The 144,179-nt window shown below is 44.0% G+C and overlaps 2 protein-coding genes across 11 annotated transcripts in view; both read right to left on the minus strand.

Moving 5' to 3' along the window:
* Nucleotides 1-2,014: 2,014 nt before the first annotated feature.
* slc6a11b (solute carrier family 6 member 11b) lies at nt 2,015-70,624 on the minus strand. 3 transcript variants are annotated; one of them, XM_082967725.1, is made up of 11 exons: nt 70,432-70,624; nt 65,929-66,144; nt 64,223-64,357; nt 59,596-59,736; nt 59,328-59,409; nt 46,650-46,782; nt 27,917-28,051; nt 14,000-14,103; nt 4,112-4,236; nt 2,776-2,888; nt 2,015-2,302 (listed from the first exon to the last, which is right to left on the minus strand). In XM_082967725.1, the coding sequence occupies exons 2-11, from the start codon at nt 66,128-66,130 to the stop codon at nt 2,030-2,032; spliced, it is 1,443 nt and encodes a 480-aa protein (XP_082823851.1). In that variant the 5' UTR covers nt 66,131-66,144; nt 70,432-70,624; the 3' UTR covers nt 2,015-2,029. The 3 variants fall into 3 exon arrangements, with proteins under 3 accessions (XP_082823851.1, XP_082823850.1, XP_082823852.1); XM_082967724.1 differs by lacking the exon at nt 70,432-70,624 and adding an exon at nt 69,493-69,799; XM_082967726.1 differs by lacking the exons at nt 2,015-2,302; nt 2,776-2,888; nt 4,112-4,236; ... (2 more) ...; nt 46,650-46,782; nt 70,432-70,624 and adding an exon at nt 69,493-69,802 and having other exon boundaries at nt 59,324-59,409.
* A 33,722-nt stretch (nt 70,625-104,346) lies between these two features.
* Nucleotides 104,347-144,179, minus strand: part of atp2b2 (ATPase plasma membrane Ca2+ transporting 2) — a 193,599-nt gene continuing 153,766 nt past the window's right edge. For 2 of the 8 annotated variants that reach the window (XM_045705373.2, XM_082967728.1), the window contains 12 exons: nt 143,684-143,918; nt 130,743-130,922; nt 129,908-129,995; nt 129,063-129,169; nt 125,840-126,031; nt 121,338-121,551; nt 120,836-121,047; nt 120,444-120,551; nt 118,338-118,523; nt 114,603-114,759; nt 113,835-113,880; nt 108,248-108,338 (listed from right to left, as the gene is read on the minus strand). In XM_045705373.2, the coding sequence (XP_045561329.2) occupies nt 113,873-113,880; nt 114,603-114,759; nt 118,338-118,523; nt 120,444-120,551; nt 120,836-121,047; nt 121,338-121,551; nt 125,840-126,031; nt 129,063-129,169; nt 129,908-129,995; nt 130,743-130,922; nt 143,684-143,918 (1,687 nt within the window). In that variant the 3' untranslated portion in view covers nt 108,248-108,338; nt 113,835-113,872. Of the gene's footprint in view, nt 108,339-113,831; nt 113,881-114,602; nt 114,760-118,337; nt 118,524-120,443; nt 120,552-120,835; nt 121,048-121,337; nt 121,552-125,839; nt 126,032-129,062; nt 129,170-129,907; nt 129,996-130,742; nt 130,923-143,683; nt 143,919-144,179 lie in introns of all 8 variants that reach the window. The other 6 variants (XM_045705371.2, XM_045705369.2, XM_045705375.2 and 3 more) reach the window with 5 other exon arrangements.

The raw sequence follows: 144,179 nt of genomic DNA on the forward strand, positions 1-144,179 counted from the left end.
CACGAAATGCGTCGTGCGCGTCACCCTTCTTTACCCTTTCGGATAGTGTCTTGAACGCACGAACAAAACAGAGGATATTTGAACATAACTATGGATTATTTTGAACCAAACCAACATTTGTTATTGAAGTAGAAGTCCTGGGAGTGCATTCTGACGAAGAACAGCAAAGGTAATAACATTTTTCTTATAGTAAATCTGACTTTGGTGAGGGCTAAACTTGGTGGGTGTCTAAATAGCTAGCCCTGTGATGCCGGGCTATCTAATTAGAATATTGCAAAATGTGCTTTCACCGAAAAGCTATTTTAAAATCGGACATAGCGAGTGCATAGAGGAGTTCTGTATCTATAATTCTTAAAATAATTGTTATGTTTTTTGTGAACGTTTATCGTGAGTAATTTAGTAAATTCACCGGAAGTTTGCGGGGGGTATGCTAGTTCTGAACGTCACATGCTAATGTAAAAAGCTGTTTTTTGATATAAATATGAACTTGATTGAACAAAACATGCATGTATTGTATAACATAATGTCCTAGGTGTGTCATCTGATGAAGATCATCAAAGGTTAGTGCTGCATTTAGCTGTGGTTTGGGTTTATGTGACATTATATGCTAGCTTGAAAAATGGGTGTCTGATTATTTCTGGCTGGGTACTCTGCTGACAAAATCTAATGTTTTGCTTTCGTTGTAAAGCCTTTTTGAAATCGGACAGTGTGGTTAGATTAACGAGAGTCTTGTCTTTAAAATGGTGTAAAATAGTCATATGTTTGAGAAATTGAAGTAATAGCATTTCTAAGGTATTTGAATAACGCGCCACAGGATTCCACTGGCTGTTACGTAGGTGGGACGATTTCGTCCCACCGACCCTAGAGAAGTTAACCATGTCTCCTCCCCTTCATCTACACTGATTGAAGTGGATTTAACCTGTTGGGTCTAGGGGGCAGCATTTGCACGTCTGGATAAAAAAAATGTACCCGATTTAATCTGGTTACTAATCCTACCCAGTAACTAGAATATGCATATACTTATTATATATGGATAGAAAACACTCTAAAGTTTCCAAAACTGTTTGAATGGTGTCTGTGAGTATAACAGAACTCATTTGGCAGGCAAAACCCTGAGACATTTTCTGACAGGAAGTGGATACCTGATGTGTTGTATTGACTTTAAACCTATCCCATTGAAAAACACAGGGGTTTAGGAATATTTTGGCACTTCCTATTGCTTCCACTAGATGTCACCAGCCTTTACAAAGTGTTTTGAGTCTTCTGGAGGGAGATCTGACCGAACAAGAGCCATGGAACGGTGATGTCCCATTAGACACCTGGCGCGCTACTTCATGTTGGGTACCCTCGTTCCAATACGTTATAAAAGACTATGCATTCGTCCACCTTGAATATTATTCATGTTCTGGTTAAAAAAGGCCCTAATGATTTATGCTATACAACGTTTGACATGTTTGAACGAACGGAAATATATTTTTTCCCTCGTTCATGACGAGAAGTCCGGCTGGCTTACATCATGTGCTAACGAGACGGAGATTTTTGGACATAAATGATGAGCTTTTTTGAACAAAACTACATTCGTTATGGACCTGTGATACCTGGAAGTGACATCTGATGAAGAGAATCAAAGGTAATGGATTATTTACATAGTATTTTCGATTTTAGATCTCCCCAACATGACGTCTAGTCTGTATCGATTCCACCCTGATGACATCAACACATGATCAGAAACGGTTCAAACGGTTTCAAATGGACCTGAGAATGGTTTCAGCGGGTCACTCGTTTTTAGTTACTGGCTTCTGTGCTATATAATCTGAACCGGTATCAATGTGGGTCAGCCATTTAGAGGTGAGCCCATTTGAACGATGGCATAATTCATAGGTCAGCTACACGTGAGATTTATTCATGCCTGGCTTTACAGAAGAACTGAGCAGAAAGAGCTTTAAGCAGCATTCAACACCATTTTGACCCATTTCTGAATGGTGGTTTGTATTGGTGTATTGGTGGTATAGCTCCTTATATGAAACGCTCATTTGGAAATAGGCAGAAATATAACTACAAGAACATTCAAGTCAATGTTTTGTGGTGTGTGAACCAGTGGCCATATTGAGTGTACCCATGGGAGTGAAGCAGGAAGTACAAGCAGGAAGTACAACGGACTTACCTCTGTCAACATGATGAGCCCCACGAAGAAAGAGCATATAGACAAGCCCAGGATGAGCATTTCTCGACGGTAGCCTCTCCTGAAGGTCTCTGGGTACATGTCTATTACCGCTGTCACCAGGCTCTCTACACACACAAACTACACAACACAACACAACTCATTCTCTCTCTCCTTCCCTGCCTCCCTTCCTCTCTCTCTCCCTCCTTCCCTGCCTCTCTCTCTCTCTCTCTCTCCCCTTCCCTGCCTCCCTTCCTCTCTCTCTCTCTCCCTCCTTCCCTTCCTTCCTCCCTCTCTCTCTCTCCTTCCCTGCCTCCCTTCCTCTCTCTCCCTCCTCCCCTGCCTCTCTCTCTCTCCCTCCTTCCCTGCATCCCTCTCTCTCTCTCCCTCCCTCCCTGACTCCCTAACCCCTCTCTCTCTCTCTCTCCCTCCCTCCCTCCCTCTCTCTCGCTCCCTTCTTCTCTGCCTCCCTCCCTCCCTCCATCCTTCCTTCCCTCCCCCTCTCTCTCCCTCCCCCCTCTCTCTCCCCCCTCTCTCTCCCTCCCTCCTCCCCCCTCTCCCTCCCTCCCTCCCTCCCTCCCTCCCTCCCTCCCTCTCCCCTCTGGTGTCCTAACCTGGCTGTCCAGCCCCAGGAAGATGAGCATCATGAAGAAGAGACAAGCCCACAGAGGAGACAGAGGCATCATGGTCACAGCTTTAGGGTAGGCTATGAAGGCTAAGCCTGGACCTGGTGTAAACAACAACAATAACAACATTAGCAACAACAACACACAGCTTCAGGGTTTAGACTACAAAGGTTAGGCCTTTGATACATACTGCTGGCTGTGTCTACATGGCACTCAATGTGATCAAGGACATGCAGAGATTCAGACGAACATATTACACATGTCAGCAATTTGTAATTTACAAGTAAATAATCACAAATCAGCAGACAAACAGTAGAGTTCTCTGTGAGCTAACTGGTCTGTCCATTCACTGCCTCCCATCTCCTGCCAAACTCCTCCCATCTCCTGTCAAAGTCCTCCTATCTCCTGCCAAACTCCTCCCATCTCCTGCCAAAGTCCTGCCAAACTCCTCCCATCTCCTGCCAAACTCCTCCCAATCTCCTGCCAAACTCCTCCCAATCTCCTGCCAAACTCCTCCCATCTCCTTCCAATCTCCTCCCATCTCCTGCAAAAGTTCTGCCAAACCCCTCCCATCTCATGCCAAACTCCTCCCATCTCCTGCCAAACTCCTCCCATCTCCTGCCAAACTCCTCCCATCTCCTGCCAAACTCCTCCCATCTCCTGCCAAACTCCTCCTATCTCCTGACAAACTCCTCCCATCTCCCTCCCATCTCCTGCCAAACTCCTCCCATCTCCTGCCAAACTCCTCCTATCTCCTGACAAACTCCGCCCATCTCCTGCCAAACCCCTCCCATCTCCTGCCAAACTCCTCCCATCTCCTGACAAACTCCTCCCATCTCCTGCCAAACTCCTCCCATCTCCTGCCAAACTCCTCCCATCTCCTGCCAAACTCCTCCCATCTCCTGCCAAACGCCTCCCATCTGCCCCACTTCATAACACTGTCTCTGTCTCTGTCTCTGTCATGCTCCACACAGCTGAATCATTCATGTTGGACTTGAATAAGACATAGCACAGCGGTGGTTCTACTACACTAAGAGCTTCTGAGAGGAAGGCAGTTACATCATCATCATCCTCCATCACATTGTAGTTCCAGTCATACAGAAGGCTGGGTTTGTCAGTAGAACCGCAAACTGGCATGCAGCTCGACAGTCCTTTAACAAAGGTCTCTGGGTGCAAGGTTGGAAAGAAATGGAAAACCTGCACTCATTGGAAACACAGTCTTTAAGAAGTTTTCATTTCCCAAAATGGACGCTTTTCGGCAACAGCCTTTTATCCTTTATTTGACATTGGCTGGTGCTAAAGAGAACAAGATTATCGTTTTTACCAGACTCTGCCACGGCCTCGATGGGCACACCCTGTTCTAAGGCCATGAAGCCAAGCACAGAGAAGATGGCGAAGCCCGCCACAAAGCTGGTCCCACTATTCAGACAGCACAGCATGATGCAGTCCCTGTGGAACGGACCGACAGACAGACACACAGACACACAGACAGACAGACAGACAGACACACAGACAGACAGACACACAGTCAGACAGACAGACAGACAGACAGACAGACAGACAGACAGACAGACAGACAGTCAGACAGACAGACAGACAGACAGACAGACAGACAGACAGACAGACAGACAGACAGACAGACAGACACACAGACACACAGTCAGACAGACAGACAGACAGACAGACAGACAGACAGACAGACAGACACACAGTCAGACAGTCAGACAGACAGACAGACAGACAGACAGACAGACAGACAGTCAGACAGACAGACAGACAGACAGACAGACAGACAGACAGTCAGACAGACAGACAGACAGACAGACAGACAGACAGACAGACAGACAGACAGACAGACAGACAGACAGACAGGGAGACAGACAGACAGACAGTCAGACAGACAGACAGACAGACAGGGAGACAGACAGACAGACAGACAGACAGTCAGACAGACAGACAGACAGACAGACAGACAGACAGACAGACAGACAGTCAGACAGACAGACAGACAGACAGACAGACAGACAGACAGACAGACAGACAGACAGACAGACAGACAGACAGACAGACAGACAGACAGGGAGACAGACAGACAGTCAGACAGACAGACAGACAGACAGACAGACAGACAGACAGACAGACAGACAGACAGACAGACAGGTCAGAGAGACAGACACACAGACAGACAGACAGACAGACAGACAGACAGACAGACAGACAGACAGACAGACAGACAGACAGACAGACAGACAGGTCAGAGAGACAGACACACAGACAGACAGACAGACAGACAGACAGACAGACAGACAGACAGACAGACAGACAGACAGACAGACAGACAGACAGAGCGAGAGAGAATCTTAATTTGATCACTCTGTTGTTTTCTTGCACCACAGGATTTACATAAATACATTAAAAACCTGCACTAACACATCATTGTAATTACAGTATTGCCTTTTTCATGTAGCCCTAACTTTGTTCAGCTAATAGTTTAATTACCAATCAAGCAACATTACATTGGCAGAACAGTGTGAATGGGTTGAAATCCTGTTGCTGAAGGATTATTTTGCTGTGACAAAACTGGCCAAATTAAGAGAGTACACCTACACCATGAAATAGTCCCTGGAACACACATTTACTAATGCAGTCCCTGGAACACACATTTACTAATGCAGTCCCTGGAACACTCATTTACTAATACAGTCCCTGGAACACACATTTACTAATGCAGTCCCTGGAACACACATTTACTAATGCAGTCCCTGGAACACTCATTTACTAATACAGTCCCTGGAACACACATTTACTAATGCAGTCCCAGGAATAAACATACAGTGCCTTCAGAAAGTATTCACACACCTTGACTTTTCCAAATTTCGTTGTATTATATCCTGAATTTCAAATTGATTAAATTTTGATTTTGTGTCACTGGCCTACACACAATACCCCATAATTGGGTCAGTCTTACCGGTAGTATTGTCTGTGTATCAGTCTTACCGGTAGTATTGTCTGTGTGTCAGTCTTACCGGTAGTATTGTCTGTGTGTCAGTCTAACCGGTAGTATTGTCAGTCTAACCGGTAGTATTGTCTGTGTGTCAGTCTAACCGGTAGTATTGTCTGTGTGTCAGTCTAACCGGTAGTATTGTCAGTCTTACCGGTAGTATTGTCTGTGTGTCAGTCTTACCGGTAGTATTGTCTGTGTGTCAGTCTTACCGGTAGTATTGTCTGTGTGTCAGTCTAACCGGTAGTATTGTCTGTGTGTCAGTCTGAAAGGTAGTATTGTCTGTGTGTCAGTCTTACCGGTAGTATTGTCTGTGTGTCAGTCTTACCGGTAGTATTGTCTGTGTGTCAGTCTAACCGGTAGTATTGTCTGTGTGTCAGTCTAACCGGTAGTACTGTCTGTGTGTCAGTCTTACCGGTAGTATTGTCTGTGTGTCAGTCTAACCGGTAGTATTGTCTGTGTGTCAGTCTAACCGGTAGTATTGTCTGTGTGTCAGTCTAACCGGTAGTATTGTCTGTGTGTCAGTCTTACCGGCAGTATTGTCTGTGTGTCAGTCTAACCGGTAGTATTGTCAGTGTGTCAGTCTAACCAGTAGTATTGTCTGTGTGTCAGTCTAATCGGTAGTATTGTCTGTGTGTCAGTCTTACCGGTAGTATTGTCTGTGTGTCAGTCTTACCGGTAGTATTGTCTGTATGTCAGTCTTACCGGTAGTATTGTCTGTGTGTCAGTCTAACCGGTAGTATTGTCAGTCTTGCCGGTAGTATTGTCTGTGTGTCAGTCTTACCGGTAGTATTGTCTGTGTGTCAGTCTTACCGGTAGTATTGTCTGTGTGTCAGTCTAACCGGTAGTATTGTCAGTGTGTCAGTCTAACCAGTAGTATTGTCTGTGTCAGTCTTACCGGTAGTATTGTCTGTGTCAGTCTAACCGGTAGTATTGTCTGTGTGTCAGTCTAACTGGTAGTATTGTCTGTGTGTCAGTCTTACCGGTAGTATTGTCTGTGTGTCAGTCTAACCGGTAGTATTGTCTGTGTGTCAGTCTTACCGGTAGTATTGTCTGTGTGTCAGTCTTACCGGTAGTATTGTCTGTGTCAGTCTTACCGGTAGTATTGTCTGTGTGTCAGTCTAACCGGTAGTATTGTCAGTCTTACCAGTAGTATTGTCTGTGTGTCAGTCTAACCGGTAGTATTGTCAGCGTGTCAGTCTTACCGGTAGTATTGTCAGTCTAACCGGTAGTTTTGTCTGTGTGTCAGTCTAACCGGTAGTATTGTCTGTGTCAGTCTTACCGGTAGTATTGTCTGTGTCAGTCTTACCGGTAGTATTGTCTGTGTGTCAGTCTTACCGGTAGTATTGTCAGTCTTACCGGTAGTATTGTCTGTGTGTCAGTCTAACCAGTAGTATTGTCTATGTGTCAGTCTAACCGGTAGTATTGTCTGTGTGTCAGTCTTACCGGTAGTATTGTCTGTGTGTCAGTCTAACCGGTAGTATTGTCTGTGTGTCAGTCTTACCGGCAGTATTGTCTGTGTGTCAGTCTAACCGGTAGTATTGTCAGTGTGTCAGTCTAACCAGTAGTATTGTCTGTGTGTCAGTCTAATCGGTAGTATTGTCTGTGTGTCAGTCTTACCGGTAGTATTGTCTGTGTGTCAGTCTTACCGGTAGTATTGTCTGTATGTCAGTCTTACCGGTAGTATTGTCTGTGTGTCAGTCTAACCGGTAGTATTGTCAGTCTTGCCGGTAGTATTGTCAGTCTAACCGGTAGTATTGTCAGTCTAACCGGTAGTATTGTCTGTGTGTCAGTCTAACCGGTAGTATTGTCAGTCTTACCGGTAGTATTGTCTGTGTGTCAGTCTAACCGGTAGTATTGTTAGTCTTACCGGTAGTATTGTCTGTGTGTCAGTCTAACCGGTAGTATTGTCAGACTAACCGGTAGTATTGTCAGTCTAACCGGTAGTATTGTCTGTGTGTCAGTCTTACCGGTAGTATTGACTGTGTGTCAGTCTAACCGATAGTATTGTCTGTCTTACCGGTAGTATTGTCTGTGTGTCAGTCTTACCGGTAGTATTATCTGTGTGTCAGTCTAACCGGTAGTATTGTCTGTGTGTCAGTCTAACCGGTAGTATTGTCTGTGTGTCAGTCTTATCGGTAGTATTGTCTGTGTGTCAGTCTTACCGGTAGTATTGTCTGTGTGTCAGTCTTACCGGTAGTATTGTCTGTGTGTCAGTCTTACCGGTAGTATTGTCTGTGTGTCAGTCTTACCGGTAGTATTGTCAGTCTTACCGGTAGTATTGTCTGTGTGTCAGTCTAACCGGTAGTATTGTCAGTCTTACCAGTAGTATTGTCTGTGTGTCAGTCTAACCGGTAGTATTGTCAGTGTGTCAGTCTTACCGGTAGTATTGTCAGTCTAACCGGTAGTTTTGTCTGTGTGTCAGTCTAACCGTTAGTATTGTCTGTGTCAGTCTTAACGGTAGTATTGTCAGTCTAACCGGTAGTTTTGTCTGTGTATCAGTCTTACCGGTAGTATTGTCTGTGTCAGTCTTACCGGTAGTATTGTCTGTGTGTCAGTCTTACCGGCAGTATTGTCAGTCTTACCGGCAGTATTGTCAGTCTTACCGGTAGTATTGTCTGTGTGTCAGTCTAACCAGTAGTATTGTCTGTGTGTCAGTCTAACCGGTAGTATTGTCTGTGTGTCAGTCTTACCGGTAGTATTGTCTGTGTGTCAGTCTTACCGGTAGTATTGTCTGTGTGTCAGTCTAACCGGTAGTATTGTCAGTCTTACCGGTAGTATTGTCAGTCTAACCGGTAGTATTGTCAGTCTTACCGGTAGTATTGTCAGTCTTACCGGTAGTATTGTCTGTGTGTCAGTCTAACCGGTAGTATTGTCAGTCGAACCGGTAGTATTGTCTGTGTGTCAGTCTTAGCGGTAGTATTGTCTGTCTTACCAGTAGTATTGATTGTGTGTCAGTCTAACCGGTAGTATTGTCTGTCTTACCGGTAGTATTGTCAGTCTAACAGCTAGTATTGTCTGTGTGTCAGTCTAACCGGTAGTATTGTCAGTCTAACCGGTAGTATTGTCTGTGTGTCAGTCTAACCGGTAGTATTGTCTGTGTGTCAGTCTTACCGGTAGTATTGTCTGTGTGTCAGTCTTACCGGTAGTATTGTCTGTGTGTCAGTCTAACCGGTAGTATTGTCTGTGTGTCAGTCTAACCGGTAGTATTGTCTGTGTGTCAGTCTAACCGGTAGTATTGTCTGTGTGTCAGTCTTACCGGTAGTATTGTCTGTGTGTCAGTCTTACCGGTAGTATTGTCTGTGTGTCAGTCTAACCGGTAGTATTGTCTGTGTGTCAGTCTTACCGGTAGTATTGTCTGTGTGTCAGTCTTACCGGTAGTATTGTCTGTGTGTCAGTCTTACCGGTAGTATTGTCTGTGTGTCAGTCTTACCGGTAGTAGTCGTGTGCAGTCTAACCGGTAGTATTGTCTGTGTGTCAGTCTAACCGGTAGTATTGTCTGTGTGTCAGTCTTACCGGTAGTATTGTCTGTGTGTCAGTCTAACCGGTAGTATTGTCTGTGTGTCAGTCTTACCGGTAGTATTGTCAGTCTAACCGGTAGTATTGTCTGTGTGTCAGTCTAACCGGTAGTATTGTCAGTCTTACCAGTAGTATTGTCTGTGTGTCAGTCTAACCGGTAGTATTGTCAGTGTCAGTCTTACCAGTAGTATTGTCTGTGTCAGTCTTACCGGTAGTATTGTCTGTGTGTCAGTCTTACCGGTAGTATTGTCAGTCTTACCGGTAGTATTGTCTGTGTGTCAGTCTAACCAGTAGTATTGTCTGTGTGTCAGTCTAACCGGTAGTATTGTCTGTGTGTCAGTCTTACCGGTAGTATTGTCTGTGTGTCAGTCTTACCGGTAGTATTGTCTGTATGTCAGTCTAACCGGTAGTATTGTCTGTGTGTCAGTCTAACCGGTAGTATTGTCAGTCTTACCGGTAGTATTGTCAGTCTAACCGGTAGTATTGTCAGTCTTACCGGTAGTATTGTCTGTGTGTCAGTCTAACCGGTAGTATTGTCAGTCTTACCGGTAGTATTGTCTGTGTGTCAGTCTAACCGGTAGTATTGTCAGTCTAACCGGTAGTATTGTCTGTGTGTCAGTCTTACCGGTAGTATTGACTGTGTGTCAGTCTAACCGGTAGTATTGTCGGTCTTACCGGTAGTATTGTCTGTGTGTCAGTCTTACCGGTAGTATTGTCTGTGTGTCAGTCTAACCGGTAGTATTGTCAGTCTTACCGGTAGTATTGTCTGTGTGTCAGTCTAACCGGTAGTATTGTCAGTCTAACTGGTAGTATTGTCTGTGTGTCAGTCTAACCGGTAGTATTGTCTGTCTTACCGGTAGTATTGACTGTGTGTCAGTCTAACCGGTAGTATTGTCTGTCTTACCGGTAGTATTGTCAGTCTAACAGCTAGTATTGTCTGTGTGTCAGTCTAACCGGTAGTATTGTCAGTGTGTCAGTCTAACCAGTAGTATTGTCTGTGTGTCAGTCTAACCGGTAGTATTGTCTGTGTGTCAGTCTTACCGGTAGTATTGTCTGTGTGTCAGTCTAACCGGTAGTATTGTCAGACTAACCGGTAGTATTGTCAGTCTAACCGGTAGTATTGTCTGTGTGTCAGTCTTACCGGTAGTATTGACTGTGTGTCAGTCTAACCGGTAGTATTGTCTGTCTTACCGGTAGTATTGTCTGTGTGTCAGTCTTACCGGTAGTATTGTCTGTGTGTCAGTCTAACCGGTAGTATTGTCTGTGTGTCAGTCTTACCGGTAGTATTGTCTGTGTGTCAGTCTTACCGGTAGTATTGTCTGTGTGTCAGTCTTACCGGTAGTATTGTCTGTGTGTCAGTCTTACCGGTAGTATTGTCTGTGTGTCAGTCTTACCGGTAGTATTGTCAGTCTAACCGGTAGTTTTGTCTGTGTGTCAGTCTAACCGTTAGTATTGTCTGTGTCAGTCTTACCGGTAGTATTGTCAGTCTAACCGGTAGTTTTGTCTGTGTATCAGTCTTACCGGTAGTATTGTCTGTGTCAGTCTTACCGGTAGTATTGTCTGTGTGTCAGTCTTACCGGCGGCGCTCCGGCAGTATTGTCAGTCTTACCGGTAGTATTGTCTGTGTGTCAGTCTAACCAGTAGTATTGTCTGTGTGTCAGTCTAACCGGTAGTATTGTCTGTGTGTCAGTCTTACCGGTAGTATTGTCTGTGTGTCAGTCTTACCGGTAGTATTGTCTGTGTCAGTCTTACCGGTAGTATTGACTGTGTCAGTCTTACCGGTAGTATTGTCTGTGTGTCAGTCTTACCGGTAGTATTGTCTGTGTGTCAGTCTTACCGGTAGTATTGTCTGTATGTCAGTCTTACCGGTAGTATTGTCTGTGTGTCAGTCTAACCGGTAGTATTGTCAGTCTTACCGGTAGTATTGTCAGTCTAACCGGTAGTATTGTCAGTCTTACCGGTAGTATTGTCAGTCTTACCGGTAGTATTGTCTGTGTGTCAGTCTAACCGGTAGTATTGTCAGTCGAACCGGTAGTATTGTCTGTGTGTCAGTCTTAGCGGTAGTATTGACTGTGTGTCAGTCTAACCGGTAGTATTGTCAGTCTAACCGGTAGTATTGTCTGTGTGTCAGTCTTACCGGTAGTATTGTCTGTGTGTCAGTCTAACCGGTAGTATTGTCAGTCTTACCGGTAGTATTGTCTGTGTGTCAGTCTAACCGGTAGTATTGTCAGTCTAACCGGTAGTATTGTCTGTGTGTCAGTCTAACCGGTAGTATTGTCTGTCTTACCGGTAGTATTGACTGTGTGTCAGTCTTACCGGTAGTATTGACTGTGTGTCAGTCTAACCGGCAGTATTGTCAGTCTTACCGGCAGTATTGTCAGTCTAACCGGTAGTATTGTCTGTGTGTCAGTCTAACCGGTAGTATTGTCTGTGTGTCAGTCTAACCGGTAGTATTGTCTGTGTGTCAGTCTAACCGGTAGTATTGTCTGTGTGTCAGTCTTACCGGTAGTATTGTCTGTGTGTCAGTCTTACCGGTAGTATTGACTGTGTGTCAGTCTAACCGGTAGTATTGTCTGTGTGTCAGTCTAACCGGTAGTATTGTCTGTGTGTCAGTCTTACCGGTAGTATTGTCTGTATGTCAGTCTTACCGGTAGTATTGTCTGTGTGTCAGTCTAACCGGTAGTATTGTCAGTCTTACTGGTAGTATTGTCAGTCTAACCGGTAGTATTGTCAGTCTTACCGGTAGTATTGTCAGTCTTACCGGTAGTATTGTCTGTGTGTCAGTCTAACCGGTAGTATTGTCAGTCGAACCGGTAGTATTGTCTGTGTGTCAGTCTTCGCGGTAGTATTGACTGTGTGTCAGTCTAACCGGTAGTATTGTCAGTCTAACCGGTAGTATTGTCAGTCTAACCGGTAGTATTGTCTGTGTGTCAGTCTTACCGGTAGTATTGTCTGTGTGTCAGTCTAACCGGTAGTATTGTCAGTCTTACCGGTAGTATTGTCTGTGTGTCAGTCTAACCGGTAGTATTGTCAGTCTAACCGGTAGTATTGTCTGTCTTACCAGTAGTATTGACTGTGTGTCAGTCTAACCGGTAGTATTGTCTGTCTTACCAGTAGTATTGTCAGTCTAACAGCTAGTATTGTCTGTGTGTCAGTCTAACCGGTAGTATTGTCAGTCTAACCGGTAGTATTGTCTGTGTGTCAGTCTAACCGCTAGTATTGTCTGTGTGTCAGTCTAACCGGTAGTATTGTCTGTGTGTCAGTCTAACCGGTAGTATTGTCTGTGTGTCAGTCTAACCGGTAGTATTGTCTGTGTGTCAGTCTAACCGGTAGTATTGTCTGTGTGTCAGTCTTACCGGTAGTATTGTCTGTGTGTCAGTCTAACCGGTAGTATTGTCTGTGTGTCAGTCTTACCGGTAGTATTGTCTGTGTGTCAGTCTAACCGGTAGTATTGTCTGTGTGTCAGTCTTACCGGTAGTATTGTCTGTGTGTCAGTCTTACCGGTAGTATTGTCTGTGTGTCAGTCTTACCGGTAGTATTGTCTGTGTGTCAGTCTTACCGGTAGTATTGTCAGTCTAACCGGTAGTATTGTCTGTGTGTCAGTCTAACCGGTAGTATTGTCAGTCTTACCAGTAGTATTGTCTGTGTGTCAGTCTAACCGGTAGTATTGTCAGTGTCAGTCTTACCGGTAGTATTGTCTGTGTCAGTCTTACCGGTAGTATTGTCTGTGTGTCAGTCTTACCGGTAGTATTGTCAGTCTTACCGGTAGTATTGTCTGTGTGTCAGTCTAACCAGTAGTATTGTCTGTGTGTCAGTCTAACCGGTAGTATTGTCTGTGTGTCAGTCTTACCGGTAGTATTGTCTGTGTGTCAGTCTTACCGGTAGTATTGACTGTGTGTCAGTCTAACCGGTAGTATTGTCTGTCTTACCGGTAGTATTGTCTGTATGTCAGTCTAACCGGTAGTATTGTCTGTGTGTCAGTCTAACCGGTAGTATTGTCAGTCTTACCGGTAGTATTGTCAGTCTAACCGGTAGTATTGTCAGTCTTACCGGTAGTATTGTCTGTGTGTCAGTCTAACCGGTAGTATTGTCAGTCTTACCGGTAGTATTGTCTGTGTGTCAGTCTAACCGGTAGTATTGTCAGTCTAACCGGTAGTATTGTCTGTGTGTCAGTCTTACCGGTAGTATTGACTGTGTGTCAGTCTAACCGGTAGTATTGTCGGTCTTACCGGTAGTATTGTCTGTGTGTCAGTCTTAGCGGTAGTATTGACTGTGTGTCACTCTAACCGGTAGTATTGTCAGTCTAACCGGTAGTATTGTCAGTCTAACCGGTAGTATTGTCTGTGTGTCAGTCTTACCGGTAGTATTGACTGTGTGTCAGTCTAACCGGTAGTATTGTCTGTCTTACCGGTAGTATTGTCTGTGTGTCAGTCTTACCGGTAGTATTGACTGTGTGTCAGTCTTACCGGTAGTATTGTCTGTGTCGGTCTTACCGGTAGTATTGTCTGTGTGTCAGTCTAACCGGTAGTATTGTCTGTGTGTCAGTCTAACCGGTAGTATTGTCTGTGTGTCAGTCTTACCGGTAGTATTGTCTGTGTGTCAGTCTTACCGGTAGTATTGTCTGTGTGTCAGTCTTACCGGTAGTATTGTCTGTGTCAGTCTTACCGGTAGTATTGTCTGTGTCAGTCTTACCGGTAACAGTTGTTGTCGTAGCTGTTGTAGCTCCCCAGGGCCGTCAGGCACCCCAGACAGATGGCATAGGAGAAGAAGATCTGTGTCCCAGCATCCACCCACACCTGAGGGACACAAGACACGCACACAGCATCACACACAGCATCACACACAGCATCACACACAGCATCACACACACCATCACACACAGCATCACGCACAGCATCACACACACCATCACACACAGCATCACACACAGCATTACACACAGCATCACACACACAGCATCACACACAGCATCACACACACAGCATCACACACAGCATCACACACAGCATCACACACACCATCACACACAGCATCACACACACCATCACACACACCATCACACACACCATCACACACAGCATCACACACAGCATCACACACAGCATCACACACACAGCATCACACACACCATCACACACAGCATCACACACACCATCACACACAGCATCACACACACCATCACACACAGCATCACACACAGCATCACACACACCATCACACACAGCATCACACACAGCATCACACACACCATCACACACAGCATCACACACACCATCACACACAGCATCACACACAGCATCACACACAGCATCACACACAGCATCACACACAGCATCACACACACCATCACACACAGCATCACACACAGCATCACACACACACCATCACACACAGCATCACACACACCATCACACACAGCATCACACACACCATCACACACAGCATCACACACAGCATCACACACAGCATCACACACACCATCACACACAGCATCACACACAGCATCACACACAGCATCACACACACCATCACACAAAGGACTGCGGCAAGGTGTCAATATTATACTGAAGGAAGACAGACAACAGGATCAGAATCCCTGTTTTGTATTCAGATCAATGCTTATTTTTGAAAACATTTTTTATGTAGTTTTAAGCAACTTTTTTTTTACGGTACATGCATGAACCCTAGACCCTTAAACCTTGAACCTCCACAGTACTATACCAGTTCATGCATCTGATTGTTACAGTCATAGGAAATGAAATGATGTTCTAAATGACTGCAGTTCGACAAACCTCTAGTGTAGATACCAGAGGCTTTCGATCCTCTCCATGCCAGGGAGAGAACAGAACACATAAATCATAGATCAACATCCTCCAAGTAGGTTAGACGTTAAAACTGCCCCTGGGCTTCATTTACACTCATTTATATTCCAAACTAAATTCTGCCTCTGGGCTTCATTTACACTCATTTATATTCCAAACTAAATTCTGCCTCTGGGCTTCATTTACACTCATTTATATTCCAAACTAAATTCTGCCTCTGGGCTTCATTTACACTCATTTATATTCCAAACTAAATTCTGCCTCTGGGCTTCATTTACACTCATTTATATTCCAAACTAAATTCTGCCTCTGGGCTTCATTTACACTCATTTATATTCCAAACTAAATTCTGCCTCTGGGCTTCATTTACACTCATTTATATTCCAAACTAAATTCTGCCTCTGGGCTTCATTTACACTCATTTATATTCCAAACTAAATTCTGCCTCTGCATGTAGCCCTTGATCTCAGAGGATTTGAAGAGATGTTAGGGTATCCCATTTTGCCCTCTGATAAGCCAAGTGGAATTATCCCTATATTTGCTTATACCTACGTATACCCGATCCTCTCATATCTCCGTAAGTCCCCTGGGGGAGATGTGCCTAGGACAATGGGGTGAGGGGTTTTTGGTTTGAGATTCAGAGAGAATTTCCCTGAAAGCACCACCACACCTCCTATCATCAATATTTACAACTTCAAATATCCAAAAAGACAGACATTAAGGTGGAGGGATTATGAAGCTAGACAGAGACAGTGTCAGCGAGGGTACAAACCAAGAGAACGAACAGAGCAGAACCTAGAGATGCACAATGGATTTATCCTAACCTGCGTCCCAAACGACTCTCTATTATAGTGTACTACTACCCTATAGGCCCTGGTCAAAAGTAGTGCACTATATAGGGAATAGGGTGCCAACTGGCTATAACATCACCATTCAGCCATACTCTCCCATTCATCTCATTTAGTGGGAAAAACAATCTACAACTCACAGTTTTAGCTCCCTGCACCCCGTCTCCACGGAAACCTAGCTGATCTCTCAAACACAGTCCTCTACCTCCGTCCAATAACATTCTTTCTATGGCTCTGATAGTCCTCAGCCTCCGTCCAATAACATTCTTTCTATGGCTCTGATAGTCCTCAGCCTCCGTCCAATAACATTCTTTCTATGGCTCTGATAGTCCTCAGCCTCCGTCCAATAACATTCTTTCTATGGCTCTGATAGTCCTCAGCCTCCGTCCAATAACATTCTTTCTATGGTTCTGATAGTCCTCAGCCTCCGTCCAATAACATTCTTTCTATGGCTCTGATGTTCATTCATGTCCTTTCAGTTCATACACACAAACACACGGAGACACTCACGGACAGACAGACACAGACAGACACACGGACAGACAGACACAGACAGACACGGACAGACAGAGACGGACAGACACACACGGACAGACACACACACAGAGACACACACAGAGAGACACACACAGAGAGACACACACAGAGAGACACACACAGAGAGACACACACAGAGAGACACACACAGAGAGACACACACAGAGAGACACACACAGAGAGACACACACGGACAGACACACACAGAGAGACACACACAGAGAGACACACACGGACAGACACACACAGAGAGACACACACAGAGACACACACAGAGAGACACACACAGAGAGACACACACAGAGAGACACACACAGAGAGACACACACAGAGAGACACACACGGACAGACACACACAGAGAGACACACACAGAGACACACACACGGACAGACACACACAGAGAGACACACACGGACAGACAGACACAGAGACACACACACGGAGAGACACACGGAGGCGAACACACGGATGGACACACAAATGACTTGTTGATGTGTTGCCTGATTCCTCATTTGGAGTCTGGATGGATGGAGGGCCAGTGTTTCAGTGTTTCAGTGTTCGGTGATGTTGGGACGCAAGGTAGGATGCAACCTCATGGTCCGACTAAGCAGAGACACTGACTGGAATCTCTCTCTCTCTCAGACTGTCTTCCCTAAATACATCTTTGTTTTCCAGACAACACAACACTTTGCTGTGGAAGACGTTCCAGTAAAATACCAAGCAGCAGATTATTCTGACAGCAGAAGTATCTCATCAGAACTCATCAGAATGAAGGGGGGGAGATAGAAGGAGAGGGAGAGGGGGAGAGATAGAAGGAGAGGGGAAGGTATGGGGAGAGGGAGAGGTGGAGGGGGAGAGATAGAAGGAGAGGGGAGGGTATGGGGAGAGGGAGAGGTGGGGGAGAGACAGAAGGAGAGGTGGAGGGGGAGAGAGAAGGAGAGGGGAAGGTATGGGGAGAGGGAGAGGTGGAGGGGGAGAGATAGAAGGAGAGGGAGAGGTGGGGGAGAGATAGAAGGAGAGGGGAAGGTATGGGGAGAGGGAGAGGTGGGGGAGAGATAGAAGGAGAGGGGAAGGTGGAGGGGGAGAGACAGAAGGATAGGTGGAAGGTATGGGGAGAGGGAGAGGTGGGGGAGAGACAGAAGGAGAGGGAGAGGTGGAGGGGGAGAGACAGAAGGAGAGGGGAAGGTATGGGGAGAGGGAGAGGTGGGGGAGAGATAGAAGGAGAGGGAAAGGTGGCGGGGGAGAGACAGAAGGAGAGGGGAAGGTATGGGGAGAGGGAGAGGTGGAGGGGGAGAGACAGAAGGAGAGGGGAAGGTTTGGGGAGAGGGAGAGGTGGGGGAGAGACAGAAGGAGAGGGGAAGGTGGAGGGGGAGAGACAGAAGGAGAGGGGAAGGTATGGGGAGAGGGAGAGGTGAGGGAGAGACAGAAGGAGAGGTGGAAAGTATGGGGAGAGGGAGAGGTGAGGGAGAGATAGAAGGAGAGGGGAAGGTATGGGGAGAGGGAGAGGTGGGGGAGAGATAGAAGGAGAGGGGAAGGTATGGGGAGAGGGAGAGGTGGGGGAGAGATAGAAGGAGAGGTGGAGGGGGAGAGGGAGAGGTGGAGGGGGAGAGATAGAAGTAGAGGGGAAGGTATGGGGAGAGGGAGAGGTGGGGGAGAGATAGAAGGAGAGGGGGAGGTGTGGGGAGAGGTGGGGGAGAGATAGAAGGAGAGGTGGAGGGGGAGAGGGAGAGGTGGAGGGGGAGAGATAGAAGGATAAGTGGAGGGGGAGAGGGAGAGGTGGAGGGGGAGAGATAGAAGGAGAGGTGAAGTATGGGGAGAGGGAGAGGTGGAGGGGGAGAGATAGAAGGAGAGGTGAAGTATGGGGAGAAGGAGAGGGGAGGAGGGCACACAACCGTCCTCAGAGAGAGAACAAACCCTGTATTGTCCCTGTTAAAATCTAATTAAACATGGTGTCAGAAGCAATGGCACCTCTCTCTCTCTCTCTCTCTCTCTCTCTCTCTCTCTCTCTCTCTCAACTTTGCTTTCTGTCCTCTCTCTCCTCTCCATCCATCTCCTCTCCATTTCTCTCTATCCCTCCATCTCTCCCACTTTCATTAATGTTCTCGTGCTTTCTCTTTTCCTACACAGTCTTTTTCTCCCCCTCTCGTGCTTTCTTCTCTCTCTCTTTTCTTCTCTCTCCCCTCACTCTCTCCTGCTCTCTTGTCTTTTTTCTTCCCTCAATCCCGATCTCTCCCTCTCTCTTTTTCTTTCCTCTCTGGCTCTCCTTTGCTCTCACACATCCCCTCTTCCTCATTAATCAGCACAGAGGAGTCTACTACTAGTATCCACATCTCACGCATGATAATCAGCGCATTGGCAGTCAATGGCAGCTTTGATCCAGACGCTATCCCTGAGGTTCACCAAAGACAGGCCGTGATCAATATGGAGAGCAGAGAGCAGCCCAGTGTAGTAAAGGACTGACTGGCTGGCTGACTGGCTGAGTGGCTGGCTGAGTGGCTGGCTGACTGGCTGGCTGGCTGACTGACTGACTGGCTGGCTGGCTGGCTGACTGGCTGGCTGGCTGGCTGACTAGCTGACTGGCTGACAAGCTGGTTGGCTGACCGGCTGACTAGCTGGTTGGCTGACTAGCTGACTGGCTGACTAGCTGGTTGGCTGACTGGCTGGCTGGCTGACTAGCTGGTTGGCAGACTGACAAGCTGGTTGGCTGACTGACTGACTGACTGGCAAAGCTGGCTGACTGACTAGCTGATTGGCTGGCTGGCTGGCTGGCTGGCTGGCTGGCTGGCTGACTGGCTGGCTGGCTGACTGACTAGCTGGCTGGCTAACTGGCTGGCTGGCTGACTGGCTAGCTGACTGGCTAGCTGACTGGCTGACTAGCTGGTTGGCTGACTAGCTGGTTGGCTGACTAGCTGGTTGGCTGACTGACTGACTGGCTGGCTGGCTGACTGACTAGCTGATTGGCTGGCTGGCTGGCTGGCTGGCTGACTGACTAGCTGGCTGGCTGACTGACTGACTGGCAGGCTGACTGACTGGCTGGCTGACTGGCTAGCTGATTGGCTGGCTGGCTGGCTGGCTGACTGACTAGCTGGCTGGCTGACTGGCAGGCTGACTGGCTGGCTGGCTGACTGACTAGCTGATTGGCTGGCTGACTGGCTGGCTGACTGACTAGCTGGCTGGCTGACTGACTGGCAGGCTGACTGACTGGCTGGCTGACTGACTAGCTGGCTGGCTGACTGACTGGCAGGCTGACTGACTGGCTGGCTGACTGGCTAGCTGATTGGCTGGCTGACTGACTGACTAGCTGGCTGGCTGACTAGCTGGTTGGCTTACTAGCTGGCTGACCGACTAGCTGGCTGACTGACTAGCTGGTTGGCTGACTAGCTGGTTGGCTGACTGACTGCGTACACCAATGGATGCACACAGGCCTGATAACAACTAGAGTTTCCATGGTGCCACATGTCAATCTAGTCAGCATGATACATTTACTATAAATATGTACATAACATAGCTATGTAACCTAGTACTTACCTAGTGTAGACATATTTCTTGCCCGCATAGATTCTAACACTCACAGATTTCGTATCATTAATAACCCAGAGATATCGTGTTCATTTGACGTAAACCCCGGGACATATTTATCACACGTTATTAGTACACTAACACCGTGTCACAGCCTACTCATCCTCACAGCTGAACAACACCCCATAATAAACAGACAATCCTGGCGTTCACAGGAAAAAGCAGTTGCCTGGTAACCCCAGCTACCTGCTGTTCTTGAGCTCTGGTCGAGGTGCTTCTGTTCTGTCGAGTGACGTCACGACGCCTCAAACATAAAATGCGCACTCATCTCTCTGCCTAGTTGGCTTACTGTAAAATAACTGCTTTTACATATTATTTAAAGGTTCTGCACTCTAGTTTTACTGTCCGTACCAGAGTTTATATGTTAGAGCTGCAACAGGATATTACCGTAACAGGGTTTATGCTGCTACAGCATATTACCGTACCAGAGTTAGAGCTGCTACAGGATATTACCGTACCAGAGTTTATATGTTAAAGCTGCTACAGGATATTACCGTACTAGAGTTTATATGTTACAGCTGCTACAGGATATTACCGTACCAGAGTTTATATGTTAGAGCTGCTACAGGATATTACCGTACCAGAGTTTATATGTTAGAGCTGCTACAGGATATTACCGTAACAGGGTTTATGCTGCTACAGGATATTACCGTAAGAGAGTTTATATGTTAGAGCTGCTACAGGATATTACCGTACCAGAGTTTATATGTTAGAGCTGCTACAGGATATTACCGTACCAGAGTTTATATGTTAGAGCTGCTACAGGATATTACCGTACCAGAGTTTATATGTTAGAGCTGCTACAGGATATTACCGTACCAGAGTTTATATGTTAGAGCTGCTACAGGATATTACCGTAACAGGGTTTATGCTGCTACAGGACATTACCGTAAGAGAGTTTATATGTTAGAGCTGCTACAGGATATTACCGTAAGAGAGTTTATATGTTACAGCTGCTACAGGATATTACCGTACTAGCGTTTATATGTTACAGCTGTTACAGGATATTACCGTAACAGAGTTTATGCTGCTACAGGATATTACCGTAAGAGAGTTTATATGTTAGAGCTGCTACAGGATATTACCGTACCAGAGTTTATATGTTACAGCTGCTACAGGATATTACCGTAACAGAGTTTATATGTTACAGCTGCTACAGGATATTACCGTAACAGAGATTATATGTTAGAGCTGCTACAGGATATTACCGTAGCTGCTACAGGATATTACCGTACCAGAGTTTATATGTTAGAGCTGCTACAGGATATTACCGTACCAGAGTTTATATGTTAGAGCTGCTACAGGATATTACCGTACCAGAGTTTATATGTTACAGCTGCTACAGGATATTACCGTAACAGAGTTTATATGTTACAGCTGCTACAGGATATTACTGTAACAGAGTTTATATGTTAGAGCTGCTACAGGATATTACCGTAACAGGGTTTATATGTTACAGCTGCTACAGGATATTACCGTACCAGGGTTTATATGTTAGAGCTGCTACAGGATATTACCGTACCAGAGTTTATATGTTACAGCTGCTAGAGGATATTACCGTAACAGAGTTTATATGTTAGAGCTGCTACAGGATATTACCGTAACAGAGTTAGAGCTGCTACAGGATATTACCGTACCAGAGTTTATATGTTACAGCTGCTACAGGATATTACCGTACCAGAGTTTATATGTTACAGCTGCTACAGGATATTACCGTAAAAGGGTTTATATGTTAGAGCTGCTACAGGATATTACCGTACCAGAGTTAGAGCTGCTACAGGATATTACCGTACCAGAGTTTATATGTTAGAGCTGCTACAGGATATTACCGTACCAGAGTTAGAGCTGCTACAGGATATTACCGTACTAGAGTTTATATGTTAGAGCTGCTACAGGATATTACCGTAACAGGGTTTATATGTTAGAGCTGCTACAGGATATTACCGTAACAGGGTTTATGCTGCTACAGGATATTACCGTAACAGAGTTTATATGTTAGAGCTGCTACAGGATATTACCGTAACAGGGTTTATATGTTACAGCTGCTACAGGATATTACCGTACCAGAGTTAGAGCTGCTACAGGATATTACCGTACCAGAGTTTATATGTTACAGCTGCTACAGGATATTACCGTTTGAGCTGCTACAGGATATTACCGTAAAAGGGTTTATGCTGCTACAGGATATTACCGTACCAGAGTTTATATGTTAGAGCTGCTATAAAAGGGTTTGTATGTTAGAGCTGCTATAAAAGGGTTTCTATGTTAGAGCTGCTATAAAAGGGTTTGTATGTTAGAGCTGCTATAAAAGGGTTTGTATGTTAGAGCTGCTATAAAAGGGTTTGTATGTTAGAGCTGCTATAAAAGGGTTTGTATGTTTGAGCTGCTATAAAAGGGTTTGTATGTTTGAGCTGCTATAGGCAACACTATAAGAGCTGCTGGTAGTTCAGCAGGAGCCAGTCGTCTGTACCACGAACCTCCAGCCCATTTCAACACTCTTCCTCTCTGTCTTTCCTTCTCTCTCTCTCTGACTCTCTCTGACTCAATCTTTGGACCACTCCACTATCTGCTGGATGTGCTAACAGTGCATCGGTATGCAGCGTTAAACAGTTGAGAAATATAGAGGGTTGTCAGTTCAACTCAGTACGCCATTATATTAAGACGTCTCTACCTCCTGTAGTCAGCTGTAGCCAGCAGCCCACCCCTTAACCTCCTGTAGTCACCACCCCACCTTTACCTCCTGTAGTCAGCACCCCACCTCCACCTCCTGTAGTCAGCACCCCAACTTTACCTCCTGTAGTCAGCACCCCACCCCCACACCTTTACCTCCTGTAGTCAGCACCCCACCTTAACCTCCTGTAGTCAGCACCCCACCACCACACCTCCACCTCCTGTAGTCAACACCCCACCCCCACACCTCTACCTCCTGTAGTCAGCACCCCACCTCCACCTCCTGTAGTCAGCACCCCACCCCCACACCTTTACCTCCTGTAGTCAGCACCCCACCCCCACACCTTTACCTCCTGTAGTCAGCACCCCACCCCCACACCTTTACCTCCTGTAGTCAGCACCCCACCACCACACCTCCACCTCCTGTAGTCAGCACCCCACCGCCAAACCTTTACCTCCTGTAGTCAGCACCCCACCCCCACACCTTTATCTCCTGTAGTCAGCACCCCACCCCCACACCTTTACCTCCTGTAGTCAGCACCCCACCCCCACACCTATACCTCCTGTAGTCAGCACCCCACCCCCACACCTCTACCTCCTGTAGTCAGCACCCCACCCCCACACCTCTACCTCCTGTAGTCAGCACCCCACCACCACACCTCCACCTCCTGTAGTCAGCACCTCACCCCCACCCCTCTACCTCCTGTAGTCAGCACCCCACCACCACACCTCCACCTCCTGTAGTCAGCACCCCACCACCACACCTCTACCTCCTGTAGTCAGCACCCCACCCCACACCTCCACCTCCTGTAGTCAGCACCCCACCACCACACCTCCACCTCCTGTAGTCAGCTGTAGTCAGCACCCCACCACCCCACCTCTACCTCCTGTAGTCAGCACCCCACCACCACACCTCTACCTCCTGTAGTCAGCTATAGTCAGCCCCCACCTCTACCTCCTGTAGTCAGCTGTAGTCAGCACCCACCTCTACCTCCTGTAGTCAGCAACCCACCACCACACCTCTACCTCCTGTAGTCAGCACCCCACCACCCCACCTCCTGTAGTCAGCACCCCACCACCTCCACCTCCTGTAGTCAGCACCCCACCACCACACCTCTACCTCCTGTAGTCAGCACCCCACCACCCCACCTCCACCTCCTGTAGTCAGCACCCCACCACCCCACCTCTACCTCCTGTAGTCAGCACCCCACCCCCACCTCCTGTAGTCAGCACCCCACCACCCCACCTCCACCTCCTGTAGTCAGCACCCCACCACCCCACCTCCACCTCCTGTAGTCAGCACCCCACCACCCCCACCTCCACCTCCTGTAGTCAGCACCCCACCACCACACCACCTCCACCTCCTGTAGTCAGCACCCCCACCACCCCACCTCCACCTCCTGTAGTCAGCTGTAATCAGCACCCCACCTCCACCTCCTGTAGTCAGCTGTAATCAGCACCCCACCACCACACCATCTGTGCTTCCTGGCAGCTAGCTACCAGTGCTGTCACCGCTCTGAGAGTCCTGAACGGTACCCTTTTCCCTGCATATCACTACTTTCTACAGACATACACATATGGCTGCTCTATTTGGACGGATATGTTTTACTGGGTAATGTAATTGTGTACACGGACACAAATCACCACATTCGTAATTTTGGTCCCGTCCGAATCTGCCATGTCAGTAATTTTTATTATCCCAGCTCTTGTTTCAGCAACCTCCAACGTCCTTTGATAATACTTCTCCCGTGTGAATCGTCATCCCTGTGTTTTGAGGGATTTTACGAAATTCAACAGGAGCTGGGGCCCAGTTTGGGTAAGAACACGGGAACAAATTGATGCTTAAAACCAAATGCTCTGTACCGTAGCCTACAGATGAATGATTTGTTTTGTCACATATCAACTTTCCTTGTGCTGTACTTTTAAAAGACGAAGAAGTGGACAATTTTGTGACAATGAATCGATAACTTGCCAAATCCGTCAGGTAATTAAATGTCTGAAGGTTAAAGTTCACGGTTCTTATTAATATGCATTGTTATTCTGACTTTCTCCGAACTGAAGGTCATTAGGTCACTATTAGACTGTCCCTAGACATGTGAACTGAAGGTCATTAGGTCACTATTAGACTGTCCCTAGACATGTGAACTGAAGGTCATTAGGTCAATATTAGACTGTCCCTAGACATGTGAACTGAAGGTCATTAGGTCACTATTAGACTGTCCCTAGACATGTGAACTGAAGGTCATTAGGTCACTATTAGACTGTCCCTAGACATGTGAACTGAAGGTCATTAGGTCAATATTAGACTGTCCCTAGACATGTGAACTGAAGGTCATTAGGTCACTATTAGACAGTCCCTAGACATGTGAACTGAAGGTCATTAGGTCACTAATAGACTGTCCCTAGACACGTGAACTGAAGGTCATTAGGTCAATATTAGACTGTCCCTAGACATGTGAACTGAAGGTCATTAGGTCACTATTAGACTGTCCCTAGACATGTGAACTGAAGGTCATTAGGTCAATATTAGACTGTCCCTAGACATGTGAACTGAAGGTCATTAGGTCACTATTAGACTGTCCCTAGACATGTGAACTGAAGGTCATTAGGTCACTATTAGACTGTCCCTAGACATGTGAACTGAAGGTCATTAGGTCAATATTAGACTGTCCCTAGACATGTGAACTGAAGGTCATTAGGTCAATATTAGACTGTCCCTAGACATGTCAACTGAAGGTCATTAGGTCAATATTAGACTGTCCCTAGACATGTGAACTGAAGGTCATTAGGTCACTAATAGACTGTCCCTAGACATGTGAACTGAAGGTCATTAGGTCAATATTAGACTGTCCCTAGACATGTGAACTGAAGGTCATTAGGTCACTATTAGACTGTCCCTAGACATGTGAACTGAAGGTCATTAGGTCACTAATAGACTGTCCCTAGACATGTGAACTGAAGGTCATTAGGTCACTATTAGACTGTCCCTAGACATGTGAACTGAAGGTCATTAGGTCACTATTAGACTGTCCCTAGACATGTGAACTGAAGGTCATTAGGTCACTATTAGACTGTCCCTAGACATGTGAACTGAAGGTCATTAGGTCAATATTAGACTGTCCCTAGACATGTGAACTGAAGGTCATTAGGTCAATATTAGACTGTCCCTAGACATGTGAACTGAAGGTCATTAGGTCACTATTAGACTGTCCCTAGACATGTGAACTGAAGGTCATTAGGTCACTATTAGACTGTCCCTAGACATGTGAACTGAAGGTCATTAGGTCACTATTAGACTGTCCCTAGACATGTGAACTGAAGGTCATTAGGTCACTAATAGACTGTCCCTAGACATGTGAACTGAAGGTCATTAGGTCACTATTAGACTGTCCCTAGACATGTGAACTGAAGGTCATTAGGTCAATATTAGACTGTCCCTAGACATGTGAACTGAAGGTCATTAGGTCACTATTAGACTGTCCCTAGACATGTGAACTGAAGGTCATTAGGTCACTATTAGACTGTCCCTAGACACGTGAAATATCTTCACGCCGAGAAGAGCCTCCAGGCTTCAGTCAAAACGGTCAACTGTGAATGAGTACATGGGCAGCTTGGTAAAACTCATCTCAACCGAATCGTCCACTGGAAAAACGGACATGCTGGGGTAATATTTACATACCCGACGCTCTATAGTAATACTAGTCCTGTGTGAATAGTGGTATAGGGGTATAGGGTATACGGAAAAGGAGTATAGGGTTATAGGTTATAGGGTATAGGGTTATAGGGTATGGGGTTATAGGGTATGGGGTCAAGTGGTTGTTCCACTGGATATCATAAGCTGAATGCACCAATTTGTAAGTCGCTCTGGATAAGAGCGTCTGCTAAATGACGTAAATGTAAATGTATAGAGTATAGGTTATAGGGAAAAGGAGTATAGGGTTATAAGGGTGGGTATAGGGGTATAGGGTTATAGGGGTATAGAGTTATTGGGTATAGGGTTATTGGGTATCGGGTGTAGGGGTATAGGGTTATATGGTTTAGGGGTATAGGGGTATAGGGGTATAGGGTATAGGGGTATAGGGTTATAGGGGTATAGGGTATAGGGGTATAGGGTTTAGGGGTAGGGTAGGGTATAGGGGTATAGGGTTATAGGGGTATAGGGTTTAGGGGTATAGGGGTATAGGGTTATAGGGGTATAGGGTTATAGGGTATAGGGGTATAGGGTGTAGGGGTATAGGGTTATATGGTTTAGGGGTATAGGGGTATAGGGTTATAGGGTATAGGGGTATAGGGTTATAGGGTATAAGATATAGGGTATAGGGATATAGGCTATAGGCTATTGGGTATGGGGTTATAGGGTGTAGGGGTATAGGGTTATAGGGTATAGGTTACAGGGAAAATAAGTATAGGGTTATAAGGGTTATAGGGTATAGGGGTATAGGGGTATAGGGTTATTGGGTATAGGGTTATAGGATATAGGGGTATAGGGTTATAAGGGTATAGGGGTATAGGGTTATAGGGGTATAGGGTTATTGGGGTATAGGGTTATAGGGTATAGGGGTATAGGGGTATAGGGTTATAGGGTATAGGGTATGGGGGTATAGGGTTATAGGCTATAGGTTACAGGGAAAATAAGTATAGGGTTATAAGGGTATAGGGGTATAGGGTATAGGGTATGGGGGTATAGGGTTATAGGGTATAGGTTACAGGGAAAATAAGTATAGGGTTATAAGGGTATAGGGTATAGGGGTATAGGGTTATAGGGGTATAGGGTTATAGGGTATAGGGGTATAGGGTTATAGGGTATGGGGGTATAGGGTTATAGGGTATAGGTCAGGGAGTATAGGGGTATAGGGGTATAGGGGTATAGGGGTATAGGGTTATAGGGGTATAGGGTTATAGGGGTATAGGGTTATAGGGGTATAGGGGTATAGGGTTATAGGGTATGGGGGTATAGGGTTATAGGGTTATAGGATATAGGGGTATAGGGTTATAAGGGTATAGGGGTATAGGGTTATAGGGGTATAGGCGGGTGTATAGGGGTATAGGGGTGGGTATAGGGGTATAGGGGTATAGGGTTATAGGGTATGGGGGTATAGGGTTATAGGGTTATAGGATATAGGGGTATAGGGAATCGAACGGCGGTACCTACCTGTGGGTCTGAGAGGCGGGAGATGTCAGGGTACAGGTAGAACTTGATTCCTTCCCACGCCCCCGGCAGAGTCACCCCTCGGATCAGCAGGACCAACAGCATGGCATAGGGGAAGGTAGCAGTTACGTACACCACCTACAGATGGACCGAACCACAACAACATATCATATTACATAATATATAATATCATCTATAGGGGAAGGTAACCGTCACATATCATACATAATATATAGACTGCTTACACCACCTATAGTGAAGAGAATAATATATAGTACTATTCTAGGGTTGAGGTCAATTTGAATTGAAGGCAGTCAATTCAGGAAGTATAGGTATCAGTCACATAGGAACATATCATATATAATCGATAGGTTGCATACAGTACACCACCTGTAGATAGACAGAACAACATATCATACTGTGTCTGTAGTGCCTTCAGGAAGTATTCACACCCCTTGAGTTTTTCCACATTTTGTTATGTCTCAACCTGAATTTAAATTGGATTAAATTTTAATATATATTTTTTGTCACTGGCCTAAACACAATACCCCATCATGTCAAAGTGGAATTATGTTTTTTCGAAATGCTTACAAAATAATAAAAAATGCAAAGCTGAAATATCTTGAGTCAATAAGTATTCATCCACTTTGTTATGGTAAGGAGCCTAAATACATTCAGGAGTAAAAATGTGCTTAACAAGTCACATAATAAGTTGCATGGACTCACTCTGTGCAATAATAGTGTTTAACATGATTTTTGAATGACTACCTCATCTCTGTTCCCCCACACATACAATTATCTGGAAGGTCCCTCAGTCGAGCAGTGAATTTCAAACACAGATTCAAACACAAAGACCAGGGAGGTTTTCCAACGCCTCGCAAAGAAAGGCACCGATTGGTAGATTTTGAATATCCGTTTGAGCCTGGTGAAGTTATTAATTACACTTTGGATGGTGTATCAATACACCCAGTCACTACCTTCCTAACTCAGTTGCCGGAGAGGAAGGAAACCGCTCAGGGATTTCACCATGAGGCCAATGGTGACTTTAAAACAGTTACAGAGTTTAATGGTTCTGATTGGAGAAAAGTGAGGATGGATAACAACATTGTAGTTACTCCACAATACTAACCTAAAGGACAGAGTGAAAAGAAGGAAGCTTGTACAGAATAAAACATATTCCAAAACATGCATCCAGTTTGTAACAAGGCACTAAAGCAGGGCACTCCAACCCTCTTCCTGGAGAGATACTCTCCTGTAGGTTTTCACTCCAACTCTGTTCCTGGAGAGATACTCTCCTGTAGGTTTTAACTCCAACCCTGTTCCTGGAGAACTACCCTCCTGTAGGTTTTAACTCCAAACCTGTCCTGGAGAGATACCATCCTGTAGGTTTTCACTCCAACCCCAGTTGTAACTAACCTGATTCAGTTTATCAACCAGCTGATTATTAGAATCAGGTGTGCTAGATTAGGGTTGGATGGTAAACCTACAGGACAGTAGCTCTCCAGGAACAGGGTTGGAGAGCACTGTAATAAAGTAATACTGCAAAATTCACTTTTTGTCCTAAATTCACTTTTTGCCCTGAATACAAAGTGTTATGTTTGGAAAATACAATACAATACGTTACTGAGTACCACTCTCCATATTTTCAAGCATAGTGGTGGCTGCATCAGGTTATGGGTATGTTTGTAATCGTTAAGGACTGGGGAGTTTATCAGGATAAAAAAAAAAAATGTAATGGAGCTAAGCACAGGAACAATCCTAGAGGAAACCTTGGTTCAGTCTGCTTTCCATCAGACACTGGGAGATGAATTTACCTTTCAGCAGGACAACAACCTAAAACACAAGGCCAAATATACACTGGAGTTGCTTACTAAGAAGACAGTGAATGTTCCTGAGTGGCCGAGTTACAGTTTTGACTTAAATCTACTTGAAAATAATAATGGGCAAATGTTGCACAATCTAGGTGTGGAAAGATCTTAGAGACTTACCCTGAAAGACTCACAGCTGTAATCACTTCCAAAGGTTATTCTACAAAGTATGAACTCAGAGATGTGAATACTTAAGTAAATTAGATATTTCTGTATTTCATTTTCAATACATTTGCAAAAATGTCTAAAAACATGTTCTCACTTTGTAATTATGAGGTGTGTAGATGAGCGAGAGAAAATATATATTTAATCCATTTTGAATTCAAGCTGTAACACAACAACATGTGGAATAAATCAACAGGTTTCAAACTCTCTGAAGACTGTATATCATACCATCTATATATTACATAATCTATAGAGGAAGGCATGAATCCCAAACACTACCTAAATTATTATCATCTGCATGCAGACCTGGGATGTTCTGGGTATTCAATCCCATATCTGTTGTCAATGTTGGTTCATTGGGAATTCAGTGAATTAGCTGTGAATGGTCAAACAACAAGCACAAACCACCTTTTGAAGCAAGTACCCCAAGTGGACACAACAAGTTTGTTGCTCCACAAAGCAGACCGCCAGCTCGTCCATTCATACGGGCGACTGCTGTTTCACTATACAGTCCAGTGACCTGGGTCACCTGCCGGGGGGGTTGTGGGTAATTGGGTGTGCACATGCCGAGCTAGATAATTTTCCCACACTGCCTCAGCTGGGATCCCCCTCCCTTCCCCTCCTCTCCTCTCCTCCCAGACCGGCAAGAAGCTGGGTCACAGGGCTGGGGAGGGAACAGGGCCAGAGGCTGGGTCACAGGGCTGGGGAGGGAACAGGGCTAGAGACTGGGTCACAGGGATGGGGAGGGAACAGGGCTAGAGACTGGGTCACAGGGTTGGGGAGGGAACAGGGCCAGAGACTGGGTCACAGGGATGGGGAGGGAACAGGGCCAGAGACTAGGTCACAGGGTTGGGGAGGGAACAGGGCTAGAGACTGGGTCACAGGGTTGGGGAGGGAACAGGGCTAGAGACTGGGTCACAGGGTTGGGGAGGGAACAGGGCCAGAGACTGGGTCACAGGGTTTGGGAGGGAACAGGGCCAGAGACTGGGTCACAGGGCTGAGGAGGGAACAGGGCCAGAGACTGGGTCACAGGGCTGAGGAAATTTCACTATCACAATTATCAGAGCACTTGCTGGCTTTGGCTCGAAAGGGCTGAGTTTTGATGAATAAACAAGTTGTGGCCAATCAGAATGTGCTCCATGGCGAAATACGTGTTTACTTCAAGTTGTGTATTTAAGGTCTTTTACAGTGCCTTGCAAAAGCATTCATCCCCTTGCCGTTTTTCCTATTTTGTTGCATTACAACTTGTAATTTAAATGGATTTTTATTTGGATTTCATGTAATGGAAATACACAAAATAGTCCAAATTGGTGAAGTGAAATGAAAAAAAATTACTTGTTTAAAAAATGTTTTAAACAATGTATGGAAAAGTGGTGCGTGCATATGTATTCATCCCCTTTGCTATAAAGCCCCTAAATAAGATCTGGTGCAACCAATTACCTTCAGAAGTCACATAATTAGTTAAATTAAGTCCAGCTGTGTGCAATCTAGGTGTCACATGATCTGTCACCTGATCTCAGTATATATACACCTGTTCTGAAAGGCCCCAGAGTGCAACACCACTAAGCAAGGGGCACCACCAAGCAAGCGGCACCATGAAGACCAAGGACCTCTCCAAACAGATCAGGGACAAAGTTGTGGAGAAGTACAGATGAGGGTTGGGTTATAAAAAAATATCAGAAACTTTGAACATGCCACGGAGCACCATTAAATCAAAAAAAATTTAAATGGAAAGAATATGGCACCACAACAAACCTGCCAAGAGAGGGCCGCCCACCAAAACTCACGGACCAGGTAAGGAGGGCATTAATCAGAGAGGCAACAAAGAGACCAAAGAAATAACCCTGAAGGAGCTGCAAAGCTCCACAGCTCTGTGGACCACTTTAAGCCGTACACTCCACAGAGCTGGGCTTTACGGAAGAGTGGCCATTGCTTAAAGAAAAAAATAAGCAATCACGTTTGGTGTTCGCCAAAAGGCATGTGGGAGACCCCCCAAACATATGGAAGAAGGTACTCTGGTCAGATGAGACTAAAATTTAGCTTTTTGGCCATCAAGGAAAACGCTATGTTTGGAAGGCATAGCATAAACCCAACACCCTACATCACCAACGAGAACACCATGTTTTCATTGGGAGGGACTGGGAAACTGGTCAGAATTGAAAGAATGATGGATGGCGCTAAATAAAAGCAAATTCTTGACGGAAACCTGTTTCAGTCTTCCAGATATTTGAGACTGGGACGGAGGTTCACCTTCCAGCAGGACAATGGCCCTAAGCATACTGCTAAAGAAACACTCGAGTGGTTTAAGAGGAAACATTTAAATGTCTTGGAATGGCCTAGTCAATGCCCAGACCTCAATCCAATTGAGAATCTGTGGTATGACTTAAAATTGCTGTACATCAGCAGAACCTATCCAACTTGAAGGAGCTGGAGCAGTTTTGCAAAAATCCCAGTGGCTAAATGTGCCAAGCTTATAGAGACATACGCCAAGAGACTTGGAGCTGTAATTGCTGCAAAAGGTGACTCTACAAAGTATTAACTTTGGGGGGGTGAATTTTATCTTTATTTAACTAGGCAAGTCAGTAAAGAACAAATTCTTATTTTCAATGACGGCCTAAGAACAGTGGGTTAACTGACTTGTTCAGGGGCAGAACGACAGATTTTTACCTTGTCAGCTCGGGGGATTCGATCTTGCAACCTTTCAGTTACTAGTCCAACGCTCTAACCACTAGGCTACCTGCCACCACTACGCTCTAACCACTAGGCTACCTGCTGCCACGTTCAAGTTCTCTTTTTTTTCTTATTTCTTGTTTGTTTCACAATAAAAAATATTTTGCATCTTCAAAGTGGTAGGCATGTTGTGTAAATCAAATGATACAAACCCCCCCAAAAATGCCAAGGGGGGTGAATACTTTCGCAAGCCACTGTATGTATTTCCAACTCCAATTAACAATGTTAATCTGTTTTAGTTGTTACAGGAACAAAATAACAAAATGTAGACCTATCTTTGATAAATATTTTAACTTGAACCCAATTGCAGTCCACATTGTTCTAAGTAATGGTATGTCTTCAATAGCATTCTCACTGATATAGGGGCTAGGGCTGTAAATTACATGCATGGACATGCCAAATATTGTCAATAAGCAAGATTACATTCATTATTGATGAGGCCTAAAAAGACAACTAATGATTTTAATCAAATTCTAAACAAAACGAAACAACTTGTTTTAAATAGGCTATGTCACACTATTTTCTCCCCGTGGGCATATAATATTAAAACAACACACACTATGGAAGGTTTTACGCACATCCAAAACGGGACCTGCATGGCTAAAATAACGTGGGCCTGTCTACAATGCAGAGATAAAAAGGGAATGACAGCTCACTGTTTTACTCCTCTCAAACTTGATGTTTTAATAAAGCTTTGGTGATTAATATTTCCAACCATTTATAGACAGTCTTGACTCCTTCGCGATTGCATTGGGCAGGACAAAACAAATTGAGAGGAGGGGAGGCTATGCTTGGTTTTTAATCGAACAAAATGAATGGGGAGAAAAAAAATCATTCAATTTTTTTTTATGATTCTAAATATGATGTATAGAGGCACCAAAAGTACAACTCTTGTTCCATGTTCATATGGGTAGTATGTTTCTGCTGTCAGAATTCATACCATAACCAACTGAGTTACCGCTAAAACCAGCTTCTGGTTGGTCTTAAATATCCCTATATCAGCGCTGCCTGAAATTAGCCCTTTGGATCACGTTTTTTAAAGACTCCACCCCTCCCATCTGAGCCCAAGCGAACTGATATAAGACAGGTAAATTGCAGAACCTGGCGTTAGGGCTGGAAAATGTGCCAGTACGCCAGTTTTTACATGACGAAATTGCGTTTGACACTAGCGCCGCCTTAACGCCAGCCGAAAATAGAGCCCTCAGGATCTCGTCACGGTATCTCTGTGCATTCAAATTACCATCAATAAAATGCAATTGTGTTCATTGTCTGTAGCTTATGCCTGCCCATACCATAACCCCACCTCCACCATGGGACACTCTGTTCACAACGTTGACATCAGCAAACCGCTCGTCCATAAGTCTGCCATCTGCCCGGTACAGTTGAAACCGGGATTCGTCCATGAAGATCACACTTCTCCACCGTGCTAGTGGCCATCAAAGGTGAGCATTTGCTCACTGAAGTCGGTTACGACACCAAACTGCAGTCAGGTCAAGACACTGGTGAGGACGACGAGCACACAGATGAGCTTCCCTGAGACGGTTTCTGAGAGTTTGTGCAGAAATTATTGAGTTGGGCAAACCCACAGTTTCATCAGCTGTCCAGGTGGCTGGTCTCAGACGATCCCACAAGTGAAGAAGCCGGATGTGGAGGTCCTGGGCTGGTGTGGTTACATGTGGTCTGCGGTTGTGAGGCCTGTTGGATGCATTGCCAAATTCTCTAAAGCGACGTTGGAGGCGGCTTATGGTAGAGAAATTAACAATACATTCTCTGGCAACAGCTCTGCTGGACATTACTGCAGTCAGCATGCCAATTTCACGCTCCCTCAGAACTTGAGACACCTGTGGCATTGTGTTACTCCTTGCTCCAGCCAAACACTACCCCACGTCTTGGTATGGTAAGCAACTCCAGTGTATATTTCGCCTTGTGTTTTAGGTTATTGTTCTGCTGAAAGGTGAATTAATCTCCCAGTGCCTGGTGGAAAGCAGACTGAACCAGGTTTTCCTCGAGGATTTTGCCTGTGGTTAGCTCTATTCCATTTCTTTTTTATCCTGAAAAACTCCCCAGGCCTTAACGATGACAAGCATTCCCCATAACATGATGCAGCCACCACTATGCTTAAAAATAGGGAGAGTGGTGCACAGCAATGTGTTATATTGGATTTGCCCCGAACATAACACTTTGTATTCAGGACAAAAAGTGAATTGCTTTGCTAATGTTTTTTGCAGTATTACGTTAGTGCCTTGTTGCAAACAGGATGCAAGTTTTGTCATATTTGTATTCTGTAAAGGCTTCCATCTTTTCACTTTGTCAATTCGGTTAGTATTGTGGAATAAGTACAATGTTGTTTTTTTCCTCTCACAGCCATTAAACTCTAACTGCTTTAAAGTCACCATTGGTGAAATCCCTAAACAGTTTCCTTTCTCTCCGGCAACTGAGTTAGGAAGGACGCCTGCATCTTTGTAGGGACTGGGTGTATTGATACACCTTCCAAAATGTAATTAATAACTTCACCATGCTCAAAGGGATATTCAATATCTGCTTTTTTTTTTTACCCATCTACCAATAGGTGCCCTTATTTGCGAGGTATTGGAAAACATCCCCATAAACTCGAACTGTTTTAACCCAGTCTAAGCCAGGGGAGGTGGAGGGTTCTATTAAGCTATATGGAATTGTTTTAAGGATCATTCACACATACATGTACTGTATATATATTTGTACACATATTTAACACCATATTATTAAACATAATTCATATACTGTACCAGTTAAAAGTTTGAACAAAAAAAATATCCTCAGTGTACAATGTAAAACACCAAATAATGCATGCAGAGCAGAATTAGGCCAGTACCCGCTAATTATCAAAATCCAGAAAAAGAGCTGTTGAATTCTACAACCACCTAAAAAGGAAGCGATTCCCAAACCTTCCACAACAAAGCCATCACCTACAGAGAGATGAACCTGGAGAAGAGTCCCCTAAGCAAGCTGGTCCTGGGGCTCTGTTCACAAACACAATCACACCCCACAGAGCCCCAGGACAGCAACACAATTAGACCCAACCAAATCATGAGAAAACAAAAAGATAATTACTTGACATATTGGAAAGAATTAACAAACAAAAAAACTGAGCAAACTATTTTCCCTTTTGTACTTTAACGATTTGCACATAATATGACATTTGAAATGTCTTTATCCTTTTGGAACTTTCTGTGAGTGTAATGTTTACTGTTCATTTTTTTATTGTTTATTTCACTTTTTTTTTATTATCTATTACACTTGCTTTGGCAATGTAAACATATGTTTCCCATGCCAATAAAGCCCTTTAATTGTCATTGAATTGAGAGAGAGAGAGAGAGAGAAAGAGGCAGAGGGGAGAGACAGGGGGATTTAAGGAGGGGAGGGAGAGATAAAAAGCGAGAGAGAGAGTTACCTCCCCTCCCTATTTGTGTAGAGGACAGCTTCTGAGCCAGACACTGAACATCATGTTGTCATCCATAACCCCAGCACAGCTCTAAGTATTCTATTTGTGTCTCTTTCCTCTCCTCTGTGTGTTGGAGAGGGGAGATGTGGTTTCTACTGAGTGATTTTTCCACCACTATATTTCGTAATCCTTCAATCCTTCTAGCTCCAGCCTCTTCCCTCTTTCCCTCCATCACACTGTCCTACCATTTCTTTATCTCTCCATCCCTCCATCTCAACCGCTCGCTGGCTCGAAGCACCGGTCTCTTCCCTCCCTCCCTCCCTCCCTCCCTCCCTCCCTCCCTCCCTCCCTCCCTCCCTCCCTCCCTCCCTCCATCCCTCCATCCTCGAGAGAATTAGTGTCTCAATTAGGTTCTTTAGAGCAGAGTCCTGCCGTCTTGGCACAGGCACACACCATTCCTTTAACCCCTTCAGCGTTCCCCCACAATGCTTGGCACACAGTCACAACTCCTCTCACCCGACTAGCTACATCAGTCAGTGTGGCCGCCAACTTGTCATTCAGCCATGTTGAATAGAGTTACATAACTCCTGTTGGGAGTTCTCATGTCAATCATATATATATATGGGAACTCAACGGAATCAAACTTGCTTCATTGCAGCATATTATGTGAACCTCTTATGTGAACCAGTAGTCAAGTTAAAAAAAAAACTATTTATCTGTTCATTCTGATCTAGCTTGCAGAAGAAGGGAGTCTAATAAAATGATCACATCTCAAACCCAATGCCATCACACCACCCCAGCAAATGACTGAGCAAGTCATTTGGGGGAACAAATATAATGTTCCCCCCAAAAAAAGTAAAATATGAACTTGGAGGTATGATATTTGTGCATCATCATTCATTATTCACTCATCATTCAGGATTATCCACATTCACATTAATTTAGAAAACACTATTATATATTATAATAAAAGTGACTCCAAAATGACACAATACATTAATTTACCATTAATTTCTATTGGGCACAAAATAATCTGGAACACAACCAGAATCACAAGCTTGATGTAATCATTGCATGCTATGATTAATGGAACCAAATACTTCACTTTTTACTACGTTTAATACACTACAAGTGAATTTGTCTCAATACTTTTGGTCCCCTAAAACTATGTACAAAAAGGGGTGTAATTTCTAAACGGTTCACCCGATATGGATACAAATACCCTAAAATTAAAGCTGACAGTCTGAACTAAAACCTCATAGTCATTGTATCATTTCAAATCCAAAGTGCTGGAGTACATAGCCCCAAAAAATATTGGGTCACTGTCCCAATACTTTTGGAGCTCACTGTACATTTAACCACAGCAGACAGCTCACTGTACATCTAGAGAGAGAGAGAAAGAGAGAGGATGAGGGGAGAGAGGGGAGGAGGGGAGAGAGAGGTGAGGAGGGGAGAGAGAGAGAGAGAGAGGAGAGAAAGAAATGAGAGTGAGGCTAGGAGAAGGAACTCTGCATGCTCCTCATGAACGCTCTACTTTCCTCTCAATGAAAGCAGAAATCAATCTTGGACTGTTCCCTAAAGACCCGGGCCATGAAGGAGCATTCTTTCGGCTTACTTCACGTTGGGACAAAAGACACTTCAGGAGATATAGGCCTCCTTCGCTGCCGAGTCCCCTTTTCTCCTGTACAATGTGAGCCCATTCATTTTTCCACATCTCTCTTCATTTCTCTTTCTCTACTCCCCTTCTCATTCTGGCTCATTGAATCTGTTTTACTTTCTTAAAGACAGCAGGGAGAATGGAAGGGACTGGGAGAGGCTCAAAGAACGGAAAGGGGGACAGGGAGAGAGAGGCGCAGAGAGGGGAACAGGGAACGTGGAGAGGGGGGACGGAAGGGGACAAGGCATGGAGAGGGGGACAGGGAGGTTGGAGAAGGGGACAGGGAGAGAGAGGCACAGAGAGGGGACAGGGAGGTTGGAGAGAGGGACAGGGAGAGAGGGACACGGAGAGGGGGGCAGGGAGGTTGGAGAGAGGGACAGGGAGAGAGAGGCACGGAGAGGGAGATGGAGAAGGGGGACAAAGCATGGAGAGGGGGACAGGGAGGTTGAAGAGGTGGACAGGGAAAGAGAGGCACGGAGAGGGGGACAGGGAGGTTGGAGAGAGGGACAGGGAGAGAGGGACACGGAGAGGGGGGCAGGGAGGTTGGAGAGAGGGACAGGGAGAGAGGGGCACGGAGAGGGGGGCAGGGAGGTGGGAGAGGGGGACAGGGAGAGAGAGGCACGGAGAGGGAGATGGAGAAGGGGGACAAAGCATGGAGAGGGGGACAGGGAGGTTGAAGAGGTGGACAGGGAAAGAGAGGCACGGAGAGGGGGACAGGGAGGTTGAAGAGGGAGACAGGGAGAGAGGCACGGAGATGGGGACGGAGAAGGGGGACAAAGCACGGAGAGGGGGACAGGGAGGTTGGAGAGAGGGACAGGGAGAGAGGGGCACGGAGAGGGGGGCAGGGAGGTGGGAGAGGGGGACAGGGAGAGAGAGGCACGGAGAGGGAGATGGAGAAGGGGGACAAAGCATGGAGAGGGGGACAGGGAGGTTGAAGAGGTGGACAGGGAAAGAGAGGCACGGAGAGGGGGACAGGGAGGTTGAAGAGGGAGACAGGGAGAGAGGCACGGAGATGGGGACGGAGAAGGGGGACAAAGCACGGAGAGGGGGACAGGGAGAGAGGGGCACGGAAAGAGGACAAGGAGGTTGATTATACACAGAAACGGTGACTGAGTTTGTCAGAAAATGTATAGGCGATGTTGTTCCCACTGTGACTATTAAAACCTAACCCTAACCCAAACAAGGAAAACCGTGGATAGATGGCAGCATTCGTGCAAAACTGAAAAGCGCAAACCACCGTATTTAACCATGGCAAGGTGACTGGGAATATGGCCGAATACAAACAGTGTAGTTATTCCCTCCGTAAGGCAATCAAACAGGCAAAACATCAGTACAGAGACAAAGTAGAATCGCAATTCAACGGCTCAGACATGAGACGTATGTGGCAGGGTCTTGCTCCCGGACAAGCTAAACACCTTCTTCGCCCGCTTTGAGGATAACACAGTGCCACCAACGCGGTGTGGTGGCTAATTTCTGCATTACCAAATGAGGAGAGTTACAAACTTCACACACCAGTCAGAGTTATACTTATAACTACATCTTTAATAATTAAGAGCTTTTTGCAAAAGCCCTTTGACTTTCAATAATGCGCTATCTCACATGAATCATTGAAAAGTGATTACACAAAAGTACAAAGATCTTTTATAGCCAAGATACACCCCTCTCAACGTACATGACGAACCACAGATACATAGAATGGGTCACAAGGTTAAGTTTTGTATGAAAGATATCTATAAAACATATCAGACAGCAACTGCTGTGTCAACAGTTTTCATTGTATAGACCAGTGTCTGGTCCTCCTACTCCAAACTGGAACCGTCTCTCCCTGGTACGGTATAGAACAGAAACACCATCTCATCCAATGGCATAAATCAATTGACAACTGTAGATACTCCCATCTCAAGTAAACCCCCTCTTGACTCCACTCCTGGACAAGCTCACTGAGGGGAGTGTGCCTCTAGGTCATACACTATCCCAAGATAAGTGCAACATCAGAGAGGACATACAATGGTCCAGACACTGCCATACACCTTCCCCCAATGCCAAAGGAGGGAGTGACTTGCGCACAGACATTGTGGAGACAAGTAATTGGTTCCCCATTAATCACGCCATCCCTTCACATGGTTTACAGATACATTCACATATGACAAGTATCACACATAAGCATATTATGCAAATAAAACATCTTAATTATCTATGTTACCCAACTAATTCTGATTCATCTGCCACAGCGGCCCGCTCCCAAGGACTGTGGGCTCTCGTTCTCCCTGGCAGACATGAGTAAGACATTGAAGCGTGTTAACCCTCGCAAGGCTGCCGGCCCAGACAGCATCTCAAGCTGCGTCCTCAGAGCATGCGCAGACCAGCTGGCTGGAGTGTGTACAGACATATTCAATCTCTCCCTATCCCAGTCTGCTGTCCCCACCTGCTTCAAGGTGTCCACCATTGTTCCTGTACCCAAGAAAGCAAAGGTAACTGAAATCAATGACTATTGCTCCGTAGCACTCACTTCTGTCATCATGAAGTGCTTTGAGAGGCTAGTTAAGGATCACCTCTACATTACCGGACACCCTAGACTCAGTTCAATTTGCATACCGCCCCAATAGATACACAGACGATGTAATCGCCATCACACTGCACACTGCCCTATCCCATCAAGACAAGAGGAATACCTATGTAAGAATGACGTTAATTGACTATAGCTCAGCCTTCAAAACAATAGTACCCTCCAAGCTCATCATTAAGCTCGGGGCCTGGGTCTCAACCCTGCCTTGTGAAACTGGGTCCTGGACTTCCTGACAGGCCGCCCCCAGGTGGAGAAGGTAGAAAACAACACCTCCACTTCGCTGATCCTCAACACAGGGGCCCCACAAGGGTGCGTGCTCAGCCCCCTCCTGTACTCCCTGTTCACCCATGACTGTGTGGCCACGCACGCCTCGAACTCAATCATCAAGTTTCCAGACGAAACAACAGAAGTAGGCCTGATTACCAACAATGATGAGACAGCCTACAGGGAGGAGGTGAGGGCCCTGGCGCCTCTGCCTCAACGTCAACAAAATGAAGGAGCTGATCGTGGACTTCAGAAAACAGCAGAGGGAGCACCCCACTATCCACATAGACGGGACGCAGTGGAGAAGATGGAAAGATTCAAGTTCCTCGGCGTACACATCACTGACAATCTATAATGGACATCACTGACAATCTGAAACAGCACCTATTCAACTGCAGGAGGCTGAAGAAATTCAGCTTGGCCCCTAGGACCCTCACAAGCTTTTACAGATGCACAATTGAGAGCATGCTGTCGGGCTGTATCACCGCCTGGTACGGTAACTGCACCGCCCGCAACCGCAGGGAATTCCAGAGGGTGGTGCGGTCTGCCCAATGCATCAACGGGAGCACACTGCCTTCCCTCCAGGACACCTACAGCACCGGATGTCACAGGAATGCCAAAAATATCATCAAGGACATTAACCACACGAGCCAATGACATTAACCACAGTACAGCTGCATCAAAGCTGGGACTGAGAGTCTGAAAAACATCAGAATGTTAAACAGCCATCACTAGCCGGGTACCACCCGGTTACTCAATCCTGCACCTTAGAGGCTGCTGCCCCATGTACATAGACATGGAATCACTGGTCACTTTAATAATCCAGGTGTCGCCCATCTTCCCTATTATCCCCTGTGTATTTATACCTGTGTTCTCTATTTGTCTGTTGCCAGTTCATCTTGTTTATCAACCCAAACACCGTTTTTGTGTCAGCTCCTGCTTTTCCCCAGTCTCTCTTTTCTCATCCTTCTGGTTTTTGACCCTTGCCTGTCCTGACCCTGTACCCACCCGCCTGACCACTCTGCCTGCCCCTGAGCCTGCCTGCCATCCTGTACCTTTGCCCCTGTTGCTCTAATAAACATCGTTACTTCGACACGGTCTTCATCTGGGTCTTACCTTGATACCTGATAGTATGAACTGGCCATGACTGACCCAGCTGACCCGGGCCAGTTGCGCAACGCCATCTCCACCCACGGAGCCACCATCGGGAGGCACGAGGAAATGCTTCGTGGCCTTGTGGAGGGGGGTCCAAACGTTAGCTGAATGCCATGACCGGGCATTTGGACAGTTTGCTGGAGCAATTCCACGGGTTGTCTGGGAGGTCGCCTACGACGGTGGTAACCCCACAGCTCCTCAGCGACTCAGCTGCTAGCAGCGCCATCTCATTGGTCACTCAAGCTTCTCGGGAACCCCGCTTACCTCCTCCGGAACGCTTCAATGGAGAGCCGAGCACCTGTTGGGAATCCCTAGCTCAGTGTGCCCTCGTCTTTGAGCTTCGTGTCCTCTTGTCCTTTAAAGAAACCCGGCTCACCGGTAGGAGCAAGTACTCTAGTGGGCCATATGGAGAACGTTCCTGCTTTCCCTACTCGCACCCTTTTTCATGCCATTCTGCTGTGGGGAGACAAGTCCAAATCTCTCCGGGTTCTCATTGACTCTGGGGTTGATGAGAGCTTTTGGACGCTAGCCTGGCGTCCGAGCTGAACATCGCCACTCTGCCCCTCTCCATTCCCATGGACGTTAGAGCGCTGGAGGGGCGCTCTATAGGCGGAGTCGCCCACAACACCCTTCCCATCAACCCTCGGATGTTGGGGAACCACAGCGAGGTTATCCAGTTCCTGCTTATCAAGTCCCCTTTGATTCCTGTGGTATTGCGATTCTCCTGGCTCCAACGACACAAACCTCTCATTAATTGGTCTACTGGTGCCATCATGGGCTGGAGCCCGTTCTGCCATACCCATTGCCTGAAGTTAGGACAACCTGCCCCGGGACGTCTTCCTGGGGGCTCGGAAGGTGCTCCGGACCTCTCCGCCATTCCCACGGAGTACCAGGACCTCCGGGAGGGTTCAACCACGGGGCAGGGGTTTCAACTACCTTGTTTACAGGGAGGGTTATGGCCCGGAGGAGAGGTGCTGGGTCCCCGCTAGAGACATCCTGGACCCAGGCCTCATCACCTTCCACCGCCGACACCCCGGTCAACCAGGTATACACCCAGGTAGGATGCCAGGTGGTGCCCCTTGAGGGGGGGATACTGTCACACCCTGATCTGTTTCACCTGTCTTTGTGATTGACTCCACCCCCCTCCAGGTGTCGCCCATCTTCCCCATTATCCCCTGTGTATTTATACCTGTGTTCTCTGTTTGTCTGTTGCCAGTTCATCTTGTTTGTCAACCCAAACACTGTTTTTGTGACAGCTCCTGCTTTTCCCCAGTCTCTCTTTTCTCGTCCTTCTGGAAGTTGACCCTTGCCTGTCCTGACCCTGTACCCACCCGCCTGACCACTCTGCCTGCCCCTGAGCCTGCCTGCCGTCCTGTACCTTTACCTCTGTTGCTGTAATAAACATTGTTACTTCGACACGGTCTGCATCTGGGTCTTACCTTCATACCTGATATGAACACTAAGTCCCTTTAATAATGTTTATATATTGCTTTACTCATTTCATATGTATATACTGTATTCTATTCTACTGTATTTTAGTCAATGCCAAGCCGGCATTGCTCGATCTACATTTACATTTACATTTAAGTCATTTAGCGGACGCTCTTATCCAGAGTGACTTACAAATATTTATATATTTCTTTATTCCATTCTTTTACTTTTAGATGTGTGTATTGTTGTGAATTGTTAGATATTACTGCACTGTTGGAACACAAGCATTTCACTCCACCCGCAATAACATCTGCAAAATGTGTATATGTGAGCAATAAAATTTGATTTGATTTGGAGAGGGGTTTTTGCTTGCCTGAGGTAGAGTATCTCATGATAAGCTGTAGACCACACTATCTACCTAGAGAGCTTTCATCTGTATTTTTCATAGCTCTCTACATCCCACCATAGACCGATGCTGGCACTAAAACCTCAATGAGCCATATTCCGCCATAAGCGAACAGGAAAACGTTCATCCAGAGGTGGCGCTCCTAGTGGCCGGGGACTTTAATGCAGGGAAACTTAAATCCGGTTTACCAAATTTCTATCAGCATGTTAAATGTGCAACCAGAGGGTAAAAAAAACTCTAGACCACCTTTACTCCACACACTGAGGCACATACAAAGCTCTCCCTTGCCCTCCATTTGGCAAATCTGACCATAAATCTATCCTCCTGATTCCCGCTGACAAGCAAAAAACTAAAGCAGGAAGCACCAGTGACTTGGTCTATAAAAACATGGTCAGATGAAGCAGATGCTAAGCTACAGGACTGTTTTGCTAGCACGGACTGGAATATGTTTGGGATTCTTCCGATGGCATTGAGGTGTACACCACATCTGTCACTGGCTTCATTAATAAGTGCATCGATGACGTCGTCCCCACAGTGCCTGTATGTACATATCCCAACCAGAAGCCATGGATTACAGGCAAGATTCGCACTAAGCTAAAGCATAGGGCTGCCACTTCAAGGTGCGGGACTCTAATCCGGAAGCTTATAAGAAATTCCGCTATGCCCTCTGACGAACCATCAAACAGGCAAAGCGTCAATTCAGGAATAAGATTGAATAGTAATAATAATAATAATAATAATATAATAATACTACACAGGCTCCGATGCTCGTCGGATGTGGCAGGGCTTGCAAACTATTACAGACTACAAAGGGAAGCACAGCCGAGAGCTGCCCAGTGACACGAGCCTACCAGACGAGCTAAATAAGTTTATGCTCGCTTCGAGGCAAGTAACACAGAAACATGCATGAGAGCATCAGCTGTTCCGGAAGACTGTGTGATCACGCTCTCCGCAGCCGATGTGAGTAAGACCTTCAAACAGATCAACATTCACAAGGCCGCAGGGCCAGACAGATTACCAGGGTGTGTACTCTGAGCATGCGCTGACCAACTGGCAAGTGTCTTCAGTGACATTTTCAACCTCTCCCTGTCCGAGTCTGTAATACCATCATGTTTCAAGCCGACCACTATAGTCCCTGTGCCCAAGAACACTAAGGTAACCTGCCTGAATGACTACCGACCCGTAGCACTCACGTCTGTAGCCATTTAGTGCATTGAAAGGCTGGTCATGGCTCACATCAACACAACTATCCCAGAAACCCTAGACCCACTCCAATTTGCATAACTCCCTAACAGATCCACAGATGATGCAATCTCTATTGCACTCCACACTGCCCTTTCCCACCTGGACAAAAGGAACACCTATGTGAGAATGCTATTCATTGACTACAGCTCAGCGTTCAACACAATAGTGCCCTCAAAGCTCATCACAAAGCTAAGGACCCTGGGACTAAACACCTCCCTCTGCAACTGGATCCTGGACTTCCTGACGGGCCGCCCCAGTTGATAAGGGTAGGTAACAAAACATCTGCCACGCTGATCCTCCACACGGATGCCCCTCAGGGGTGCGTGCTCAGTCCCCTCCTGTACTCCCTGTTAAGTCATGACTGCACGGCCAGGCACGACTCCAACACCATCATTAAGTTTGCCGACGACACAACAGTGGTAGGCCTGATCACCGACAACGATGAGACAGCCTATAGGGAGGAGGTCAGAGACCTGGCAGGGTGGTGCCAGGACAATAACCTCTCCCTCAATGTGATCAAGACAAAGGAGATGATTGTGAACTACAGGAAAAGGAGGACAGAGCACGCCCCCATTCTCATCGACGGGGCTGTAGTGGAGCAGGTTCAGAGCTTCAAGTCCCTCGGCGTCCACATCACCAATCAACTAACATGGTCCAAGCACACCAAGACAGTCGTGAAGAGGGCACGACAAAACCTTTTCCCCCTCAGGAGACTGAAAAGACTTGGCATAGGTCCTCAGATCCTCAAAAGGTTTTACAGCTGCACCATCGAAAGCATCCTGACTGGTTGCATCACTGCCTGGTACGGCAATTGCTCGGCCTCTGACCGCAAGGCACTACAGAGGGTAGTGCGTATGGCCCAGTACATCACTGGGGACAACCTTCCTGCCATCCAGGACCTCTATACCAGGCGGTGTCAGAGGAAGGCCCTAAAAATGGTCAAAGACTCCAGCTACCCTAGTCATATACTGTTCTCTCTGCTACCACACGGTAAGCAGTACCGGAGCACCAAGTCTAGGTCCAAGAGGCTTCTAAACAGCTTCTACCTCCAAGCCATAAGACTCCTGAACATCTAACCAAATGGCTACACAGACTATTTGCATTGCACCCCCCCCTCTACGCTTCTGCTACTGTCTGTTATTATCAATGCATAGTCACTTTAATAACTCTACCTACATGTATATATTATCTCAATTTTCTTCGACATCAGTGCCCCCGCACATTGACTCTGTACCGGTACCCCCTGTATATAGTCTCACTATTGTTATTTTATTGCTGCTCTTTAATTACTTGTTACTTTTATTTCTTATTCTTATCCGTATTTTTTTAAACTGCATTGTTGGTTAAGGGCTCGTAAGTAAGTATTTCACTGTAAGGTCTACACCTGTTGCATTTGGCGCATGTGACAAATAAAATTTGATTTGATTTGAGAGAGGCTGGGGTTCTCTGGCTGGATGTTGGCAGTGGCTAGGAGAGGGGCCAGTATAAGGAGAAGAGGTGCATTCTGGGTAGAGGACAGAGTTAAGAGGAAAGAGCACCCTTAACACAGGAAGAAGAATATACAGAGCTTTCTTTGTAACAGGTATTACCCAAATCATTGCCCCGCCCCCACACATTCCCATGTCACACTACAGGTAAGATATTGCGGTGATGTTGTCACCATGAGTGAAGTCCTGTTCAAAGAGTTCCAGAACCTTCCATGTAACTCAATTCAATACCGTATCCAGGAAGTATCGAGAAAGATCTGCTTCATAGCTCGATCGAAATCTAAAGGCAATCTTCCGCAATACGGATTGACTGTTATAACTAAATATTTTTGTTTTTCTACCTTTCCGGTGGATTTGGGCCCTTTCCATATGCAGAAGTAGCAGATGACCCAAGCCAGAGCCAGACACAGAGCCAGTTCCCAGCGTAGCTTCCCGATGTGTTCAATCCCACTGGAGATCTTGAGGACACGACGTCTGTTCGAGCAACAACAACAACAAAAAAACATATCAGGAAAGACACACAATTAATAAAATATCTCTATAAAGAAATCTTTAATGTTGTTTAACATTAGACATGACATCCTAAACCATGGTTGGCGATCAATTGCATTTCAATTGGGGTTTTCTGTGAAATGGAATTGACCCCCAACCCTGCCCAGGACATACTGACCTATCGTGACATATTTCATGTGCGTTATCAATTAGGTGATTAACTGATTGAGTGTCTGTGTCTACAGTGAGAGAGAGAGAGGCCCGTAGCAATCTGGGTCCAACCCTGGTCATTGATCATCTATGTGTTCCCCCACCCAGAAACCAGTACCCAGAGAACCCAGGGCCTAGTACCCAGAGAACCCAGGGCCCAGTACCCAGGGAACCCAGGGCCCAGTACCCAGAGAACCCAGGGCCCAGTACGCAGGGAACCCAGTACCCAGAGAACCCAGGGCCCAGTACACAGGGAACCCAGTACCCAGAGAACCCAGGGCCCAGTACCCAGAGAACCCAGGGCCCAGTACGCAGGGAACCCAGTACCCAGAGAACCCAGGGCCCAGTACCCAGGGAACCCAGGGCCCAGTATGCAGGGAACCCAGTACCCAGAGAACCCAGGGCCCAGTACCCAGAGAACCCATGGCCCAGTTCCCAGGGTACCCATGGCCCAGTTCCCAGGGTACCCAGGGCCCAGTACCCAGGGAACCCAGGGCCCAGCACCCAGAGAACCCAGGGCCCAGTACCCAGGGCACCCAGGGCCCAGTACCCAGAGAACCCAGGGCCCAGTACGCAGGGAACCCAGTACCCAGAGAACCCAGGGCCCAGTACCCAGGGAACCCAGGGCCCAGTATGCAGGGAACCCAGTACCCAGAGAACCCAGGGCCCAGTACCCAGAGAACCCATGGCCCAGTTCCCAGGGTACCCAGGGCCCAGTACCCAGGGAACCCAGGGCCCAGTACCCAGAGAACCCAGGGCCCAGTACGCAGGGAACCCAGTACCTAGAGAACCTAGGGCCCAGTACCCAGGGAACCCAGGGCCCAGTACCCAGAAAACCCAGAGTACCCAGGGCCTAGTACCCAGTGAACCCAGGGCCCAGTACCCAGGGCCCAGTACCCAGAGAACCGAGGGCCCAGTATCCAGAGAACCCAGGGCCCAGTACCCTGGGAACCCAGGGCCCAGTACCCAGAGAATCCAGAGAACGCAGAGTCCAGTACCCAGAGAATCCAGAGAACCCAGGGCTCAGTACCCATCCAGGGTCCAGTACCCAGAGAATCCAGGGCCCAGTACCCAGAGAACCAAGGGCCCAGTACCCAGAGAATCCAGGGCCCAGAGAACCCAGGGCCCAGTACCCAGAGAACCCATGGCCCAGGGCAGAACACTGTTGAAACCAGTCTCGTTCTTTCACTACTCTGGGGTTGGAGTGGCAGCTAATAAGTCTTCCAGTGCCGCTGGGGTCCTGCCTGAACAAGAATCAAATGCCAGAGCTGGCTCTAGCCCGGTCCCAGATCTGTTAAAGTGCTGTTTGGCATGACAATGACCTTAAGAGTTGAACTAGGGCCACACTGGTCCCAGATCTGTTAAAGTGCTGTTTGGCATGACAATGACCTTAAGAGTTGAACTAGGGCCACACTGGTCCCAGATCTGTTAAAGTGCTGTTTGGCATGACAATGACCATAAGAGTTGAACTAGGGCCACACTGGTCCCAGATCTGTTAAAGTGCCATTTGGCATGACTGGTCCCAGATCAGTTTGTGATCTATAGTCGAGTTGTCATGCATGTCAATGACCATAAGCGTTGGCAAGATATCACATGCAGATTCGGGACCAGTCTGGCCCTGGTTCAACTCTTAAGGTTTGGGACCAGGCCAGAAAGACATCCACAGAGAATACCAAGTGACTTCAATATGGCTGCCATGGAGTCCATGAAGGGACAATGCTGACCTCACAAAACTAACAACACTTTCTAAAATGTGACATGACGATACTCTAAGTAGCATGAAACAAGTATACTGTAAAATGTGACATCACGATACTGTAAGTAGCATGAAACTAGTATACTGTAAAATGTGACATGACTATACTGTAAGTAGCATGAAAAAAGTATACTGTAAAATGTGACATGACGATACTGTAAGTAGCATGAAACAAGTATACTGTAAAATGTGACATGACGATACTGTAAGTAGCATGAAACAAGTATACTGTAAAATGTGACATCACGATAGTGTAAGTAGCATGAAACTAGTATACTGTAAAATGTGACATGACTATACTGTAAGTAGCATGAAACAAGTATACTGCCACTTACACAACACTTAGTTGTTGTCAATTCTCCATGAACACCAGATTATAGTACAGATGCCATGTCGTCATTTGAGCCAGTTTCTCACAGCAGATAAATAAACCTGCAGCAACAGGAAATGTGAATTGTAGATTATAATTAATGGACATGTTTTGTAGGGGTTGATACATTTTTTCGTTAGGGCAAATCATGTCTGAAATTCTAAAGTGGAAATTACAAACTATTGAATACACTACAAGTTTGCATTTCCAGCTGCGCAGGAAAATTCCTGCAACAACAGGACGATCAAATGAAGGTAATGCATCTGTAAAAGGGTAGGAAACTGGTTAGCCAGCCGATTCAAACTCCTACTCTGGCTCAATCTCGGAGAGCTACAGTAGCATAGGCTAACCTCTGAATAGGCTAACCATAGCATAGGCTAACCTCTGAATAGGCTAACCATAGCATAGTCTAACCTCTGAATAGGCTAACCATAGTATAGGCTAACCTCTGAATAGGCTAACCATAGCATAGACTAACCTCTGAATAGGCAAACCATAGGATAGGATAACCTCTGAATAGGCTAACCATAGCATAGGCTAACCTCTGAATAGGCTAACCATAGCATAGGCTAACCTCTGAATAGGCTAACCGTAGCATAGGCTAACCTCTGAATAGGCTAAGCATAGCATAGGCTAACCTCTGAATAAGCTAACCTCTGAATAGGCTAACCATAGCATAGGCTAACCTCTGAATAGGCTAACCATGGCATAGGATAACCTCTGAATAGGCTAACCATAGCATAGGATAACCTCTGAATAGGCTAACCATAGCATAGGATAACCTCTGAATAGGCTAACCTCTGAATAGGCTAACCATAGGATAGGCTAACCTCTGAATGTGATGTGATAAGCCAGGTAACCAAACAGGGTTTTGCTACGGTACTTTGACTCAACCTGCTCCTAGAGTAGATGACTATCAGCGTTCGCTAGCTGTTTGGCATCGCTCCTATAGCCGGGTCAACGATTGTCCAGGTTCAGAGAGATATCATAGGCTACCTGTGTGTCCCAAAACACACCCTATTCCCTATATAGTGCACAACATTTGATCAAGGCCCTATGGGTAGTGCACTATATAGGGAATAGTGTGACATTTGGGGCAGAGCCTCGCAGTGATACAGTAGCCTTGCCATCTCCTCTATGGCCGCCTGCCCTTTGGCAGCCAAACAGGAATCCTGCTCCCAACAACACAACATGCTGACACGAGCAGATTTGTCTCCACATCATAACATCTCTGGCTGTGCAAGAGCTCCACTGACGCTGGTAGACATAGAACAATTTAAAATGACTGACAAATTATTAGGGAAATGGTTAAGTATGTCAATTGTAGGCTACAGCAAATTGTTGTCAGTGCTCTTGGGTTGCACACTGAGTTTCCCTCAGTTTTACCGGAGTATTGTAGCCAAACCAACAGTAGGCTGTCTACATATACACTAATGTACTGGAGCCCAGGATTTGGGGTCAATTCCGTTTCAATTCCAGTCAATTCACGAAGTAAAACCAAATTCCAATTCCAAATTTTGCTAATTGAAAAGCATTGAATATTATTGGAATTGTAAATTCATTGTACTTCCTGAATTGACTGGAATTTGAAATGGAATTGACTTTAAATCTGCTGGCTGGCTACACTTACAGTAGCCACAGGGATACAGCTATCTAGGTTACAATGGAGCTCGCTTCGCCTCGAATAGCTAACAAACGTCTCCAGCGTTGTAGAAGCTGTGTTTACTACGCTCTTACGCGGGACAATATTGACAATCCGGAGTTCCAATGTTCCAGGTTCGGCGCAGATTGACATGAGGAATAGCTTGGTGCCTGTGCCTTCATCTCTGGGACTGCCTGTGTCTGCGACGGCTGTGTTGACTCCGACTACTCTGACTCCAGCAGAGGCTTAGAGTTCGGCTCCTTTCCCTCTCTATGGATTTGATGGGGCACTTCCTGCTGTGGGAGGACTGGACCTATCGCCAGGAGCAGCGGGCCTACGCTATCCTGCTTCTCGTGGGCCAGTGAAAGGTTCAACAAATTGTGTGAGGGGTAGGAATGGGTAGATTTCTTCCATCCCCCTCTCCATCAGTTGTATTGGACAGTTCAACGGTGAGAAATGTCTCAGTCCCTGAAACTAAAACGTTGTGGTATCCAGGAGCACGAGTACAGGACATCAATTAGCTGCTCCCAAACATTTTAAACCTGCATTAGGAAATTGAGTCTATCATAGTTAATGTGGGATTCAAGGACATTATGAAGGACAGCTGAAGATGGATTTTACAGAACTGATTGGTTCTCTGCTTGACACCAACAAACGCCCCATAATATCTGGCCCGCTGCCCTCCCTAAATCATGGCAATGAACAGTTCAGCAGACGGTTAGGCCTCCATAACTGGCTACGAGACTAATACATGTGGTTAACATGTGCTGTCAATTTTGATACCTTCTGGAATCAAAGCTTGTTTAATAAGGAGAATGGGATCCACCCAAATCATTTGGGTTCCTGGATCCTTTCACAGCATTATAAGGCTGTGTTGAGACAATGACTTACCAATGACCCAAAACCAGCTCAGTTAATCCCTACCATTGTGAAACTGAGTCATCATAATGCTCCAGCAAATGTACATTATCCCAGGTGTGTTGGAAGACACAATGTAGGTAATCTAATTTATGTCCCTCTAACTGCACTGAATGCCTCTGTTGACCCTACAGCTATTGTACGCAGTAATTATGTGCCTATGAACCAGAGTTATACTGTTAGCACTGAGGCGGTGTGCCCTAGTAGGAAGTCCACTGTGTGCAGCTCACCCTGCACTAAACATCAATAACATAAGCATGTCTACTTCTGATACGCTTCCCAGTAAAGCAATGAAAACAATCAAGAATCCCAGAAAAGTGTTAAAAATAGCCCACGTTAACATATGTAGCTTAAGAAATAAGGTTCATGAAATCAATACTTTGCTAGCAACAGATGGCAGATTCTGACAATCTCTGAAACTCACTTAGATAATACATTTGATGATACAGTGGTAGCAATACATGGTTATAACATCTACAGAAAAGACAGAAATTCCAACGGTGGAGGTGTTGCTGTTTATATTCAGTACCACATTCCTATAACGCTTCGAGGCGATCTAATGTTAAATTCTGTTGAAGTCATATGGCTACAGGTTCATCTGCCTCTCCTAAAGCCCATTCTGGTGTGAAGCTGCTATAGACCAACAAGTGCTAACAGTCAGTATCTGGATAACATGTGTGAAATGTTTGATAATGTATGTGATATCAAAAGAGAAGTATATTTTCTGGGTGATTTAAATATTGACTGGGTTTCATCAAACTGCCCACTCAAGAAAAAACTTCAAACTGTAACCAGTGCCTGCAACCTGCAAATCAGGTAATCAGTCAACCTACCAGGGTAGTTACAAACAGCACAGGAATGAAATCATCAACATGTATGGATCACATATTTACTAATGCTGCAGAAATGTGCTTTAAAGCAGTATCCAGATCCATTGGATGTAGTGATCACAATATAGTAGCCATATCTAGGAAAACCAACGTTTCAAAGACTGGGCCTAATATAGTGTATAAGAGGTCGTAAAATAACTTTAGTAGTGATTCCTATGTTGTTGATGTAAAGAATATTTGTTGGTCTGTGGTGTGTAATGAGGAGCAACCAGACGCTGCACTTGACACATTTATGAAATTGCTTATTCCAGTTACTAATAAGCATAAACCGATTAAGAAAATGACTGTAAAAACAGTTAAATCCCTGTGGATTGATGAGGAATTAAAAATGGTATGGTTGAGAGCGATGATGCAAAAGGAATGGCAAAAAAGTCTGTCTACACAACCGATTGGCAAAGGTACTGCAAATTGATAAATCATGTGACTAAACTGAATAAAAATAAGAAGAAACTATACTATGAAACAAAGATAAATGACATAAAGAATGACAGTAAAAAGCTTTGAAGCACCTTAAATGACATTTTGGGCAAAAAGGCAAACTCAGCTCCCTTATCATTGCTCATTCATCACAAAACCCACTTATATTTCCTATTATTTTAATAATTTTTTTTTTCGGCAAGATTAGCAAATTTAGGCATGGCATGCCAGCAACAAAACGCTGACACTACACATCCAAGTATAACTGATTAAATTATGAAAGACAAGCATTGTAAATCTGAATTCTGTAAAGTGAGTGTGGAAGAAGTGAACAAATTATTGTTGTCTATCAACAATGACAAGCTGCCGGGGTCTGACAACTTGGATGAAAAATTACTGAGGATAATAACTTACGATATTGACACTCCTATATGCCATATCTTCAATTTAAGTCAACTAGAAAGTGTGTGTCCTCAGGCCTGGAGGGAAGCAAAAGTAATTCCTCTACCCAAGAATAGTAAAGCCTCCTTTACTGTCTCAAATAGCCAATCAGCCTGTTGCCAATCCTTAGTAAACTTTTTGGGAAAAAATGGTGTTTGACCAGATACAATGCTATTTTACTGTAAAAAAAATAAAACTGACAACAGACTTTCAGAACGCTTATAAAGAAGGACGTTCAACAATCACGGCACTTACACAAATGACTGATGATTGGCTGAGAGAAATTGATGATAAAAAGATTGTGGGAGCTGTTTTGTTAGATTTCAGTGTGGTTTTGACATTTTCGATCTAGTCCGCTGATGGAAAGACGTATTTGTTATGGTTTTACCCTGCTATATTGTGGATAAATAGTTACCTGTCTAACGGAACACAGAGGGTATTTTTTAATAGAAGCCTCTCCAACATAATCCAAGTAGATTCAGGAATTCCCCAGGGCAGCTGTCTAGGCACCTTACTTTTTTCAATCTTTGTCCATAATGAAGGACTGCTCCGCCTTTTTAACAACACTATCAACAAGGCAGGTCCTACAGGCTCTATTTTTGTCGCACCTGGACAACTGCGCAGTCGTGTGGTCAGGTGCCACAAAGTGAGACCTCAGTAAATTGCACTTGTCTCAGAACAGGGCAGCACGGCTGGCCCTTAAATGTACACGGAGAACTAACATTAATAATATGGATCTAAATCTCTCATGGCTCATGTGGAAGAGAGATTGACTTCATCACTACCTTTTTTTGTTGACATGCTGAATGCACCGAAGAGTCTGTTTAAATTACTAGCACACTGCTCGGACACCCAGCATACCCCACAAAACATGCCACCAAAGGTCTCTTCACAATCCCCAAGTCCAGAACAGACTATTGGAGGTGCACAGTACTACATAGAGCCATGACTACATGGAACTCTATTCCACATCAGGTAACTGATGCAAGCAACAACAAAAATATGAAAATACACCTTATGGAACAGCGGGGACTGTGAAGAGACACACACACAGGCACAGTCACAGGTTCACATGATAAAACACGCACTCTACACACACGTACACATGGATGTTGTACTGTAGATATGTGATAGTAGAGTAGTGGCCTGAGGGAACACACTAAATGTATTGGGTAAAGTGTTTTTCAATGTAATGTCATGTAATAATTACAATTGTATATAACTGCCTTAATGTTGCTGGACCCCTAGAAAAGTAGCTGCTGCCTTGGCAGGAACTAACGAGGATCCATAAAAAAACCCAGGAAGAGTAGCTGCTGCCTTGGCAGGAACTAATGAGGATCCATAATAAACCCCAGGAAGAGTAGCTGCTGCCTTGACGGGAACTAATGAGGATCCATAATAAACCCCAGGAAGAGTAGCTGCTGCCTTGGCAGGAACTAATGGGGATCCATAATAAACCCCAGGAAGAGTAGCTGCTGCCTTGGCAGGAACTAATTGGGAGCCATAATAAACCCCAGGAAGAGTAGTTCAGCCACACAGTATGGTGTAGTACAGCTATATAGTACAGTATAGTTCAGCTATATAGTACAGTATAGTTCAGTCATACAGTATGGTGTAGTTAGTCAGCCATACAGTATGGTGTAGTTAGTCAGCCATACAGTATGGTGTAGTTCAGCTATATAGTACAGTATGGTTCAGCCATACAGTATGGTGTAGTTCAGCTATATAGTACAGTATAGTTCAGCTATATAGTACAGTATAGTTCAGCCATACAGTATGGTGTAGTACAGCTATATAGTATGGTGTAGTACAGCTATATAGTACAGTATAGTTCAGCTATATAGTATAGTATAGTTCAGCTATATAGTACAGCATAGTTCAGCTATACAGTATAGTATAGTACAGCTATATAGTATAGTATAGTATAGTACAGCTATATAGTATAGTACAGAACAGCTATATAGTATAGTATAGCATAGTTCAGCTATATAGTATAGTACAGTACAGCTATATAGTATAGTATAGTATAGTACAGCTATATAGTAAAGTATAGTACAGTACAGCTATATAGTATAGTATAGTACAGCTATATAGTAAAGTATAGTACAGCTATATAGTATAGTATAGTTCAGCTATATAGTATAGTTCAGCTATATAGTACAGTATAGTTCAGCCATACAGTACGGTGTAGTTCAGCTATATAGTACAGTATAATTCAGCTATATAGTACAGTATAGTTCAGCTATATAGTACAGTATAGTTCAGCTATATAGTACAGTATAGTTCAGCTATATAGTATAGTATAGTTCAGCTATATAGTATAGTACAGCTATATAGTATAGTATAGTATAGTATAGTACAGGTATATAGTATAGTATAGTTCAGCCATACAGTATGGTATAGTTAGTCAGCAGCATACATACAGTATAGTATAGTATAGTATAGTATAGTATAGCTATACAGTATAGTATAGTTCAGCTATATAGTATAGTATAGTTCAGCCATGCAGTATAGTACAGTACAGTATAGTATAGTATAGAATAGTATAGTATAGTTCAGCCATACAGTATAGTATAGTACAGCTATATAGTATAGTATAGTACAGCTATATAATATAGTATAGTACAGCTATATAGTATAGTATAGTTCAGCTATATAGTACAGTATAGTTCAGCCATATAGTGTAGTATAGTTCAGATATATATTATAGTATAGTACAGCTATACAGTACAGTACAGTATAGTTCTGCTATATAGTATAGTACAGCTATATAGTATAGTATGGTACTGTTCAGCTATATAGTATAGTATAGTATAGTACGGCTATATAGCATAGTATAGTATAGTATAGTTCAGCTATATAGTATAGTATAGTACAGCTATATAGTATAGTATAGTACAGCTATATAGTATAGTATAGTATAGTATAGCTATATAGTATAGTATAGTATAGTATAGTATAGTATAGTACAGCTATATAGTATAGTATAGTATAGTTCAGCTATATAGTATAGTATAGTACATCTATATAGTATTTTATAGTATAGTACAGCTATACAGTATAGTATAGTTCAGCTATATAGTATAGTATAGTACAGCTATATAGTATAGTATAGTATAGTATAGTATAGTACAGCTATATAGTATAGTATAGTATAGTTCAGCTATATAGTATAGTACATCTATATAGTATTGTATAGTATAGTACAGCTATACAGTATAGTATAGTACAGCTATATAGTATAGTATAGTTCAGCTATATAGTATAGTATAGTACAGCTATATAGCATAGTATAGTTAAGCTATATAGTATAGTTCAGTTATATAGTATAGTATAGTATAGTATAGTTCAGCTATACAGTACAGTATAGTATAATACAGCTATATAGTATAGTATAGTTCAGCTATATAGTATAGTATAGTTCAGCTATATAGTATAGTATAGTTCAGCTATATAGTACAGTATAGTTCAGCTATATAGTACAGTATAGTTCAGCTATATAGTATAGCTCAGCTATATAGTATAGTACAGCTATATAGTATTATATAGTATAGTATAGTACAGGTATATAGTATAGTATAGTTCAGCCATACAGTATGGTATAGTTAGTCAGCAGCATACATACAGTATAGTATAGTATAGCTATACAGTATAGTATAGTTCAGCTATATAGTATAGTATAGTTCAGCCATGCAGTATAGTACAGTATAGTACAGTATAGTATAGTATAGTATAGTTCAGCCATACAGTATAGTATAGTACAGCTATATAGTATAGTATAGTACAGCTATATAGTATAGTATAGTACAGCTATATAATATAGTATAGTACAGCTATATAGTATAGTATAGTTCAGCTATATAGTACAGTATAGTTCAGCCATATAGTGTAGTATAGTACAGCTATACAGTATAGTATAGTTCAGCTATACAGTATAGTATAGTTCAGCTATATAGTATAGTATAGTATAGTACAGCTATATAGTATAGTATAGTACAGCTCTATAGTATAGTATAGTATAGTATAGCTGTATAGTATGGTATAGTATAGTATAGTATAGTATAGTACAGCTATATAGTATAGTATAGTATAGTTCAGCTATATAGTATAGTATAGTACATCTATATAGTATTGTATAGTATAGTACAGCTATACAGTATAGTATAGTTCAGCTATATAGTATAGTATAGTACAGTTATATAGTATAGTATAGTATAGTATAGTATAGTACAGCTATATAGTATAGTATAGTATAGTTCAGCTATATAGTATAGTACATCTATATAGTATTGTATAGTATAGTACAGCTATACAGTATAGTATAGTACAGCTATATAGTATAGTATAGTTCAGCTATACAGTACAGTATAGTATAGTACAGCTATATAGTATAGTATAGTTCAGCTATATAGTATAGTATAGTTCAGCTATATAGTATAGTATAGTTCAGCTATATAGTACAGTATAGTTCAGCTATATAGTACAGTATAGTTCAGCTATATAGTATAGCTCAGCTATATAGTATAGCTCAGCTATATAGTATAGTACAGCTATATAGTATAGTATAGTATAGTATAGTACAGGTATATAGTGTAGTATAGTTCAGCCATACAGTATGGTATAGTTAGTCAGCAGCATACATACAGTATAGTATAGTATAGCTATACAGTATAGTATAGTTCAGCTATATAGTATAGTATAGTTCAGCCATGCAGTATAGTACAGTATAGTACAGTATAGTATAGTATAGTTCAGCCATACAGTATAGTATAGTACAGCTATATAGTATAGTATAGTACAGCTATATAGTATAGTATAGTACAGCTATATAATATAGTATAGTACAGCTATATAGTATAGTATAGTTCAGCTATATAGTACAGTATAGTTCAGTCATATAGTGTAGTATAGTTCAGCTATATATTATAGTATAGTACAGCTATACAGCACAGTACAGTACAGTATAGTTCTGCTATATAGTATAGTACAGCTATATAGTATAGTATAGTATAGTTCAGCTATATAGTATAGTATAGTATAGTATAGTACGGCTATATAGTATAGTATAGGTCAGCTATATAGTATAGTATAGTACAGCTATATAGTATAGTATAGTATAGCTATATAGTATAGTATAGTATAGTACAGCTATATAGTATAGTATAGTTCAGCTATATAGTATAGTATAGTACAGCTATACAGTATAGTATAGTTCAGCTATACAGTATAGTATCGTTCAGCTATATAGTATAGTATAGTACAGCTATATAGTATAATATAGTATAGTACAGCTATACAGTATAGTATAGTATAGTATAGTTCAGCTATATAGTATAGTATAGTACATCTATATAGTATTGTATAGTATAGTACAGCTATATAGTATAGTATAGTTCAGCTATATAGTATAGTATAGTACAGCTATATAGTATAGTATAGTTCAGCTATATAGTATAGTTCAGCTATATAGTATAGTATAGTTCAGCTATACAGTACAGTATAGTATAGTTCAGCTATATAGTATAGTTCAGCTATACAGTACAGTATAGTATAGTACAGCTATATAGTATAGTATAGTATAGTTCAGCTATATAGTATAGTATAGTTCAGCTATATAGTATAGTATAGTTCAGCTATACGTGCAGTATCAATATAAATATAATTTTAATTTGTAATTTTTTTTATGTAACCTTTATTTAACTAGGCAAGTCGGTTAAGGACAAATTCTTACTTACAATGACGGCACTACACCGGCCAAACCCGGACGACGCTGGGCCAATTATGCGCCGTCCTATGGGACTCCCAATCACGACCGGTTGTGATACAGCCTGGATGCTGATACTATACATACAGTATGTATATATTATAAAACAATGTACTCACTCCCAGAACTCTACGACAGGTGAGGTGGCGTTGGGGTTGAAGGTGAAATTGGTGCCGTTCCTCTGGAAATCCACACAGTTCTCTACAAGGAAACCGACAGTGAACATATTCAGTATTGAACAACGTGGAGGTAGATGGTAAGTCTAGAATAGAATAGAATAGACTAGAATAGAATAAACTATTAAACTTTCTTATTTTTCTTTTAATAACTAGGACCCAGGTGAAGCAGGATGCATTATGGGTCTCACCTGAACAGGTGTGTTCTCACCTGTGTTCCAGTAGTGATCACACGAGGCCCAGGGTAGCTCCGTGGTAAAGCAGTTGAACAGGTAGAAGATAGCCCAGGACAGGATAACCACATAATACACATTCAAATGGGCCACGATCACCTGGGTCGCATAGCCAATACCTGCAGAACATACAGAGAGATTACATAAGCATGGACAAACAGAGAGATTACATAGGCATGGACATACAGAGAGATTACATAGGAATGGAAACACAGAGAATACATAGGAATGGAAACACAGAGAATACATAGGCATGAAACAGACAGACCAATGACCATCTCAGTGGCCTTATGGCTAGAGTGCTCGTCGGAAGATTGGGTGGTCGAGTAATTTTAAAAAATATATTTTTATTTTTATTTAACCTTTATTTAACTAGGCAAGTCAGTTAAGAACAAAAGACCACTAATGATGACACACCAAATGATGACCACCAATCAGAGACCACTACGATGACACACCAAATGATGACCACCAATCAGAGACCACTACGATGACACAATAAATGATGACCACCAATCAGAGACCACTAATGATGACACACCAAATGATGACCACCAATCAGAGACCACTAATGATGACACACCAAATGATGACCACCAATCAGAGACCACTAATGATGACACACCAAATGATGACCACCAATCAGAGACCACTAATGATGACACACCAAATGATGACCACCAATCAGAGACCACTAATGATGATACACCAAATTATGACCACCAATCAGAGACCACTAATGATGACACACCAAATGATGACCACCAATCAGAGACCACTAATGATGACACACCAAATGATGACCACCAATCAGAGACCACTAATGATGACACACCAAATGATGACCACCAATCAGAGACCACTAATGATGATACACCAAATGATGACCACCAATCAGAGACCACTAATGATGATACACCAAATGATGACCACCAATCAGAGACCACTAATGATGATACACCAAATGATGACCACCAATCAGAGACCACTAATGATGATACACCAAATGATGACCACCAATCAGAGACCACTAATGATGATACACCAAATGATGACCACCAATCAGAGACCAGAAAAGAGCAGGAATGGGCTTTTATAGGCTACAGTCCAAGCTATGTCTTCCAATGGTGCGACTGCTGTCGGCATTCAGAGATTAAACATCCAATTTAAATAAAGGCTTGGAGGTAAAGGATGACAGCAGTGGTGTAGTCTACGGCGATACGGATATCACTTATTATTGATATCTACATAGCGCATTGATGTGAATCACACTGCTGCCATCTCATTTAGCTATTTGCGCCTTACGGATTGTGGTTGTTGTGGATTATCTGCGTGTGTGTGTGTGTGTGCGTGTAGGTGTGTAGGTGTGTTGTGTGTGTGCTGGACTGACTCTGTGGAGTATTTCTGTCTGTCTAAAGTACTTTTGTGGGGGAAAACTAATTCTGATTGGCTGGGCCTGGCTCCCCTGTGGGTGGGCCTGGCTCCCCTGTGGGTGGGCCAATGCCCTCCCAGCCCACTCATGGCTGCTTCCCTGCCCAGTCATGTGAAATCCATAGATTAGGGCCTAATTTATTTATTTAAATTTAATGATTTAACCCAATAATGGTTGAATTTAAGAAGTTTAAGCTGCTTATCAATCATTGTTTTTGACACCAGTGGACAACCGGTGTATAATGCACTCTTGCAACAGCTGCATAAGCGCGGGATCCCAGCCTATGGAATATACATTTTGAGGGAGACACTAGTGGTTCTGGGGGGTGGGGCAGTGCCCCCTGTGACAACAATTTTGGACCCCCTTGTCGCCCCCCCTAAATGTGGAGTATGAAAGAATTTTGACATAACTCATTTTTGCTATCGTTCTTTTTTTTTTTACATCCGTTATTAGACAGTGGCAACGCGGAACACTAATTTAACCCACACATTTTCTAGAGGGACGGCTTTAGACGGAACACAACAGTATCAAAACCACATGCCAAACGACATGACAACAACGTCTAATGTAACTGGCCCCATCTAACAGTACAACTGGCCCCAGCTTGGCCCCCCCCTCCAGTTGAAATGGACTAGAACCCTCCTGAACTCCTCCATGGTTAATGTACTCCATACCTGTAGCTCAGATGGTAGAGCATGGTGTTTGCAACACCAGGGTTGTGGGTTCGATTCCCACGGGGGACCAGTACGGGGAAAAAATGTATGAAATGTGTGCATTCTGTACTGTAAGTTGCTCTGGATAAGAGCGTCTGCTAAATGACTAAAAATGTAAGAACCACGAGTGGGGCTTTTATTGCTCACTGTATTCAAGGCTTATTCAACAACAACAATAATCCTTAGGCCTAATGGACACATGCTCAAACTCTTTTGATATTTATTTTCTTAAATTTGAACCTTTTTTTTTTTTTTAACCAGGCAAGTCAGTTAAGAACAAATTCTTATTTTACAATGACAGGCCTACATCGGACGACGGCTGGCCCAATTGTGCGCCGCCCTATGGGACTGCCAATCACGGCCGGTTGTGATACAGCCTGGATTTGAACCAGGGTGGCTGTAATGACACCTCTAGTACTGAGATACAGCTGCAAATTATCGAGACATCAAAGTGTCAACCAACAAAAAAGGTAAACAATAGGCCTACAGCAAACGCATCATATATGGTATACATTTTCCACGTGCAAATAACACTTTTCGGTAGTGCTCAAAGCACGCCATTCCGAGAACAGGTTTTATTTATCAACTCTAAGCAATGAGCCCTATCAGTTGTCCATGGCAACACAAAACATGAACAACAGAGTAGGCTAATAAAGACTTCGTTTTTGGGTTATACTTTCTGCTAATCTAAAATACTTCCATGTTTCAAAGTCAGATTCTTAAGTCAAGAGGGGGTATTAAATGAATTGGAATCTCTGTTTAATCTGACATACTTTGGTTTTTAATGTAAAGATATAGCCTAATCCAGCAATGAAAACTCTTAAAATTGATTTATCCTGCAATAGATTTTGTTCAATTGATAATATTAATTTCTGTCTTCTTCTAATACCTCTTAAATGGAAAATAATCTTGCCTACAGAAAGTATTGATTCCACTCTTTTTTTCCCCCACGTACACATTTTGTTTTGTTACATCCGGAAATTAAAATGTGTTAAATTGAGAATTTCCTGTCACTGATCTACACACAATACCCCGTAATGTCAAAGTGGAATTTTTTTTGTAGAATTTTTTCCAAATTAATTTAAAAAAAATTTAAAAGCTGAAATGTCTTGAGTCAATTAGTATTCAACCACTTTGTTATGGCAAGCCTAAATAAGTTCAGGAGTAAAAATGTGCTTAACTAATGACATCATGAATTGCATGGACTCATTCTGTGTTCAATAATAGTGATTAACATGATTTTTGAATGACTACCTCATCTCTCTACCTCAACACATACAATTATTTGTAAAGTCCCTCAATCGAGTTGTGAATTTCAAGCACAGATTCAACCACAAAGACCAGGGAGGTTTTTCAATGCCTCGCAAAGAAGGTCACCTATTTGTAGAAAAACAGAAGTTGAATATTCATTTGAGCATGGTTAAGTTATATATTAGGCTTTGGATGGTGTATCAATACACCCAGTCCCTACAAAGATACAGTCGTCCTTCCTAACTCAGTTGCTGGAGAGGAAGGAAACCACTCAGGGGTTTCACCATGAGGCCAATGGTGACTTTTAAAACAGTTACAGAGTTTAATGGCTGTGATAGGAGAAAACTGAGGATGGATCAACAACATAGTAGTTACTCCACAATACTGACCGAAATGACAGAGTGAAAAGAAGGAAGCCTGTACTATATATTATGTGTAGATGGGTGAGAGAGGAACATTATTTTGAATTCAGGCTGTAACACTTTCTGAAGGCACTGTATATCAAGCTGCCTAACACTACAGAAAATAGACTAGTGTCCTGTCCAGGCGGTGTACCGGTACATCAAACTGTCTCACTACAGAAACAGGAGATAGACTCGTGTCCTGTCCAGGGGGTGTACTGGTACATCAAGCTGTCTCACTACAGAAACAGGTGATAGACTAGTGTCCTGGCCAGGGGGTGTTCTTGTACATCAAACTGTCTCACTACAGAAACAGGAGATAGACTCCTATGAGCTGTTCAGAGAGAGAAAAATTCTCGGTAAGGTTTAAACAAACACAGACACACAGAACATAAAGGTGTGGAAATTCATTGGAAGAAAACACAGAGAGAATAAACCGGCATGGGATGGATAGGATATACATAAAAACAATATTTGACTTCCTTTCTCACTATGTTGGATAAATAACATCAATCATTACTTTTATTAAAGACATAAGGTCATAAGATAGATAAACATATACAGTGAGCACAATCACCAGGACAGGATAAGTACTTAGCTAGTACTTAACTGTGATTGTAATCGAGAGGGTGATTGTTTATTTCGTTGTTATTATTATTATGAAGGGAATATTTACCCAATAGTTGACTTTAGTGTTTAATAATATAACCAAAATATAATTATTTAACGACATTAATTACATTATATATTTATTATGTATTAATACATAATCGAAAATAAGAAGAAAAATAAAATAAGACATTATTACCTTCAAAGAGCGGGCAGCATTTCCTCCAACATGTGATGCCTCCTTCGCTGGTGAACTGTCCCAGAGCTGTCTCCAGGAAGAAGACCGGGATACCACAACATATAAAGAAGATTATATATGGTACGAAGAACGCACCTGGAAAACACACACACACACACGTTGACTAGTGTTAAAACAACGGTTCTTAATAATAACACATTATGGGGCCCAGTTTCCCGGACATAGAAAAGGCCAAGTCCTTGGAGTAAGAAAAAATCCATTTGAATGAAGATTATATATTGAAAGTACTAGAAGATTCTGTTTTTACAGTACGTTTCATTAGGAACACAAAAGAGACAGATTGGGAGGGTATCTTTCTTTAATAAAGAAGGACTAGTGGTGTTCAAATCAAATCAAATGTTATTGGTCACATACACATGTTTAGCAGATGCTATTGACGGTGTAGCGAAACGCTTGTTCACATATTAACCACCAGATTAACATATTACAGTAACTATAACCCAACACCTGTAGGAGTAGTGGTGTTCACATATTAACCACCAGATTAACATATTACAGTAACTTTAACCCAACACCTGTAGGAGTAGTGGTGTTCACATATTAACCACTAGATTCACATATTACAGTAACTTTAACCCAACACCTGTAGGAGTAGTGGTGTTCACATATTAACCACTAGATTCACATATTACAGTAAATTTAACACAACACCTGATGGAGTAGAAGTGTTCACATATTAACCACATGTCATTGTTATAACACAGTTAGGTATAAATCTATTGGAAGTTGTGTCAACACAATTAATTATCTTACCTCCTCCTCTATTGTTATAACAGAGGTAGGGGAATATCTGGCCTCCTCTGTTGTTATAACAGAGGTAGGGGAATATCTGACCTCCTCTGTTGTTATATCAGAGGTAGGGGAATATCTGGCCTCCTCTGTTGTTATATCAGAGGTAGGGGAATATCTGGCCTCCTATATTGTTATAACAGAGGTAGGGGAATATCTGACCTCCTCTGTTGTTATATCAGAGGTAGGGGAATATCTGGCCTCATCTGTTGTTATATCAGAGGTAGGGGAATATCTGACCTCCTCTGTTGTTATATCAGAGGTAGGGGAATATCTGGCCTCCTATATTGTTATAACAGAGGTAGGGGAATATCTGACCTCCTCTGTTGTTATAACAGAGGTAGGGGAATATCTGACCTCCTCCATAGTTATAACAGAGGTAGGGGAATATCTGACCTCCTCTATTATTATATCAGAGGTAAGGGAATATCTGACCTCCTATATTGTTATAACAGAGGTAGGGGAATATCTGACCTCCTATATTGTTATAACAGAGGTAGGGGAATATCTGGCCTCCTATATTGTTATAACAGAGGTAGGGGAATATCTGACCTCCTATATTGTTATAACAGAGGTAGGGGAATATCTGACCTCCTATATTGTTATAACAGAGGTAGGGGAATATCTGGCCTCCTATATTGTTATAACAACCCTATGATCTCTTGGATGAACAGCTAAGGTGTAGCGCTCACTCTCCGAATTATCTACAAGATGGTTGAATCAATGTCTTACCTCCTCCATTCTTATAACACAGGTAAGGCGACCGTCACGTAATGGCTTAGATGTTGGGTTGATAGTCGCTTGGACCCAGGTTCCAGTCCCAGTCAAATTTGCTATAATACAGTAGAATATCTTACCTCCTCCATTCTTGTAACACAGGTAGGGGAAGCGCCACACGTTTCCCAGCCCTATGATCTCTCCGGCCACCGACAGGACAAACTCAATCTTGTTGTTCCAGTGGCCCCTCTCGTTGACCGGCTTCTTGTCGTTGGCTGACTCGAAGTCCAGGGCGTCCTCTGGTTTGCCATTAATTACCGAGACTTTCTTCTCGCCTGTCATGGCGTTGCAACAGCCTGAAATGAAACTAATCAATTACACTCCTTCAATTAGATTAAACCTCTGGTTTAAGGCTATACAGTGATATTTAGATTTTGAAGCATGTTGATGATGGGGCAGCTGAGAGAGGCGGCCGGGGACAGGGTAGAGTAAAGGAGAGTAGAGTTAGAGTAGAGTTAGAGTAGAGTAGAGTAGAATGGAGTAGAGTTAGAGTAGAGTTAGAGGAGAGTGGAGTAGAGCAGAGTTAGAGTAGAGCTAGAGTACAGTTAGAATAGAATAGAGTAGAGGTAGAGTAGTTAGAGTAGAGTTCGAGTAGAGTTATAGTAGAGTTATAGTAGAGTTATAGTAGTTGTAGTAGAGTTATAGTAGTTATAGTAGAGTAGAGTAGAGTTATAGTAGAGTTATAGTAGAGTTATAGTAGTTATAGTAGAGTTATAGCACAGTTATAGTAGTTATAGTAGAGTTATAGTAGAGTTATAGTAGTGTTAGAGTAGAGTAGAGTAGTTATAGTAGAGTTAGAGTAGAGTAGAGCAGTTAGAGTAGAGTAGAGTTAGAGTAGAGTAGAGTAGAGTAGAGTAGAGATAGAGTAGAGTAGAGTAGAGTAGTTAGAGTAGAGATAGATTAGAGTAGAGCAGTTAGAGTAAAGTAGAGCAGAGTTAGAGTAGAGTTAGAGTAGAGTTAGAGAAGAGTAGAGTATTTAGAGTAGAGATAGATTAGAGTAGAGCAGTTAGAGTAAAGTAGAGCAGAGTAGAGTAGAGTTGGAGTAGAGTTAGAGTAGAGTTGAGTTAGAGTAGAGTAGAGTTAGAGTAGTGTTAGAATAGAGTAGAGTAGAGTAGACTTAGAGTAGAGTTAGAGTAGAGTAGACTTAGAGTAGAGTAAAGGTAGAGTAGAGTAGAGTTAGAGTACAGTAGAGTTAGAGTAGAGTAGAGTTGGAGTAGAGTAGACTTAGAGTAGAGTTAGAGTAGAGTTAGAGTAGAGTAGACTTAGAGTAGAGTAAAGGTAGAGTAGAGTAGAGTTAGAGTACAGTAGAGTTAGAGTAGAGTTAGAGAAGAGTAGAGTTGGAGTAGAGTTAGAGTAGAGTTAGAGTAGAGTTAGAGTAGAGTACAGTAGAGTTAGAGTAGAGTAGAGTTAGAGTAGAGTTAGAGTAGAGTTAGAGTAGAGTACAGTAGAGGTAGAGTAGAGCTGGAGTAGAGTTAGAGTAGAGTTAGAGTAGAGGTACAGTAGAGTTAGAGTAGAGTTAGAGTAGAGTTAGAGTAGAGTAGACTTAGAGTAGAGTAAAGGTAGAGTAGAGTAGAGTTAGAGTAGAGTTAGAGTAGAGTAGGCTTAGAGTAGAGTAAAGGTAGAGTAGAGTAGAGTTAGAGTAGAGTACAGTAGAGTTAGAGTACAGTAGAGGTAGAGTAGAGCTGGAGTAGAGGTAGAGTAGAGTAGAGTTAGAGTCGAGGTAGAGTAGAGTTAGAGTAGAGTAAAGGTAGAGTAGAGTAAAGGTAGAGGAGTAGAGTAGAGTAGAGTAGAGTTAGAGTGGAGAGGAGTAGAGTAGAGTTGGAGTAGAGTTAGAGTAGAGTAGAGTAGAGTTAGAGTAGAGTAGAGTAGAGTAGAGTAGAGTAGTGTAGAGTTAGAGTAGAGTTACAGTAGAGTAGAGGTAGAGTAGAGTAGAGTAGAGTTAGTGTAGAGTAGAGTAGAGTTAGAGTTAGAGTAGAGTTAGAGTAGAGTAGAGTAGAGTTAGAGTAGAGTAGAGTAGAGTTAGAGTTAGAGTAGAGTTAGAGTAGAGTTAGAGTAGAGTAGAGTTAGAGTAGAGTAGAGTTAGAGTAGAGTTAGAGTAGAGTTAGAGTAGAGTAGAGATAGAGTAGAGTTAGAGTAGAGTAGAGTAGAGTTAGAGTAGAGTAGAGTAGAGTAGAGTAGAGTAGAGTAGAGTAGAGTAGAGGTATAGTAGAGTTTGAGTAGAGTAGAGTAGTGTAGAGTAGAGTTAGAGTAGAGTAGTGTAGAGTAGAGTTAGAGTAGAGTAGAGTAGAGGTATAGTAGAGTTTGAGTAGAGTAGAGTTAGAGTAGAGTAGAGTAGAGTAGAGTTTGAGTAGAGTAGAGTAGTGTAGAGTAGAGTTAGAGTAGAGTAGAGGTATAGTAAAGTTTGAGTAGAGTAGAGTAGTGTAGAGTTTGAGTAGAGTAGAGTTAGAGTAGAGTAGAGTTAGAGTAGAGTAGAGTAGAGGTATAGTAGAGTAGAGTAGAGTAGAGGTATAGTAGAGTTTGAGTAGAGTAGAGTAGTGTAGAGTAGAGTAGAGTTAGAGTAGAGTAGAGTAGAGGTATAGTAGAGTTTGAGTAGAGTAGAGTAGTGTAGAGTTTGAGTAGAGTAGAGTTAGAGTAGAGTAGAGTTAGAGTAGAGTAGAGTAGAGGTATAGTAGAGTAGAGTAGAGTTAGAGTAGAGTTAAGTAGAGTAGAGTTAGAGTAGAGTAGAGTAGAGTTAGAGTAGAGTAGAGTAGAGTAGAGTAGAGGTAGAGTTATAGTAGAGTAGAGTAGAGTAGAGTTATAGTAGAGTAGAGTAGAGTAGAGTTATAGTAGAGTAGAGTAGAGTAGAGTTATAGTAGAGTAGAGTAGAGTAGAGTAGAGTTATAGTAGAGTTATAGTAGAGTGAGTGAGTAGAGTAGAGTAGAGTAGAGTAGAGTAGAGTAGAGTAGAGTTCCACCACTTTAGGATGACACTTGGTGACTGGGAGTCTTCGACTACAATCACAGGAAATTACACTAGAGATTTGTGTGACATGCAGTTACATGGGGGGTCTCCACAACCTACAAGAACCTCAACTTAAGCCCTGTTACAAAATTTGTATGATATTTTATTTATTTTTTATTTCACCTTTATTTAACCAGGTAGGCAATTTGAGAACAAGTTCTCATTTACAATTGCGACCTGGCCAAGATAAAGCACAGCAGTTCGACAACATACAACAACACAGAGTTACACATGGAGTAAAACAAACATACAGTCAATAATACAGTAGAAAAATAAGTCTATATACAATGTGAGCAAATGAGGTGAGATAAGGGAGGTAAAGGCAATAAATAGGCCATGGTGGCGAAGTAATTACAATATAGCAAGTAAAACACTGGAATGGTAGATCTGCATATAGTTTATAATAAAGGACATTTAAATGATAAAATAGAGCTGTGTCGTCAATCATGAGGTCCCTCAATGCAACAATCTTCTCTCCAATTAGGAACAGCATGACACAATTGAATGTACGTGTGACAAAGTAACGAGCGCAAAACGACACATCATTCAACTCTTACAAGTGATGATAAAAAAATCATGATTCGTATCGACCCCAGCCTTCCCCCTTCGTCTAGCGGATGAAAGAAATAAGCCAATATACTCACCGACACACTGTAGGTTATATGGTGAACCGCTCAGTGGCTTTAGATTCTAACAAGAAGACGCGAGCAGAAGGAGAGAAGAAGAAAAAAGGAAGTTCTGGATGGTTTTTTTTTTTTACCGCCGTTAGTTGAATGTGGTTGTTTTTTGTTTTGTCTCCGTCTATATAAAGGAAGATTCCGGTTTATCCGACTACGGTAGATATCTCGTACCAGGCTCGCGCTGGATAGGAACTGCGCTGCCGGGTGGGTCATGCGCGCGATGTGATCTCCTAACGCCTCCGGTTGGACAGAAGCCACGAGGTAACCGTAACCAAAACACCATTGTAAACTCACGCTACCCAGCACAGGGGGTAAAAGGGAGGGGGACGGAGTCACCAAGACCAAAGGAAAGATAACCAGGCTGAACAAAAAAGAGGGAAAATATCGTCTATAGCTCACCGACTCAGAGAGTGTGAGGTTTTATTCTGGGTATTTGTTGTCGTTGTTGAGCAATTGTTGGCAAACAATCTATTCGAGACCTGGATAGATCTATAGAGGGTTTTTTGTAGACTGCATGGATATTCGCATTGGTTTCAGTGCTTCGTGTGTAATAAGGAACATGTCAACCATCATAACTGCATGTTTCCGTAACATGTGGTCACTACAGTAGCAAAAGTGACAAATCGTCATAAACTGTTATTACATTTAATGTCAAGTTCTTGCTTTAAAAACAGAATGAACACTCAAATAAAGTTTTACTATGTATTCTGATGACTTCAAAAAATTTGTTTTTCCAAACAGGTGGATTAAACTTTTTTACAAAACTAGTTGAACAAAGTGGAAATAATCAATATTGTAAAGATCAATGACCTACAAGTAGAGAAATGTTACAGATATATCATAATATTTTGCTCAAAACACAGTTATTTAGTAGTTATAAATAGGTCAAAAAATCATTTTTACCTTGGTTCAGGGGTGTTGGGAAGGAACGTCGAACCTAAAGAGCGGATGAATGGCCGTGTCAAGGGAATGATGAGAATTAAAGGAATTTGCGGGGTACAAGTGACTATTTTGCCGAATCCTAGCCACTTGATCACCAGGGAAATGTCAAGAGAAGGAAGGAAAGTCGAACGTAAAGAGCTAGAGGCCATTGATTTATGAATTGATGTCAGTGTTGTGTATCCCAAATGGCACCCTAATCCCTTTATAGTGCACTACTTTGGACCAGTGTCCATGAGGCTCTGGTCAAAAGGAGTGCACTATATAGGGGGGGGGGGGGGGGGGGCATTTGGGATACAGACAGGGGTTCAGGCAGCATACAAACAACCGACCTGTTGTGCTGAGTTCGTCTAGGCAACACACACATTCCTTAAAGGGGAATTTCTGCCACGATATATAGTCATTACTATATTAGCAACATTATGTTTTTGGTCATTAACATCAACATTATCCAAACCACAAGCTAGAACGAGGAGAATTTTAATTTCACTGGTAGAATCGGGAAAGTTTCGACTTCCTGTGTATTCGTCTGCTCATAGTGAAAAACAAAGCCTGGCATTCATAGCAAATGCAGCTACTGCCCCGCTTGGTAGCTGGGGCATGCCCACAAAACTTGGTCTTTTCATTCATGCAGATACCCACTAGGTAACTTGATGGCTTTGTTTACTTTGAACGACCAACACATAGCAATCTCAGAACTAGAGGTCGACCGATTATGATTTTTCAAAGCCGATACCGATACCGCTTATTGGAAGACCAAAAACCCCGCTGCCAATTAATCGGCCGATTATTTTTTATTTATTTGTGATTAATGACAATTACAACAATAATGAATTAACACTTATTTTAACTTAATATAATACATCAATAAAATCAATTTAGCCTCAAATAAATAATGAAACATGTTCAATTTGGTTTAAATAATGCAAAAACAAAGTGTTGGAGAATAAAGTAAAAGTGCAATATGTGCCATGTAAGAAAGCTAACGTTTAAGTTCCTTGCTCAGAACATGAGAACATATGAAAGCTGGTGGTTCCTTTTAAAATGAGTCTTCAATATTCCCAGGTAAGACGTTTTAGGTTGTAGTTATTATAGGAATTATAGGACTATTTCTCTCTATACGATTTGTATTTCATATACCTTTGACTATTGGATGTTCTTATAGGCACTTTAGTATTGCCAGTGTAACAGTATAGCTTCCGTCCCTCTCCTCGCTCCTACCTGGGCTCGAACCAGGAACACATCGACAACAGCCACCCTCGAAGCATCGTTATCCATGCAGAGCAAGGGGAACAACCACTCCCAAGTCTCAGAGCGAGTGACGTTTGAAACGATATTAGCGCGCACCCCGCTAACTAGCTAGCCATTTCACATCGGTTACACCAGCCTAATCTTGGGAGTTGATAGGCTTGAAGTCATAAACAGCTTGAACCATTGCTAAGAGCTGCTGGCAAAACGCACAAAAGTGCTGTTTGAATGAATGCTTACGAGCCTGCTGGTGCCTACCACCGCTCAGTGAGACTGCTCTATCAAATCATAGACTTAATTATAATATAATAAACACACAGAAATACGAGCCTTAGGTCATTAATATGGTCGAATCCGGAAACTATCATCTCGAAAACAAAACGTTTAATCTTTCAGTGAAATACGGAACCGTTCCGTATTTTATCTAATGGGTGGCATCCCTAAGTCTAAATATTCCTGTTATATTGCACAACCTTCAATGTTATGTCATAATTACGTAAAATTCTGGCAAATTAGTTCGCAACGAGCCAGGCGGCCCAAACTCCAAAAAATACCCTGACTCTGCGTGCAATGAACGCAAGTGAAGTGACACAATTTCACCTGGTTAATATTGCCTGCTAACCTGGATTTCTTTTAGCTAAATATGCAGGTTTAAAAATATATACTTCTGTGTATTGATTTTAAGAAAGGCATTGATGTTTATGGTTAGGTACAGTCGCGCAACGATTGTGCTTTTTTCGCAAATGCGCTTTTGTTAAATCATCCCCCATTTGGCGAAGTTGGCTGTCTTTGTTAGGAAGAAATTGTAACGTGGGTCGTCTAAAGGGGACCAAGGCGCAGCTCATATTTACTTTATTAATGAAACACGTAACAAAAACAACAAAACAACCACCAACAGTTCCGTCAGGTGACCCAGGAAGAAAAACCCCTACTTAAATATGATCTCCAATCAGAGGCAACGAGGATCAGCTGCCTCCAATTGGAGATTAACCCAAGCAACCCCAACATAGAAATAGAAAAACTAGAACTTAAACATAGAAATAGAAAACATAGAAAACCCAATACACCCCCTGTCACGCCCTGACCTACTCTACTATAGAAAAGGACATCTTACTAGGGTCAGGACGTGACAGAAATAGTCTTCACACTGCATATACCCTGACTCTGTTGCAAGAGGTGACACAGTTTCCCTTTAAAAGAAATTCATGTTAGCAGGCAATATTAACTAAATATGCAGGTTTAAAAATATATACTTGTTTATTGATTTTAAGAAAGACATTGATGTTTATGGTTAGGTACACGTTGGAGCAACGACAGTCCTTTTTCGCGAATGCGCACCGCATCGATTATATGCAATGCAAGACAGGCTAGATAAACTAGTAATATCATCAACCATGTGTAGTTAACTAGTGATTATGATTGATTGATTGATTGTTTTTTATAAGATAAGTTTAATGCTAGCTAGCAACTTACCTTGGCTTCTTACTGCATTCGCATAACAGGCAGGCTCCTCGTGGAGTGCAATGTAAAGCAGATGGTTAGAGCGTTGGACTAGTAAGGTTGCAAGATTGAATCCCGAGCTGAAAAGGTAAAAATCTGTCGTTCTGCCCCTGAACAAGGCAGTTAACCCACCGTTCCTAGGCCGTCATTGAAAATAAGAATTTGTTCTTAACTGACTTGCCTAGTTAAATAATGGTGTACATTTTTATTTATTTTAAATAAATAAATGTAATAAAAAAAATACCGATTACCGATTGTTATGAAAACTTGAAATCGGCCCTAATTAATCGGCCATTCCGATTCATCGGTCGACCTCTACTCAGAACATCTCTAGGCAGGGGGCCTCCCAAGTGGCGCAGCAGTCTAAGGCACTACGTCACAGTGCTTGAGGTGTCACTACAGACCCGGGATCAATCCCAGGCTGTCGCAGCCGGCTGCAACTGGGAGACCCATGAGGTGACGCAAAAGTCGTCCGGGTTAGGGGAGGGCTTGGCGGGCCGGGATGTCCCTCTCCCATCGTGCTCTAGCGACTCCTTGTGGCAGGCCGGGAGCATGCGTGCTGACTCTCAGTTGCCAGTTGTACGGTGTTTCCTCCGACCACATTGCTGCATCTGGCTTCAGGGTTAAGCGAGCAGTGTGTCAAGAAGAAGTGCAGCTTGGCAGGGTTGTGTTTCAGAGGACGCATGGCTCTTGACCTTTACCTCTCCTGAGTCCGTATGGGAGTTGCAGAGATAGGACAGGACTTTAACTATCAATTGGGGAGAAAAAAGAAAAAGTACAAAACCAAAAAAAGAAAATAACATCTCTAGGTAAGATATTTTTGAAAACGTTTGTTTTTCACTGACGTTTGTCATCATTTGCACGTCTATGTCTGATTTGATTCATTAGGATCCCTGTTCGCCACCGTTGCTGGAGACATCTAGTCTTACTGGGGTCCGATACATAACAAAAAATACATTACAAACAAAAGACTTTACAATTTACATTTAAAAACATTGACATATAGTGTGTGTGTGTATATGTGTGTGTGTGTATATATATGTGTCTATCAGTTACACATATATATCAGCACATACATACAACAATTAGGTCACACACACACACACACACATACACACACACACACACACACACACACACACACACACACACACACACACACACACACACACACACACAGGCGTTGGGCCGTGAGGCGTTGCTTTATTTGTTGTTTGAAACCAGGTTTGCTGTTCACTTGCTCTGTATAAGATGGAAGGGAGTTCCATGCCCTCATGGCTCTGTATAATACTGTACGTTTCCTTGAATTTGTTCTGGACCTGGGAACTGTGAAACAGTGGAGGCTCCTCAGAGGAGGAAAGGGAGGACCATCCTCTTCAGTGAATTTCATAAACATTTCAATAGCGAAACATTTCAAAAGTGATCCTTTTTAGATTAAACTATACTAAATATATATTCACGTCACCAAATAATTGATTAAAACACACTATTTTGCAGTGAAGGTCTACAGTAGCCTCAACAACACTCTGTAGGGTAGCACCATGGTGTAGCCGGAGGACAACTAGCTTCCATCCTCCTCTGGGTACATTGACTTCAATACAAAACCTAGGAGGCTCATGGTTCTCACCCCCTTCCATAGACTTACACAGTAATTATTACAACTTCCGGAGGACGTCCTCTAACATATAAGAGCTCTTGCAGCATGAACTGACATGTTGTCCACCCAATCAAAGGATCAGATAATTCATCTAGTACTGAAAGCATCAGCAACAGCTAGCTAGCACTGCAGGTATAAAATGTGGTGAGTGGTTGACTCAAAGAGAGAGAAAGACAATAGTTGAGCAGTTTTGAGCAAAAAGCAGAAGCAAGAGTTAGAGAGAGAGAGAGATCTATATTTGGCTGTATATATGTTTTTGCTTTCACTTTCACTTCGCTGATTGCAGCTAGCTAGTTGTTTAGCCTACTCAAACATACTCACCCGGCTCAAACAGAGAGGGATGCTATGTTAGCTAGCTGGCTATGGCTATCCAACACTGAAACTCTTCCAAGTCAAGGTAAGCTTTTGATTGTATTAATTTAATTTATTGCCCCCGGGGCCCTCCGGCAGAACTGCTAAACTGCTTTCTGACTGTACACTGTACTGCAGCCGGTTTGTCGGTTTCCCATGCCTCGGCAGGTTCGACGGGTTCCCATGCCTAAGCTGACTCGACGGGTTTCCATACCTCAGCGGGCTCGACAGGCTGCCAAGCCGGGGACGGGGTACTGTCAGGTATGCTCCCTCTCCGGCGCTCTAGGTTGCCATGCTCCTGCACCTCAGCCGGATCGACAGGTTCCCGCACCTTAGCAGAGGTGACCGGTCCGCTCCTGATCCCCAGGATCGTCATCGGCGTCCGGTGGCTGGAGCCGCACGTCGGGGAGGGGGTACTGTCACGTGTACTCCCTCTCCGGCCTCGAGGTCACCAGGCTGCTCGTTATGGCGCACACCTGTCACCATCGTTACGCGCATTATGACACTCACCTGGACTCCATCACCTCCTTGATTACCTGCCCTTTATATGTCACTCCCTTTGGTTACTTCCCCAGTCGTCATTGTTGCTGTTTCAGTTTCCTGTCTGTGCGTTGTTCGTGTTTCTTGTTATTTGTATTATGTTTTGTATCATTTATTTATTAAAACACTCACTACCCTGAACTTGCTTCCTGACTCTCAGTGCACACGTTACAGAAGGTTCGGCTTGGAAAAGTTTTTTTCACCTGGTCACAGACAGCTGATGTGTTGTGCACTGAAGTCCACAAGCGAAGGGAAAAGCTGAGAGGAGGAGAACGCATAGATAGTAGCGAGAAGGAATTATATATACAACGAGGAAAGTGATCATACATTAAAATGTTACTAATTAAAAAACAAGAAGTGACTCAGTCAGTCTTTCCTCAACTCTTAGCCAAGAGAGATAGGCATGCATAGTATTAATATTAGCCCTCAGAATAGCAAGTCTTCCCTCATTAATCGAGACAGGTGGGTGTCCACATAAATCGAGACAGGTGGGTGTCCACATTAATCGAGATAGGTGGGTGTCCACATTAATCGAGACAGGTGGGTGTCCACATTAATCGAGACAGGTGTGTGTCCACATTAATCGAGACAGGTGGGTGTCCACATTAATCGAGACAGGTGTGTGTCCACATAAATCGAGACAGGTGGGTGTCCACATAAATCGAGATAGGTGGATGTCCACATTAATCGAGACAGGTGGGTGTCCACATTAATCGAGACAGGTGGGTGTCCACCCCGAAGTGCCGCAAGGCATGATGACAGACACCTGTCTCGATGAATGAGAGAAGACTTGGAATAGACAAGATGGCTGCGTACACTTTGTTGGATTACTTCATTTAAAAAAAAATAACCTTAAGTATTTTCTCAATTCAAACGGAGCTCCTGCAACTGGACACAGACATTTTATGAGACTTCCTGTTTCCACGAATCTAGGACGAAGATGGTATCACTAAGGTTGGTTGATAATTATCTGTGCTACACCAAAACAGTACCTATCTTGTAACTCACAGTAATGGATCCCAAAAATATCTGGTTAAATCACATTATCTGGTGTAACAATCTGTAGCTAAGAGATGATGGTGATTAACAGTTGATGAGAGAGGTGGTCATGATTAAATGGCCATTCACAAAGAAACATATAGTAAGAAAATACATTATGATCAGTCTAGTGAAGTTCAGGAAATACTTGTACGGTGTTGTTATGATCATGGGGAGGCAGGTAGCGTAGTGGTTAGAGCATTGAACTTGTAACCGAAAGGTTGCAAGATCAAATCCCCGAGCTGACAAGGTAAAAATATGTCGTTCTGCCCCTGAACAAGGCAGTTAACCCACTGTTCTTAAGCTGTCATTGAAAATAAGAATCTGTTCTTAACTGACTTGCCTAGTTAAATAAAGGTTAAAATTCGTATTTTTTTAAATCAAACTGCCATTCAGCTCCTCGAGTCATCTTCTGCTTTGAAATCCAGCGTGTCCAACCCAGCGAGAGGGAAATTAAATCTTATTTCTCTCCATCTAGAATCCACTCCAGGAAGAAGCCCAGGTACCACAAGGTATTTTTGTATTAGACCAAAAAAAAAATATATATATATATATAAATTATACTCTTTTGTACAGTTTGAATGACAGCTGTGCTGTGCCAGCATAACATCAACATTAGGGTAGACTAATTGAACATGCGTAGAGATGACATTTAGAAAAATATCTAGTCTAATAGAAAGTCATATGGCGTAACTCTCAACCTTTGCACAGCGATCAGACCGTGCAGGTATGTAGGCAGACAGTATCTAACTGCAGCCATGTCTATCAGGTATGCTGAGGCAAATCTTTTTATATTAAAACCAGTTTATCAGTTTTAGAGGTTTACAACAGTAAATTGTTGCATTATTGTTTCTCCTCACTGTTAGCTAGTAAACTTAGCTAGCTAGCTAGGTGGATAGCAAAATAATAGTTATTTACATCTGTTTGGAATTTTATCTTGCGTCATGCCTACAATTCTGTGAGTTTGAAATAAATTCACGGTTATAATCATAGCCAATGTCAACCCTTGTCACTTATGTTACATAGTAAAATGTGGCTCAGTTGGTAGAGCATGGTGTTTGCAACGCCAGGGTTGTGGGTACAATTCCCACGGGGGACCAGTACGTGGAAAAAAATGTATGAAATGTATGCATTCACTACTGTAAGTCGCTCTGGATAAGAGCGTCTGCTAAATAATGTAAATTTAATGATTTACAGTTGCTGATGTAACACGTTTGCTAACAAGTTACAAATGTGAGGCATGGCACATAACAAGTTAACAGGCTAACTAGCTAGCCAACTACAGTCATGTGCTCACATTTACTGGTAAACTTAGCTTTAGGTGGCTGGTTGTAACGTTATATCAATCGAGATGCAATAGATCTCTGATTGTAAAACCTATTACTAATAACTAACTAACTATAACTAATCTATCTTTGGTCATAGATATGGCCACCTGTGGTTGTTTAGCTAACTTAGCTAGCTAGCTAGACTAACTAGCTAATATAACCTACCTAGCTACCTAAGTTAGCAAACAAAAACAATATTTGATTTCCCCCCACTCTAACACAGTAGTATGTTAGCCAGTAATACACAATATGGGTTTCATTAGATAAACTAAAGTTAGCCAGCTAGCTAGGTGGCTTGCAGGAAAAATGCCACAGTGTTTGTCATCTGCCCTCTTGGTGCTAGCTGCTGTCATCGTCTGTAGCTGAGCTTCAAACTAAATCCAATTCTTTGTTTCAAAATCCTCTTTGCTTTATTCCGGTTGAAACGTGTATGGTTGAATGTCACCATGTAGCTAATAAACTCAGCAAAAAAAGGAAACGTCCTCTCACTGTCAACTGCGTTTATTTTCAGCAAACTTAACATGTGTCCCTGAACAAAGGGGGGGTCAAAATCAAACAGTCAGTATCTGGTGTGGCCACCAGCTGCATTAGGTACTGCAGTGCATCTCCACTTCATGGACTGCACCAGATTTGCCAGTTCATGCTGTGAGATGTTACCCCACTCTTCCACCAAGGCACCTGCAAGTTCCCGGACATTTCTGGGGGGAATGGCCTCAGCCCTCACACTCTGATCCAACAGGTCCCAGGCGTGCTCAATGGGATTGAGATCTGGGCTCTTCGCTGGCCATGGCAGAACACTGACATTCCTGTCTTGCAGGAAATCACGCACAAAATGAGCAGTATTCCCTGTAACGCACAGCGTTGAGATTGCCTGCAATGACAACAAGCTCAGTCCGATGATACTGTGACACACCGCCCCAGACCATGACAGACCCTCCATCTCCAAATCGATCCCGCTTCAGAGCACAGGCCTCAGTGTCACTGTCAAACGATGGGTGTAGCTGGTGCATGGAAGTCAGGCGCAGGAGAGCAGAGATGAGTGGACAAAGCACTTTACTGAGGCAATATTTGAACAGAACGCAACCGCGTCACAAAAACAAATGCCCAAAGAACAAGTGAGGCACAAAGTACAAAATAACAAAGTACTGGCTGCCACGGTTTTAAAACAAAACCCGGCGCAAACCAGCTGGAAACGTGCCCACCTGACAATAAACAATTTCACACACAGACATGGGGGGAACAGAGGGTTACATGCACAACAAGTAACGAGGGAATGTAAACCAGGTGTGTGGGAAAACAAGACAAAACAAATGGAAAATGAAAGATGGATCGGCGATGGCTAGAAGACCGGTGACGTCGACCGCCGAACGCCGCCCAAACAAGGAGAGGAACCGACTTCGGCGGAAGTCATGACAGTCACGCTCATTCCTTCGACGATAAATGCAAATCTGACCATCACCCCTGGTGAGACAAAACCGTGACTCGTCAGTGAAGAGCACTTTTTGCCAGTCCTGTCTGGTCCAGCGACAGTGGGTTTGTGCCCATAAGCGACGTTGTTGCCAGTGATGTCTGGTGAGGACTTGCCTTACAACAGGCCTACAAGCCCTCAGTCCAGCCTCTCTCAGCCTATTGCGGACAGTCTGAGCACTGATGGAGGGATTGTGGTTCCTGGTGTAACTCGGGCAGTTCAAAATCAAATCAAATCAAATTTATTTATATAGCCCTTCGTACATCTGCTGAAATCTCAAAGTGCTGTACAGAAACCCAGCCTAAAACCCCAAACAGCAAGCAATGCATGTGAAAGAAGCACGGTGGCTAGGAAAAACTCCCTAGGAAAAACTCCCTAGAAAGGCCAAAAACCTAGGAAGAAACCTAGAGAGGAACCAGGCTATGAGGGGTGGCCAGTCCTCTTCTGGCTGTGCCGGGTGGATATTATAACAGAACATGGTCAAGATGTTAAAATGTTCATAAATGACCAGCATGGTCAAATAATAATAATCATAGTAGTTGTCGAGGGTGCAACAAGCACGTCCGGTGAACAGGTCAGGGTTCCATAGCCGCAGGCAGAACAGTTGAAACTGGAGCAGAAGCATGGCCAGGTCGACTGGGGACAGCAAGGAGTCGTCATGCCAGGTAGTCCTGAGGCATGGTCCTAGGGCTCAGGTCCTCCGAGAGAAAGAAAGAAAGAAAGATAGAAAGAGAGAATTAGAGAGAGCATATTTAAATTCACACAGGACACCGGATAAGACAAGATAAATAACCCCACCCACTTTGCCAAAGCACAGCCCCCACACCACTAGAGGGATGTCTACAACCACCAACTTACCGTCCTAAGACAAGGCCGAGTATAGCCCACAAAGATCTCCGCCATGGCACAACCCAAGGGGGGGCGCCAACCCAAACAGGAAGACCACGTCAGTGACTCAACCCACTCAAGTGACGCACCCCTCCCATGGACGGCATGGAAGAACACCAGTAAGCCAGTGACTCAGCCCCTGTAATAGGGTTAGAGGCAGAGAATCCCAGTGGAAAGAGGGGAACCGGCAAGGCAGAGACAGCAAGGGCGGTTCGTTGCTCCAGCCTTTCACCTTCACACTCCTGGGCCAGACTATACTTAATCATAGGACCTACTGAAGAGATAAGTCTTCAGTAAAGACTTAAAGTTGAGACTGAGTCTGCGTCTCTCACATGGGTAGGCAGGCCATTCCATAAAAATGGAGCTCTATAGGAGAAAGCCCTACCTCCAGCCGTTTGCTTAGAAATTCTAGGGACAATTAGGAGGCCTGCGTCTTGTGACCGTAGCGTACGTGTAGGTATGTACGGCAGGACCAAATCGGAAAGATAGGTAGGAGCAAGCCCATGTAATGCTTTGTAGGTTAGCAGTAAAACCTTGAAATCAGCCCTTGCCTTAACAGGAAGCCAGTGTAGGGAGGCTAGCACTGGAGTAATATGATCAAATTTTTGGGTTCTAGTCAGGATTCTAGCAGCCGTATTTAGCACTAACTGAAGTTTGTTTAGTGCTTTATCCGGGTAACCGGAAAGTAGTGCATTGCAGTAGTCCAGCCTAGAAGTAACAAAAGCATGGATTAATTTTTCTGCGTCATTTTTGGACAGAAAGTTTCTGATTTTTGCAATGTTACGTAGATGGAAAAAAGCTGTCCTTGAAACAGTCTTGATATGTTGTTGTTGCCATCCTGTACCTGTCCCACAGGTGTGATGTTCGGATGCACCAATCCTGTGCAGGTGTTGTTACACGTGGTCTGCCACTGCGAAGACAATCAGCTGTCCATCCTGTAGCTCTGTTTAGGCTTCTCACAGTACAGACATTACAATTTATTGCCACATCTGCAGTCCTCATGTCTCCTTGCAGCATGCCTAAGGCACATTCACACAGATGAGCAGGGACCCCTGGGCATCTTTCTTTTGGTGTTTCTCAGAGTCAGTAGAAAGGCCTCTTTAGTGTCCTAAGATTTCATAGTGGTCATCGTAATTGCCTACTGCATTTACATTTACATTTTAGTCATTTAGCAGACACTCTTATCCAGAGTGACTCACAGTAGTGAATGCATACATTTCATACATATTTTTTTCTATGCTGGCCCCCCGTGGGAATCAAACCCACAACCCTGGCGTTGCAAACACCATGCATTGCAAACACTATGCTCTACCAACTGAGCTACAGGGAAGGCTACTGTCTGTAAGCTGTTAGTCTCTTAACGATCTTTCCACAGGTGCATGTTCATGAATTGTTTATGGTTCATTGAAAATGCATGGGAAACTGGGAAACAGTGTTTAAACCCTTTACAATGAAGATCTGTGAAGTTATTTGGAGTTTTATGAATCATCTTTGAAAATGGGACGTTTCTTTTTTTGTTGCTGAGTTTAAAACATCAAAAAATGCTTAATCTCGAATTCGTATTGATGAGGCAAATCACTTTAAGCCATTGTGTTCTGGTCCGGTCCCCTTTAACTGTATTGAATATCCTCTAATCAAAACACCCGAGAAACTTGTCATAATGCCCAAGCTAACAGACCAACCAACATGCAGCACAGGGATCAGTCATCAGTCGGAGCAGCGCTGTGCATAAAGAGTAGTGGCCACCAGAGAAGCAGACTGGCAGGAAGTCACTGGTCCTTTCAAAGACAACACTGGCTGCTGTTTCCCTTTATGTCGCTCTATTATAATATTAATTAGCATTTTAGTCATTTAGCAGATACTCTTATCCAGAGAGACTTACAGTTAGTGAGTCATTTATCAGACGCTCTTATCTAGAGAGACTTAAGGTTAGTGAGTTTATTTACGGATCCCCATTAGTTCCTGTCAAGGCAGCAGCTACTCTTCCTGGGGTTTATTATAGATCCCCATTAGTTCCTGTCAAGGCAGCAGCTACTCTTCCTGGGGTTTATTATGGATCCCCATTAGTTCCTGCCAATGCAGCAGCTACTCTTCCTGGGGTTTATTATAGATCCCCATTAGTTCCTGCCAAGGCAGCAGATACTCTTCTTGAGGTTTATTATGGATCCCAATTAGTTCCTGTCAAGGCAGCAGCTACTCTTCCTGGGGTTTATTATGGATCTCCATTAGTTCCTGCCAAGGCAGCAGCTACTCTTCCTGGGGTTTATTATGGATCTCCATTAGTTCCTGTCAAGGCAGCAGCTACTCTTCCTGGGGTTTATTATGGATCCCCATTAGTTCCTGTCAAGGCAGCAGCTACTCTTCCTGGGGTTTATTATGGATCTACATTAGTTCCTGCCAAGGCAGCAGCTACTCTTCCTGGGGTTTATTATGGATCTTCATTCGTTCCTGCCAAGGCAGCAGCTACTCTTCCTGGGGTTTATTATGGATCCCCATTAGTTCCTGCCAAGGCAGCAAGTACTCTTCCTGGGGTTTATTATGGATCCCCATTAGTTCCTGCCAAGGCAGCAGCTACTCTTCCTGGGGTTTATTATGGATCCTCATTAGTTCCTGCCAAGGCAGCAGCTATTCTTCCTGGGGTTTATTATGGACCCTCATTAGTTCCTGCCAAGGCAGCAGCTACTCTTCCTGGGGTTTATTATGGATCCCCATTAGTTCCTGCCAAGGCAGCAGCTACTCTTCCTGGGGTTTATTATGGATCCTCATTAGTTCCTGCCAAGGCAGCAGCTACTCTTCCTGGGATTTATTATGGATCATCATTAGTTCCTGCCAAGGCAGCAGCTACCCTTCCTGGGGTTTATTATGGATCCCCATTAGTTCCTGCCAAGGCAGCAGCTACTCTTCCTGGGGTCCAGCAAAATTAAGGCAGTTTATACAATTTTACAAACATTACAATACATTCACAACACAGCTAACACACCTCCAATGACTCCAATAATCACCTAATCATGATCTTCAGGTTAGAATGCAATGTGATTAATCAGCTGTGTTTGTTAGGGATGGAGAAAAAGTGTGACACCAATCAGGACCTCAAGGACTGGAATTGCCCAGGCCTGCCCCAGAGTATTACAGTCTGGGTCTATTCCCCAGAGTATTACAGTCTGGGTCTATTCCCCAGAGTATTACAGTCTGGGTCTATTCCCCAGAGTATTACAGTCTGGGTCTATTCCCCAGAGTATCACAGTCTGGGACTATTCCCCAGAGTATCACAGTCTGGGTCTATTCCCCAGAGTATCACAGTCTGGGTCTATTCCCCAGAGTATTACAGTCTGGGTCTACTCCCCAGAGTATCACAGTCTGGGTCTATTCCCCAGAGTATTACAGTCTGGGACTATTCCCCAGAGTATCACAGTCTGGGTCTATTCCCCAGAGTATTACAGTCTGGGTCTATTCCCCAGAGTATCACAGTCTGGGACTATTCCCCAGAGTATCACAGTCTGGGTCTATTCCCCCAGAGTATCACAGTCTGTGTCTATTCCCCAGAGTATTACAGTCTGGGTCTATTCCCCAGAGTATTACAGTCTGGGTCTATTCCCCAGAGTATCACAGTCTGGGTCTATTCCCCAGAGTATTACAGTCTGGGTCTATTCCCCAGAGTATTACAGTCTGGGTCTATTCCCCAGAGTATTACAGTCTGGGTCTATTCCCCAGAGTATCACAGTCTGGGTCTATTCCCCAGAGTATTACAGTCTGGGACTATTCCCCAGAGTATCACAGTCTGTGTCTATTCCCCAGAGTATCACAGTCTGGGTCTATTCCCCCAGAGTATCACAGTCTGTGTCTATTCCCCAGAGTATTACAGTCTGGGACTATTCCCCAGAGTATTACAGTCTGGGTCTATTCCCCAGAGTATCACAGTCTGGGTCTATTCCCCAGAGTATTACAGTCTGGGTCTATTCCCCAGAGTATCACAGTCTGGGTCTATTCCCCAGAGTATTACAGTCTGGGACTATTCCCCAGAGTATCACAGTCTGTGTCTATTCCCCAGAGTATCACAGTCTGGGTCTATTCCCCCAGAGTATCACAGTCTGGGACTATTCCCCCAGAGTATTACAGTCTGGGACTATTCCCCCAGAGTATCACAGTCTGGGACTATTCCCCCAGAGTATCACAGTCTGGGACTATTCTCCCAGAGTATTACAGTCTGGGACTATTCCCCAGAGTATCACAGTCTGGGTCTATTCCCCAGAGTATTACAGTCTGGGACTATTCCCCCAGAGTATCACAGTCTGGGACTATTCCCCAGAGTATCACAGTCTGGGTCTATTCCCCATAGTATTACAGTCTGGGACTATTCCCCAGAGTATCACAGTCTGGGTCTATTCCCCAGAGTATTACAGTCTGGGACTATTCCCCAGAGTATTACAGTCTGGGTCTATTCCCCAGAGTATCACAGTCTGGGTCTATTCCCCAGAGTATCACAGTCTGGGACTATTCCCCAGAGTATCACAGTCTGGGTCTATTCCCCAGAGTATCAGTCTGGGTCTATTCCCCAGAGTATCACAGTCTGGGTCTATTCCCCAGAGTATCACAGTCTGGGTCTATTCCCCAGAGTATTACAGTCTGGGACTATTCCCCAGAGTATCACAGTCTGGGTCTATTCCCCAGAGTATCACAGTCTGGGACTATTCCCCAGAGTATCACAGTCTGGGTCTATTCCCCAGAGTATCACAGTCTGGGACTATTCCCCAGAGTATCACAGTCTGGGTCTATTCCCCAGAGTATCACAGTCTGGGTCTATTCCCCAGAGTATCACAGTCTGGGTCTATTCCCCAGAGTATCACAGTCTGGGACTATTCCCCAGAGTATCACAGTCTGGGTCTATTCCCCAGAGTATCACAGTCTGTGTCTATTCCCACAGAGTCCCTGTGCCTGAGACCCAAATGGCACACTATTATCTATATAGGGCACTAGTTTTGACAAGAGCCCTCGTAAACCAAAAAAAAATAAAGATGTGAACCCTGGTCAAAACTAGTGCACTATATAGTGACTAGTGCGCCATTTGGGATGGATCCTTAGTAATTTCTGTTGCTGGAGTGGCTCGGCCAGCGTGTCTCTCTGCCAGAGAGGCAGAGCGTAGGTTGGTTAACAAACAGACACACCACCAGACCACCCACTAGACCAGAGACTGAGACCTTCCAAGGTGCCAACAAATCTAAGCCACGGGAGTCCACAATGTGTTTTAGAGTAGAAATGCTAATCAAGGATCAGGTCCCCTTGTTCATTCATTACAATATAAAAGAGAAAACTGATCCCACATCAGCACTCCTACTCTGAGAAGTTTTATGATTATACTGTCCAGATGTTAGTATGGTCAAGCACTCTTCTGTCATCTCCTCTCCTCTTGTTCTCCTCTGTTCTCCTCTCCTCTCCTCTTCTCTTCTCTGTTCTCCTCTCCTCTGCTCTCTTCTCTTCTCTGTTCTCCTCTCGTCTCCTCTCCTCTCCCCTCTCCTCTCCTCTCCTCTCCTCTCCTCTCCTCTCGCTCTCCTCTCCTCTCCTCTCCTCTCCTCTCCTCTCCTCTCCTCTCCTCTCCTCTCCTCTCCTCTCTCCTCTCCTCTCCTCTCCTCTCCAATTGATGTTGAATGATTTGAAAAGATTGGTGGGACACCATCATAACACGTATGATGGATTCATTTAGTCAGTTTATTGAAGTCATGTTATTGAGTCCTTTCTCATGTTGTCCATCCTATAGAATGTATTGAAGATGTTGACAAAGTCAGACATTTCCTTTACTGCATATTTGTGTGCTTTGAATTGAAAAGGCCTAGCCACACCACACCACACCATATATCACCATTGTTCCTGACACATAAAAGGTGGCCCCTTGCTAGGCATGCTAAATAGGCTTTTATAAAGGCATCGGAAAGATACAAAGTTGAAAACAAGGTTAAGCAATACAAACAGCATGGGTTTCTATGGAGACCGAGGTTCGAGGGAAGAAAATATAACCAAACCCTTGTCCCACAGCTCATTCTTCACAGCTCGGGCTATGTGTGAGAGAAGAAGGAGAGAGAAAGAGAGGGAGGAGAGGAGAGGAAGGGGTAGAGAGGTAGGAGAGAGAAAGAGAGGGAGGAGAGGTAGGAGAGGGGAGGAGTAGAGTGGAGAGAACGAGAGAGAGGAGAGGAAGGGGTAGAGATTTAGGAGAGGGATGGGGAAGAGAGGAGGAGGAGGAGAGAGGAGAAAGAGAGAGAGGGAGGGAGAGAGAACATGAGGAGGAGAGAGAGTGAGGAGAGAGGAAGTGAGTCCTACAGCTAAGGCGTTTTGGTATGGGAGGAGGGAGAAAGAGATGGGTGGAGAGGAGAACAGAGAGAGAAAGAGAGGAGAGAAAGAGAGGGAGGGGAGAGAGTAAAAGAAAGGGGAAGTGCTTTTGGGTCAGAGCAATATCCTTAGGTGCATTGTTCATTTCTGACCAAATATTGACCAAGGTTTAACCCAGCTCCCCTGCTACAGAAAGGAAACCATTCCTGGGTACAAAGACGCAGGGACCAGAAAGCCTCCCCTGTTCAGTCTAAACCCCAGAGCCCAGGCAGCACAGTAGGCACCACCACAGCTATACCCACACAACTAGCTAATCCATCAATGATTCTCCACAGCCATCACAACACAATATATCAACTCATAAAGGAGGCCTTTCACGGATGAGAGAATAGGAGAGAGAGAGAGGGAGAAAGAGAGAGAGAGAGGGAGCGAGAGATGAGAGGGAGAGAGAAATTAAAGAGAGAGAGAGAGAGATAGATGAGAGAGGGGGAGATGAGAGAGAGAGAGCAGGAGGGTTTAAAACACGAAGGAAGAGCTAAAAGACTTTCCTCTAACTCTTAACCAATCAGAGGATTTGATAAAGATGTGTTTTATTCAAACGTTTCCTGAAATGACCTAACATCCTACTCATCCACAAATCAAATGTACATTTCAAGAAGGATCCAAACATCTCAACAGTCCCTGTATATGCATGGCACTCAATGGTACTGAAAGCACATTCTTCTCTGAACAGCTAGGCTGCCCACAACAGCTGAAACAGCAGTACCTAGTCGACTGCTTGGCTTTAGTCTTTGCCAGGCCCGCAATCTGGAGGAGCGTGACCGAGACTAAAATATTAATGTCAATAGCTTGCACCTATAGCGCCTTCAGAAAGTATTCACACCCCTTTGTTTTTTTCCCACATTTTTGTTGTGTTACAGCATGAATTTAAAATGGATTCAACTGAGATTGTTTTGGTCACTGGCCTACACACAATACCCCATAATGTCAAAGTGGAATTATGTATTTCGACGTTCTTACAAAATGTATTAAAAATTAAAAGCTTAATAAAATGACATTAGTCAATAAGTATTCAACCCCTTTTTGTTATGGCAAGCCTAAATAAGTTCAGGGGTAAACATTTTGTATGATAAAAAACATTTCACAGTGTTGTGACAATGTGCAAATAGTAGAACGTTCAAATGACAGGGGGAAATAAATGGGAAGATAAATATGGGTTAGGATTTACAAGGGTGTTTCTGACCCACTGGTTGACCTTTTCTTGTGGCAGCAGGTCACTCATTTTGCTGCTGGAATTGCACACTGTGGTATTTCAGCTAACAGATAGGGAGTTTGTTATTAACATTTTATCTGTGTTCGAATTCTTTTTGGGTCAAGGCGATCTGCGGGGAAATATGTTTTCTCTAATATGGTCATACATTTGGCAGGAGGTTAGGAAGTGCAGTTTCCACCTCATTTTTTTGTGGGCAGTGGGCACATAGCCTTGCTACTCTTGAGAGCCAGGTCTGCCTATGGTCTGCCTATGGTCTGCCTATGGTCTGCCAAAGGTCTGCCTATGGTCTGCCAAAGGTCTGCCTATGATCTGCCAAAGGTCTGCCTATGATCTGCCAAAGGTCTGCCTATGGTCTAGCAAAGGTCTACCAAAGGTCTGCCTATGGTCTGCCTATGGTCTGCCAAAGGTCTGCCTATGGTCTAGCAAAGGTCTGCCAAAGGTCTGCCAAAGGTCTGCCTATGGTCTGCCTATGGTCTGCCTATGGTCTGCCTATGGTCTGCCTATGGTCTGCCAAAGGTCTGCCTATGGTCTGCCAAAGGTCTGCCTATGGTCTACCAAAGGTCTGCCTATGGTCTGCCTATGGTCTGCCAAAGGTCTGCCTATGGTCTGCCTATGGTCTGCCTATGGTCTGCCAAAGGTCTGCCTATGGTCTGCCAAAGGTCTACCAAAGGTCTGCCTATGGTCTACCAAAGGTCTGCCTATGGTCTGCCTATGGTCTGCCAAAGGTCTGCCTATGGTCTGCCAAAGGTCTGCCCAATAGCAAGGAGATGCTCACTGAGTCTGATCATAGCTCTTGATTTTGGGTCAGGTAGTCTGCTACTGTGGATTCTCTGTTTAGGGCCAGTGGATTCTCTGTTTAGGGCCAGTGGATTCTCTGTTTAGGGCCAGTGGATTCTCTGTTTAGGGCCAGTGGATTCTCTGTTTAGGGCCAGTGGATTCTCTGTTTAGGGCCAGTGGATTCTCTTTTTAGGGCCAGTGGATTCTCTGTTTAGGGCCAGTGGATTCTCTGTTTAGGGCCAGTGGATTCTCTGTTTAGGGCCAGTGGATTCTCTGTTTAGGGCCAGTGGATTCTCTGTTTAGGGCCAGTGGATTCTCTGTTTAGGGCCAGTGGATTCTCTGTTTAGGGCCAGTGGATTCTCTGTTTAGGGCCAGTGGATTCTCTGTTTAGGGCCAGTGGATTCTCTGTTTAGGGCCAGTGGATTCTCTGTTTAGGGCCAGTGGATTCTCTGTTTAGGGCCAGTGGATTCTCTGTTTAGGGCCAGTGGATTCTCTGTTTAGGGCCAGTGGATTCTCTGTTTAGGGCCAGTGGATTCTCTGTTTAGGGCCAGTGGATTCTCTGTTTAGGGCCAGTGGATTCTCTTTTTAGGGCCAGTGGATTCTCTGTTTAGGGCCAGTGGATTCTCTGTTTAGGGCCAGTGGATTCTCTGTTTAGGGCCAGTGGATTCTCTGTTTAGGGCCAGTGGATTCTCTGTTTAGGGCCAGTGGATTCTCTGTTTAGGGCCAGTGGATTCTCTGTTTAGGGCCAGTGGATTCTCTGTTTAGGGCCAGTGGATTCTCTGTTTAGGGCCAGTGGATTCTCTGTTTAGGGCCAGTGGATTCTCTATTTAGGGCCAGTGGATTCTCTGTTTAGGGCCAGTGGATTCTCTGTTTAGGGCCAGTGGATTCTCTGTTTAGGGCCAGTGGATTCTCTTTTTAGGGCCAGTGGATTCTCTGTTTAGGGACAGTGGATTCTCTGTTTAGGGACAGTGGATTCTCTGTTTAGGGACAGTGGATTCTCTGTTTAGGGACAGTGGATTCTCTGTTTAGGGCCAGTGGATTCTCTGTTTAGGGCCAGTGGATTCTCTGTTTAGGGCCAGTGGATTCTCTGTTTAGGGCCAGTGGATTCTCTGTTTAGGGCCAGTGGATTCTCTGTTTAGGGCCAGTGGATTCTTTGTTTAGGGACAGTGGATTCTCTGTTTAGGGCCAGTGGATTCTCTGTTTAGGGCCAGTGGATTCTCTGTTTAGGGCCAGTGGATTCTCTGTTTAGGGCCAGTGGATTCTCTTTTTAGGGCCAGTGGATTCTCTGTTTAGGGACAGTGGATTCTCTGTTTAGGGCCAGTGGATTCTCTGTTTAGGGACAGTGGATTCTCTGTTTAGGTTGATTCTTTCCAGTGTGTCAAATAGTTACAGTATATTTGAGATTTCTCATAATTTCATTGGTTCAAATTGTGTTGCTGTCCTGGGGCTTTGTTGGGGAATGTTTGTGTTTCAGAACCATCTGGCTGAGAGGACTCTTCTCTAGTCTCATCTCTCTCTCTCTACGTGAGGGATTTGCAGTGTAATGTGTGGGCATCACTTCCTTTTAGGTGGTTGTAGAATTTGATCAGACCTTGGTTCCAAATATTAAGGAAGATACCAGAGCTGAGGATGGTGTTATATATGTTGAAGAGTTTAAGAATAGAGCGCATTTGAATTTGTGGTCTGTATATTTTACCATTTTGTTTAGTATACCATCAACACCACAGGCCTTTTTGGGTTGGAGGGTTTGTATTTTGTCCTGTAGTTCATTCAATATAATTGGAGAATCCAGCGGGTTCTGGTAGTCTTTAATAATTGACTGTAAGTAAATGCATTTGCTCTTGGTTCTTTGTTATAGAAAGATTGGAGAAGTGGTTTACCCATACATCTCTGTTTTGTATAGTTATCTCTTCATGTTGTTGTTTGTTTAGTGTGTTCCAACTTACCCAGAAGTTATTTGATTCTATGGATTCTTCAAATCACCTTGAGCTGTTCTAACATGTATTGTTTTAGTGTTTTTCCGCGTAGTGAAGGCGTAGGCTGGTGGTTTGCTGTGTTTTAGTGTTTTTCCGCGTAGTGAAGGCGTAGGCTATGGTTTGCTGTGTTTTAGTGTTTTTCCGCGTAGTGAAGGCGTAGGCTGGTGGTTTGCTGTGTTTTAGTGTTTTTCCGCGTAGTGAAGGCGTAGGCTGGTGGTTTGCTGTGTTTTAGTGTTTTTCCGCGTAGTGAAGTCGTAGGCTATGGTTTGCTGTGTTTTAGTGTTTTTCCGCGTAGTGAAGGTGTAGGCTATGGTTTCCTGTGTTTTAGTGTTTTTCCGCGTAGTGAAGGCGTAGGCTGGTGGTTTGCTGTGTTTTAGTGTTTTTCCGCGTAGTGAAGGCGTAGGCTATGGTTTGCTGTGTTTTTCCGCGTAGTGAAGGCGTAGGCTATGGTTTGCTGTGTTTTAGTGTTTTTCCGCGTAGTGAAGGCGTAGGCTATGGTTTGCTGTGTTTTAGTGTTTTTCCGCGTAGTGAAGGCGTAGGCTGGTGGTTTGCTGTGTTTTAGTGTTTTTCCGCGTAGTGAAGGCGTAGGCTGGTGGTTTGCTGTGTTTTAGTGTTTTTCCGCGTAGTGAAGGCGTAGGCTGGTGGTTTGCTGTGTTTTAGTGTTTTTCCGCGTAGTGAAGGCGTAGGCTGGTGGTTTGCTGTGTTTTAGTGTTTTTCCGCGTAGTGAAGGCGTAGGCTATGGTTTGCTGTGTTTTAGTGTTTTTCCGCGTAGTGAAGGCGTAGGCTGGTGGTTTGCTGTGTTTTAGTGTTTTTCCGCGGTGACGGCAGGCTAGGTGAGGAGGCGTAGGCTGGTGGTTTGCTGTGTTTTAGTGTTTTTCCGCGGTGAGGCGTGGCAGGGCGGAGGCGCGGTGAGGCGTGGCTGGTTTGCTGTGTTTTAGTGTTTTTCCGCGTAGTGAAGGCGTAGGCTGGTGGTTTGCTGTGTTTTAGTGTTTTTCCGCGTAGTGAAGGCGTAGGCTATGGTTTGCTGTGTTTTAGTGTTTTTCCGCGTAGTGAAGGCGTAGGCTATGGTTTGCTGTGTTTTAGTGTTTTTCCGCGTAGTGAAGGCGTAGGCTGGTGGTTTGCTGTGTTTTAGTGTTTTTCCGCGTAGTGAAGGCGTAGGCTGGTGGTTTGCTGTGTTTTAGTGTTTTTCCGCGTAGTGAAGGCGTAGGCTATGGTTTGCTGTGTTTTAGTGTTTTTCCGCGTAGTGAAGGCGTAGGCTATGGTTTGCTGTGTTTTAGTGTTTTTCCGCGTAGTGAAGGTGTAGGCTATGGTTTGCTGTGTTTTAGTGTTTTTCCGCGTAGTGAAGGCGTAGGCTGGTGGTTTGCTGTGTTTTAGTGTTTTTCCGCGTAGTGAAGGCGTAGGCTATGGTTTGCTGTGTTTTAGTGTTTTTCCGCGTAGTGAAGGCGTAGGCTATGGTTTGCTGTGTTTTAGTGTTTTTCCGCGTAGTGAAGGCGTAGGCTGGTGGTTTGCTGTGTTTTAGTGTTTTTCCGCGTAGTGAAGGCGTAGGGCTGGTGGTTTGCTGTGTTTTAGTGTTTTTCCGCGTAGTGAAGGCGTAGGCTGGTGGTTTGCTGTGTTTTAGTGTTTTTCCGCGTAGTGAAGGCGTAGGCTATGGTTTGCTGTGTTTTAGTGTTTTTCCGCGTAGTGAAGGCGTAGGCTGGTGGTTTGCTGTGTTTTAGTGTTTTTCCGCGTAGTGAAGGCGTAGGCTATGGTTTGCTGTGTTTTAGTGTTTTTCCGCGTAGTGAAGGCGTAGGCTATGGTTTGCTGTGTTTTAGTGTTTTTCCGCGTAGTGAAGGCGTAGGCTATGGTTTGCTGTGTTTTAGTGTTTTTCCGCGTAGTGAAGGCGTAGGCTGGTGGTTTGCTGTGTTTTAGTGTTTTTCCGCGTAGTGAAGGCGTAGGCTGGTGGTTTGCTGTGTTTTAGTGTTTTTCCGCGTAGTGAAGGCGTAGGCTATGGTTTGCTGTGTTTTAGTGTTTTTCCGCGTAGTGAAGGCGTAGGCTGGTGGTTTGCTGTGTTTTAGTGTTTTTCCGCGTAGTGAAGGCGTAGGCTGGTGGTTTGCTGTGTTTTAGTGTTTTTCCGCGTAGTGAAGGCGTAGGCTGGTGGTTTGCTGTGTTTTAGTGTTTTTCCGCGTAGTGAAGGCGTAGGCTATGGTTTGCTGTGTTTTAGTGTTTTTCCGCGTAGTGAAGGCGTAGGCTGGTGGTTTGCTGTGTTTTAGTGTTTTTCCGCGTAGTGAAGGCGTAGGCTGGTGGTTTGCTGTGATTTAGTGTTTTTCCGCGTAGTGAAGGCGTAGGCTGGTGGTTTGCTGTGTTTTAGTGTTTTTCCGCGTAGTGAAGGCGTAGGCTATGGTTTGCTGTGTTTTAGTGTTTTTCCGCGTAGTGAAGGCGTAGGCTATGGTTTCCTGTGTTTTTGGTTGGATACGTTACTCAATTTCTTTTCTTAGGTTTTTTTTTGATTCTTCATCAAACCATTTCTCATTGTCGTTAGTGTTCTTATGTTTGCTGCTTGAAAATGTGATATGTTCGGCTTCGTTCGGCTTCGATGCTTCATGTTGAGTATTACTCCATTCAAGTACTGTGATTTTGCTGTGCTCTGATAGGGGTGTCGGTGGACTAACTGTGAACGCTCTAAGAGGCTCTGGGTTGAGGTCAGTGATAAAGTAGTCTACAGTACTACTGCCAAGAGATGAGCTATAGGTCTACCTACCATAGGAGTCCCCACGAAGCCTACCATTGACTATGTACATACCCAGCGTGCGACAGAGCTGCAGGAGTTGTGACCCATTTTTGTTGGTTGTTTTGTCGTAGTTGTGTCTACGGGGGGGCATATGGGGGAGGGAATGATGTCACCTCCAGGTTGGTGTTTGCTGAGGATGACAGGTTCTTGTCCAGTTCTGGCATTTAGGTCAACATAGACTAGTGCATGTCCCTGGGCCTGGAAATGGTTGATCTCCCCCTCTAGGATGGAGAAGCTATCATCATTAAAGTATGGAGATTCTAATGGGGGGCTTCAGGTTTCACACAGGAGGTAATTGTTCTCTGTAGAGATAATATTCTTTTGAATTTCTAGCCAAATATAAAATGTTCCAGTTTTGATTAATTTAATGGAGTGGGTTGTATCTATATCAAAATAGCATAACCCCTGAGTCTCTTTCCTGTTTCACACCTGGTAGTTTAGTGGATGGGACTACCAGCTCTCTGTAACCTAGAGGCCAACCAGTGTGTCCATCTCCTGTATCCCTGTCACACCCTGATCTGTTTCACCTGTTCCTGTGATTGTCTCCACCCCCTCCAGGTGTTCGCTTGTTTCCTCCAGTGTATTTATCCCTGTGTTTCCTGTCTCTCTGTGCCAGTTCGTCTTGTATGTTTAAGTCAAGCAGTGTGTTTTTCCATTACTCCTTTCGCTATTCTCCTTTTTCTAGTCCTCCTGATTTTGATCCTTGCCTGTTCTCTGGACTTTGTACCTGCCTGCCTGATCATTCTGCCTGCCTTGACCATGAGCCTGTCTGCCACTCTGTACCTCCTGGACTCTGATCTGGTTTTGACCTTTTTGCCTGTCCACGACCATTCTCTTGCCTACACCTTTGGATTAATAAACATTGTAAGACTCCAACCATCTGCCTTCTGTGTCTGCATCTGGGTCTCGCCTTGTGTCATGATAATACCATGTTTCTTGCAGGATGACTGTCTGTATTTCTGATATCTTTAGTGAAGTCCAGGTTCCTGCTCTTTAGGACAAAGGCAGATGACCTCAGACCTTGTATATACATATTTTGATTTTTTTAACTTCAGTTTATTTGAGTAAATACTTTAACACTTTTTTCTTCTTAACTGCATAGGGTCTACATAAGGTCTACACCTGTTGTATTCAGCGCATATGACGAATACATTTTGATTTGCTTTTATATTCCAGGATGAGATAGTAAAAGCTTTGTGTTCCATAGCGTCTAGTGTTTTCGTGTGGATTAGGTTTGAACAGATTAGGCTGCACATCTGATACATACCTTTTAGGTCGCAGGATGGAGCTTGGGCGGGTGTAGGAGTGAGGGTTGGGTTGGTTGCTCATCGCCTGCGCATACAGTGCCTTGCGAAAGTATTCACTCCCCTTGGCATGTTTCCGATTTTGCTGCCTTACAACCTGGAAATAAAATAGATTTTTTTGGGGGGGGGATTGTATCATTTGATTTACACAACATACCTACCACTTTGAGGATGCAAAATATTTTTTTGTGAAACAAACAAGAAATAACAAAAACAGAACTTGAGCGTGCATAACTATTCCCCCCCAAGTCAATACTTTGTAGAGCCACCAAGTCTCTTGGGGTATATCTCTATAAGCTTGGCACACCTAGCCACTGGGATTTTTGCCCATTCTTCAAGGCAAAACTGCTCCAGCTCCTTCAAGTTGGATGGGTTCCGCTGGTGTACTGCAATCTTTAAGTCATACCACAGATTTTAAATTGGATTGAGGTCTGGGCTTTGACTAGGCCATTCCAAGACATTTAAATGTTTCCCCTTAAACCACTTGAGTGTTGCTTTATCAGTGTGCTTAGGTCATTGTCCTGCTGGAAGCTGAATCTCTGTCCCAGTCTCAAATCTCTGGAAGACTGAAACAGGTTTCCCTCACAAATTTCACTGTATTTAGCGCCATCCATCATTCCTTCAATTCTGACCAGTTTCCCAGTCCCTGCCGATGAAAAACACCCCCACAACATGATGTTGCCACCACCATGCTTCACTGTGGGATGGTATTCTCGGGGTGATGAGAGGTGTTGGGTTTGCGCCAGACATAGCGTTTTCCTTTACGGCCAAAAAGCTACATTTTAGTCTCATCTGACCAGAGTACCTTCTTCCATATGTTTGGGGAGTCTCCCACATTGCCTTTTGGTGAACACCAAACGTGTTTGCTTATTTTCTTCTTTTCTTCTTTAAGCAATGACTTTTTTCTGGCCGCTCTTCCGTAAAGCCCAGCTCTGTGGAGTGTACGGCTTAGTGGTCCCATGGACAGATACTCCAATCTCCGCTGTGGAGCTTTGCAGTTCCTACAGGGTTATCTTTGGTCTCTTTGTTGCCTCTCTGATGAATGCCCTACTTGCCTGGTCTGTGAGTTTTGGTGGGCAGCCCTCTCTTGGCAGGTTTGTTGTGGTGCCATATTCTTTCCATTTTTTAATCATGGATTTAATGGTGCTCCGTGGGATGTTCAAAGTTTCTGATATTTTTTTCATAACCCAACCCTGATCTGTACTCCTCCACAACTTTGTCCCTGACCTGTTTGGAGAGCTCCTTGGTCTTCATGGTGCCGCTTGCTTGGTGGTGTTGCAGACTCTGGGGCCTTTCAGAACAGGTGTATATATACTGAGATTATGTGACAGATCATGTGACACTTAGATTGCACACAGGTGGACTTTATTGAACTAATTATGTGACTTCCGAAGGTAATTGGTTGCACCAGATCTTATTTAGGGGCTTCATAGCAAAGGGGGTGAATGCATATGCACGCACCAATTTTCAGTTATTAATTTTGGGGAATTTGTTGAAACAAGTATTTTTTTTTCATTTCACTTCACCAATTTTGACTATTTTGTGTATGCCTATTACATGAAATCCAAATAAAAATCAATTTAAATTATAGGTTGTAATGCAACAAAATAGGAAAACGCCAAAGCGGATGAATACTTTTGCAAAGCACTGTATGTGTGATTGTCATATTGAGGTCCTCGTTGTGGAGAATATAAAATATATTTTGATTTGTTTAACACTGTTTTGGTTACTACATGATTCCATATGTGTTATTTTATAGTTTCCATGTCTTCACTATTATTCTACAATGTAGAAAATAGTAAAAATAAAGAAAAAGCCTTGAATGAGTAGGTGTTCTAAAACTTTGGTCTAGAGGTGAAAGAAACGCAAAAACAATTTAAACAATTTAGGCGAGGTGCTGGCTAGTGGAGTGGAACACTTGAAAAATAAAGGAGAGCTAGCTGCACAGAGAGAGAGAGAGAGAGTGAGAGAGTGAGAGAGAGAGAGAGAGAGAGAGAGAGACAGAGAGAGAGAGAGAGAGATTGAGAGAGAGAGAGAGAGATTGAGAGAGAGAGAGAGATTGAGAGAGAGAGAGATTGAGAGAGAGAGAGATTGCGAGAGAGAGAGAGAGAGAGATTGAGAGAGAGAGAGAGATTGAGAGAGAGAGAGAGAGAGATTGAGAGAGAGAGAGAGAGAGATTGCGAGAGAGAGAGAGAGAGAGAGATTGAGAGAGAGAGACAGAGAGAGAGAGAGAGAGATTGAGAGAGAGACAGAGAGAGAGAGAGAGACAGAGAGAGGAGAGAGACAGAGAGAGAGAGAGAGCTGTTAGCAGGGCTGTGGGATCCCGTTCAATATTCAGCAACTCAGACAGACACATCATGGCATGCTAATGGAAAGACCGAATGACTAAGAGAATGACGAGGAGAGCCTTTATCTATCTACTACCAGAGTTCCCTTTACCTTCCCTTTACCCCCTTTACTTTACCTCTCTCTCTCTCTGTGTCTCTCTCTCTCTCTCTCTCTCTCTCTCTCTCTCTCTGTCTATGTCTCCCTCTCGCTCGCTGTCTCTGTCTCTCTGTCTCCCTCTCTCTCTCTCTCTCTGTGTCTCTCTCTCTCACTCTCTCTCTCTCTCTCTCTCTCTCTCTGTCTATGTCTCCACTCTCGCTCGCTGTCTCTGTCTCTCTGTCTCCCTCTCTCTCGCTGTATCTGTCTCTCTCTCTGTCTCTCTCTCTCTGTGACTCCCTCTCTCTCTCTGTCTCTGTCTCTCTCTGTCTCTCCCTCTCTCTCTCTCTCTGTCTGTCTGTCTTGCTACTTTTATCTCGCTCAATTCAATTCAAAGGAGCTTTATTGGCATGGGAAACGTGTTTACATTGCCAAAGCAAGTGAAATAAAAAATAAACAAAAGTGAAAAGACACAAAACAACATCAACAACAAAAATATTCAAAGTTTAATATTAAATATTGCACTCAATAAGGTTTAAAAAATAAATTCCATGTGGTATATAGTAGCTGTACAGTGTTTTAGCGATGTGCAAATAGTTGTAGTAGGAATAGTAGGAGAAGATAAATAAACAGATAATTATTTACAATGTTGTTTGTGTTCCTCTGGTTGCCCTTTTCTCATGGCATCAGGCCACTAATCTTGCTGCTGTGATTTGCACACTGCGGTATTTCACCTAACAGATATGGGAGTATATCAATGTTTGATTTGTTTTCAATTTCTTTGAGAGTATGTGTGATCTGCGGGAAATATGTTAGGAAGTGCAGGTCAGTTTTGTGTGCACATAGCCTGTCACTGAGTTTGTATATATTCAAGGATTTTCTTAATGTTGTGTCAGTCACATTGTATTTTGCCACTATGTACTTTTTGTTTAGGGTCAGCTAGCACTCCAACTAGCTAAATGTTTGTGTGTGAAATAGTTATCGTTTTGCTTTCTCCTAATTTAGTTGGGTCTAATTGTATTGCTGTCGTGGGGAGCCTCAGAACCAGCTGGCTGCGGGGACTGTTCTTTACATTCTTTACAGATTCATCTCTCGCTATGTTACCCTTTGTGGTGGAATATGTGGGTATCGCTTCCTTAGTTGTTAGGATGAAAAGGTTTTGTATTTTGTCCAGTATTTCATTTCATTATAATCCAGTGGGTTCTGGTAGTCTTTAATAGCTGATTGTAAGATTTGTCGTTGATAATGTATATGTTTTTTGCTGTTAGTTTTTCGTTAAGAGAGACGAAAATATCTCATTTTTGGATATATATAAACTCTTCATGTTGTTATTTGTTTAGTGTGTTCCAATTTACCCAGAGGTGGTTAGAATTATTAAACTAGGCAAGTCAGTTTTAAGAACAAATTCTTATTTACAATGACGGCCTACTGGGGAACAGTGGGTTAACTGCCTTGTTCAAGGGGCAGAACGACAGATTTTTACCTTGTCAGCTCGGGGATTCAATCTAGCAACCTTTCGGTTAATAGTCCAACGCTCTAACCACTAGAATACCTGCCCACCGCCCCCAAATCCATTCTATGGATTCTTCAATTACATTGAGCTGATTTCTCTTCCTAGTGTATTCATGTATTGTTTTTAGTGGATCACCATGAAGTGAAGGCATCAAACCATGTGTCATTGTTGTTCATTTTACTTTAAAAAAAATATATGATCCATTATTGATGTCACTTGTTAAATCTACTTCAATCAGTGTAGACGAATGGGAGGAGACAGGTTAAAGAAGGATTTTTTAAGCCTTGAGACAAGTGAGATTGTGTGTCATTCAGAGGGTGAAAGATATAAGTGCCATTGAACGGGGTATGGTGGTAGGTGCCAGGTGGGTCAAGAACTGCAACGCTGCTGGGTTTTTCACACTCAACAGTTTCCCGTGTGTATCAAGAATGATCCACCACCCAAAAGGACATCCAGACAACTGGACACAACTGTGGGAATCATTGGAGTCAACATGGGCCAGCATCCCTGTGGAACGGCTTTCAACACCTTGTAGAGTCCATGAGCCCCGACATGTTGAGGCTGTTCTGAGGGAAAAAAGTGGTGCGACTCAATATTAGGAAGGTGTTCCTAATGTTTTGTCCACTCAGTGTAGGTAGCAAACAGGAGGACATTTTTTGTTGTTGTTGAGATCCTTTCCTTTTGAATTTCTAGCCAAATGTAACATTTTCCTGTTTTTTATTTCATGGAGTGGGTTAAGTCTGATCTATATGAAATTAGCATACACCGAGCCTCTTCCCTGGTAGTTTGGTGGATTGGACTACCAGCTCTCTGTAACCAGTGGGTCCATCTCCTCTCTACCATGTTTCTTGCATGAAGCCAAAGTCTTTATTTCTGATTTCTTTGGTGAAGTCTGGGTTCCTGCTATTTAGGCCAAAGGCAGATGACCTCAGACCTTGTATATTCCAGGATGAGATAGTAAAAGCTTTGTGTTCCATAGTGTCCAGTGTTGTTTTTGTGCGGTTTAGGCCCCGGACCATCACAGTAGGTGTAAGCAGAGCATGTTGAGCATCTGATACATGCCTCTTACGTCGCAGGATGAGGCTTGGGCGGGTGTAATAGTGGGGGTTGGGTTTGTTGCTGTGCTCACCGCCTGATTGTCATGTTGAGATTGTTGTCGTGGGGGTTTCGGGCATGGGAGGGGCAGTCGGAACTCAGATCTAGGGAGACCTACAGTGTATGGATTGTGGCCATGGTTGGTTTGGGAGGGTGTTGAAGTCAGGGCTCTGTGTAGGCCAGTCAAGTTTTTCCTCACCGATCTCCACAAACCATTTCTTTATGGACCTCGCTTTGTGCACGGGAGCATTGTCATGCTGAAACAGGAAAGGACCTTCCCCAAACTGTTCCATAAAGTTGGAAGCACAGAATCGTCTAGAATGTATGTTGTAGCGTTAAGATTTCCCTTCACTGGAACTAAGGGGTCTAGCCTGAAACCATGAAAAACAGCCTGAAACCATTATTCCTCCTCCACCAAACTTTACAGTTGGCACTATAAATTGGGGCAGGTAACGTTCTCCTGGCATCTCCGCCACACCTAGCTTTGCCTGTAGGACTGCCAGATGGTGAAGCGTGATTCATCACTCCAGAGAACGCTCCTGATTCCAATGGTGGCAAGCTTTACACCACTCCAGCCGACGCTTGCCATTGCACATGGTGATCTTAGGCTTGTGTGCGGCTGCTCGGCCATGGAAACACATTTCATGAAGTTCCCGACAAACAGTTATTGTGCTGTCGTTGCTTCCAGAGGAAGTTTGGAACTCGGTAGTGTTGCAACCGAGGACAGATGATTTTTACGTGCCTCAGCACTCGGCGGTCCTGTTCTGTGAGCTTGTGTGGCCTACCACTTCGTAGGTTAGCCGTTGTTGCTCCTAGATGTTTCCACTTCACAATAACAGCAATTACAGTTGACTGGGGCAGAAGGGCTAGAAGGGCATACATTTGAGGAACTGACTTGTTGGAAAGGTGGCATGAAATACAAAATATATTTGGTATTATTAACAAAGAGGATGATTTTGACATTGTTTGAAAACTGATATGTGACACGTATTAATGCCAAAATAACATGCAACACAGGCGAAATGATGGGTCGCCACTGACCTCTACCTCTTTTTTACCTCTCCTCATCCTCTCCTCTTCATCTCCTCTACCTCTCCTCTCTCTCTCCTCCTCTCCCTTCTCCTCTACCTCTCGTCTACCTCTCCTCTCCTCTACATCAACCTCTCCTCTACCTCTCCTCTCCTCCTCTCCCTTCTCCTCTCTCTCTCCTCCTCTTTCTCCTCCTCTCCCTTCTCCTCTACCTCTCCTCCTTTCCCTCTCCTCCTCTCCCTTCTCCTCTACCTCTCCTACTTTCCCTCTCCTTCTCTCCCTTCTCTATCCTCTCTTCTACCTCTCATCTCCCTGTCCTCTACATCAACATCAACCTCTCCTCTCCTCTCCCACCTCCTCTACCTCTCCTCTCCCTTCTCTCTACCTCTCCTCTCCCTTCTCTCTACCTCGCCGCTACCTCTCATCCTCTCCCTCCTCCTCTACCTCTCCTCTCCCTTAACTCTACCTCTCCTCTACCTCTCCTCCTCTCCCTCTCCTCTCCCTTCTCTCTACCTCGCCGCTACCTCTCATCCTCTCCCTCCTCCTCTACCTCTCATCTCCCTTCTTTCTACCTCTCCTCTACCTCTCCTCCTCTCCCTCCTCCTCTACCTCTCCTCCTCTCCCTCTCCTCTCCCTTCTCTACCTCTCCTCTCCTCTCCCTTCTCTACCTCTCCTTTCCCTTCTCTACCTCTCCTCTCCCTTCTCTACCTCTTCTTTCCCTTCTCTACCTCTCCTCTCCATCCTCTCCCTCCTCCTCTACCTCTCCTCCTCTACCTCTCCTCTCCCTCCTCCTCTACCTCTCCTCCTCTACCTCTCCTATCCCTTCTCTCTACCTCTCCTCTACCTCCCCTCCTCTCCCTCCTTCTCTACCTCTCCTCTCCCTTCTCTACCTCTCCTCTCCCTTCTCTCTACCTCTCCTCTACCTCCCCTCCTCTCCCTCCTTCTCTACCTCTCCTCTCCTCTCCCTTCTCTCCCTCTCCTCTCCCTTCTCTACCTCTCCTCTCCTCTCCCATCTCTACCTCTCCCTTCTCCTCTCCCTCTCCCCTTCTCTTCTACCTCTCCTCTCCCTTCTCTACCTCTCCTCTCCCTTCTCTACCACTCCTCTACCTCTCCCTTCTCTTCTACCTCTCCCCTCACTTCTCTTCTCCTCCCCTCTCCGTTCTCCTCTCCTCTAGCTCATCTCTCCCTTCTCCTCTCCTCTCCTTCATTGCACTGAAAGAACTGACCAGGTGAAAGCCACTGACGATAAGCTTCCACCATCTTGTTTGCACATCATCCATTCCACACAGCTTCAGACAGGCGTCGGACAACAGGAAGTTCTAATGAGGTTGCACCACAAAGGAAGACGGATGAGCTCCTCAGTCTTGTTAATTCTGCTGAGCATGCTCTCCCCATCTCCTTCCCTCCTAGCCTCCCTGTGCATTATAGGATGGAGCCGCCAAGGCGCCAAGGCAACCATTGTAAAAACCTTTATATCCTCGTCAGTTGTGTGTGTGTGTGTGTGTGTTACGCAATCCAGAGTCTCACTACAGTCATGTCCTCATGCACAGTAGGAGAGACATTTAGATTAAGTCGCTAATGCATTTCTTTAAACAGAGGGGGTACGGTTACGAACTCATCTGAAATGGGACCCTATTCCCTGTATAGTGCCAGAGCCTTGTGAGCATAACACTTAAGAGTTTCTGGGGTAGAACACTTTAGCAAGTCGGGTTTCTGAGGTAGAACACTTTAGCAAGTAGGGTTTCTGAGGTAGAACACTATAGCAAATAGGGTTTCTGAGGTAGAACACTTTAGCAAATAGGGTTTCTGAGGTAGAACACTATAGCAAATAGGGTTTCTGAGGTAGAACACTATAGCAAATAGGGTTTCGGAGGTAGAACACTATAGCAAATAGGGTTTCTGAGGTAGAACACTATAGCAAATAGGGTTTCTGAGGTAGAACACTTTAGCAAATAGGGTTTCTGAGGTAGAACACTTTAGCAAATAGGGTTTCTGAGGTAGAACACTTTAGCAAATAGGGTTTCTGAGGTAGAACACTATAGCAAATAGGGTTTCTGAGGTAGAACACTTTAGCAAATAGGGTTTCTGAGGTAGAACACTATAGCAAATAGGGTTTCTGAGGTAGAACACTTTAGCAAATAGGGTTTCTGAGGTAGAACACTTTAGCAAATAGGGTTTCTGAGGTAGAACACTATAGCAAATAGGGTTTCTGAGGTAGAACACTTTAGCAAATAGGGTTTCTGAGGTAGAACACTATAGCAAATAGGGTTTCTGAGGTAGAACACTTTAGCAAATAGGGTTTCTGAGGTAGAACACTTTAGCAAATAGGGTTTCTGAGGTAGAACACTTTAGCAAATACGGTTTCTGAGGTAGAACACTATAGCAAATAGGGTTTCTGAGGTAGAACACTTTAGCAAATAGGGTTTCTGAGGTAGAACACTTTAGCAAATAGGGTTTCTGAGGTAGAACTTTAGCAAATAGGGTTTCTGAGGAAGAACACTTTAGCAAATAGGGTTTCTGAGGTAGAACTTTAGCAAATAGGGTTTCTGAGGAAGAACACTATAGCAAATAGTGTTTCTGAGGTAGAACACTTTAGCAAATAGAGTATTCTCCTCAGGTATGTAATCAGATAATGTCATGTTGATTTTCTCCTCAGGTATGTAATAAGATAATAGTAGCGTGTCAAATGTCTTATTAAACACCACCATCTGGTGGCCATTGAGGGAACAACACATCACATCATGGGAATGACATGCCTAATCCAATAGGAGCTACTGTCCTACAGTACTTTCCCCATCTGACAATTTACACTGTCCATGACGTCAGCTGAATACACTTGTCCAGTTCCAGCCCAACTAGATACCCAGGCGTTGCATTGCATCGTTATTAGCTCTCGGCCATTTTAACTCTATTGCAGTCCAATAAAACCCCACGTTTAAATCAATTCATCATAAATAACCATATACTTATGTATTATTGATATTTTTAACCGAAGATATTATTAAGAGTTAAAATATAAGATTTAGCTACAATTTAATACTGTTACAGTGTTTCAATCTAATACAGTGTCACACTAGTTTGATATTTTGCTAATCAAAGATGCTCTTTACTCGCTACAGCTGCAAGCCAAGAAAACCAAAGATCACACAGACACTTTTACCGCTGATCTTGGGTACATTTTTGCATTTTCCCCACTAATAGTTAAGGTGAGGACTGGAGGAGGGAAAGCTGATCCATTGATTTGTATCTAGGAGAAACTTCACACAGAGACCCTATCGGGTCATAACACCATTCTGAGAACCAATCACCACACAGACGCCACACGACACGGGTCATAACACCATTCTGAGAACCAAATCACCACACAGACGCCACACGACACGGGTCATAACACCAATCTGGTTCATGCTGCTCTAGAAATTTATTTGGTGATTTTTTTTTCATTGTTAATTTCTTTTTCACTTGCGCTTGCTCCTGTCTTGGGAGTCGTGGTAATGGACAGTCAAGCAGCAACAAGAGTCACAGTTCGTATAACGTTCGTCAAGCTAGAAAATAATTTACATCACATTTTTTTTTACTGACTTTTGAGACCACAAACATGGGGGGGGGGGGGGGGTTACAATCAGAAAGCATGACTTTTTGCATAGTATTAAATGAACAAAGACATTGAGTTCTTTATTTACAATTATTGTATAGATAAAACAATTCATAAAAACAAGATGTAGGATGCCGGGAACACTTATTTATCATTTATACCCATCAAATCGGCTAGAATGTCACATTTCACCGTCGGCATTTTAACGTTTTCTTTGTTACACAAAAAAAATAAATGCATGCTGCTAGGTAAAATACACAGAGGCAGGTGACATATTGCAAGAAGTGTCGTCATTATTATGATCGTTATTATTATTTATAATATTAGTTGGATGTGTTTTAGTGAAGCGTGTATGTTGACATGATGTACACACTGAGAGAGTCTGAGCCAAGTATTCAGAGTACGACTGCTGGTCTAGGATCAGGTCCCGTCGCTTTTCTATAATAATCTTATTCACTATTATCTAAAAAGGTCAAACGGATCCTAGATCAGAACTCCTACTATGATAAACGTTATGAATACAGGGCCTGGTGGTCTGGTTGAGACTAGAACGGCTCAGGGCCCATATTCACAAAGCGTCTCAGAATAGGAGTTGTAATCTGGGGGGGGGACCGATCCAATACCTTAGTTGCTTTGTGAATACGGGGCCCTGATCATTAATGAATTCTGCTATAGAGGAATTGCGTAGAGTACAAGCAGAGTTTAGTAAAGTACAGCCCACTAGCCTGGATGGATGGACTATCGTATGTATGTCCTCTTAGAACAGAACTCTACTGACAGAACTCTACTGATAGAACTCTACTGACGGAACTCTACTGACGGAACTCTACTGACGGAACTCTACTGATGGAAGTCTACTGATGGAACTCTACTGATGGAACTCTACTGATGGAACTCTACTGACGGAACTCTACTGATGGAACTCTACTGACGGAACTCTACTGACGGAACTCTACTGACGGAACTCTACTGACGGAACTCTACTGACGGAACTCTACTGATGGAACTCTACTGATGGAACTCTACTGATAGAACTCTGAACGTATAGCTTGAATGTACAGATGTGATGTAAAAAAAAATGTTTTACCCGAAGGAGAAAAAAAATAAAAATACAAAAATCAAGCGGTTTTTAAAAGTAACTGCAGAAGTCAAGATAGACCATTTCTGAATGAAAATAGAGCTGTTTCAACAACAAACAAACAAGAAATGGTCCTTAGCTTGGTTCAACAGGCCTGAGCTAAGTGTTGAAAACCCTCTCCTGATCTGACGGCAGAACTGGTTTAATAAAAGAGAAATCAGGTCAACGTGTAATTACCACAGGATTCATTTAGAGTAGAACAATTGGATTGGTTCAACTTGCATGTTGAACATATTACATCATGCTTTTCAATGACTCCAATTGGTTGTAGAAATATTACAATAACACAAGAATGTGTGCTATGAACGCCTCTGTGCCTTTTGATATATAGTAAGTTTAAGTGTGCCTTCTTCCTTTTGTCCTCTCCTTCCTCCTCCTTCTTCTTTAAAGCACAATAAATAGTTCTAACAACTAAGTGAATAGTGTTGAGATGCTAGAGTTGACTTGGTGAAGGCAGGAAGACAAGCTTGGTTAAAACACACAGGAACACATCTAAAAGCACACCACAGAGGGATTTCATTCATATCCTGATAGTGAGGAAAATTTCATTTTTTTTTTTTTTTCTTTTTGTTGAAAAAAAGTCAAAGCATCATAACATGTTGTTGTTGTTGTTGTTTTTAGTCGTTAAAAACGACAACAGCTTTATCTTTTTCTTATTATTTTTAAAAGGAAAACAACAAAATAATAAAACAATCAATCAACACAATATATGACAAGATTTTCAACACAACTTTTAGATTTTTCTATACAGATAAGCCAAATATACCTTAGTTTGCAATTTGTAATATAAATCCATCGCAGCCTTTGATGGTCACACAAAATCAAATATAAAAATCCTTAAAACTAGCAGTTTTTATATAGAGGACCATGTCCGTTATAGAAGGCCTGTTCGACCTCTCAGCTCAGAGTAAGTCTCAACTTAAGTTCAATTTCAAGCTTTGAACAAAAAAAAAATAAACAAAAATAAGAAAAATTGTAATTAAAGAAATAAAACCTTTAGTCTTATTAACATCTCTGTTTGGAAACAAAGGTTCAGAGTTCATACCAACAATCATATAATACTAACATTAATTATACATCCCATAATATTTTGGTTTTCTTTTGTTATCCTCTAAAAATATCTACAGTATTTGATAGCAGGCAAGTCCAATACACACTGTATGTTATAAACACCAACGAACTCAAACAACTTGAGTTTTTCTCAACTACATCTGCTGAATGGTTTGGAAACCTACAAATTAACCAGGAAGTTTCTACAGGTGTTGTAAACAAATGACATTCTCTTAAGGACATAAATAAGTTAAAGTAGTTAGAGCCATTGAAGCAGAAACAAGGCAACATGCCAACAAATAAAGATAAACTCTGTGTGTGTGTGTATGTATATATATATATATATATATATATATATCATAAGTTTAAGAAACGCTATTTATTTATGGGTTTCTCTTTTCCAACAGGTGCAAATCTACTGTGCTTGTTGAGTCCTAACACCTTGACACATGTCTCATTTATAAATCAAATACATTTTTACAGTTAAAGCACATGCTGCACAGGGAACTCACAGACCAGCGATCGGATAAAGCTGCCTTAAAGAAGCAATCCACTTCTCACCCACCCAATCAAATTAAAAACTATTGAAATAAAACACTGGATAATGTACATTCATGCAGGAGCGATAATAATGTTTTAATTTAATCTATTATCAATACAGTCATTGTTAATGTGAGGACGGAACGGGGCTGTAGTTTATACTGTTTTTCACTCACTTTCTGGTCCTCCTCTTCCCTGCTGCTAGAAACATGGTTCAGTCAGTCAGCAGCGCGCGCACACACACACACACACAAACACACACACACACACACACACGCACGCACGCACGCACGCACACACGCACCACACACACATACAGTACACACACATGTCACGCGTGTTGGCTTTGTTGTGCTTTCTGATTGTATGTGTGGTATGATGTTTTCTCCAGGTACAGGAGGAGAGAGCAGGAGACAGACTGAGGCTAGAGGAAGGTCTCCAAACTGCAGACAAAGGAGGTATCCAAGAGACTGAAAGACAGAAGTCTCCAAACTGCAGTGTGGGAGCCACCAGGCTGCAGTAGAGATCTCCACCAGGCCTCAAGAGAATGGTCTCTATATTGCAGTAGAGAAAGGTCTCCAAGTGTCAATGAATGAGGTCTCCAGATTGCAGACGGAGGTCTCCACTAGCCAGGCTGTCAGAAGATGCTGTTAGAGGTCTCCAAGGCTGCAGTGGGATGGTGTCTCCAAGGTTGCAGATGAGGTCTTCACCAGCCAGCTGCAGGCCACTAGAGAGAGGTCTCCAGACTGTGCAGTGGGCTGGCTGGGCTGGACGATGCAGCTGATTTACTGGTAGTGTCGATGGTGAGGTTGATGCCGCTGTCGACGGCGTTGTTGTTCTTGTTGGGGGACTGTGGCTGGCTGCCTGTCTGGGACTGAGGGATCATCCTCAACGCGGGGTCCTCTTCCAGGTCCGTGTCGTCTATCAGGGGAATGTGGGGCGTGGTGTCTTCTATCCTAAACTCTGGGTGGGTCATGAAGTTGTGGATGGACGGTCTGGAGTCCGGTTTTTCCAAGCCTTCATAGAGGGAGCTACGGAATGCGTTCACGACGCGAATCTGTGGTGGGGAGGGAGGAGGGGGGGGGAGAGAGAAGAGGGGAGAGAGAGTAAACACAGGAGAGCAAATGAGAACCGTCAGGAAGGATTGCCTGTGGGAGAGGTAGAGAATCCTCTGAGATTGAGAGATGGACAGATAAAGACAGAGGGGGTTAGGGAGGAGGAGGAAACTGCAGTCTGTGGTCTGCTTTCACAGTACAGTATGGTACAGTACAATATAATACAGTACAGTACAATATAATACAGCATAATACAATACAGTACAATATGGTACACCAATATGGTACACAACTAACTCATCTGACGCGCACCTAAACAGAAGGTCATAGGCAAAACACAAGATAAACGTAAAACTCATTGTATGTATAAACCAGGACCCAATGTGCGATATACCTATAGAGGTAAGACACGATATACCTATAGAGATAAGACACGATATACCTATAGAGGTAAGACACGATATACCTATAGAGGTAAGACACGATATACCTATAGAGATAAGACACGTTATACCTATAGAGATAAGACACGATATACCTATAGAGGTAAGACACAATATACCTATAGAGATAAGACACGATATACCTATAGAGGTAAGACACTATATACCTATAGAGGTAAGACACGATATAACTATAGAGGTAAGACACTATATACCTATAGAGATAAGACACGATATACCTATAGAGGTAAGACACTATATACCTATAGAGGTAAGACACGATATACCTATAGAGGTAAGACACGATATACCTATAGAGGTAAGACACTATATACCTATAGAGATAAGACACTATATACCTATAGAGGTAAGACACTATATACCTATAGAGGTAAGACACTATATACCTATAGAGGTAAGACACGATATACCTATAGAGGTAAGACACTATATACCTATAGAGATAAGACACTATATACCTATAGAGGTAAGACACGATATACCTATAGAGGTAAGACACGATATACCTATAGAGGTAAGACACGATATACCTATAGAGGTAAGACACTATATACCTATAGAGATAAGACACTATATACCTATAGAGGTAAGACACTATATACCTATAGAGGTAAGACACTATATACCTATAGAGGTAAGACACTATATACCTATAGAGATAAAACACTATATACCTATAGAGATAAGACACTATATACCTATAGAGATAAGACACGATATACCTATAGAGATAAGACACGATATACCTATAGAGATAAGACACGATATACCTATAGAGGTAAGACACGATATACCTATAGAGGTAAGACACTATATACCTATAGAGATAAGACACTATATACCTATAGAGATAAGACACGATATACCTATAGAGGTAAGACACTATATACCTATAGAGATAAGACACGATATACCTATAGAAATAAGACACGATATACCTATAGAGGTAAGACACGATATACCTATAGAGATAAGACATGATATACCTATAGAGATAAGACACTATATATCTATAGAGATAAGACACTATATACCTATAGAGATAAGACACTATATACCTATAGAGGTAAGACACTATATACCTATAGACATAAGACACTATATACCTATAGAGATAAGACACTATATACCTATAGAGGTAAGACACTATATACCTATAGAGGTAAGACACTATATACCTATAGAGATAAGGCACGTTATACCTAAGACACGATATATCTATAGAGATAAGACACTATATACCTACAGAGATAAGTCACGTTATACCTATAGAGACAAGTCACGTATACCTAAGACACGATATACCTATAGAGATAAGACACTATATACCTATAGAGATAAGACACTATATATCTATAGAGATCAGACACTATATATCTATAGAGTTAAGACACGATATACCTATAGAGATAAGACACTATATACCTATAGAGATAAGACACTATATACCTATAGAGATCAGACACTATATATCTATAGAGGTAAGACACGATATACCTAAGACACTATATATCTATAGAGATAAGACACTATATACCTATAGAGATAAGACACTATATATCTATAGAGATAAGACACTATATACCTATAGAGGTAAGACACGATATACCTATAGAGTTAAGCCACGTTAATAATAGGTCGTCATTGACCTTGCATAGCCCTTGCATCACTGGTATACCCTGATTTATAAGTCCATATTGGTTAAAATGTCACTTTAATCAGATCAGTAAATAAGTATCAATTACGATCTCATTCTCATCAGAACAGGTCATGGTAGAAATAGTTTTAGTTACTCAGCTCCGTGGTCCTGGAAATTGATGGAATCTATTCACTTTGGTGGAGCCTAAACACTTGGTCAATGTAAACATCATAGAAGAGTGTGATGATCCAATGCGCGATATACCTGTAGAGTTAAGTCACGTTAATAAAGAACTGCACACAGAAATACAAATCATGCAAGTTGAAGACGTCTGGAGGTCGTAGGTCAGTCATGGTAGGAGGAAAAGGTTATACTTCAGATCCATTGTAGGAGGTTGAAAGAGAGACAGACCATACAAGGACAGGGTGTGACGGGTAGGACATCCACAGAGACTGTGAATGGATAAATGTGGACATAGTTGGACACTGATGGACATAAAGGAGGAAAGTCCCGTTTTTCTTTTTTGGAGGAGGAGGAGGAGGAGATATGAGGAGACAGGGGGGGGGGATGCTGGGAAAAGGATCACAGTCAGTGGCAAAACAATACAATGGAAGCAGACCAGAACACAAGCTTCAACAGCCAACCAACTAACAGTCAGACAACCAACAAGACAAGGTGAAACATGCAACAGGGACCTCACGGTGATGAACAGACACACAGACACCTAGCTGTACAACACAGTTAGGTATTACTGCCAGAGGTCTGTTTCTCTGAGCTCAAACTCCATGCACGTCTGAGCAAACAGTCAAGTATAGGCCCCAAAGTAGTGCTTGTTTTGTTTTCCTGTTGTTTCAATACCATTTGTATTGGAGAAAAATACATATAAAAGCATTATGTTATAGTACCATTGTTGATGTGTAACACACGTAAAATGTATTAATTACATAAATGGATTTCATTTCAAATGTATTTTTTCTAAATTATTTTGTATATGTTTTGCTTTTAAAAAAAAAAAGTTTATTTCACTTTCACTGGTTAATTAATAGGTGTATCAAATTAGAGATTCTGAATTGTTAGTATTGAATTCAAATACTTTCACCGGGACAGTTTATTAGGTACACCAACCCGGTCACGAAAAATTGATCACTCCTATAGTCAGGTGGTCGTGGCTTGCTATATAAAGCAAACAGGCATCCAGACATTCAGTTAGTGTATGATTGAACGTTAGAACGGGCCAAAACGAGTGACAGAAGTGACTGAGCGTGGTATGACGGTCGGTGCCAAGCACGTCAGATGCAGTATCTCACAAACGTCCTCCCTCCTGGTCTTTTCACACATGAGCGTCTAGGGTTTACAGAGCACGGTGCGACAAACAAATAAACATCCAGTCAGTGGCAGTCCTGTGGGCGATAAAACAGCTCATTGATGAGAGAAGTCGAAGGAGAATGGCAAGAATCCTGCAAGCTAACAGGTCGGACCACAAAAACGACAAATAACGGCGCAGTCCAACGGTGGTGTGCAGAACGACATCTCTGCACACACAACTCGTTGATCCCTGCTACTGATTGGCTAATTGCAGCAGACGACCACACCGGGTTCCACTTCTATCAACTAAAAACAAGATGAAGCAGCTCCAGTGGACAGGCCATCACCAACACTGGACAAATGAGGCGTGGAAAAACATTGCCTGGAACATGACAGTGAGTTCAGTTTACTAGAGTGGCCTGGTCAGTCCCCCAGACCTCAACCCTATAGAGCATAATGGGATGAGATGGAACAGGCAGTTAGCAGCATGAATGTACCGCCGTCCAATCTGCAGCAACTGTGTGATGCCATCGTGTCAGCATGGACCAACATCCCTGTGGAACGTTTCCGACACTTTGTAGATATGCCCCGAAGAATTCAGGCTGTTCCGGAGGCAAAGGGGAGTCCAACCCGGTATTAGATGGGTGTACCTAATAAACTGGCCCGAGCGAGTGTAAATGCTTCATGACGTCTACTACAATCCCTTTCGATTCAGATGTCTATTATGCTAACCATAACTTTTTAAGAGGAATGCTGTACCACTGATGTATGAAAAGTAAATTAGATGTGAGGAGAATTATTTTCCATGTTTAATGATAGACGCATGAAACTCTTTAAACATTCTTGAAAAAAGTATGTGTTTCTCAGCTATGAAATGGTTATAGTTTCATCTACATCTTACCAGACCAATATCAATATTGTCAGAACTAACATTTTTAGGATTGACTGAGTACTCTGGGTACTCTTAATCTTCTTGATTTTTGGCCTCAAAAGGAGGTAAAGTGGCAACAACAAAAAATAAGAAACACAGTCAAAGAAAATCGGACCGTTCTCAACGAGCGATGAAAAAGGTATACACTGTGGCAGCAGTCAGTCATATCAGCAGTACAGTACAGTACAGTACACAGACCCAGATCAAACCAAACAGCGTGAAGCCACGAGACGGGATGGGACACTGGCTACAGGCCCTCTGAGTTACATAAAGACCAGAAAGGAATGGGACACTGGCTATAGGCCCTCTGAGTTACATAAAGACCAGAAAGGAATGGGACACTGGATACAGGCCCTCTGAGTTACATAAAGACCAGAAAGGAATGGGACACTGGCTACAGGCCCTCTGAGTTACATAAAGACCAGAAAGGAATGGGACACTGGCTACAGGCCCTCTGAGTTACATAAAGACCAGAAAGGAATGGGACACTGGCTATAGGCCCTCTGAGTTACATAAAGACCAGAAAGGAATGGGACACTGGCTACAGGCCCTCTGAGTTACATAAAGACCAGAAAGGAATGGGACACTGGCAACAGGCCCTCTGAGTTACATAAAGACCAGAAAGGAATGGGACACTGGCTACAGGCCCTCTGAGTTACATAAAGACCAGAAAGGAATGGGACACTGGCTACAGGCCCTCTGAGTTACATAAAGACCAGAAAGGAATGGGACACTGGCTACAGGCCCTCTGAGTTACATAAAGATGACAGAACAGAGAAGACAGGACCATGAGAGCGACTGGACACAGAAAGAGAGAGCGAGAGAAGTGATTCTCTGCCTCCTACTTCCGTCTTGTCAGCTGTAACGAGAAGAGAAAACCAGCATCCAGTTTCCCCCCTGTAAATAATGGATGATACCATTGTCTGAAACAGCACAGTAATGGATGATACCATTGGCTGAAACAGCACAGTAAGAAATGATACCATTGTTTGAAACAGCACAGTAAGAAATGATACCATTGATTGAAACAGCACAGTAAGAAATGATACCATTGGCTTATACTTGAATGTTTACCCAGCCCGGTGAGTTTTTTTTTGTGTGGTTGAAATTCGTTTTTTTAACATCAAAGTTTGTCAAACAATGGACGAAAACTCACAACCTGAAATTCACGACGTGGGCGGTAGCCTCATCCCACTCTTAGCACTCTGGGAAAACAAAGACATGTAACAATGAGACAATAACTCTCTTGGGGGGGGGAGCCACAGAGATGAACAGAATATGTCAAGAAGTGTAAAAGAAAATCTAGAGAAATTGTCTTCAGAGATGCCACCCGTTTAAAAAAAAAAAAAAAAAAATCAACCAGCTGTCATTTATCAACCTGTTAGCTAGAGTTACCTTAAACCAATACAGATCTGGCAACCTGACTAGTGGAAACTAATTACTAGTAATAATGAATTACTACAGAGATGTTAGAATCTCTGGAATGTAGAATGTATAATGTGTTGATTAAACAGAAACCTTTAGAGTTTATCCCTTTTAGGTCCCGTGGTCAGAAAATTAAAAAATAAAACTTCTGACCCAAATTATATCTAGGGTTGCAAAAATATGGTAAGTTTCCCAAATCCTGATTGGAGGATTCCGGATTTCCCTTCTTATTCACTCACAATTCAAGGAATTTTCCAACCAGGATTTCAGCGAAACCTGTGAATTTGGGGAACGTTTTGTGATTGATAGTGATGTGATTATTTTTTACAAACTTAAGTTGAATACACTGATTGTACTGTAAGTCAGTCAGGAGAAAGCAAAGCCTCTCCTAACTAAATGACTAAACTGTAATGTACAAACGTAACTGTAAAGGGATACTTCTAGTGTATTGGGAGACTGGGAGACATCCCTGAAGTAGCAGAAGCAGAGGACAGTGACTCACGCCCAGCGGGAGAGGTAGGAGAAATGGCATTGGACAAGGACACGTGACTGGGACTAGAAACATTGGTTACATCTTGGTTCTGACTGGTGGTGGAGGACTGTCTCCGCAGCTGGCCCTGATAGGAGCTGCCGCTCTTGAACGTGTTCACCACATCGATCTGGAGGAGAAAACAAGACAGACCGCTCATACAGACAGGTCAGACAGACAGGTCAGACAGACCGTTCATACAGACCGTTCATACAGACAGGTCAGACAGACAGGTCTGACAGTTTGACTGGGGCAGCACAACAGTCCCAGGGAACCTGCCACTCTGACAGGTAGTTTTAGTGTATCACAGTGATAATGGTACTGGGAGTAATGGGCTTTTTGATCAGATGAAACTGAGGTGATACCAACGCATGTGTAGGGCCAATGTTTGACAGACAGGACATGGTAGTAGGACAGACAGGACAGACTAGGCCATGACAAAGCGCATCCCCCTGGTCTTAGCCATGGGAACCTGTCTATCTGACATGTAGGTGATTGAGACCTCTTAAGGGGTCACAAAGATCTTTGCGTATCACAGTGCTAACGGTGCTGGCTCAGAGTAACGGGCATCAATCAGATAAACAGACAGGCCATGGTAGTAGGATAGACATGATAGACGACGGTTAGGCTGGGATAGGAGGATCACCCACCCTGAGAACATGGTGTTTCTGATATATAGGTACATAAGACCTTATCACAGTGAAAGTACTGGCCCAGAGTCACGGAGTACAGTCGCGGGCAGATTGCTCCAAGGTGATGAAGAGTTTGGTTCAAACCCTCCAGACGTCAGTGTAGCAGTGTCTGGGAAGACAGTTTACTGCGGTCCTGGAGGAGCTTCAGCTGTGGCTCTTCAGTTGGTTCTACAGTAGGTTTTAACTTCAACCCTGTTCCTGGAAAGCTGTAGTTAAATCCTACAGGAGGGTATCTCTCCAGGAACAGGGTTGGAGTTAAAACCTACAGGAGGGTATCTCTCCAGGAACAGGGTTGGAGTTAAAACCTCTTTATTTGTACTATTTTCTACATTGTAGAATAATAGTGAAGACATCAAAACTATGAAATAACACATATGGAATGATGTAGTAACCAAAAAAAGTGTTAAACAAATCAAAATATATTTTATATTTGAGATTCTTCAAAGTAGACACCCTTTGCCTTGGTGACAGCTTTGCACACTCTTGGCATTCTCTCAACCAGCTTCATGAGGTAGTCACCTGGAATGCATTTCAATTAACAGGTGTGCCTTGTTAAAAGTTAATTTGTGGAATTTATTTCCTTCTTAATGCGTTTGAGCCTATCAGTTGTGTTGTGACAAGGTGGGTGGGGGGGGGGGGGGGGTATACAGAAGATAGCCCTATTTGATAAAATACCAAGTCCATATTATGGCAAGAACAGCTCAAATAAGCAAAGAGAAATGACAGTCCATCATTACTTTAAGTCATGAAGGTCAGTCAATACGGAACATTTCAAGAACCTCCACAGGAAAGGAAGACCCAGAGTTATCTCTGCTGCAGAGGATAAGTTCATTAGACTTACCAGCCTCAGAAATTGCAGCCCAAATAAATGCTTCACAGAGTTCAACTAACAGACACATCTCAAAATCAACTTTTCAGAGGAGACTGTGTGAATCAGGCCTTCGTGGTCGAATTGCTGCAAAGAAACCACTACTAAAGGACACCAATAAAAAGAAGAGACTTGCTTGGGCCAAGAAACACGAGCAATGGACATTAGACCAGTGGAAATCTGTCCTTTGGTCTAATGAGTCCAAATTTGAGATTTTTGGTTCCAACCGCCGTGTCTTTGTGAGACGCAGAGTAGGTGAACAGATGATCTCCGCATGTGTGGTTCCCACCGTGAAGCATGGAGGAGGAGGTGTGATGGTGTGGGGGTGCTTTGCTGGTGACGCTGTCTGTGATTTATTTAGAATTCAAGGCACACTTAACCAGTATGGCTACCACAGCATTCTGCAGCAATACACCATCCCATCTGGTTTGCACTTAGTGGGACTATCATTTATTTTTAAACAGGACAATGACCAACACACCTCCAGGCTGTGTAAGGGCTATTTGACCAAGAAGGAGAGTGATGGAGTGCTGCATCAGATGACCTGGCCTGCACAATCACCTGACCTCAACCCAAATGAGATGGTTTGGGATGAGTTGGACCGCAGAGTGAAGGAAAAGTAGCCAACAAGTGCTCAGCATATGTGGGAATTCCTTCAAGACAGTCGGAAAAGCATTCCAGGTGAAGCTGGTTGAGCGAATTCCATGAGTGTGCAAAGGTGTCATCAAGGCAAAGAGTGGCTGCTTTGAAGAATCTGAAATCTAAAATATATTTTGATTTGTTTTAACACTTATGATTCCATATGTGTTATTTCATAGTTTTGATGTCTTCACTGTTATTCTTAAAATGTAGAAAATAGTCAAAATAAATAAAACCCTTGAATGAGTAGGTGTGTCCAAACTTTTGACTGGTAGTGTGTATGCAGACGGAATAATAAAGGTCCCACTACGGATCCTTGGGGTACTCCTCATTTAGATACAGTGGACAGACTGTACGTCCTTTATTTAAAGTATCTAAAGTCCAGGGTTACTGCAACAAATACAACTATCTACAAGATAAACATTTCAGTTCCTTATACTGATCCAAGAGGTACTCCAATATTACTTCTGTTACTGTAGCACGCATTTTAATGACGTTCAAGTAACTGCAATATCATCATGCAAACTCACAGTGTAGTCGGTCCATGGAATTTCATGACAATAGTATTTTCTCAATGTGCATTTCATTTTACAGTGTTCTCGGTCTGTCCCCTCCCATAGCTTGTCATCGGTCTGTCCCCTCCCATAGCTGGTCATCGGTCTGTCCCCTCCCATAGCTTGTCATCGGTCTGTCCCCTCCCATAGCTGGTCATCGGTCTGTCCCCTCCCATAGCTGGTCATCGGTCTGTCCCCTCCCATAGCTGGTCATCGGTCTGTCCCCTCCCATAGCTGGTCATCGGTCTGTCCCCTCCCATAGCTGGTCATCGGTCTGTCCCCTCCCATAGCTTGTCATCGGTCTGTCCCCTCCCATAGCTGGTCATCGGTCTGTCCCCTCCCATAGCTGGTCATCGGTCTGTCCCCTCCCATAGCTTGTCATCGGTCTGTCCCCTCCCATAGCTTGTCATCGGTCTGTCCCCTCCCATAGCTGGTCATCGGTCTGTCCCCTCCCATAGCTGGTCATCGGTCTGTCATCTCCCATAGCTGGTCATCGGTCTGTCATCTCCCATAGCTGGTCATCGGTCTGTCATCTCCCATAGCTGGTCATCGGTCTGTCATCTCCCATAGCTGGTCATCGGTCTGTCCCCTCCCATAGCTGGTCATCGGTCTGTCCCCTCCCATAGCTGGTCATCGGTCTGTCCCCTCCCATAGCTGGTCATCGGTCTGTCCCCTCCCATAGCTGGTCATCGGTCTGTCCCCTCCCATAGCTGGTCATCGGTCTGTCCCCTCCCATAGCTGGTCATCGGTCTGTCCCCTCCCATAGCTGGTCATCGGTCTGTCCCCTCCCATAGCTGGTCATCGGTATGCCCCTCCCATAGCTGGTCATCGGTCTGTCCCCTCCCATAGCTGGTCATCGGTCTGTCCCCTCCCATAGCTGGTCATCGGTCTGTCATCTCCCACAGTTTGTCATAGGTTTATCTAACCCTCCCACAGTTTGTCATTGGTTCCTCACCTGAGTCTGAATGCGGTTGAGCCCCCTGAACCAGAGGACCTGTCCGCGTCGCAGCTCTCTCTCTGCGTGGTCGATCTCCTCGTTGTCCTCGTTCATGTCCTCGTCCCCAGGCATTTCGTTCTTCTTGGTCAGCTGACCCGCCCCTCGCAGGAACCGCAGCTTGCTGTTAGGGATAGTGGCGATCACCTAGAGGGGGAAACACAGGGAAGGAGAGGCACAGGGAGGGGGAGACAAAGGGAGGGGGAGGCATAGGGAGGGGGAGACACAGGGAAGGAGAGGCACAGGGAGGGGGAAACAAAGGGAGGGGGAGGCATAGGGAGGGGGAGACACAGGGAGGGGGAGGCACAGGGAGGGGGAAACAAAGGGAGGGGGAAACACAGGGAGGGGGAAACACAGGGAAGGAGAGGCACAGGGAGGGGGAAACACAGGGAGGGGGAAACACAGGGAGGGGGAGACACAGAGAGGGGGAAACAAAGGGAGGGGGAGACACAGGGAGGGGGAAACACAGGGAGGGGGAAACAAAGGGAGGGGGAGGCACAGGGAGGGGGAGACACAGGGAGGGGGAGGCACAGGGAGGGGGAGACACAGGGAGGGGGAGGCACAGGGAGGGGGAAACAAAGGGAGGGGGAAACACAGGGAAGGAGAGGCACAGGGAGGGGGAAACACAGGGAAGGAGAGGCACAGGGAGGGGGAAACACAGGGAGGGGGAAACACAGGGAGGGGGAGACACAGGGAGGGGGAAACAAAGGGAGGGGGAGACACAGGGAGGGGGAAACACAGGGAGGGGGAAACAAAGGGAGGGGGAGGCACAGGGAGGGGGAGACACAGGGAGGGGGAGGCACAGGGAGGGGGAGACACAGGGAGGGGGAGACACAGGGAGGGGGAGGCACAGGGAGGGGGAAACAAAGGGAGGGGGAGGCACAGGGAGGGGGAGACACAGGGAGGGGGAGACACAGGGAGGGGGAGACACAGGGAGGGGGAGACACAGGGAGGGGGAAACAAAGGGAGGGGGAGGCACAGGGAGGGGGAGACACAGGGAGGGGGAGGCACAGGGAGGGGGAGACACAGGGAGGGGGAGACACAGGGAGGGGGAGACACAGGGAGGGGGAGGCACAGGGAGGGGGAGACACAGGGAGGGGGAAACAAAGGGAGGGGGAGGCACAGGGAGGGGGAGACACAGGGAGGGGGAGACACAGGGAGGGGGAGACACAGGGAGGGGGAAACAAAGGGAGGGGGAAACAAAGGGAGGGGGAGGCACAGGGAGGGGGAGACACAGGGAGGGGGAGGCACAGGGAGGGGGAGACACAGGGAGGGGGAGACACAGGGAGGGGGAGACACAGGGAGGGGGAGGCACAGGGAGGGGGAGGCACAGGGAGGGGGAAACAAAGGGAGGGGGAAACAAAGGGAGGGGGAGGCACAGGGAGGGGGAGACACAGGGAGGGGGAGACACAGGGAGGGGGAGACACAGGGAGGGGGAGGCACAGGGAGGGGGAAACAAAGGGAGGGGGAGACATGATTCTCTCCCAGAGGTGGAAATGTGAGCTGATTCTTCACGTTTTTTTCAGAAGGAACTGAAAGAACTCAGCGATATATGAATACATGACATATTCAGGCTTCTTTAATAAAAACATAATATAATTTGTACGTTTTTGTTTTAAGAGTATGTAGAGGTATGTCAAGGTACTGCATGTCAAGGTATGTTATAGGCATGTCAAAGTATGTCAAGGTGCGTCAAGATATGTAAAGGTATGTTTACCTGTCCCCAGACCAACTCTCCTAGACCCAGGTATATAAAGGTATGTTTACCTGTCCCCAGACCAACTCTCCTAGACCCAGGTATGTAAAGGTATGTTTACCTGTCCCCAGACCAACTCTCCTAGACCCAGGTATGTAAAGGTATGTTTACCTGTCCCCAGACCAACTCTCCTAGACCCAGGTATGTAAAGGTATGTTTACCTGTCCCCAGACCAACTCTCCTAGACCCAGGTATGTAAAGGTATGTTTACCTGTCCCCAGACCAACTCTCCTAGACCCAGGTATGTAAAGGTATGTTTACCTGTCCCCAGACCAACTCTCCTAGACCCAGGTATGTAAAGGTATGTTTACCTGTCCCCAGACCAACTCTCCTAGACCCAGGAAGGTGCACCATCCCCACTTTTCCAAATCCAGAGGAGTACAACTGAACGGCTTCCCTCCAAACTGCACGATCACAATCTGTAAACACACAGATAGGAACCTGTATTATGAAACTATACGATACCTCACAATGTACACACATCCTACCTGGAATGGCGAAGGATGCTACCTGGAATGGCGAAGGATGCTACCTGGAAGGCAAAGGTTTCTACCTGGATGGCGAAGGATGCTACCTGGAATGGCGAAGGTTGCTACCTGGATGGCAAAGGTTCCTTTCCATGTATGGCAAAGGTTCCTACCTGGATGGCAAAGGTTCCTACCTGGATGGCGAAGGATGTTACCTGGATGGCAAAGGTTCCTACCTGGATGGCGAAGGTTCCAAAGACGATGGAACAGAAGATAGGGTTCCTGAAGATTCCGTCAAAGACGTTCCTCTCTCCGTGGATCTTTCTGGCGTTGATCTCGTTGAAAAGCTGCATGAGGACGAAGGTGTTGAAAATGATGGTGTAGTGTTCTGACGGAGGGGAGTGGAGCGGAGCGTGACGACCACTGTCTATGTCAAATATCTGCTCACCTGAGAGAGAGAGAGAGAGAGAGAGAGAGAGAGAGAGAGAGAGAGAGAGAGAGAGAGAGAGAGAGAGAGAGAGAGAGAGATATCGTCTTGTTGATGTCAAAGAACTAGAGGCTAGAGGTGGCTAAAGTTAGCTGACGTTTGTAGTGTCTGTTTAAAGAAATCTCAACCACGTATTACAGTTTCTCATGACTCATAGACTAGTTTTACGGTGATCTATTTCAGATATATTTCATTTCTTTATCCAATAAACAACAAATAGGAGAGGACTTTAAAAAGAAAGAATCCCTTACCGACGAACAGCAGGGAGAAGATGATGACCAGCTGATAGATGCCGTGTCCCAGGATGTTCTTGGTCATGGTGCTGGAGATCAGCGGTTTGTTGCGGCCGTACGGCTTCCTCATCAGCAGGGCCTCGGTGGGGGGCTCGGTCGCCAGGGCCAGGGACGCAAAGGTGTCCATTATTAAGTTCACCCACAGCATCTGGACCGCCTTCAGAGGGGAATCCTACAGGAACACACAGGGTTATTAAATGCTGGGAGAATCCTACAGGAACACACAGGGTTATTAAAGGCTGGGAGAATCCTACAGGAACACACAGGGTTATTAAAGACTGGGAGAATCCTACAGGAACACACAGGGTTATTAAAGGCTGGGAGAATCCTACAGGAACACACAGGGTTATTAAAGGCTGGGAGAATCCTCTGAATAATATCACTTTAAATTCAACCCTGTTCCTGGAGAGCTACCACCCTGTAGGTTTTAACTCCAACCCTGTTCCTGGAGAGATGCCCTCCTGTAGGTTTTAACTCCAACCCTATTCCTGGAGAGCTACCACCCTGTAGGTTTTAACTCCAACCCTGTTCCTGGAGAGATGCCCTCCTGTAGGTTTTAACTCCAACCCTGTTCCTGGAGAGATACCATCCTGTAGGTTTTAACTCCAACCCTGTTCCTGGAGAGATACCCCTCCTGTAGGTTTTAACTCCAACCCTTTTCCTGGAGAGATACCCTCCTGTAGGTTTTAACTCCAACCCCAGTTGTAATTAACCTGATTGATTATTAGATTCAGGTGTGCTAGATTAGGGTTGGAGTTAAAATCCACAGGAGGGTTTCTCTCCAGGAACAGGGTTGGAGTTTTGTATTTATTATGGATCCCCATTAGTTCCTGCCAAGGCAGCAGCTACTCTTCCTGGGGTTTATTATGGATCCCCATTAGTTCCTGCCAAGGCAGCAGCTACTCTTCCTGGGGTTTATTATGGACCCCCATTAGTTCCTGCCAAGGCAGCAGCTACTCTTCCTGGGGTTTATTATGGATCCCCATTAGTTCCTGCCAAGGCAGCAGCTACTCTTCCTGGGGTTTATTATGGATCCCCATTAGTTCCTGCCAAGGTAGCAGCTACTCTTCCTGGGGTTTATTATGGATCCCCATTAATTCCTGCCAAGGCAGCAGCTACTCTTCCTGGGGTTTATTATGGATCCTCATTAGTTCCTGCCAAGGCAGCAGCTACTCTTCCTGGGGTTTATTATGGATCCTCATTAGTTCCTGCCAATGCAGCAGCTACTCTTCCTGGGGTCCAAACACATTAAGGCACTTACATTACATATAAAACAAAAGATAAACACTACATCATATAACATTATTATACCACTACATATCTACAATACAACATGTATAATACCACCATACAACAATATTATAATCTATGTGTGTGTGTAGAGTGCGTGTGTCTACCTTTTGTGTGTGTGTGTCTCTTCACAGTCCCCGCTGTTCCATAATGTATATTTTACCAGTTTTTTTAAATCTGATTTTACTGCTTGCATCAGTTAACTGATGTGCAATAGAGTTCCATGTAGTCATGGCTCTATGTATTACTGTGCTCCTCCCATAGTCTGTTCTGGACTTGGGGACTGTGAAGAGACGTCTGGCGGCATGTCTTGTGGTGTATGCGTGGGTGTCCGAGCTGTTACACTAACTACATCTACATCTACAAACAACATCTACTAACTACATCTACTAACTACATCTACATCTACAAACTACATCTACATCTACAAACAACATCTACATCTACAACTACTAACTACATCTACTAACTACATCCACAAACAGCATCTACTATCTACATCTACTAACTCCATCTACATCTACAAACAGCATCTACTATCTACATCTACTAACTACATCTACATCTACAAACAGCATCTACTATCTACATCTACTAACTACATCTACATCTACTATCTACATCTATTATCTACATCTACATCTACATCTACAAACTACATCTACTAACTACATCTACTATCTACATCTACATCTATAAACTACATCTACTAACTACATATACTATCTACATCTACATCTACAAACAGCATCTACTATCTACATCTACTAACTACATCTACTATCTACATCTATTATCTACATCTATTATCTACATCTACATCTACTATCTACATCTATTATCTACAAACTACATCTACATCTACATCTATTATCTACATCTACATCTATTATCTACATCTACAAACTACATCTACTAACTACATATACTATCTACATCTACATCTACAAACTACATCTACTAACTACATATACTATCTACATCTACATCTACTAACTACATCTACTATCTACATCTACTAACTCCATCTACATCTACAAACAGCATCTACTATCTATATCTACATCTACTATCTACATCTACATCTACTATCTACATCTACTATCTACAATCTACATCTACATCTACTATCTACATCTACTATCTACATCTACTAACTCCATCTACATCTACTATCTACATCTACTAACTCCATCTACATCTACTATCTACATCTACTAACTACATCTACATCTACTATCTACATCTACTAACTACATCTATTATCTACATCTACAAACTACATCTACTAACTACATATACTATCTACATCTACATCTACTAACTACATCTACTATCTACATCTACTATCTACTGACTACATCTATCTACATCTACGTCTACATGTACATATACTAACTACATATACTATCTACATCTACATCTACTAACTACGTCTACATGTACATATACTAACTACATCTACTATCTACATCTACTATCTACTGACTACATCTACTAACTACATATACTATCTACATCTACTATCTACAATTTGTAAGTCGCACTGGATAAGAGCGTCTGCTAAATGACTTAAATGTAATGTAAATGTACATCTACTATATACATCTACTATCTACATCTACTATCTACATCTACAAACTACATATACTATCTACATCTACTATATGCATCTACTAACTACATCTACTAACTACATCAACATCTACTAACTACATCTACATCTACTAACTACATCTACATCTACTAACTACATATACTATCTACATCTACATCTACAAACTACATATACTATCTACATCTACTATATGCATCTACTAACTACATCTACTAACTACATCAACATCTACTAACTACATCTACATCTACTAACTACATCTACATCTACTAACTACATATACTAACTACATCTACTAACTACATCAACATCTACTAACTACATCTACATCTACTAACTACATCTACATCTACTAACTACATCTACATCTACTATCTACATCTACTATCTACATCTACTATCTACATCTACATCTATTATCTACATCTACATCTATTATCTACATCTACTATCTACTGACTACATCTACTAACTACATCTAATATCTACATCTACTAACTACATCGACATCTTCTAACTACATCTATTATCTACATCTACATCTTCTAACTACATCTACATCTTCTAACTACATCTACATCTACAAACTATATCCACTAACTACATCTATTATCTACATCTACATCCACTAACTACATATACTATCTACATCTACTATCTACATCTACAAACTACATCTACAAACTACATCTAATATATACATCTACTATCTACATCTACATCTACTAACTACATCTACTATCTACATCTACATCGACTAACTACAGGTTAGTGTCTAGACCACCCTCAATTCTGTCTCTCCAGGGGAACGAGGCAGAGCTGTCACCTCTCACCCTCACTGCTGATTCTGGCCCTAAATCCCCTAGCCATCGTAATAACAGATGTGGAGACATTACAGCAAAGGCGTCAAAATAACAAATGAGATTATTTTTTATTTATTTTACCTTTATTTAACTAGGCAAGTCAGTTAAGAACAAATTCTTATTAATAATGACAGCCTAGGAACAGTGGGTTAACTGCATTGTTCAGGGGGCAGAACGACAGATTTTTACCTTGTCAGCTCGGGGGATTCAATCTTGCAACCTTTCGGTTACAAGTCCAACACTCTAACCACTGGAATACCTGCCGCCCCATTCTTACCTGTGTGTGTGTGTGTGTGTGTGTGTGTGTGTGTGTGTGTGTGTGTGTGTGTGTGTGTGTGTGTGTGTGTGTGTGTGTGTTTGTGTGTGTGTGTGTGTGTGTTACCTGTGTGATGCAGGCCCCAGTGAAGGCCACGATGACAGGCAGCTGTGTGGTGTGTGTGTGTGTGTGTGTGTGTGTGTGTGTGTGTGTGTGTGTGTGTGTGTGTGTGTGTGTGTGTGTGTGTGTGTGTGTGTGTTTGTGTGTGTGTGTGTGTGTGTGTGTTACCTGTGTGATGCAGGCCCCAGTGAAGGCCACGATGACAGGCAGCTGTGTGTGTGTGTGTGTGTGTGTGTGTGTGTGTGTGTGTGTGTGTGTGTGTGTGTGTGTGTGTGTGTGTGTGTTTGTGTGTGTGTGTGTGTGTGTGTGTTACCTGTGTGATGCAGGCCCCAGTGAAGGCCACGATGACAGCCACCACATTGACAGTCAGCTGGAACTGGAGGAATTTGGAGATGCTGTCGTAGACGTTTCTCCCCCACATCACAGCCTTCACTATGCTACTGAAGTTATCGTCCGTTAATATGATGTCAGACGCCTCCTTGGCCACGTCTGTACCGGCTATACCCTGCAGAGAGAGAAGAGGTATGGTTTAATACCAGCTGTACCCTGCAGAGAGAGAAGAGGTATGGTTTAATACCGGCTGTACCCTGCAGAGAGAGAAGAGGTATGGTTTAATACCGGCTGTACCCTGGAGAGAGAAGAGGTATGGTTTAATACCAGCTGTACCCTGCAGAGAGAAGAGGTATGGTTTAATACTGACTGTACCCTGGAGAGAGAAGAGGTATGGTTTAATACTGACTGTACCCTGGAGAGAGAAGAGGTATGGTTTAATACTGGCTGTACCCTGGAGAGAGAAGAGGTATGGTTTAATACCGGCTGTACCCTGGAGAGAGAGAAGAGGTATGGTTTAATACCGGCTGTACCCTGGAGAGAGAAGAGGTATGGTTTAATACTGGCTGTACCCTGCAGAGAGAAGAGGTATGGTTTAATAAATGTGCTTCTGGTTTTAATTTTTTAAATATATTTGTATTTTTGTCATGTAATAGAATCTATTTATTTTGTGAATCCATGTAGAAAAGGAACACTATGTAGACGCAAAGCAATAATTTCTTCAAAAAACAAGAGGTGTTATTACCTCATCCCATTTCTCATGTTAAATCTCTCACCTCGTATCATTTCAACTTTTTACTGCAGTGGGTTAATAAATCAGGGTTACACAGAGTGTTTCTGGGTAGTCTTAAACAAATCTACTTTGAAACAAAAAGTATACACCTCACACACATTGTTATGGGCTTAAAAAAAAAGAAAGAAGAAGTACCACATATCAACTGAGAGACAACCCTGGCGTTGCAGATTGCGTGTATGTACCACCACATCTCACCACTAAGAGGCGCTCTTGTTCCACTGTAGCTACAGCAATGCTGGTGTGTGCGTTCTGTGTGTAGTAGTGAGGATGCTGCTTGGGTTATATCAGGAGATTTCAAGGTTTCTAACGATGGATCCACTCCACAGTCATAGTAGTTGTAGCTAGCTGTAATGCTACAGCAGTCATAGTAGTTGTAGCTAGCTGTAATGCTACAGCAGTCATAGTAGTTGTAGCTAGGTATGGTGTGGTGTGGTGAGGTACGGTGAGGTGTGGTGATGTATGGTGTGGTGTGGTGAGGTATGGTATGGTGAGGTATGGTGAGGTATGGTGAGGTGAGGTATGGTATGGTGAGGTATGGTGTGGTGAGGTACGGTGAGGTGTGGTGAGGTATGGTGTGGTGAGGTATGGTGTGGTGAGGTATGGTGAGGTGTGGTGAGATATGGTGAGGTATGGTGTGGTGAGGTGTGGTGAGGTATGGTGTGGTGAGGTATGGTGAGGTATGGTGTGGTGAGGTATGGTGAGGGGTGTGGTGAGGTATGGTGAGGTGAGGTATGGTGAAGTATGGTAAGGTGAGGTGAGGTGAGGTGAGGTATGGTGAGGTGAGGTGAGGTGAGGTGTGGTGTGGTGTGGTGAGGAGTGGTGTGGTGAGGTGTGGTGTGGTCAGGTGAGGTGTGGTGAGATGAGGTGAGGTATGGTGTGATGAGGTGTGGTGAGGTGATGTGTGGTGAGGTGTGGTGTGGTGAGGTGTGGTGTGGTGAGGTGAGGTATGGTGTGGTGAGGTGTGGTGAGGTGTGGTGTGGTGAGGTGTGGTGTGGTGAGGTGTGGTAGGTGTGGTGTGGTAGGTGAGGTGTGGTGTGGTGAGGTGTGGTAGGTGTGGTGAGGTGTGGTGTGGTAGGTGTGGTGAGGTGAGGTGAGGTGTGGTGAGGTGTGGTGAGGTGTGGTGTGGTGTGGTAGGTGTGGTGTGGTGAGGTGTGGTGAGGTGTGGTGTGGTGAGGTGTGGTGTGGTGATGTGAGGTGTGGTAGGTGTGGTGTGGTAGGTGAGGTGTGGTGTGGTGAGGTGTGGTAGGTGTGGTGAGGTGTGGTGTGGTGAGGTGAGGTGTGGTGTGGTGTGGTAGGTGTGGTGAGATGTGGTGTGGTAGGTGAGGTGTGGTGTGGTGAGGTGTGGTGTGGTGAGGTGAGGTGTGGTGTGGTAGGTGTGGTGAGAGAGGTGTGGTGAGGTGTGGTGTGGTGAGGTGTGGTGAGGTAGGTGAGGTGTGGTGTGGTAGGGGTGGTGAGGTGAGGTGTGGTGAGGTGTGGTGTGGTGAGGTGAGGTGAGGTGTGGTAGGTGTGGTGAGGTGTGGTGTGGTAGGTGTGGTGAGGTGAGGTGTGGTGAGGTGTGGTGTGGTGAGGTGTGGTGAGGTAGGTGAGGTGTGGTGTGGTAGGTGTGGTGAGGTGAGGTGTGGTGAGGTGTGGTGTGGTGAGGTGAGGTGTGGTAGGTGTGGTGAGGTGTGGTGTGGTAGGTGTGGTGAGGTGAGGTGTGGTGTGGTAGGTGTGGTGAGGTGTGGTGTGGTAGGTGTGGTGAGATGAGGTGTGGTGTGGTGTGGTGAGATGTGGTGAGGTGATGTGTGGTAGGTGTGGTGAGGTGTGGTGTGGTAGGTGTGGTGAGGTGTGGTGAGGTGTGGTGAGGTGTGGTGTGGTAGGTGTGGTGAGGTATGGTGTGGTGAGGGGTGGTGTGGTGAGGTGTGGTGTGGTAGGTGGTGTGGTGTGGTGTGATGAGGTGATGTGAGGTGTGGTAGGTGTGGTGTGGTAGGTGAGGTGTGGTGTGGTGAGGTGTGGTAGGTGAGGTGTGGTGTGGTAGGTGAGGTGAGGTGTGGTGTGGTGTGGTGATGTGAGGTGTGGTGTGGTGTGGTAGGTGAGAAGTGTGGTGTGGTGAGGTGTGGTGTGGTAGGTGAGGTGTGGTGTGGTAGGTGAGGTGTGGTGTGGTAGGTGAGGTGTGGTGTGGTGAGGTAGGTGAGGTGTGGTAGGTGAGGTGTGGTGTGGTAGGTGAGGTGTGGTGTGGTGTGGTAGGTGAGGTGTGGTGTGGTAGGTGTGGTGTGGTAGGTGAGGTGTGGTGTGGTGTGGTGAGGTGTGGTAGGTGTGGTGTGGTGTGGTGAGGTGTGGTAGGTGAGGTGTGGTGTGGTGAGGTGTGGTGTGGTGAGGTACACTATAGTAAGATATGTAGATACAGTATGCCTCCAGCTGCAGGTCCTACCATGGCAAATCCCACGTCAGCCTTCTTCAGGGCTGGTCCATCGTTAGTCCCGTCTCCTGTCACCGCCACCACCTGTCTCTGGTCTGTCAAGCAGCTGTCTATGATGCCTAGAGGACACAACCCAACACACAGGGGTTCAGTAAGGGCAACCACATTCAGAAGAACGGGAGAAGAGCAGAGAAGAGCAGAGAAATGCAGAGAAGGACAGAGAAGAGAAGAGCAGAGAAGTGAAAGGCAGAGAAGAGAAGAGAAGAGCAGAGAAGGGCAGAGAAGAGAAGGGAAGTGAAGAGCAGAGAAGAGCAGATAAGGGCAGAGAAGAGCAGAGAAATGCAGAGAAGGGCAGAGAAGAGCAGAGAAATGCAGAGAAGGGCAGAGAAGAGCAGAGAAGTGAAGGGCAGAGAAGAGAAGAGCAGAGAAGAGCAGAGAAGTGAAGGGCAGAGAAGAGAAGAGCAGAGAAGTGAAGGGCAGAGAAGAGAAGAGCAGAGAAGAGCAGAGAAGTGAAGGGCAGAGAAGAGAAGAGCAGAGAAGAGCAGAGAAGTGAAGGGCAGAGAAGAGAAGAGCAGAGAAGTGAAGGGCAGAGAAGAGAAGGGCAGAGAAGAGCAGAGAAGTGAAGGGCAGAGAAGAGAAGAGCAGAGAAGAGCAGAGAAGTGAAGGGCAGAGAAGAGAAGAGCAGAGAAGTGAAGGGCAGAGGTGAGCAGAATACAATAGACTAGAATAGAATGTGTATCTTTCTCCCAAGGGAACTTCATGTTGGCATTGGGTTCAAACAGTTGACATACACAGCAGGACAATAGCGTGGTACAGGACACGGCTAGTAGACAAACCTAGAGACCCTCCTCTCTCACCTTTAACCAGTGTGTGTTTATCAGTAGGGGAGGATCTAGCCAGGACTCGCAGTTTAGGCCACACCTTGTCCATGCGCTCCTGCTCAACCTGTAGTAAAGAGTAAAGCGTACTTTGTGTTTTGTTTTCTACGACTGTGTTTTATATCTCTGTTTTTATGCTTTTGATATTGTACTGACGTGTGTAATGTGTTTGTAATGAAAGGGTTCATCTGTAAAAAAAAAAAAAGATAAAAAAATAGATATTGTTCTTAGCATGACTCTCTTGTCAAAATAAAGGTTTCAATCAATAGAATATTTCAGAGTCCTAGAGGTCCTTTATCCCGACGGAACATACAGTGGAGAATGTATGTAGGGGTTCTCAAAGCTCTCCTCAGGGACCCTCAGATGGTTCACCAGTTTGTTGTACATTTCCTCCCCCCCCCCCCCCCCCCCCCCCCCCAAACGTTGTAACCTTGATGATTCATTTCCACGTTAAATCAGGGGTGCTAGTTGTGGAACATATGAAATACATGGAACGGCTAGGGGGGGGGGGGGGGGGGTCCCTGAGAAGAGGCTGGAAAACTCCCTGTACTAGTCTACTGTCTACCCTGAACTACCATTACCACTGGCCAACCCAACCCTCTTCCTCTTCCTCCTGGATATCTGTCTGGGAGTGAACTCCCTGTACTAGTCTACTGTCTACCATTACCACTGGCCAACCCAACCCTCTTCCTCCTGGATATCTGTCTGGGAGTGAACTCCCTGTACTAGTCTACTGTCTACCATTACCACTGGCCAACCCATCCCTCTTCCTCCTGGATATCTGTCTGGGAGTGAACTCCCTGTCGTAGCTTACCTCTCCCTTCTCGTTGCGGATCCTCCTGTTGAACTCCTTGCCGTCGATACACAGGAAGTCTTCTCCAGGGTGGATGATGCCACACTTGATGGCGATGGCCCTGGCAGTGTTGATGTTATCACCTGTTACCATGCGCACTGTGATGCCCGCACGCTGGCACCGCACAATAGCAGAAGGCACCTGCAGGGCACACACACACACAATGGTAAGCACAAACACACACACACACAGTCAGAATAGCAACACAGAGTTGGATGTGAACTAAGACACCTGCAGGAAGAGTCCCTATATCCATTATCACAGACAATATCCTTCATACTGTAGAACATTGAGTCCCTAAATGCACTACATTATCAGAAGTATGTGGACACCTGCTCGTCAAACATCTCATTCCAAAATCATGGGCATTAATATGGAGTTGGTCCCACCTTTGCTGCTATAACAGCATCCACTCTTCTGGGAAGGCTTTCCACAAGATGTTGGAACATTGCTGCGGGGACTTGCTTCCATTCAGCCACAAGAGCATTTGTTTGGTTGGGCACGGATGTTGAGCGATTAGGCCTGGCTCGCAGTAGGCGATCCAATTCATCCCATAGGTGTTCGATGGAGTTGAGGTCAGGGCTCTGTGCAGGCGCCAGTCAAGTTCTTCCACACCGATCTCAACAAACTATTTCTGTATGGGCTTTGCTTTATGCACGGGAGCATTGTCATGTTGAAACAGGAAAAGGCCTTTCCCAAACTGTTGCCATAAGTTGAAGGCAGGTCTAGAATGTCATTGTATGCTGTAGGGTTAAGATTTCCCTTCACTGGAACTAATGGGTCCTAACCCGAACCATGAAAAACAGCCTCAAACTATTATTCCTCCTCCACCAAACTTTACAGTTGGCACTATACATTGGGGCAGGTAGTGTTCTCCAGGCATCCACCAAACCCAGATGGTGAAGTGTGATTCATCACTCCAGAGAACGCGTTTCCACTGCTCCAGAGTCCAATGTCGGAGAGATTTACACCAGACCAGCCGGCGCTTGGCATTGCGGACGGTAATCTTAGGCTTGTGTGAGGCTGCTCGCCATGGAAACCCACTTCATTAATCTCCCGACGAATAGTTATTGTGCTGACGTTGCTTCCAGAGGCAGTTTGGAACTCAGTAGTGAGTGTTGCAACCGAGGACAGACAATTTTTACGCGCTACGCGCTTCAGCACTCGACGGTCCCATTCTGTGAGCGTGTGTGGCCTACCACTTCGCGGCTGAGCCGTTGTTGCTCCTGGACGTTTCCACTTCACAATAACAGCACTTACAGTTGACCGGGGCAGCTCTAGCAGGGCAGAAATTTGACGAACTGACTTGTTGAAAAGACGGCATCCTATGACGGTGCCACGTTGAAAGTCACTGAGCTCCTCAGTAAAGCCCATTCTACTGCCAATGTTTGTCTATGGAGATTGCATGGCTGTGTGCTCGATTTTATACACCTGTCAGCAACGAGTGTGGCTGAAATAGCCGAATACACTAATTCGAAGGGCTGTCCACATACTTTTGTATATATAGTTTATCACAGACAATATCCTTCGTACTGTAGAACAGTGAGTCCCTATATATTTCCCACACACACACACACACACACACACACACACACACACACACACACACACACACACACACACACACACACACACACACACACACACACACACACACACACACACACACACAGGAACTAATGGGGATCCTTAACAAATACAAATACACACACATAATCTGAGTCTGAGCGAGTCAGGTTTAGGTCAGTGTGGGCGAGCCTTGCTCTCTATACCCCCACACCCTGCCATGCTAGCACCATCACAGGACCACCACTGATACATAAGACAGCTCCAGTGCCACAGATCCACACACCGCTAGCCAACTAACACTGCAGCTATCGGTAATTTCTGCAGCATTGAAAGTCTCCAAGAACACAGTGGCCTCCATCATTCTTAAATGGAAAAGTTTGGGACCAAGAACCCAATGGCTACTCTGACAGAGCTCAAGAGTTCCTTTGTGGTGATCGGAGAACCTTCCAGATGGACAACCATCTCTGCAGCGCTCCACCAATCAGGCATTTATGCTAGAGTGGTCAGACGGAAGCCACTCCTCAGTAAAAGGCACATGACAACCCGCTTGGAGTTTGCCAAAAGGCACCTAAAGGACTCTCAGACCATGAGAAACAAGACTCTTTGGTCAGATGAAACCAAGATTGAACTCTTTGGCCTAAATGCCAAGCATCACATCTGGAGGAAACCTGGCACCATCCCTACGGTGAAGCATGGTGGTGGCAGCATCATGCTGTGGGGATGTTTTTCAGCAGCAGGGACTGGGAGACTAGTCAGGATCGAGGGAAAGATGAACGGAGCAAAATACAGAGAGATCCTTGATGAAAACCTCAGATTGGGGCGAAGGTTCACCTTCCAACAGGACAACAGGAGTGGCTTCGGGACAAGTCTCTGGATGTCCTTGAGTGACCCAGAAAAGAGCCCGGACTTGAACCCGATCGAACATCTCTGAAGAGACCTGAAAATAGCTGTGCAGTGACGCTCCCCATCCAACCTGACAGAGCTTGAGAGGATCTGCAGAGAAGAATGGGAGAAACTCCCCAAATACAGGTATGCCAAGCTTGTAGCATCATACCCAAGAAGACTCAATGCTGTAATCACTCTCAAAGGTGCTTCAACAAAGTACTGAGTAAAGGGTCTGAATACTTATGTAAATGTGATACTGTTTTTTCTTTTATACATTTGTAAAAATGTCTAAAAACCAGTTTTTTGCTTTGTCGTTATGGGGTACTGTGTGTAGATTGATATTTTAGAATAAGGCTGTAACGTAACAAAATGTGGAAGAAGTCCAGGGGTCTGAATACTTTCCGAGGGCATTGTATCTGAATGTTTTAATCACTTTGCTAACTCACCACACATCAAGAAAAAAACGAAACCTAGAACAGGCTGTGATGCTTTAGTTTATTACAGAGGCACTTTAATGTAGGGAATAGGGTGCCATTGGGGACACAGACTCTCTCTCATTTAGAGCATCGGAGGCAGCTAGTGTTGTGTGAGGAGGAGGAGGAGGAGGAAGAGGAGGAAGAGGAGGAGGAGGTAAATACACATTGTTTAGTAGAGCGATGTGTTGGCTTTGCCTGTACAACATTACTATTCCTCCTACAGTATCACCTCTCTTTCACACACTCACAAACACACACACACACACACACACACACACACACACACACACACACACACACACACACACACACACACACACACACACACACACACACACACACACACTCCGAACACCACTCAAAGGTAATCTCATTATTCAGTCTGATATACAGAGATGTGGCTGTGTCCCAAATGGCACCTTATTCCCCTTACGTAGTGCACTACTTTTGACCAGGGCCCATCGGGGTAGTGCACTATGTAGGGAATAGGGTGTTTTTATTTTGGGACGCAGACCATCTCTGACTGAATAATAATGAGATTAGCTTTGAGCGGTGTTATGAGTGTGTGTGTGTGTGTGTGTGTGTGTGTGTGTGGGGGGAGCTCTGAGAGGAGCCAGGTGGGGATGTGTTACACAGTACTGACAGCAACACCTCTGCTATAACATAACAGACAGTCGATCAACCGCGTAACTGTGTTTGACTTGTAATCAATGTCCAAAATAAATCCTATTCGCTGTGTTGTTTGTGTGTAGTAGTTGTCGGGTCTAACATCAGATCCTCTGTTTTGTCATGACGTGTCTCTCTGTTGGTATCACGTTTTTGTACGTTCGTTCTTCCTGCAACCTCTACTATAACGTAGTAACAAAACAACAAAAAAAATGTCAAAAACAGTTTATCAACATGGATGTATTTCAGCGGTATATTCCTGCTGTTTTGTTAGGCTGTTATTGTTCGTATGATCTTGTTGGATTGTCGATTCCCTTGATATTCACAGGTAAATAATGAATGTCAGATAAGTGCTTCCATGCCAGTCATCATGTACCCTGAACCCGAACACACAGAGCTGCGTTTATACTACAGAGTAGGTCACGTCCCTGTCCAGATAGAAATACCATTTCTAGAACATGAACCAAAATGTACAGAACTACTGTGTAAAAAAAAATAAAAAATAAAAAACCTGAGAATTATATATTAACACTTAATAGGATCTCTGTGTAAAAAAACATGAGAATTATATATTAACACTTAATAGGATCTCTGTGTAAAAAAACATAGAATTACATATTATAACCTAATAGAATATCTGTGTAAAAAACATGAGTGTCACATCCTGACCAGTATAAGGGTTATTTGTTATTGTAGTTTGGTCAGGACGTGGCAGAGGGTATTTGTTTTATGTGGTTCGGGGTGGTGGTTTATTTAGTAGGGCGTTTGATTTATTATTTCCGGGTTTTTGGGTAATGTTCTATGTTTGTATTTCTATGTGGTCTCTGGTCTTTTGTATTTCTATGTCTGGTTTATTGGGGTTGGACTCTCAATTGGAGGCTGGTGTTTTCTCGTTGCCTCTGATTGGGAGTCCTATATATGGGTATGTGTTTGGTTTAGTGTTTGTGGGAGATTGTTTCTTGTTTTGCCTGTGTGAGCATGACAAGACTGTTTTGTTGTTCGTGAGTTCTTCTTTTGTTATTTTGGTGTTTTCTTGGTTTAAAATAAATTACAAGATCAGCATCCACATTCCTGCTGCGTTTTGGTCCTCCATTCCAGACGACAACCGTTACAATGAGAATTACATATTATAACTTAATAGGATCTCTGTGTAAAAAACATAGAATTACATATTATAACTTAATAGGATCTCTGTGTAAAAAACATGAGAATTACATAGTATAACTTAATAGGATCTCTGTGTAAAAAAAACATTGAATTACATATTATAACTTAATAGGATCTCTGTGTAAAAAAACATTGAATTACATATTATAACTTAATAGGATCTCTGTGTAAAAAAACATTGAATTACATATTATAACTTAATAGGATCTCTGTGTAAAAAAACATTGAATTACATATTATAACTTAATAGGATCTCTGTGTAAAAAAACATTGAATTACATAGTATAACTTAATAGGATCTCTGTGTAAAAAACATTGAATTACATAGTATAACTTAATAGGATCTCTGTGTAAAAAACATAGAATTACATATTATAACTTAATAGGATCTCTGTGTAAAAAACATGAGAATTACATAGTATAACTTAATAGGATCTCTGTGTAAAAAACATTGAATTACATAGTATAACTTAATAGGATCTCTGTGTAAAAAACATTGAATTACATAGTATAACTTAATAGGATCTCTGTGTAAAAAACATGATCACAGATATAAGGGACATGTTTCACTAGTGTTTCCAGTTATGAACATGAACCCAAACATAGAGAGGTGTATAGTACCATGACCACAGGTGATATGAAGGGAAACCTACAGTATGTTGTAAAGCTATTAACCAAGACACAATGCAAAAAAACCCTGATGAAGGCGAATCCCGAAATGTAATTTATCAGCTTTATGCTGTTGAAATAAATCAAGTCATCATTTACCTGAACCAGTGGAGGCTCCTCAGAGGAGGAAGGGGAGGAACATCCTCCTCAGGGAATTTCATAACATTTTTAATTGTAAAACAATAAAAAAAGTTATCCTTAGACAAAACTATACTAAATATAAATCACGTGTCACCAAATAACTGATTAAAACACACTATTTTGCAAAGGTCTACAGTAGCCTCAACAGCACTGTGTAGGGTAGAACCATGGTTTAGCCGGAGGACAGCTAGCTTCCATCCTCCTCTGGGTACATTGACTACAATACAAAACCTAGGAGGCTCATGGTTCTCATCCCCTTCCATAGACTTACACAGTAATTATGACAACTTCCAGAGGACGTCCTCCAACCACGTCCTCCAACCTATCAGAGCTCTTGCTGCATGAACTGACATGTTGTCCACCCAATCAAAGGATCAGAGAATGAATCTAGTACTGAAGGCATAAGCTACAGCTAGCTAGCACTGCAGTGTATAACATGTGGTGAGTAGTTGACTCAAAGAGAGAGAAAGACAAATAGTTGAATAGTTTTTAACAAATTAATTTCTTCCAAAATGAAGGAGAAGCAAGAGAGAAATAGAGAGAGAGAGATTTCATCATTAATTTTTCACTTACTTAGCTAGCAAATGCAGCTAGCGAGTTTATCCTACTCAAACACCCTGCTCAAACAGAGGGGTGCCATGTTAGCTAGCTGGCTATGACTATCCAACACAACACTGGAACTCTTCCAAGTCAAGGTAAGCTTTTGGTTTTACTAATTTATTGCCACTGGGGCCCGCCGGTGTAGCTGCTTACTGATTGTACACTAACGTTACTGCATGATTGTAGCGGGTTTACTAACGCGTTAACGTTAGTTATATTAGCTACAGTTGACTATGACGTTACCTTAGCTAATATGGGGTCAACGATGTAGGCTTATGTGGAAAGGTTTTTTCGCCTGGTTACATAGAGCTGATTTGGTGTGCATTGACGTCCACAAGGGAAGAGAAGGAATACAACGTGGCTGTTATGAGAGTGAACTGTGTTTACGTGTTTATCAGGGGTGTATTCATTCCGCCGATTCTGTTGAAAAACGTCTCTTAAACGGAAACAAACGGAACAAAACCGGGCATAAACATACCTGAATTTGTCCAATAGAAACTCTTGTTTGCAACTGTTGGACTAATGATTACTCCCTAGATCAGCTAGATGCAGGCAAGAGTGTGTTGTAAATAAGAATTTGTTCTTAACTGACTTGCCTGGTTAAATAAAAGTTAAATAAAAATAAATAAAATATTGAATGTCATTGTCTGTCACCTCAAGTTTGTCTCTCGACCTGTGTGCACCTACATTGTAAACTGTAATTCATAGGTTAGGTTGTAGCAACCTCATGATGGGTAAAGGAAAAATTAGAATATCACGTAGTAGCCTAAACCTATCAATGTTACATTGAACTTGGTGAATAGAATATGAATGACAGTCATCCAATATGCTGTAATAGAAATAAGGCCACGGTCATGAAAAAAAAAATCGTCCTCCCTCAAATTTTAAAAGGCACTGATGGTGAGTGAAGTGAAGTACGAGGCACATCGTCAGGGCAGACGGGGTTAAAACAGACAACTCCAAGGTGACAGCAATCACACAGGTGCCTCCACCAGAAGCTCAAAAGGGTCTACAGAAGTTACTGGGTATGACACATGTTTCCTAACCCAGTATATCCAAGATGAAGCCAAGCCCACTGCACTAATCAGAGTGCTCCTCAGGAAGGACATGGCAGTGGCACCCAGCACAACAAGCAGCACTGGAGAGACTTGGAAAAAAAAAGCTACCTACACTACGCCATTGCTGAAATTCTTTTAATCCACAGGAAGAGATTGAAATACAAGCTGATGCATCCAAAGATGGACCCGGAGCTGTTCTGATGTCATTATGGGGTATTGTGATGTCATTATGGAGTATTGTGATGTCATTATGGGGTATTGTGATGTCATTATGGGGTATTGTGATGTCATTATGGGGTAAACAGCCTAAAGCCTTTGCATTCAGAGCTCTGTCTGTGGCAGAACAAAATTATGCCCAGATAGAAACAGAACTCCTGGCAATCGTGTTCATACCGGTTTCACCAGTATGTCTATGGTGTCCAGGTCAGAGTTCAATCTGACCACAAACCACTTGAGGCTATAATCACCAAGCCTATTGGAAAGTCGCCTGTCATCCGTCTTCAAAGGATGCTGCTTCAAATACAGAAATATGACAGTCACATCGTCTACAACCCCAGGTAAAGACATGTTAATAGCAGACACGCTACCCAGGGCTGTACCCCAGACTGCCACACATAAATAGCGTGACCTGTGACAACAACAACAAAAAGTAATTTATGCAGTGTCCACACATCATCCACTGGAGGGCGCTGTTATGCAACAGCTGAGCGCAGTCACAAATGCAGACAGTGAGATGCGGCTGCTGAGGAACCTGACCAGAGACGGATGGCCAGACAAGAAGAAAAATGCACCACTAAAAAAACACAACCCTACTGGCACATCAGAGATTCTCTTTACATCGAAGATGATCTACTCGCGGTAAACAAACGTATTATCATTCCCAAAGACTTTTAGAGCTGAGGTACATATAAGAGGCTCCACATTACACATCGGGGCATTCAACGCTCCTTAAGCGCATGCCAGAGCTCTCATGTAATGACCAGGCCTCACTGATGATGTCCGAATGACGGTCGAATCGACCACTTCCTGTCAAGACAAACTGCCCAGCAACCAAAAGGAACCACTCCTACCACACACAATGCCTGACACTCCGTGGCAAGAAATCGCCGTTGATATCTTTGACTTCCAAGGACGCTCAATCCTTCTGATAGTGGACTAATACTCCAAATATCCAGAGGTGCTGAGGCCATCGGACAAGACATCAGGTACAGTCGTAGCAAAGTTTATAAGGAGATGTTTATCTTTCAAAGGGTGTAAGATAGTTGTATGTTTGAAAAATTTGAATTTTGACATTTATTTGGTTTCAAATTTGCCGCTCTTGAAATGCACCTGCTGTTGATAGGGTGCACCACGGGTGGCACGCTAGCGTCCCACATAGCCCCAAGAAGTTAAAGCTGCGTGTGTACCCTTTTCAAGTACTGAGATGGCTCAGTTTGCAAAAGAGATGCCGTTTCAAAATGATTCATTCTAGTCCGGGGGGGGGGGGGATCCAGCATCAGTGGTGAGAATCAGAGATTGACCCGGGATGGTACGATATCATCACACCCGCGGGAGCTCGCTACCGCATAAACAGAAAACATCTCAGACCTGAAAGAACAGCCAGGTACAGGGACAATGAAGAAAAAGTCACAATCACTCACTCTGATTCAGACCAGGAGGTCGAAGAGGCGACACAAAAAGTCACAAATTAACACAGACAGAACATGACAAATTACAGAGCAGTCAGAACCCTCTGTCCCAGTCAGAACCCCTCTGTCCCAGTCAGAGAACCAGAACCCCTCTGTCCCAGTCAGAACCCCTCTGTCCCAGTCAGAACCCCTCTGTCCCAGTCAGAGCAGCCAGAACCCCTCTGTCCCAGTCAGAACCCCTCTGTCCCAGTCAGAGCACCAGAACCCCTCGGTCCCAGTCAGAGCACCAGAGCCCCTCTGTCCCAGTCAGAACCCCTCTGTCCCAGCCAGAACCCCTCTGTCCCAGTCAGAACCCCTCGGTCCCAGTCAGAGCACCAGAACCCCTCGGTCCTAGAGACCCGGTCTTAGGTCAGTTAGAATCACCACTTTATTTTAAGAATGTGAAATGTCAGAATAATAGTAGAGAGAATGATTTATTTCAGGTTTTATTTCTTTCATCACATTCCCAGTGGGTCAGAAGTTTACATACACTCATTTAGTATTTGGTAGCATTTCCTTTAAATTGTTTGACTTGGATCAAACCTTTCGGGTAGCCTTCTACAAGCTTCCCACAATAAGTTGGGTGAATTTTGACCCATTCCTCCTGACAGAGCTGGTGTAACTGAGTCAGGTTTGTAAGCCCCCTCACACGCTTTTTCAGTTCTGCCCACAAATTGTCTATAGGATTGAGGTCAGGGCTTTGTGATAGCCACTCCAATACCTTGACTTTGTTGCCCTTAAGCCATTTTGTCACAACTTTGGAAGTATGCTTGGGGTCATTGTCCATTTGGAAGACCCATTTGCGACCAAGCTTTAACTTCCTGACTGATGTCTTGAGATGTTGCTTCAATATATCCACATAATTTTCCAACCTCATGATGCCATCTATTTTGTGAAGTGCACCAGTCCCTCCTGCAGCAAAGCACCCCCACAACATGATGCTGCCACCCCCGTGCTTCACGGTTGGGATGGTGTTCTTCGGCTTGCAAGCCTCCCTCTTTTTCCTCCAAACATAACGATGGTCATTATGGCCAAACAGTTCTATTTTTTTTCATCAGACCAGAGGACATTTCTCCAAAAAGTACCATCTTTGTCCCCATGTGCAGTTGCAAAGCGTAGTCTATTTTTTTTTTATGCCGGTTTTGGAGCAGTGGCTTCTTCCTTGCTGAGCGACCTTTCAGGTTATGTCGATATAGGACTCGTTTTACTGCGGATAAAGATACTTTTGTACCTGTTTCCTCCAGCATCTTCACAAGGTTGATTTGCACTTTTCGCACCAAAGTACATTTTTAAGTAGAAATAACAAACTTTTACAAGCCCTTTTTAAACCTCGATATTCACTACAAGTTTGCATTTTCTGCTGTGCAACAACAGGATGATCAAATAAGATAGAGCATCTGTACCTATTCAAATCCCCTCCTCCCCCCCCTTCCATTCAGCACAATTATCCTCGACAAATATAGACTTTCAGTGCAGATGTTGAATGTATCCTAATTTGCTTTGAGGGTAATTTAGGTACGCATAATGAAATGGAGCATAAAGGACAATTAGAGGAGAGGAGAGGAGAGATCAACCCCCGCCCATATCTCTACTCTGAAGTACTGACACTGTAAAATATAAAGAGAATCCACCTGTCACTCATTCACCTGGAGCATGATTCTAGATAGATAGATATAGGATCTATGAAATACCTTCTGTAACATTCATTCTTGTTCCATGTTCTATGATCAATAATGGGATATGCATTAGTAAACAATGTGTCTGAACACAATATTGTATTTGAGTTACATTCCCAAAGCTAGTTAATTCACCCATCTAATATTAGTGGTAAATATTGAAAATGAAATGAAGCTGATTTCCTATTTATCCTCGTTGTTGCTTGGTTCTTTATTTGACAGTTTGTTATTCTGATATTTTATTCTCAGGAAGATGTAGCTCTCCTGGAGTAGCCTACAACAATCTGACAATTGCACCTCAGAGAGAGAGAGAGAGAGAGAGAGAGAGAGAGAGAGAGAGAGAGAGAGAGAGAGAGAGAGAGAGCGAGAGCGAGAGAGAGAGGAGAAAGAGAGAGAGAGAGAATGAGAGAGGGAGAGAACGAGAGAGAGAGAGAGAGAGAGAGAGAGACAGAGAGAGAGAGAGAACGAGAAAGAGAGACAGAGAGAGAGAGAGAATAGAGAGAACTCTCTCTACTAGCAGCAGTGAATCTCTTCTTATTCTCATGTTGTTTTGAATCATTCAGCTACTTTACATCAGTTACCTACCTACCATTCAGTTACCTACCTACCATTCTTCCTACCATTCAGTTACCTACCTACCATTCTTCCTACCATTCAGTTACCTACCTACCATTCTTCCTACCATTCAGTTACCTACCTACCATTCTTCCTACCATTCAGTTCCCTACCTACCATTCTTCCTATCATTCAGTTACCTACCTACCATTCAGTTACCTACCTACCATTCAGTTACCTATCTATCATTCAGTTACCTACCTACCATTCTTCCTATCATTCAGTTACCTACCTACCATTCAGTTACCTACCTACCATTCAGTTACCTACCTATCATTCAGTTACCTATCTATCATTCAGTTACCTACCTACCATTCAGTTACCTATCTATCATTCAGTTACCTACCTACCATTCAGTTACCTACCTACCATTCAGTTACCTACCTATCATTCAGTTACCTACCTATCATTCAGTTACCTACCTACCATTCAGTTACCTATCTATCATTCAGTTACCTACCTATCATTCAGTTGCCTACCTATCATTCAGTTACCTACCTACCATTCAGTTACCTATCTATCATTCAGTTACCTACCTACCATTCTTCCTACCATTCAGTTACCTACCTACCATTCTTCCTACCATTCAGTTCCCTACCTACCATTCTTCCTACCATTCAGTTACCTACCTACCATTCTTCCTATCATTCAGTTACCTACCTACCATTCAGTTACCTACCTACCATTCAGTTACCTATCTATCATTCAGTTACCTACCTACCATTCTTCCTATCATTCAGTTACCTACCTACCATTCAGTTACCTACCTACCATTCAGTTACCTACCTATCATTCAGTTACCTATCTATCATTCAGTTACCTACCTACCATTCAGTTACCTACCTATCATTCAGTTACCTACCTACCATTCAGTTACCTACCTACCATTCAGTTACCTACCTACCATTCAGTTACCTACCTACCATTCAGTTACCTACCTATCATTCAGTTACCTACCTACCATTCAGTTACCTACCTACCATTCAGTTACCTACCTACCATTCAGTTACCTACCTACCATTCAGTTACCTATCTATCATTCAGTTACCTAACCACCATTCAGTTACCTATCTATCATTCAGTTACCTACCTATCATTCAGTTACCTACCTACCATTCAGTTACCTACCTACCCATCCTTTTATTTGTACCGATCATATTGTAGTCTATATATAAGTAAATCGTATATTTTTGTTCAGTACTGTTACATTTTTTGATTTGTATATATTGTGGATTAGTATTGTATAATGGAGGAATTTCTTACTAAGAAAACCGGTTACAAATAGGACATACTTATCCTATCCCATACCTGTCAATCATCCTTATCAATAGCCTAACAAATACTTATCCTATCCCATACCTGTCAATAATCCTTATCAATAGCCTAACAAATACTTATACTATCCCAGACCTGTCAATAATCCTTATCAATAGCCTAACAAATAGGACCATTCCCTACACATGTGAGGATGAGTCCCTACATATGAGAAGCCTTCACATCTGGTCTGACGGGGTCCTCTATGTTGACTATGCAGACAGAAGTCAGTTCACTGCACACACACACACACACACACACACACACACACACACACACACACACACACACACACACACACACACACACACACACACACACACACACACACACACACACACACACACACACACACACACACACACACACACACACTCTCTCTCTCTCCACCCTACCTACCTCTGGCCTGACGGGGTCCTCTATGCCGACCACGCAGACGGCCGTCAGCTCATTGAGGATGTCGTTCTCGTTGTCCCAGAGCGGTTCTGGGTCGCCAGGGAAGTCACGGAACGCCACGCAGATGGTCCGCAGCCCGTCACACGCCATCGGCTCGATCACCTTCTTCACCATCTCGTCCTTATCCCTGGGACGAAACACCCGCGGCTCACCTTCCTGGTTCAGGATCTTAGTGCACCTGGGACGGGACAGAGGGGCAAAGGATAGAGGTCAGAGGTTAAGAGGTTAAGAGGTAAAAGCCTTGGTAGTCTCATTCTGAGTTGTAGTACCACTATACCAAAGCCTGGCGAGCAGGGCTAAAGCCTTGAGGAGATCAGAGATGAACATCATAAATCACCAATCAATCAATCAATCAATCTCCCAAAATCAAGGTGTAGTTCCTTAGGCCCTCTGAGAAAGATCCGAGAGAATCTTATCTAAGATCTCTACAAGTGACTAG

The sequence above is a fragment of the Salmo salar genome, chromosome 22 (assembly GCF_965601325.2).
Source record: "Salmo salar chromosome 22, fSalSal1, whole genome shotgun sequence".
Classification (NCBI taxonomy): domain Eukaryota; kingdom Metazoa; phylum Chordata; class Actinopteri; order Salmoniformes; family Salmonidae; genus Salmo; species Salmo salar.

What these genes read in the sequence shown, in the direction of transcription:
- slc6a11b (XM_082967725.1), bottom strand. Translation starts at nt 66,130, where the DNA reads ATGACAGGCGAGAAGAAAGTCTCGGTAATTAATGGCAAACCAGAGGAC. An exon ending in TGATCACTACTGGAACACAG is followed by an intron (nt 59,410 to 59,595) that starts GTGAGAACACAC and finishes GTTTCCTTGTAG; the next exon opens with AGAACTGTGTGGATTTCCAG. An exon ending in CCCGCCTCTCAGACCCACAG is followed by an intron (nt 14,104 to 27,916) that starts GTAGGTACCGCC and finishes TGTGTCCCTCAG; the next exon opens with GTGTGGGTGGATGCTGGGAC.